Consider the following 140,075-nt stretch of genomic DNA (forward strand, 5'->3'; position numbering starts at 1 on the left):
TTGTTTATAGAAAATAATCAGTTGCATTAGTACTCACAGTAACGATAAAGCGGAGCATGATAGGATCTGTTCTTCAATATTGCCTTGAGTGTTTGGCAAATGCATTTCCCATGTGATAAAAGGTAGACCATAGGCTCCTCCCCCGTCCACCCCCTCCCACTGTCCGCACTAATCACAGGGTGAATAGTGTACGCAAAACTCCTATACAAGCCTATACTTAGTTTGTGTGTGTGTCTTCATTCATACACTGAGGAATTTCATGTTTGCTCATGAAACTACCAACCAGATGAGTCAGAGAGTGTCATTTTTGTCAGCTATTTTTTAAGTGGGTTTATTGTTTTTGAATATTTTTACACCAATAATTTATGATTTGCCCTATAGGAAATGAGAGAAGTAAGTTGAATACCCACCATTACCTGTTTGTAGTATAGTGTAGTGTAGTGTAGTATAGTGTAGTGTAGTGTAGTGTAGTGTAGTGGGCTAGTAGTACTAATTATGTACCAAATAAATAAGATCTAGTGTTTGTACTACTGACATTATTCCACGTCATACCTCATACTTGTGCTTTTTTTTCTTCTTTACAGTAAAAACACGTAAAACACATTCTTTGAAGACGTACAACTACAGTAATTGCATCTTTTCAGTTGGCTGCCAATTAAGAGTAACACAACAAGAACAAGAACAACAAGAACAACAAGAACAACAACTTGTGCTTTACATGGGGAAAACACTTACGTCCTGGGAACATTGTCAAAACACTTGAGATTGTACTTTGACCTGTGATGATTACTAAAACAGAAGGAACAGGTTAGACACGTTCAGAGGTGGGTACAATAGCTGTGAGAGTAACAAAACTATGCACTTACACTTTGGATGTAAAATGGATTTGTGAGTAATATTACAAAGATTCTGGTATTTAAAAAAAACTAATTTAATCTGAAGGCAAGGTGTAAGAAGCTAACATGTTCAAATACTTCAATGTTGTCCTCATAAAGCTTGTGTTCCTATAGAAAGACTCACATTGAAGAGTGACCACAACATTTATCTCAGAGTATGAGATGAGAGGCTTGATGGTCAAGACTTGTAAATCAACATTATGATCCAGTTATTTATTATTATTGTATTGATATGTTTCATTTGTTTATCTTAAAGTTTTAAAGTTTTTTTAAGTCAACTTAAGTTCTTTAAGTTCACTAGTTCAGGAGAGTAGAAGTAGTTAATACAACTACCTTTTTTCCATCATTTATTTTTTATTTAGTCTCAAATGTGGCCGTTTGTAACTCCTACAAATGCCATTCATATTAAATAGTAAGTTATGAATGAAAAATAATGTATTTTATGATGTATATCATATACCATTGTCCCATCATGAAATACAATTCCATCAGTTTTTGTTTATTGGAACAAAAGTTAGGGTAAGAAAAAAAGCAGAGGCCCAACCCCAACCACTCAATTAATTTCATAATAGTAAGAAGTTTATTTTATTTTTCCAAGGACAGTGCAATATGAAATGGGGATGAGAAAGAAAAGGACAAAGCCAGAATCAAACCCACATTGCTGTCCATCGAGAAGGACCATACTATTACTATTACGTATTTTAATGAAAAACAAAATGGCTCTTTTAGTTTGCCTTTATTCATTATTCTTACAAAAAACAATCTTGCAAATCCAGCCAAACACACACTTCCTGTAGCATGTTGTGTGTACATTACCTCAAAACAAATATAATACATTTATATACATGTACTAAATGTTAAAAAAACGAAACATTTGATGTTCATGTATTTTATTTGAAAACAAAATATATTGATGATCTGAACTTTTCTCTCAATTCATTCCTTATGATTTATTTTGTTAGGATTAAGAGTTATACTGTACAGAAAACAAGATCCTTCAAAAACATGTTATTGCCAGAATTAAAAGGCCTGAACCAGAACTAATCCTTCTATTTACATTCAGCCCACACATTTTACACAATGTGACCTATCAATCAATGAAATGCATATAAAAATGAGACACCACAGTCCACTGGAGCTTTATCCAGTCTCTCACAAAGCTCTCTTTTCTGTGGACTTGGGCCGTCTCTTCAATGTCCCACTCTTCTCCTGCTCCTCATCGTCCGAGTCCTCTATGGGGGAGTGCGCTCCGTTGGCATTCATGTTCTGGCTGTCCCCCGAGGACACCGAAGACGTGGACGACATTCGGGACTTGGAATCGAGGCCCACCAGCACTTGCCGGAAGAGCCCATTGCTGACGAGCTCTTTGTCGTTATTGTTGCCTTGCACTGATTGAAGAAAGATAGAATAAATGACAAATGTAAGACTTTGTGCGACGTGTGTGTCTCGTGTTCGTACCTGGCATTGGGGCAGTGTGAACAGGTTCTTCTTCACTTGAGCTGAAGAACACATCTAAAGCGTCTTGGTCAGAAATGTCGATCAACTCCATCTGGTCAAGCAAGTCCACGTTAACTTCCATAGATGAGATACTGCCGATAGGTGCTGTGAAAATATGAATAATTGTGCATATTATGAAAGACAAAAACAACAGGGGTTTATTTAGTCCGACACATTCTTCTACCATGGCTTCATTCCCGGATTGTTGTAATATTTTATACAAAACAAAACATGACCTGTCCTCAACTGGTGGCACGCTGGCAAACTCTACACTTTACACTAACACTAATGTCCCCGTAGGAAAATGAGTCCTCTAGAATTGATCTTCGGTGCTGCTGGAGAAACCTGCCAGGAGCAGCAGGGACACGTCTCCTGATCTTTGAGCCTGGCTTGGTCAGGACCACTTTAGCTGGAGGATTTGACCTGTTGTCCATGTTTTGGGTTCATGGGGGAAACCAGAGAACTCAGAGGAAACCCACCCAGACACAGGCCCGAGTTTGCATGTTGAAAAATAGGTAAAAATCTTTCACCCACAGTAGAGTCTCTAGACCTGGTTCATACAGGTTTACTTTTTTATTATATGGTTACTATGATAATGTGACTCCTGTGTGTTATGTTGTGACCCATGATAGAGTGTTACATTTGCAATCTGTGGTTAAATAGATCATTATTGTAATGATGCTGCAGAAAGAGTTATAGTTTTGATATGAAAGTTAAGGATTGAAATTGGATGGTGTTTGCTCCCTGACTGGTAAGTTTTGTGCCTGAGGTTTCTACTCCCATGCCCTGTCTAAGGACAGGGCATGTTGGGACAATTATCCATTTGCTCATTTCCAATGAATATTGTTTAATCTGCTTCTCTATTTCACTGCCGCCCTTTGAGGCAACTGCTGTTGTGACTTTTGGCATTACAAAAAAAAGAAAGAATTTATTATAGACAAGTGTCAAAGCGAATGAACAGAACTGTAAATTCAAAATGGTCTGGTTGATCTCCAAACTCACGTCTTTTGTAGTCCCTGATGCTCAAATGGGCCGATGACAGGTAAACATCCACATCATGTTGGAAGACCTCTTCAAAGAAGCGTTGTCTCTCTCTGAGCTTGAGCTGCTGATCCACATCTGACACCATCCTCTGACTGCGCTCAGGGTCTGCTGAAAGAGAGGCCAATTATGACAGCGGTCAGCATAAAAAGTCACTAAAGCTGCACAAAATCATACACGTAGTGGGGCTTTTACTTGTTTTTTGTTGGCTACTGTTATGCATACTATTATTTTGTACAATTATTTATTTGTGTTATTATTTACTTCTACTTCAGTCTGTAATTTGAGGGAAACTCATATTTGTGAGAGTGTATGAATGCATAAAATAATAAAGCAATAGCGTTCAGCAGAAACTGGTGTGGATGTGGCTGAATATATAGCCAGCAGAGGGAGACATTTAGCTGTATTGACGAATTAGTACTTAATTTTGTAACATGTTATAACAAAATTAAGTACCAATAATAATAAAATAATATTTTTAACAAAACAAACATTGAAACGAAAACGTTCAAAGTGGAAAATGTAAATCCTTTGAATTCCTCAATGACATGATGGATGCCCAAACACATCACAGTTAATTATGATTTGATCGTGAATTATGTTCTTCTTCTTCAACTTCTTTCATTACAATTATTGACTTAAATGTCTTAACTAATGCCCATGTTACTTAACATAATTTTCTGATTGATTAGCCTTCGTTTGAACTTGCAGGTAGGAATTCAAATGAAAATTAAATGTAACACGTCAGCCTCATTCGAGTGTTTCATTCAGGAAAAACATTCAGTTGTCGTCATCTGGACTCTGTTTTGGAAAAAAATAAGATGTTTCAACTTTCATCCAAAAATCATTGTTAATCTGCAGACTGAGAATGACTTTTGAACGATGACCAGATGATAATTAATGAATGGAATAAACAGCACTTGCACTATGGACTTAAAGAAGCTAGTAAAGAAACACTATAACACATAACATAAGACAATATTTGTACAATATAGAGTTGGGGGATTGCATAAAAATGCTTTTACCAGCAGAACTGAGCTAATTGGATAATGCGGCTGAACTGGGTCCACACTGGGAATAGCATAGATTAAGAGAGAGAGAGAGCAGAAGTCATTTGTCTAAAAATACATCTGCTTGATGGAGACCAGAAACTTAGATGTTTACATTAGTTACATTCCAAATCTTCTCAGTGTTGACTGACGGAACACATTTCTTTAACATAAACAGTCACCACAATGAGTGTGCCTGCTCAGTAAAGGACCGGTGCTGTGTGTCCAGTCCAGCCTTCCTCCTGGGCACAGGTCAGACGAGGAGGGACGATTGTTCTTCTCAGAGCAACCATATTATTGTAGTATTGTTTTTAAAGAAAGTAAATGCTGCAATAAAACTGCCAAACTAAAATGTGCAGTCGGCTTATCCTCCAGCTAATCATGACCAACTCTGAGACTCTGCGTTTACTCACTGCTCCTGAGAGCCCTGGTTTAAGGACGAAGCATTGGTCAAATTACTCTAAATGGAACAATTGTCCACGCAAAATACAAAAGAATCCTAGTGGAAAACTTTGTTTTACTTTGATTGTATTTACACTTTGAAGACAGATGCAGTTGAACCTTTACACATGAGCCATTGGTTTTACAGCTCCAGCAAGAGCAGCACAGGCCAAAACCTGACTAAAAGAAGAACACGAACAGTCGATCAGAAAAGGGCACAGCACTAACTGCTGCTGCTGAACGGTTGTCTCCATGGTTTACTGGGGAAAAGGGCTTAAAATAATATCTACAATTATTGCTATACATATTATTTCCCCTCATTATACTTTTCAAATGCATTATCATATTGTTTTACTCATCCAGCTCGATTGAGCTGGATTCTAGAAAATGTATCTGACATGAAAAATGCCCAAATTTGTTTATGTATTTTTAACATGTATTCATTCATAAACATTGACAATAAAAACACATAACTGCCAAGAATACATACATCTCCAATACTTGGAGATGATAATATAGAACGTACAGAGAGAACTAGTTCGGATCCCACAGCACTGTAAAACTGTGGAAAAGCAACCTTGTTTTGTCATTGGATCACAATCTTGTCCACAGTCAGAAGGAGTGAAGGGCGCAGTGCTGACAGAGCAGCTTGTCATCAAGTGTTAGAAGTCAGCAACTTGATGTGAGTTTAAATAATAGGAGCCTGCTTTTGAACCTTGCAATTTGGGAACAGCACAATAAGGCAAATATGCAAACGCCCAGCAAGTGAAAGGGTTGAGACAAAGTGATTACTGATGTTTTTTTACACAGGTTAATGATGATTGATCGCAGCATTGATCTTTTCCACTTAAAGACTGAAGTCTGCAGAGAGCCAAAGGTTATTCAGACATTGATTTGTCTTCCCTCTCCAGCTCTATAAAGAAATAAGTAATTTGACCACACGCATATACTAAACCAAAATACCAAAGTTAATCAAATAGTTAAAAGAAAATGTGCTTTTGGAATATACTATATCAACTATACGCTTATTCAAAACATCTGTAATGATCAAGAAATGTCACAATTTGTGGAATGGGAAGTCATAAAAAGTCAAACGCAATTAGTTCTGGTGACACAAATCCTCTTATTTATTAATTTTCTTCGTAAAACACAGTAAGATGGCTTTTTATTAATTTCCTGAACATTAACTTTAATTAGTGCCATGCATTTTACACCACAAACGTGTTCCACCAAACCCCAAACGTCTTCTCGATTACATGGAGATACATTTGTTATCTTAAGTTAGGGCACAGGACCACACCCCTTTCACGCCCCTTCCTGCGGCTACACTAGTCATCCAGGTCACACACATCAGCGTTTGTGACTTCGAGCCCCTTTGTCCGACCCTCTTCTAATTATTCTAGTTTATCTCCTAGATGGGGGTATCGAGACCAGGGACACTACAGCCCTCATCGCCAGAAGCCCCAAAACCACATCCATTTATGTAAACTCGTGTTGTTCGTGTGTCTCGTATGTCAATAAACACTTTGCGTCGTAGGTTGTCATCAATCATATCATGGACGATGTAACAGCAAATTACAAAAAACTAAATTGTAAATATGTTGTACGGTGCAGAATTGACTGAGCATGTCTTTATTTTCAGCCAGACCAGCGCTGAGTTTGAGAGCATACTGTAAGTCTTTGTTGAGGTGAGAAAAGCAGATGTCCTTCTAATGAGTGAAACAGACGGATACAGATGGAGATGATGCCCCTCCCCACGGACGGTCAAACCCCGCCTCCTCTGTCCCGGGACGAGCACAGAGAGAGCCCATTCACAGTGAGACAAAGACGAGATGTAAAAGATTGGGACTAATGCCAGTTTTTAGGAAATAGCCATGAATGAGCCATAGAATGTGTCTAAATTTACCCAGATATTTACAGGAAATGCAGAATCTTGAAAAGCATGAAATGTCTGTCGACTTCTGGGGAAATTCCAGCACACGGTTTTTAAGTTTGCCCATTCGAAACTAGGGATGGGCAATATTGACAAAATTAATTAAAATAACATGATATGGACATTATATTATTGTAATCCATCAGAAGTGTGTGAAAACGTGGCTGAAAATATCATGGTTGAGTGAAGAATTGTAGAAATATAATTTTACTTTATATAGTGCAAGCTTGTTATACTTTTCTAAATTTGATACGATTTGATTTTATACGGCGATACTTTCAATATTCTTGCACATCTCCAACAAAATCAAGATTTTAAACATGATGTTGATACTGAAGGAGAGGCTTTTTACACAATACCGATGTTTATGTCACAAAGATAATAAAAAACACATTTACTTTGGGAGAATAGATAGAAAACTAATCGCTGTTTCTTTGACATTACTTTGTGATCTTATAATAGTTCTGATAGAGAGCAAAAGGTCAAAAATTGTCCTATTGACGTAAATGACTCAATATCCATACTAGTTCAAATGAGTATATTTTTAATTCTAGTTTTAGTGCCCATTAGTATTTGGGTATCGGTACCTTTGACTATTTGATACGCATAGAATAGATGAATGTCTTGAAATCATGATATATTACAAAGCAAAGGCCAAATTACCTACTGTATAATTACACAGTCCCTCGCTGCCATTTTTTTGTAATTACTTGTACTTAAGATCAGAAGTTAAATCACTAAACGTCTGAGTGCACACTTATTGATTGTAAAAACACGCCGCATGCAATGTTCACTTTCCTCTCCTGAAGGTTCTGAAGCTGCTCAAAGTAAACCACCAACAGCAGCAGCACATTGATCTGAATGCTACAGACAGAGTTACCCACAGCCCCATTAGTCCATCAGTCCCAAGGTGAAAACGAGAGCTTCGAGGTGTGTACTCTTCAAAGACTGCGAAGGTCAGAGCGTGATACTTTCAACTGCCTTCCCAGAGTCATTTCACCCATGGAAAAAGCCCTCCACTCAGAGCCTTTGATGACTAGTAAGACAGAAAAGGAACCAGCACAGCAATGAGTTTGGAGCTGAATGTTTGACTACTACAGGACGTGCCAAGGCTTTTCCTGGGAACCGCTGTCCCTGCACAAACGGATGAGGTCACTCTTTTGAAAGCAGCAGCCCCGATGGCGGTGTTGAGTGTTGATGCCATCGTCCAATCGGGTTTGGAATGAGAGACTCCCTGTGAGGAGCCATGGCAATGAGACAAGTGCTCTCTGCTTTGTAAACTGTTTAAATGAGCGCAGAGTATTGTACAAATGGCAGACTTCTTCGACATGGTGGCCTACTGTCAAATTACTCCTTCAGATTATATAAAAGTGATCACGCCTGAGATGTCGGAAAATGTAAATGTACATAGGCTTACTTTAGGAGGCACTATTTACACCGGGTAAGTACCTATATTCCCCGGTACCTATAGTCCCCGGTATCTATGTTCCCCGGTACCTATGTGTACATATATTCCCCGGTACCTATGTTCCCCGGTACCTATGTGTACCTATTTTCCCCGGTACCTATGTGTACCTATGTTCCCCGGTACCTATGTTCCCCGGTACCTATGTGTACCTATATTCCCTGGTACCTATATTTCCCGGTACCTATGTTGCCCGGTACCTATGTTCCCTGGTACCTATGTTCCTCGGTACCTATGTTCCCCGGTACCTATATTCCCAGGTACCTATGTGTACCTATATTGCTCGGTACCTATATTCCCCGGTACCTATGTTGCCCGGTACCTATGTTCCCCGGTACCTATGTGTACCTATATTCCCCGGTACCTATATTCCCCTGTACATATGTTTCCCGGTACCTATGTTCCCCCTTTTCTATGAATGGGGGAACTACACAAATACTAGAATAGGCTAATTGTTCAGGTTCCACAGCCCCAAAAGTTGTACATAAATGTATGGTTTTACAGCATAAAAAATAGCAGCATATAACCCTAACTTAAACCCTAACCCAGGTACAGGGGAACATAGGGCCGACCCCATTTATACCCATACACAAGCCACAATTACTAATAGGGGTTTTTTACGTTATAAATGGAAACACACAGAGCTATTTTGACATGTGACAAATTGCATATATGACAAATTCCACAATCTAATAAAGAAAGGTGAGTTGTATCATCTCATAATGCTTCAGTTTCCATTGCATCTTGCGCAGTGTGACGTTGCAATGGCCTAAACGCTGGATTTGAATATTTGCATAAAGCTAGAAACATTTAAACTTTTTACTCTAAGGCAGGGAATTTCACAGATTACTCCAGCAAGTCTCAAAGAGAGCGAGGGAGTTTAATTGCATTTCAGCACTTCATTCAGAAAGAGCAATTTCAATGCCTGATATAACACTTAAAGATATTGCGACTGCATTACAAAATATAACTTGAATAATATAAACCTTCTTTATAGGCTTAGAACCGGCACAATCTTAAGCAAGTAATTCTTCCCATTATAGAGGATTTGAGAGATGAAGTCTAATCTAGTAGTCTCATGACAATTTTGAATAGCACAGACATATTTGAACACTGTTAAATGACTCCTGAGGCAACTCTGTATGACAACATCAAGACTTTATGGACAATACTGCCACTGTAGAAAACACGTCATATAGAGATATTAAGCATCCATATGAACACTAAAACAACCTTTACACATGTATAGTATAACAGTATAATGGAGCGATAGAATCTCCCACACCATGTGAACACAGCACAGGGGATGGACTCATTAGGTAGAAAAGTTTATCTTGTTATTTTATCTTTGCTCCAAGCTAAAGATCGACCCCGGCCTTCTCTTGCAGGCTGTTAACAGTTTGCAGCTCTTGTGGTAATTAATACTGTGTCTTTGGCCTTGAGGAATGACACTGTAATTGGCCGCATAATGAAGCTGATAGTTAAAGCGCACTGAAGATGTTTAAGCCTTCAATCTTAAAAGCTACCCTCTGTGTCTTTCCCTTCAAAGGCCTCTAAATAGAAAATAGCCCGGGTTAAGTGAGCAGACAGGTGGTCGCTCAGTGCATCTGCGCCGTTCACAGTGTGTCGCTTTTATTTCAGGACTTCTCACAGCTATCATTTTCTCATCCAGAAGCAACACATTAGATCCAAAACACAGTGTGTCACATCTTTTTTTTTTTTTTAAGATGTTTAAAAATAAAAGAACAGAAAAAACAAACCAACATGACACTAAAAAGTATGGGTCAAGATTATAGGCTGGTTTGGCCATTGTCTAATCATTTTCCACACAGAGACTATTTGGTATTTATCCTTAGATTCCAATAGATTCTGGTAGTACTCACAAACAGCATCAGGATATTCTGACCAAAATGTTTAAGATGGTGGCCATGTAGGATAAATCGTTTGACACAATTAGGGATAAAATTGTGAAAGGAAAGATCCCAATTTAGCAATCGCTCACAATTACTGACGACAAACAAACAAACAAACAAACAAACAAACAAACAATACAGACATGGAAATTGTTATTTTCTTTTCATTTCCAGTGACTAATGCATACCAGCTTTATAAAATTAAACTTTCTGAATGAATGTGTATAGTTAATGTGACATAAACAGCCAGGTAAAAGCGCTCTTTGCATTTAGGCTTTTTTTTTGGAGTCTAGTTTGTAATGATATGACTTAATTATGATAGATAGATAGATAGATAGATATAGCCTTGAATTGTCAGCCTGGGAAAAAGTTTGGTGTCTTAGTGGTGTAGGCCTCGACAAATCCCTTTAAAGCTGACCCAGATAACGATGAGGTGGTTTGCGCATCTTAATGAGCAATTTAAAAGAGATCGATCAATCCCACGTTCTGTCTACAAAGCTTAAAGGGCCCATCTTTACTCACTTGAATGAACCACTACTGCTTTAGCGTTAGATCCATACCAGCATTTCACCTTTTTTAACCTAAACCACCAGATTCTTTTTATTACAATCATAATAAACATAATCATTTATTGAATTTTTCTCATTAATGACTCAAATGCAGAAAACGCAATGACAAAATGATAACATAATAAATATCTATTACAATTTACAACTTTTACTCAAGCTAATGCCATTTCAGTCTAATCAAGATCCAATTGTTTCAAATCATCAGCAGATCTACAGCTCGAAAGCCAAAAGAACGTGGAGTTAAATGACTTTTATAGGTAAATTTCATGAACTAAAGTCTCTCTTCTAAATGTTCATGAAATTAACACAAAAGCCAGTTGAAGGGAAGAAAAAAAATCAGTCAATATGAGCAAAAACGTATATCTCTTTTTCGCCCACCACAATGTGAAGAAACAAATTGCAAAATCAATTCAGTCCACTTCATCTCAAGGACTAATCTGTTCATCCAGCTTTAACACAACTATACAATTTCTTTTAGCAATCCGCCTTCTTATTGATATTGCCAAGATGAAATACCCGTGATTACAGCTATTTCTTATCTATGTCTTTATGTACGACTGCGCTGAGTCACCGGCGATGCTCGCAGTGAGATCTGGTCCATCCACAGTCAGGACGACAACTCTTTGGCTCAGTCCCACAACAAGCAGCACCAGCGCCGGGCTCAGCAACAGATGGGAGCCGTCATGTTGAGGGCTATAACCGCTGATCTGTTCAAGCCTCATGAAATCGCACCGGGACTGACTCTATTCCCTCCTGAATGTGGGTTTGTGTGTCTGTGGAACAACAGGGGGCAGGGCCTGATTGGATAGAGGAACACAATCCCATTAGAGGCAACAGATTTTCGTCTGGAGTTGTGTGGTGGCCCTAATCCAACAGAACCGGCTGAGCGCGCTCGATATTAGGGGAGCATTAGTCAGCGCGATGATTCAACATTCTTGAGGGGGATTTGGGCTGGAACAGCGCTTTCACTTCCAGGAAGCATCCCCACAATAACACATTTAATGGTTGTATGATGAGTGAGAGAATTGAGATATTAAATAAAAGGTACAAAACTCATTCGATAATGTACAATAAATGCTATAATTTCCACGATGACATAACAAAATGACCCACTGAACAAAGTTAATGGAGCTTGTTTCGCTGTTCGCTCATCTCTATCTCTCAAAATGGTTTTGTATATAAAGCATAACTAACATAATAACATTGTGTGGATTTAAAACAATAAAAATTACACTGAGAAACTAAAATGAATCATTTTGGGTTCGTTACTTTCCTTAACCAAACAAATGCATAAACATATTTGTGGCTTCCCAGTTGGTCAAAACATACAAAGGACTTTTAATTCAAGTAACAATTTCACAATAAGTTCTAAGGTTATCTAGTACATGCCTCAGGACTTACTGGGTCAGTTTGAGGGTGAACTGAACTAAACTATAGTTGGAAGCCATGTATGACCTAAAAATGTCGCGTTATAGTCCCTAAATAGATCAAAGAAACCCATGACCCAATAAAAGGACACTTTAGCCAAGTTACAGTAGCCTTGATTAAGTCATAAAAGCAGAAAAATACTTAATGCTAAAATGAAAATGCTTGTCTCTAGAAGGCTGCCAGTTTTCTAACACGGGTCAAGGGTCAAGAATGCAAGAAATATTAGTTATTATGTCATTATTAGATAATTCATATTGAGCCACAAACTCCCTGCACTTCTAGTTCATTCAGTGAGCATTTCAATGAGTGCCTTGACAGTATTACCAAAGATGGACAAAAGAGGGTCACTCATAGAATGTTCACAGCGGTTCTACTGCCTGGATCCCAGCTCATACTCACTTGGCGGGCGTGTGTTGGAGCTCATGTTGTCAGAAGGTCACGGGAAAACCAGGTGGTCAACGAGTCAGACGGCGGTGGTCATCTCCCCGAGCACTTCAGCGCTTCAGCCGCTCCAGACTGGCCCTCCAAATGGCTCCCTCAGCAGCTAAAGAGGAGAGGAGAAGTTAGTGTTGGAGAGGAGCGGACAGTCTGACCAGTGGGTGGGGGGAAGGGGAGGGGCTTATGCAACTGTGCAGCATAATGCATGGAGATGGCTTTGTTATTTTTGTGCCCCCACTGTGACTTGGGTCTGATTGCAATCTCAAAAATCCTGTTTGGGGAGGATTAGTCCTAATGTCTTTTGTGATTTTTGTCTGGATTTAGTTGTATGCATGTAATGATATCATAGATTTAGAATTCATTCATTTTAATACATAAACCTAAACGTTGCATGGCAGATTGAGTACGTACACATGAAGCAAAAGATCACACTGTAAATTTTAAAAGTTTCAAGACTACTAAATAAACACTAAATAAGTAAGATTATTAAGCTTATTTGAAGAAACCTTGGTAAGTAAAGTGCACTTACTGTACTGGCAGATAATTTAACTTATTCAAAGGACATTTTTGCCTAAAATAAGTGTATTTGTCTAGTTTTAAGACAATGTGATTTTGCACGTGAGTGGAAACCTTTAATATAGTGGGCCTACTACTAATGTACATACCTTTACACACAATATATTAACAACGGGTGAAGTTTTATTTTGTGCTTGTTATATGGAATCGACCTGGACCAAACCATTTATTAACAGAACAGATAAGTACTTTATTTTTGGGGTGTATCCTTGAGCCAAAAACTGAAATAATGAGCGACCTTATTTAAGGATAGCAACAGCAACACACCCCATCCCATAAGAAATGACATGTTAACTAACCAGGGTTAATTGTTATTTAATAAATACATGCATTTTGGTGCACTTACCCAAGGAAAATGTGGCCACCTCTTCGAATCCAGACCGCGGTGAAGTTGTGTGGAGACTAATGATAACACCCCAAACACAGATCCCAAAACTGTACATTCATACACATGTACAGCAATATAATACAGTAGTACAACACCACCACCACCACCACCACCACCACCACCACCACCACCACCACCACCAACAACAACAACAACAACAACAACAACAACAACAACAACAACAACAACAACAACAACAACAACAACAACAACAACAACAGCCAGTCACATTTGAGTTTGGAATTCAAAGCAACTTAAATGAGTATTCCAACCTAAAACATGCTCAGACCGCCCTCTGGTGGAGGACACATCACACGCGTTTGTCTGAACCTGAAGGCCGTAAATCAGAGGTGTCCAATCCCCTTTCACCGAGGGCATTTTGAAACTTATACGGAGCAGAGGGCCACAGACAACCCGACAATGAAGTGAGCCATTCGAAATGTTGCATTTGTGTTGTTTTGATGCGCCTCCACACCTTTGATAAGACTTGGAACATTAATATTAGGTTGGTATAACATGTTTGAATTGTTTTTTGTTGGCCCTCAGATCAACAAAAAATGGTCTGAGGGCCGCATTTGGCCCCCGGGTCACCGTTTGGACACCCCTAGTAGTGCATTTGCTAACCCTGCAGCAAGTGGCAGATTCATTCAAATTAGGTACTGTGTCACAAAGCAATCCATAGTCTTAAGTTACTAAATGTTTTTTATGTTGTTGTTTTTTTTTACAAACATTAGTTTTTGTGAATTTCAAGACCACTTGTCTCTTTCTTTCTAGTTTTAAAATCAAGCACCACCAGGAATTGATCCAGGTAATTAAGTTAACCAAGTATTATGTTGCAACCTGTAGCAAATTAACCCTAAACCTTTTATAATACAATATTTAATAGTTTTATTTTAAGAAATACAATATTTATTTATATTTGATATTTTAAAACGAATATTATTGTTTGTTTTTAAGTTCTTATGCTGTTCTTTTCATGTACATTCTTTGTTATAAATAGGTAGATGTGACTCGTGATTGGTGAAAGAAAAAAGGTCACTTTGTAAATGTCATTGGCTAAAAGGAAAAAGAGGACAATAATAGGTGTAGTGCTAACTGAACATGCTGTGAATCCTCTGTAATTTGTGTAGTACATAAGAGGCACTGAGAGTGTGAGTGGGCAGAGGAAACACAAGATGACTCAAAATGAGAATTCCTCTTCAAACTCCAAGTCTCTGCTACATGGGTTTTTCAGAGGTTTATCTACTGAAAGCAAAATCAACCAAATCAATGACTGAATAAAATGGCCATGAGGCGAATACCAAGTTCCTGTAGTTGAGAAGTAAAAGTACAGCAGTTGAGACCATACTCCAGATGAATTACCTTGATTTTCTGCTGAAGGTTACACTGAACAAACCACTTGCACAAAATCAAGTTCTTACAGTTCAAACAAACCTGGAAACACAAGCCACAATGAAAGTACTATGGATAAAAATATGAATTGATACAGATTATTTCTAGACATAGGACCTGTGCATTCTTCAGCATCAGTTTGTCCATCTTTCATGTTTTTGTTTGCGTCCAAAGTGTTGGTTTGCCACCCTCACAGCGCAAGGTAAAATGCCCAAGCATCAGACATTTGTACTGAACGCCTACCACAACAGTCTTATTTCTAATTAAACTCCCAAGTGTGGAAGCTACGCAGGGGATGGATGTGAGAGGGAGGTAATTTGAAGGAGAGACTGAGCCTAGCAGCCAACATACAATGAGAAGTTCAAATGTGAGCGACTGATAGATGGAGTCAGAGAGGAAGAAAACAGAGCTCTGAGCTGTGTCTGAGAAAGGTTAACAGGACTGGCTGAAGAGAGTAGGAGTGCAAAATGAAAAAAACGAGTAGGCGGGAAAGAGAGAGAGGAGTGTCTACTGAACTTGTTTGGATGTTCATTCTGCTGCCTTCACCTGCAAACAGCATGGTGCAAGTGCATGTACCAGACAGGTGTGTGGAGGAGCTGTCTGCACCACGAACATATCTGAAGATGTCTGAGACGAAGAGACAAGAATGGATGGAGCAACCTGAGCGTCTGCCAAAGTACTAGGTGAGACTTTAACCAATGCTCTTGTTTTTCTGAATAATGTAATCGACTCAGATCTACTAATATCATAGATGGCATTTGAAGTCTGTAACGCACAGCACACAGATGCAGATGCAGATGAGCAGGATGTTATTAACAGTTGATCTCAGAATAGGAAAAAAACAGGCATATCTGATCATACTGGTGACCAGGCTTGTAGCATTTGAATTATTGTACATGATATTTATAGGCATATAAAGCATCACGTTGAAAGTAAGCACAGGAATCTCAGGTCAGAATGGTGAGTATATGAGAATCTTCACTCCAGGTAAGAAGTGTATTCTGACTCTTTGTATCACGTTGTTGTGTCTGCTGCATCTGATTAGTGCCTAATGGTTATATGAGTTGGTTATATTTAGCCTGCACTCCAACATGGTTGGTGAGCAGTGTGTAAGTCATATGAGGAGGTCTTTCCAGCACAAAGGTGTGGGACATCACTTATGACCCATTAGATTACATTTCAAAATAACCTTGAAATACAAGTGTAACCTATGTAACTATACGCCCACCCCTGGAATTTAGTTTTCCATATTTGTGCTTTGCTTTCTCACATCAATTGAACAGAGCTGTACTTTGTTACCATAGCAGCACATCATCTTAGCCCCATCAACATGATTGTCGGCTGAAGGTATTCATTTGATGCAAGTACTGGAGCTGATGGTTGCATTGGCTATAAGAGGCACGTGGAGAACAGAGAGCAAATGTATGGCTCCAGCTGTGCCCTCGGAACCTGTGGGAGCTGTTGGTTTATTTGGTGAACTTTGTGCAGGTGTCATTTCTCAGGTGGTAACAGTGCAATAATGTGTTGCATTTGGGGTTACTGACTACAAAATTGTGTAAAGTATATGTTCTTTTTTTTCAGGAGAATTCAAACTTCAGTGTTGCGGAAATCCAACAAGAATAGAGACTGAGTCCAGCTGAGCATCAACAATATGAGTTTCTCCTTATACCCTCCTCTAGGGCCTGATAGCAAAAGCCTGCCCCTGAAGAAGAGGGACCAGGGACCAGACTCACCTTCTCGCAATCCTCAATGTGACGGTGCCATCTTTAAAGCCCCCTATCCATATAAAAGACACAGCAGCCCCTACAAGCCTGTTCCAAGACGGGTGCAACCCTTGCGCCATTCGTGGACGGACCTTTCCAACAGGATCAAACCACACGTCCTGTCAGCATTCACAGACTGCAGACACTGGACAGAGTTCAACAACGTGCCTTCTCCGCAGCCATGGAGTCCATTCAATCATCAGCTGTACCCTCACCTTTACGGACCCACCAACTATGTACAGCCAACATCTGTAAATGCTCCTCATTGGGAGAGGAAATTACAACATGCCAACAAGGAGATGCATGGAAGGAATAAAGGCCTGTACATGCACTTAAAAGACATCAAGTCTACACTGGAAAACACAAGACTTACATATTTGAGTTCAAGTGCACTTAAATCCGTAAGTACAATATATTCTGCATCCAGCTGCACTAACACAAAGGATAGATTATATAGCTTGTTTGCAATTGTCTTGTTTTTCAATCCAGACAAATACAGGATTTACTTTAAATTCTCGCTTTTGGCTCACTGCATAGATTAGAACAAGATAAGATAAGATAATCCTTTATTGTCCACACATGGGGAAATTTCATTGTAATAAGAATAAGGACTTTCATTGTGGTTTGTAAATTTTTCTTGACTATTGTCAATTAATTCCTTTTACAATATATATTGTATGTGTGATTAGTGTGTATTAATCAACAACTTAACAATTAAGTATTAAATATTTTTTTTATTATAATGTACTTTATGTCTATATATTTTTGAGCTGACATTATGTAAGCATATCTGATTCATTGACCTTTTTGCTTACCTTGTTCTCAATTACTCTAGAGAGAAAACTTGAAAGTGAAAAGTGTCCGTCTTCAGACCCCTCGTCAGCCCCCCACTCTCACCTCTCTGCCGTGGCTGTTGCCACATTTTGAGGAAGGCTCTTTGATCGAGCTACAGGACGGTCGTCTGCAGCGGGTGGAGAACCTGCAGACAGAAGACTTCTTGCTGGGGGCTCTGGCCTGTCCAGACGTGCGCCTCAGCTGCTGCACTGTGCAGAGAATCTGCACCTTAGAGCCGCCCCCTTATGTGTGTCGCCTGCTCCTCCTCCTTCACGAGCCACACTCTCAAGTGAGCAGCAAATAAGCATTATTATAACAATATTCAAACCATTTGTCTGTGTACAGTATAAACTAAAGAGATAACCATTGGTTTAGGTCTATAGTACAATGCGTCCCCATGTGCACATTGTTGTGAGGATAGATTACTGTAAATCTCTTCTAAATGAGATTATTTCCATGAGTCCATGAGTTTGTCATAAATATCAGAACATTTGACTCCCCTGCAGGAGTTGGTGGATGTTTACATGGAGTACCCCTTCTTTGTGTGGGACCGGGGCTGGTCGTCATGTTGCCCCCAGAGGACGGCCCGTCTCTGTGGCCTGCAGTGTCGGCAGCTAAGTGTGGGGGATGTGTGCCTGGCCCTCACTCCTGTCTCGGCTCCATGCCTCCTGGACTCAGCCTCCCTGGAGCCAGAGATCCCCTCCGGCGGGACAGACAGGTGTGAGAAAACCCTGCTCCCCCCAGGCCTCCAGACATCACCCACTGGGGAGAGCAGAAGACCTGAGGAGGGGCGCAAAAGGCACTCTTCAGCCCCTAACTGATAACCAGGCTTTAAAGACATCCAGGACATATGTTTCTAGAGTTTAAATTTAACTGTACGTTTTGTGTACATACGAAGTCTATTTTTACCTTATTAGTAAATACAAGTTGAATGCCTGACTTATTTGATATATCTTGCTTTTATTATTGTTCATCGTTGTATGTGAACTGAATCATTAAAGAAAGTTCCTAACCTGAGAATTTTGTTCACTGACTATGGCATTAAACCTTTTCTCATTCTGATTCAGAATTTATCATACATTATTTCCAATTGTCAGCAAAGTGTGCAGTACTTTTGAAGAAAACGTGTACAACGTTCCCTTTATTTGAAAACATAAAAAAAAATAATGATAATCAGCAAATAAAAGAAATACAACTTCTACACCAAATGAAATAAATTGGAAATGTTTATCAGCTAAATCTTACAGATTAAATAGGTGGTTGGTTGTTGAAGAATTGTTGAAAGTTACTTATATTATTATTATTACTAGCCACCTTTATTTATTTATTCCCCCCAGAATTTGGGTGTACACTGTGTCAGGAGGTGAGCATTGTCATTTAGTAGATGTTTGGAATTAGACGTTTGATTAAGCAATGCGCTCAATAGTTTATTACATGAGAACTATGATGAAGTGTGTAATGTCTGAGAGTTGCCTGAGTGAAGGCCCTTGTAAACGTCTGTATTGTTTCAGAGAGCTTTACTTTGTATGCATTAATTCTGAACCTCTGTCATGAGCATTCCAGACTTATAAAGACTTAGACAAATAAAGCGATTTCCTCAGGTTATGAAGCGTTTTGTATTCCTCGTTAAAACATCCTCACACAATTCCCTTTCAAACAACAGTCAATCATACATTATCAAAATCAAGCTTCTACCTGTTGTTAACGTTTTAATCCTTTTTTTATATGTCAATAAATTGGGTCATTATCTTTTCTAAAAATGCTATTTTAAAGAATTATAAATATACTATCAAAGGGAAAATAGCGAATGCATATATGTATATATTTCAAATAAACCAAAGCTGGTGTATTTTGTCACACACAAATGTTGTCTATTACTTTTAAATACGTGGAAAAATAGACAAATGAGCCTCTAATGTGATACAATTGTGCCGATAAGCTAATATGGGACATATTTACTCTGGTGTTAGGTTAAAGATTGTATTCCATCCAAGGTAACAAGTAAAGCATAACAAATTCTGTACAGAATATAATTAGAAAAGTAGTTTTATTAAACTTGCCCACATGTAGCATTGGCCAAACAAACAGCTGCACAGTGACCCCTGCAGACAGTTACAGTAATATACTGTATCTGCTCTGTAATGTTGGGCCCAGTACCTGAGCAATGTAACAAATCATCATTTTGTGCATGGATTAGCTTTGGTTTTGTAGAATTTAACCACGTCCTTTTAATGTGCTCAGACTTAGACAATAAACAGTTCTGCTCTGGCCATGTGAAATAAACTATCAAGTCCTTCTCTTTGTCCATGTCTTGCTATGGACCTTCTCCCCCAGAGGAGAGAGTGCAGCGGGGTCAGTGACAGCCACATGCCCGGACCACCATGTTGCGATACTTCTTGAGGATGACATTGGAGCTGTCGTCAAAGTAGAGCACTGAGATGCCGTGCAGCTGCGTGGGTGCGCAGCAAGGCTTGGGTACAGTCCCAGGGTTTATGAAGTGTACCTACAGTTAGACAACATTAAAACACATTAATACTATGGCTTTACTGTAGTCCCTGGGATAAGATTAATGCAGACGGAAGTGGGTATTCTTATGTTTTTCACAACTTACCAATGTTTGCACAATAGCATGATTCGTGGCATTCATGTAGGAGTTGAGAGGAAAGGCACATTCCCCATCACAGTAATATGCTGCATAGCCCTCAGGAGCAATGATCCAATCCTGACGCAAAGAAATAAATAATACCACTAAATAAGGAACTATAGAAAATGGTAGTAGAAGTAGAAACTGCATTTCAAGAACCATCTTACCTGCCATCCCAGATCACGGAAGCTGACGTATAACTCGTGTTTCTGACATCCAGTTTTAGAAAAGCCAAGTGTTTCTGCAATTTAACAAAATGCAGGTTGAGAAGCTTTTGAATTGGAACATAATCCACTGCAATGAAGAAGCAAGGTACAATTTGAACAATAAGAAATGAGTTATACAACTGTCAACCATTCAGTTACACATTTGGTCCGTACAGAGGTGAGACAGAAACCACTGCAGATTAAACCCACAACCTTTTTTCTGGAACACTTCTACTTGCATATTTGAAGGAAACCAATTCTGAAACTCACCTGTCGCAGCCTCTACTGCCTTCAGAGCATCCTGGACTGTCCTCTGTGCCTTGTTGCGGTGGGAGTGACGCCCCCTGTGGGCTGATCTGACATTTCGCAGGCGTACTTCATTGGCTTTGAAGAAGGCGACCATGAAGGGCTGTTTGTCCTGGGACCCTCCAGCAGTCACGAGCCCCGCCAGACCCGGGCTCCTCCTGCGGCCTGCGGCAGAACAGAATGTGGCGTGAGACAGGAATCGCCGGTGACCACGGAGGCCCTACAACAAACATGTCTGGAGCATATTTTCATCCATCCTAATAAGACCACAGTCACCACTAGTGAAAATTGGAGCGAGAAAACCACTTGAGCAAAGAACATGTGCGCTTTTTATTGATGCTGCATTCATTTGTTTTTGTATGGCCCGAGGAACTTGTGACGATGGAAAAATATGTTGCTGACATGACCAAACAGAACATACCACCATATCCACATGCCATTGACTTATATATTATATACTATATCATCATAAAAGTATCAATTCCAACAACTATAGACCGCAGCATAAGGCTGTTGAGTTGCAGGGACAGTTTATTCTTTTACATTGTGTTAATACTGTATTTTCCGGACTATGTCGCACCTTTTTTCATAGTTTGGCCGGGCGCGACTTATACTCCAGAGCGACTTTAATGTGATAATATTCATTATTTTCACCTCACCGCATGTCACATGTTGATTATTTTCACATAACAACCGCAAGAGGGCGCTCTAGTTTCTAAGCGATGCAGAAGAAGAATCCGCACTTCCTCTACCTCCGGAGTTTGTGGAGTTGTTCAGAAGTGACACAGAGGAAGAAGAATTCAATGGATTTAGTGATTTGGGATAATACTGATGCTTTGGTAAACTTGTTAGCATGTTCTTTATGCTATAGTTATCTGAATAACTGTTAATATGTTACGTTAACATACCAGACACTTACCAGTTCTGTCTGTGCGTCATGTAGCTGAAGGTGTTACATTAGCATACGTACACCTATTTACCATGTTCTCTCATCTGTTAAATTGCATTTCAAGATTAAATGTCTGTTCCTGTTCTTAAATTTCCCCCAAAAATGCGACTTATACACCAGTGTAACTTATATATGTTTTTTTCTTCTCTATTGTGCATTTTTTGGCTGGTGCGACTTATACTCTGATGTGACTTATTGTACGAAAAATCCGGTAGTCACATTCAGGTACAACAGGTACTGACCGTGGCTGTCCTCCAGGACCAGGTGAAGTCCCAGGTTGTGTTCAGGATTGAGCAGCCACAAGTTGCTGGAGGCTGTTAAGTCAAAAACCATCCAGCCGTCTTCATTTGCCCACAGTTCTCTTCGCTCCAGCAGCAATAGCTCTCTCTGGCTGTGGAAATAATGAATTACAACAATTATTACAACCAGCATTCACACAAAACTAGCAAAGCTTTAAATAACTCAAAGAGATTCATGTCGGCCAGTAGTGGTCACCTGACACCCCATTTTCTGCTCCCCCCTTTGTCATAACATTTAAAATATTTTGCCATTTTGAAGCAATTATTTTAATTATTTTGCAAAATTAAAGGTATGAAAACATATGCATGTGTGTGGCATGTTTGAGAAGTGTCATGTGACTTCAGATATATTGTAATAAGCGATCTAAAACAATATGTACATTATCTGTGTGGTCCCATAATGGAAACACTGTGGTTGTGAGGGTAGTTTGTCTTTTACACATTTTGTTTTAAAATCATCAGTTTTGTAATGTGTGGAAAGTATGAAACATCAGGCCGTTACTTGCCCCGTCTGTAGTTTTCTGACCTGTCTATGAATAACAATAGGCCATTGTCTCTACTCTTTTGCACATCTAAATACTGCAAATAGCCATAGGTGCTTGGCTTAGAGGTTAGACTGTTAATTCACTTACATTGTAAATATGTGACTGGTACAGAGCAGAGGGGGTCGCAAACCCATTTCAGGGGGTCCACAGGTATGCAGTGGTAAATGTAGCTTTCTACTTGGCAACCTAATTAATTAATTTAGCCTTATGTCCTAAATATGAACTCAAACATTAGACATAAAGCTGCCAATACTTCATCATTCAATCATTTTGTATGTTGCCTATTTTTTGTGTTGGATTATTAATATACATATTATTATTTAGTTAAAGATTGGCTACAGAAAATAAGAAAATAATCATATTTAATTACCTTAAAGTCCTTTCAACTCCCAAAAATCACTGGGGTCTTTGCTGTTTATTAATGGCATCACTTTTTTGAATAATTGTGAAAAAATAACAGACAGAGAAGACGTTGAATTTTGTGCTAAGTTTTGTTTCAGGTGGATAGCTCAATTAACTCCAACTCTACAGACCTGCTCCATTTCAAAGGCCAATAGATGCTGCTTCTGAGGTAACATTTGATAAAAAAAAACTATAGTGCAGTGTGTCATCTGCTTAAATTAACCTTACTGTACCTGTTTGTTAACTTGGGCAGGACTTGGTAGATGCTAACAGTGAACGTGTCATTTTCACGGTCTTCGTGCACAAAATCCTTATAGACTCGAAATTCTGCTGCGGTGACGGCTTCTCCTTCTGGAATTCGGGACAAGTCGAATTTGAACTCGCTCAGAAGCTGCTGCTGGTGGTGACGATCATTGTGTTCTACTGCAACGAGAAACAAAGTGGACACTTGATTACATCTCATCACGACGGTGGCAAAGAGAAATGTTTAATAATGAGTTACGTTTGTTTGGCCCACAATGCCGTGAGTACAATCAGATGTTGCTTTTATGATCTGTGCCACAACTCGGAAGCAATGTGGCCGAGAATGGAGAAAAGTTTGATTGAACTAAACATCACTTAAGCGCACTCAGGCGTACGTTCATGCCAGTGTGGGAGAGAGGAAACCCGCTCCTGGCTCCGTTTGGATCCCTGTTTAAATTACACACATGTGCCGACCACAAGAAAAGGCCCGTTAAGGCACTGGCCGGAAAACCACAGCAGCCAATGTACTTTTATAAACAGACTCATAGAACATATAGAGGATCTCGCAAATTCATGTGTGACTTAACTATAGTGGTGCCACCCACACCTCTGTAATCACTTTGCCAGGACGCCCTGATCACTGCTCCTGGGCACTGGCACGGTAAAGTGAAGCAGCAGTAGCAGTAGCAGTAGCAGTAGCAGTAGCAGTAGCAGTAGCAGTAGCAGTATTACTGTGGCAGAATTACACCCAGCACTGAAAAATACTATATCTATAACTCTCTGGACTAAACGTGTGTCTTAATTACTGGTCAAATCCTAAAATAAATGCTCAAAAGAGTTCCCCCTTAGGGATGAATAAAAGGAATTCTGATTGTTGTGAGTTCGAATCCCAACTCCAACACTTTGCTGCATGTCCTCCCCTCTCTCTCATCCCCCGTTTCACTCTGTCCTTTCCTGTCTAATAAAGCCTACGGGCAAAAAAAGAAAGCAAGCGATTCCAAACTTGCTAAAGCTTTCCTTTTGCACTTACTCCTGGTAAGACGATTGTATGTATGAGTCATGACAGCGATTTTTTGTCTGCTGGCACCCACAATGACATCACCATGACATCACCTTTCACCCATTCTGACAGTTTTCTATTGTTTTATACACAGCATCCTTCAAGCCCCAGTCTGTAAGTAAGTCTTCTAAAAACATCTCCAAACCAAAAACACACTGTTGTTTGGAGCTCCACATTCTGGACCTTGCTAGTCATTTGTTTGACCGCAATTAAAGCCGGGAATGGAACCAGGAGTGTTTTTATGAACACTATAATTGCTTGTAAGGACTCGGCTTGTTTACGTTAGGGACCATTAGCTGCACTGATCAGACCTCAGATATGCAAACTTCCCTGTGGGAGGCGTTTTAACACTTCACAGTGCTCCTGACACAAGCAGGCCACACAGCCAGCATCTGCCTTGAGTGGAGCAGGAGGTTAGCATCACTCTACAACTGAAACTGTTTAGCTATAAATTAATGAAGCTTTAACATACATAATGTCCCAGCTCATGGCTGTTAGTCTTACCCTAACCAGAAAATGAATAACTATATTCTCAGATCCAAAAGTCTTACAGATCTTATTTTAAAAAACAGTAGCACGTCAGCCAAACACACATAATGTAAGACAAATCAAAGAAAGTATTATTTAAATAGTATGATTCATGGTCACTCACTACACTCTGTTCACAGACACATTTACAGTTGTCAACTAACTGATTAAAGGGAAAGTGTGAGAAGAACCAGGGATGAGCACTGTAATCAGACAGGCACAAATAAGATTGTTGATGGGATAAAACTACTTATTTTCTTTTACATAAACGACAAAAAAATCAATCAAAATGCATCTTATGGTCTATTACTTGGGTAGTCCGTAGTCGGCTACATAAGGAGATTCCATATCTCAATGAAACTACTGGTTGAATAAAGGTCAATTCAGGATAGATATTTTGTAAATAATAATAACAATTGGTTCTTTGCTTTCTCAAAATGTTCAGAGCTTTAGTATTTACAGACATTGGAAAACATAACTCACCCATGTTGAGAAAACTCATAACGGTGTCTGCCTCATCCAGATATTGGCTGTCCTGCAGAGAGAGCGCTGTGGGCGCCTGGGTCGCTGCAGGTTTGTGGTACTCGAGTCCAGTCGTGTGCAGGTCCGTGGAGATGGTATGATACAGATCCAACATGAATATGGGCGCTGCGTTTTGTTTGGTGTGGACAAGCGGCCGGGGGCGGTGCGGAAGACCCAGGATGGACAGGATCTCCCGCTGGATCTCTCGGCGCTCCTGGCTCCGCAGCCGCCTCTGGATGAAGCTCGAGTGGACTTCGTTATCCATTGAAAAGTTGGAGAAAGCCACATGAGAGGAAAGCGCACAGTGGAGCCAGGAGAAGACGCAGACAGCCACGGCAAAATCGTTTGACATCATTTTGGCACCAACTTTTAGAGGCACAAGTCTAGAGTGTTCAGGTATTTACTTTACAACGCGTGTCCTCTACCAAAACTGACTCAATAGAAAACACTATTAAGAAATGAGCCGCGGACGCGTCCTCAGAGCGTGTGTTATCGTCAGTGCGCGCGCTCCACGGAGCCGCTGCTTTTTATTGCGGGTTTTGACAGAGGATGGAGTGGGAGGGGCGCGAGGACAGGTCTGAGCTGACTCAATTAAACGGATCAGAATCCAATAATGAGGAGAGGACTTTGTGTTGATAATGTGAGGCCTGGGTGTGGACTAAGTGCCTGTTTTACATATGTTTGCCGCACTGATTGTCGTGCGCAAATTTAGTCAAGAGAAAGGCCTTCTTTAACTTGTACTAAATACATATAAGAACTTGTTTATCTTGTTTATTTTCGTCATGATTTAATCATTTTTATTAGCCTGGTCTAATTTGATACTGCTGGCGTTTCCGCTGGTGAGCACCAGCTCCTCTCGCGCGCACGGGTGCTTCCACTTTGATGCTGTAAATAAATAGTAGTGATCTGATGGTCTCTCTCCACTATTGAAATGTATGTAGGGTTAAAGACAGAGCAGCAGAGTGATCAAAATTGGAGTAGTCATGCATCCAATATCAATTTGGGTGTCAAATGCAGCCCTCAGACAGAAGTGAGAATTGAGGAGAGTGTATTCAGGATCCCAGGCAACCACCGAACCTCTCATAAATTCAACTTTGTTGCATGATTCATCGTATTATGTTGCCTACTGACCAGATCATGACCCTCGATTGGCCCAGGATGAGAAAAAAAATGCCCTGGTCTAAAACACCGCTTCACCACGAATTGAATTTCAATTGGACAAGGTACAATAAATAGGAAAAACACATATGACTTCTAAAGGCTATTGTAAACTCACTGGATTATGAATAATAGTCTCATACACTACTACAGCACATTACTGTCATACCAATAAGCGCTATGATGTTTTTTTGCCTGTAATTTGGGCGAGCGTGAGAACAGGCCCATGTCACAAAGTCGTTGCCTGACCAGCCAAGACCATACATTTTGAAAATAATTTACAAAGACGTTTTCTTCTGCATTTGAACAGAATGTAAGAGGGATTGGCTGATCAGGCAAACAAAGTGATGGAACTATTCAAAACAAATATCTCAATGTGAAGTAAAAATATGCTCTGTTGAGAAGCTGATGCGCAACGTAAAAAATAAATAAAACATAACATTAACGTTCAGATTATATTTCTGAAGCTCTTGTGCATACGTATTTGTTTCTGCCCTGCACTGCCCCCTAGCGGCGAGGGCCAACATATCTATCTACTACGTCATCAATTTGCGACAACCCCAAGAATAAGCGCCACATTTTGCTTCGCCAAAACATTTTCCGGGCATTTTCAAGCGTTCTTAATATTTCCCCATGGTTTTGGTTTAGTGGTAAGTATTTCTTAATGTGGACCATGTTTACATGCTTATGTACAGAGTGTTTTTTTAATTGCACCGCTTACTGAGGGGCTATCAACGACATATTTAGCATTAGCTGACATGTTATTTCACACTTAAACCGCCACATTCTTATGTGTATATTTTTATTGTATAGTTTAGACTGGAATGAATCATATCCGATTGCTTGAATACGCTTTAGCGTTAACCACGTTCTAAGCTGAATTTGCGCCAACGCCTCCTTAAATATTCACGTTCACATTCTATACATCTCTAACGTATTCTTATTTTGTGACGTTTTGCTTTACAGTCAGGTGTGCGTGGTACAGTTGATGCACTATGAGTTTATTTGGGACAAACACCGGCTTCGGGACCGGCGGCACAGGGGTCTTTGGCAGCACAACGACAGACAGCCATAACCCCATGAAGGTAGTATCATCGGTCTGTGTTATAAAAACTGATGGTGTATTGTTTAACTTTCACCTTTAGTTATTACGTTCTAATAAAAAAATACACCACGCTTTTATATCCTTTTTTTCTCCAAATAACTTTGTTACAGGACGTAGAAGTGTCTTCCCCTCCAGATGACAGCATCAGTTGTCTGGCCTTTAGTCCTCCCACTCTCCCTGGGAACTTTCTCATTGGAGGATCTTGGGCAAATGATGTGAGTCTTAATCCTCAAATACAATATCAGAACATTAAACATGTGCAACTACAACTATTGGCCAAGTAAGCTTTTGTTAAAAACATTCTTATTATCATATTTGCATGCTTGAGAACAGGAAAGCTTCCCTACGATCTGTTTTGTTGGGCTGTCACTAATGATTTTTTTAGTTGTCGACTGGTCAAACGATTATTTCTGTGGTATAGACTTTAATATACGTGATCAGCCAAATAAAGGTTTAAACATGGTCACTGAAAGCTGCTAGATCAGAGATTATTTATGAAGTGTTCATGTACAAATGTTCTTCTCAGGTCCGCTGCTGGGAGGTACAGGACAATGGCCAAACGGTCCCCAAAGCCCAACAGATGCACACCGGACCTGTGCTGGATGCCTGCTGGAGTGATGTGTGTATTATGGTGTGGTTTACGGGTGTTGATTGTACAATGAATCCTAACGTGTTTCTTTTGTTACAAAGGATGGCAGTAAAGTGTTCACAGCCTCATGCGATAAGACGGCCAAAATGTGGGACCTTAACAGCAATCAAGCCATGCAGATTGCACAGGTTCAATAGCATCTCAAGACAGATTATACAAATTTAAGAAAATGATTGTTACCTTTAGTTTGTTTGTTTGTGTGTACAGCATGATGGTCCAATCAAAGCTATTCACTGGATTAAAGCGCCCAATTATAGCTGTATTATGACCGGCAGTTGGGACAAAACATTGAAGGTACATTGCCATTATTTTTCCCTAGCATTTTACGGCAAGATTCATTTGTTTAATTATTATGTTTTTCTCTAGTTCTGGGACACACGCTCCCCCAATCCCATGATGTCATTGCAGATGCCAGAAAGATGTTACTGTGCAGATGTTGTAAGTATTTTATGTATTTGAATTACACATCTTGGAGCGGTGCAATGATTACTTTATCAGTTACAAAACCAATCATTTGGCTTGAAGTATCTGCTTTTATCTGATATTAATCAATACTAGACCTGAAATTTAAACTAGATATTTCTTTCCTTAAAACACCAACAACTTGTCAATATATTGATCTAAGGTGTCTGTAAATCAAGGTAGGTTCCATAGCAAAAGAAAATGAAATCCTGTCAACGGGACAAAAGTTTTAAGAGTGGAGATATTATTGCTGCTCATCTGAGGAGTAGTTTTGCTATATTGACCCAAATGTACTATAATATACAGTTATTTATTATTGAAGGAAGTGTGGTACAAATACTATTTCAAACAATAAGAGATGTACTCAAACTATCTCCAGAACTATTTACTACGACAGGAGTTGAACCTAGAAATGTCCTAGTTAGACTTAGACCAAAGTTTATATTAGGCCGGGGTGCAACTTATACTTATATACTTATACCCCAGAGCGACTTATATGTGATATCATTTGTTATTTTCACACTTGCAACAGCATTTCATACTCCAGTGCAACTTATATATGTTTTTTTCTTCTCTATTATGCATTTTTTTGGCTGGTGCGACTTATACTCCGGTGCGACTTATAGTCCGGAAAATACGGTATAAGCAGCTAATGAAGATGTCAATAAATCAAGCCAAATAATGTATTCCAATCAAATAAAATCAAAACAATATAAGTGTTATTTTCCCAGCTTTTTCACCTCCATTTCCAAATGTATCCTCCACTTGTCATCATTAAAATGTTAGTTTTAAAATGTTTAATTTGAAACTGCTTTGCCATCGGCGTCAGGTGTATCCCATGGCAGTGGTGGCTACAGCCGATAGAGGGCTCATTGTCTACCAACTGGAGAACCAGCCGTCCGAGTTCCGCCGCATTGATTCTCCTCTTAAACATCAGGTACTACTAACATATTATTATCTCTCGACCTTCTCTAACTAATTTATGTTTATAATGGATTTTATGATTCATTTAGAACCATTTACCCACAATGAAATGCATAATTGACATTTTAGCAGATTTTTGAATGAACTTCATCTAAAACCAAATCTCTGAAATGCTGATATGTCTGGGTTTGCATCTAGCATCGCTGTGTGGCCATTTTCAAAGACAAGCAGAACAAACCTACAGGATTTGCACTAGGAAGTATTGAAGGAAGAGTGGCTATTCACTACATTAACCCTTTAAACCCGTAAGCTTCATAGTTCTTCTCTAATATCAATGTATACTATTTTAGTACACTCGTGTGCAGCCAAATATTATTGTATATTTTCTTTCTCTTTCAGAGCTAAAGACAACTTCACCTTCAAGTGCCACCGGTCCAATGGGACCAACACAACCACTCCACAGGATATCTACGCTGTATGTTTTCAGAAAATGGTTATGACCCATTTGTATCCACAACACTGAATTCACAAACTTCATTAACTTGTGCAGGTTAATGCCATTTCCTTCCATCCCGTGCATGGCACTCTGGCTACTGTGGGCTCGGATGGTCGCTTCAGCTTCTGGGACAAAGACGCTCGCACTAAGTTGAAGACCTCAGAGCAGCTTGACCAGCCCATCACAGCGTGCTGCTTTAATCACAACGGGAACATCTTTGCATATGCTTCCAGTTATGATTGGTCAAAGGTACAAGATTTTTTTCTTCTATTACATGCTTGAATGAAGTTCAAAACATGTGCTTTACATATAAGAAATAGATCATTGTTATAGAAATGCCTCACTAAGAATGAGAACAAACTGAAATAAACAGAATCATATTTCAAAATGTAAGCAAATTCTGTATTAATATCCTGATCAAAAAGATAGCCGGAGTTTTGTATGTAATCCTACATTTATTTAGTCCTCTCCCTCTTTGCTCTACGCCAGCAAATTAATAGTAATAGTATGTAATTCATAAGGCTGGTCATTCTTTTAAAAGTCCAGATAACTTTCACCAGTGCTAAAAGTACCTCCACTCAGCAGTTCAGCATTTCTCCTACTTTTTGACAAACTGCTTGTCATCACTGTGCCAGCAGATGCCTGCCTAGCGCCCTCTGCTGGCAGTTTATACACACTTTTCAATGGGCCTGGACGTACTTTAGAGCCACGTACATTATTCTGTGCATAATGTTGTATCCCTTCAAACCTCAACCACTCTATTCTCATTCTAATTGTTACAACTAATGTTTTTAGGGCCACGAGTACTATAACCCACAAAAGAAGAATTATATCTTCTTAAGGAATGCTGCAGAGGAGCTGAAACCTCGTAACAAGAAATGGTGAGAGAAGGGCAGCCACACTTCCTAAACCTGGAGACTGAGGTCACTGGATGAGGTCCTGCTTCCTCAAAGTCCTGAGAATCATGCTGGGCCTCATGCGGGGCTCCCTGGCACACATGTGGCATGACAGAAATGTGACTAGAATCACATTTAAGCATTGCTTATTGTAAATGCTAATCTAGCATGGAATTGTTACAATTTAGTTTAGTTTGGGGGAATGAGACTAAATGCAAAATGTGCCTCTGACTGTCTTAATCACACAATCTTGTCAACAGGCACTTAAATCATAGCAATAGATTTATCCAGACATTGATGTCTTAATACATCTTGGTGTGGGATTGCATTTTAAAATCTTGTTCAACCCTTGTAAGAAGTATGTTTGTTTTACATTTTATAATGCTAAGAGACATTTCAAATTAAAACTTGTATAACCAGCTATATATAATATTACAACCACACACACTTATTTATTCTGCTAATGGCAAAGCATAAAGGCCAATAACTAGCCACATAATTTCTTTTATTTATGAAGCAATATATGTTTATTTCTTCTGCAGATTTGACATGAAATAAATCTATAATGTAAAACATTTTTGTGACTGACTGCATGCTCCTGTCTTTAGATTCGTCGTGCCAAGTCACAGCTCGTGAAGAACTGCAGAAGACCTGCTGCTTTATTCTTTGTAAACACCCCAAACAGACTCTTCCTTTCGACAAACGCATGGACCAAGGCTGGGGTGCTGGGAACAGTGCATGGACCAATCAGAGTGGGCTATGCTGCTTGGTGTTGATAACAGATGTGTTTGTATTTGTGGTCCTCACAAAAAGGAGAGATAATGTTGCTCATATCGATGTTTGCATTATATTGTGTTCATCTTATTTTTTACTGCTCTCCAAAGACTTTTCTTATAATAGGCTGTTTCATGATTTAGCTCGTCAATAGATCTGGATTTCAAATAAATAAGTGCATTCACTGTTATTCAACATACTCATTTTGGGCAAATTTTGATTTAAGAATTACTTTTTTACGCTGCATTTTGCATCAGTCTACCTTGCTTGGCTGCTGTTTCTATTGCCAGCAGAGGGCGCTCTACATGTGGAGAATCTCAAGGAAATGCGGTCCAAACGAGATCAAAGCTGAGTTCTTTTCCGCTATAGCATATTATTGGAGAAAACAAGTGGGAGCTGAGAATTTATCAACCGGATATGAATGAGGTACAAAGGCTACATGTGTGAAAAGTGAAGCGGGTCATCGCAAACGAGAAGTGACTTAAATGCCTTTTTATTGAGGTCATTATAGAGTGTCACCTCACCGTTAAACTGGCCCCTGATACTTCACAGTGATGGAGCTGGGGCGGGCTGTATTTCCACTTCAGTACGTTTCACTTTGGAGTGTCTTGAGGTGCAATATCTTGACTTCTCCATTTTAAAGAAAAAAGGAGTAAAAATATGACTGCATAGCTGATTTTAATAATTGTGCTTTCAATAGTCATTAACCCTTTACCTACTGACTACATGAAATCCATTGTAAAATAATGACCGTAACATTATCAATAAAATACTTGGAAATTTGGTATGCAATATCAGAAGTAGCACTATACAGCTAAATAATCACTATTTAATGTTGTAATGTCAGTTTTTGGAATTTAAACTAAAAATCAGAATCTGAAAAGATTATTTGCCATTGTCAATTTACAGAATTCACACACAAAAAAACTTGCTTTGGTGATTCGGTACAACATAAAACAAAGAACAATGATAAAACAACCTATGTAAAGTCAGAAAGAAAAACAATGAAAATCTGCAAAAAATCTGAAAACTGAACACATTTTTAAGCTCTTTCATTTTAAAAGTACACACTTATTGACTTTGATGCTGCCAATGATAAAGCTGTAACACAATCATTTGACTTAAGCCCACGTGTGTTGGTTTTTAAACGAGTTGATTCGTCCATATTGTTTCATCCATGGATCTATATTGGTTTCATCTCACACAAGTAGGACCTGCCTGGACCTACGAACTGTGAAATGCACAGGTTAAAAGCTCATTAACGTAATTCAATCCCCAAACCGGACAATGACCACCTCCTCCTCCTCATTTGCGCGGCTCTTCATCACCACGGTCCTCTTTGTGTTGGACTGAAGGACAAAAGCAGGTGCGGGAGGACTCGGACCTATGGGACGGTCTGACGGAGGTGGGCGGGGGCAAGGGCACGCGACGGCGCCCGCGATTGGTCAAGAGTTTTGAGCGGGGCGGGGCGACACCTCCAGCGCATAAAACATCCCCGGCACATTTCAGAGTGACAACAGCGGGCGAGCGGCGGGGAATACGTGAGAACCCCCACGGACTTGAACGCGCCGTAGTGTCAGCCCCGGCCCAGAACCCCGAACCACGGCACGAGAACAAGGCGAAACGAAGCCGGCGTCCCGCTCCTTGCTCATGTGGGGGCGTTATTGCGCACTTGTTTGAGTTTTTCTTGCCGCGCGTGGTGCCGCCGCCGCCGTCGTCGTTACCGTTGCCGCTTGTGTTGTTGTTGTTGTTGACGCTGGACCAATGCTTCTGCACCAGTACATGAACCACATGAACCATATGGACGTCATGTCTCCCACGCCGCTCCACAAAGACACGCGCTTGACCAAGATCTTCGTCGGGGGTCTGCCGTACCACACCAACGACGCCTCGCTCCGCAAATACTTCGAGGCGTTCGGAGACATTGACGAGGCGGTGGTTATAACCGACAGACAGACGGGGAAATCGAGAGGATATGGATTTGTGAGTAAAGTTGGCCTCGCTTCTAGTTTGCTGTGTCATGTGTCTTTGAGTCTGTGCAGCGTCTTTAACAAAGTCTCTTCTTTCCCTCTATTGTTCAACACCGGGGGAGACGTTTCATTCATTGTACAGCGTCCGCCTGGTCCGTGGGTTCTCCTGGCTGGATGTTGTTGTCTTCTTTTGTAGTGTAGAGAGGATGAGGGATCTCACGAGTTGATGGGTGACTAACTAAGACGATTATATTTCAGCATATGTCCCAGGCCCCCCTCGTCCCCCCTCTTTAACCCCTCGATTGCCCCCTGGCTTACGAGGCTCGTCTGCTCGTCTCTATCTTGCTTTATATGGTTACATTGTAGGAGCCTGGAGGTTGACCTTGTACTCTCTTTGCTCTCCATTGTCAAGGACCGCAGAAGTTGTTTGTATTCATGAAGTGATTTACACCAAAGAACTTGGCCGGTGTGAAAGAAAATCCCCACCAACAATGAGTCTTTATGAACTTCTCTTTGATATCGACATTCATCAGATTATTATGGCGGCATTGGCTTCTATTGTAAATGCTTGTTTGCCCATTATGACCCCGGCAGTAACCCTCGCTTGTCCGCAGACCACAGATGGATTCCCGAGACGTATCTCTGACCTCCAGATGCCTGATCATTGTACGCGGTGTGAGATAAAGACTGTCCCATTCTCGTACACAAAGAACAGAAGGAGCTACAGAAATCCAAATATTTACAAGAAGTTTGGAAAGCCAGTCACAATGTCCCGTCCAGCCAAAGAAGGAATGGAAAATGTGCATGTTTACCCGTAACGGCAGGACTTTAAGATGGTCTCTCTGTTGACACATAAACGCTATTGCACTCTGTTCGAGTTACAGGTTTGACTGGCTCGTTGTGGGTGCTGCCATGGGGCGAGCACAAGCCTCCATGTGGTAACCTGCTAAGTCAACGCAACAGTGAGGAGGTGCCCTTAAAAAAAACGCTCTTCAGAGGTGGATTAGCAAACCCCCACACAGGGTAAACACAGACTCACCCTCGTGTGCTGGAGTGGCCTTTGTTCTGCTGCTCTGCACTGTCAAGAAGACTGTTTTTTTAAACGTTCCCTTTAAAGGGTGGAGGATCTGCCATAAGCTTTTTTTTTTTTTCTTGTTTAGTGTGCAACGCCATAGCATAAGACAAATCATTCTAGCATTATTAAGTGTATACATTTAATGTAACACTGTGGAAATGTCTAGGAAAAGCAATGTCTTCATGGAGACAGTGGAACAAGTGGCAGACCCTCCACCTGAAACAGTTACATAGTGCACCTTTAAGTGTCACATTCAGAAGCGTTCAAATGTTCCTATGGCTGGAAGAAGCTGATTCAATCTCAATCATGGATGTCAGTGGGACGATCTAGGATTTAAGTTTGAAGAATCCTTAAATGAAAATAACCGTTTTTCAACTTTGTCTGTTGTTATTGATCAGAGGACTGATCACAATACTGTGGTGATACAATCACTTTTCCACAGTCTGTGTGAGTGACTGGTGGATTGAACCAATTACGGTAAAGCGTGAACTCTTAGAAGAAGCAGATGGCATGAGTTTGCTCCTGAAGGCATTATAAATATACACAGTACGCATTAATCAGGATAAAATTGTGATCTGGCTCCAAGAAAATTGCAACATCATGTTTTGGCATTTAGCCCTTCCCCAGTGCCACCACCGAGTTTGTCATTTCCCTAAACAAGGCGTTGACAATCCAGTTCAAGTGTTCAACTCCTGCATATGATGCCCTTTGGCAAACTCTGCTCCTGACTTTATCGCCCTGGTCATCGTGAGCTGCTGCTGTACTGCGGGGTCACACAGAGACGACTGTCTGAACCCTCTGAGTTGGCAGAAACTGACAAAACAGACGGCATGTCTAATGCCGGGAAGGGGGGGGCGGTGTGATGGCAATCCCCTTAATATTTACTCCTAATTGGATAAGCTTCTCTCCAGATCCATATTTCAGCAGCTTTGCCCGGGGCCAGCCTGGCCTCCCACTTTTGAAAGCTCCTCATTTCATTTTGTGTTTTTATTCATTGCATCAACAGAAAGAGGCTGGATTACTTAAATGTAAAGTGACTTTAGGATATTAATTATGATTAATTACCCACTTTTGTCTGTGTTTGTGTGTGAAGGTGACAATGACAGAAAGTGGAGCAGCAGAAAGAGCCTGTAAAGATCCAAACCCCATCATCGATGGAAGGAAAGCCAATGTGAACCTGGCCTACCTGGGCGCCAAGCCTCGCAGCATGCAGCCAGGTGAGTTTACACTTCTGTACATGATTATTAGGCCTAACCAGAGTCTGCATTCTGTTTGAGCTGTTTACGATATAATCAAATGTATATGAACCTAAAATGTGTCACTCGGCCAACCAACCTGATTTTATTTATTTTTATTAACTTAATAGATTTTAATTTAATATTCACTTGTAAGATCTAACCAGAGTAAGCTGTAATATGATTTTTATTTTATAATAATTGAACAGTTTTTCATGTCATCCCAAACTAGTTATTGACATTGTGTAAAATAAGAATATTCTGAAACAAAGCCCCCATGTCCGGAGTTGTACAGTGAGTCAGTGTGCGCGCGTCCAGCCTCCTCCAAACTGTTGTCAGACTCCAAACAGACTTGGCCTCTGTTTTCTCTGCTGCCCTTCTGTGCATTGTTCTGTGGTCCGCCTCTGTACATGCAAATGTCTGACAGGCGGCCTCCTGTCTTCCAGGCTTGTCCATCGGAGTGCAGCCCCTTCACCCCGCTCTCATCCAGAGGCCGTACGGGTAAGTGAGCTCCACGAGTGCTACACCTCCTGCTCAGTCTCCCGCTCTCCTTCTCCCTTATGCCACTGGGCCAAGCGTTTTAGTTGACAAACAGGGCCCCTGGACAGTGCATGTCAGTTTCTGTGTCTGTGTGCAACTCCAGCAGTACGCCATTAGCATATTTGAGCTGGTAGGGCCTGGAGATGGTTCACATATCTATGGTAATGGGGGAGCATTCCAGAGGTGAAAGTCAGACGCACTTGTTAGCTTCTGTCAGGCGTGCTCGCCTCGTGCACCTGCCTCAACCGCTCTGTCGCTGAGAAGCTCCAAATGTCTGTTGTGGAAACCAACACGACGGCGTCTAGGCGTCACGGTCCATTGACAGTCAAGTGTGTTAGAGAGTGCTAAAGACGCCTCTACAGGTCTCACATGTCCCTCCTGTTGCTGCGATTAACGGCCAGTCACATTTGATACAGTCAGATGATCTGTAGGCCGCAGATCCATTTAAGGACAAGTCCAGACAGTTATCGCTTTGGCCCATAAACTATCACACCGACTTCTCCTACAAGTCGTAAAACAGTTACTTGGAAGAAATGATTTGCTGAACATTTGTGTACACATTCTAAAGGTGAATAATCTCATAAATGTTTTAACTTTAACACAAAGGCTGTTTATCAGAGTTCTTGAAAGTTCACATTTTCATAAAAACATCATTTGTTTGCAGAGTTAAAGAAACACCACTGATAACACATTTAAAGAGTGATAGATTGTGTACGACACTGTAGGTTGTACTTGTGTCAAAGAAGAACATTTTTAGAGACATTCCTTTTTAAACAGTTGCAGAAATATTTACTCTTTTTGGACTTTTCTTTGGGAAAACTCCTGTTGTCAATTATTAATAGAAATTATCACAGGGCAAGTTTTTTGGGAAATCCCAGAACAACTAAACGAGTGCTGTGGTGTCAGGGGAGTTACTGAAACCTCAAAGTTACAGTTAGGGATACATTAAATGGGCATGATTTCCTTATCTGAAAATGGTAAGAGGAGGGGTCAGTGGGGACATGTCTAGTTGTGTTCCAGTCTGTATAAGGACACTGGCGCGGGACTAGTCCTGCCAGAGTCTGTGCTGGGTCTGTGGTGTCTGTGAGCGCGGCTGGAAGCAGAGGTCCTGTGTGAGATGTGGAATACAGTGGTGCTTTGAGGCATGTGTCTGACAGGTGTGGGCTCATGTTGCAGCCTTTTACACCCCCTTAATCTCCCATGACCCACACCCCAGAGACACAGGCCTGCCCGCGCACACCGCACCTGTCGGCTGGACTCCGAGAGGCGGGTGACAGACGCAGACCTCCCTGAGATGCACAAGTGGTGTTTCTTTGTGCCTCCTATAGAGCCCTTGACAACATATGGCCTGAGTACACGGGGCTGCTGGAACCGAGCGGCAGCAGGCGACTGGTGCCAGAACGTGTCCACACACTGCAGATGTGGGCTCTGCTGAACTTTTTAATAACACCAATAGACATTAATCTTTGTTCATTTAGTGACAGTCATTAGATGTAGTCCTCATGTTGTTATGTTAATAACATGACTTTTTTCTTTAGACTCTCTTTCACCTGATTTAGTCTCATTAGAGCACTAGTCGCACATGGAGACAGAAAGTCGACACCTGTGAGGAGAAGCGGGGGATGAAAGCGGTTTTGGGGGAGGGGGATCTGGGGGGACTAATGCTTAATGAGGCAGGGTGCTCCCAAGGAAATGCACCTACAGGTGTCAAACAAAACACCTTTTCCCTTTTCTTGCGCACAAAGACAACTCAACAAAGGGATAAACGGCTCATACATGTTTTAGGTGTTTAATTCACCCACTGACTCTGGTACTTTTTCACACCAGTGGAGTCACCAGATGAAGGCCGTTTTGTCACCACTATGAAATATTTGGCACCTGGGAGTCATATCTGTTGTCTGGTGTCATTAGTCCTTTTTAGAGCCACATAGTTGAGTGTTAAATGTTTGTAATGCACAGTGGCATCTTGTCAGATCTGCACAGACTGTCAGCACAAAAGCAGCTGACTGGCTTCAGCCGTCATCCGTTTTTCACTCCAATGGGCATTTTTGTTTCTCCAGGACCTAGATATGGAAACTCTGGTCCAAAAGAGAGTTTGACATTGCCCTTTTACAGAAGAGGGCATTAACTGAAGACAAATGAAATTAACACTCGAACTGATTAACCAGTATTCAACAAAAACGATACATGTCACGCTTGGCCTCCCTTTTTTATTTCAGAACTAGACTATCTCATTATGTCATTCAGTGTTTTGTATATGATGCGTATGTAATACAAATGTTGACCACAAGATATCTTAACTGTATCTTTCATTTTTCTATTGCACTTAACCTAAACGTGAGTATTTGATGTGAATAGTCCACAGAGAACGGCCCTGGGCTGAGCTGTAGAGTAGGACATGTCATTATACACAATGTGAGTGAAGGCACATATGCCCAGCAGCGTCGATGTATGTCCATCTCTGAAAGCTGGCGTCACACTGAATGCCTCTTTGTACGGGCTCAATGGCACAGTCAGGGCACAGTGTAGATGGGACTCGTGCGTGGGGGGTTGGCTTCATTTTGCGTATGTCTCCACTGCCACTGTTGTCTCCTGCAGTGTTTAGGCCACTGACTCCTTCCTCTATCCATCGGCCAGATGCCTATGTGAAATCCACTTCCAAATAGTGCCTTTTTGTTCCAATGGTTAGAAACTAGTGAAATGGTGGTACACGTCGGCAGCACTTAGTTTTAGCGAGATTAAAGCAAAACAAAACATTCAAACCCTTTTTTTTTTTTAAATGTGAATTTTTTTCAGTAACATTAGGCAAACAATATTTATGTACCGGTAGTAGTTTTGAACGTGGCCTATGGCTGGCCAATTTTTAAAGAGGTGTTCATTCAACATAAATGTGTTTAAATGTATTTGTTGAGGTGTGATTATCAGACAAATGTGAAATGGCTGTAAAATATAAAGACATATCACTATATACCCTCATTTAGCAATCTAACTTTTTAAATGTAGTTATTCTTAACTGTCTCATTTTGTTGCAATTTCTTAGTATAAATGATATAAACAATTTGAATATTGAGCAATATCTTTCATTTCGATATTTTGACCACCTCTTACAGAACCACAATTCTGGGAGAACTCTACAAACGCTGTACATATTGGCTAAAAATAACCTCCTTGTAATTCCTCTACAATTTCAAACCTACAGACAAGTGATTGGCTGCAATCCATAGAAGTTGGCCGCTGCCCCTCTCCCCTTGAGCAACAGTAGGCGTAGTTTTGCTGATGGTAATCCCAGCTCTTATCCTGTGTTTGCCGAGATGTCTCCGCACCCCCCTGTGGCTCCAGTGAGGTCCTGAGGAGACTATCCTCTTCTTGTCCCGTCCAGCAGCAGCGTCCAGGTGCCGCTGAGGCCTTGGGAGTGCCGTGAGGTGCAGTGGTGTGCTGTGGCAGACTGGAGTGTCTCTCTATCTCTCCCTGTTTGTGGTGTGAAGAGGTTGTGCTGATTGCAGTCCTGACTCTTTGTATTTCCCTCCCTTTTGTGGCATGGTTTGGGTTTGCAGTGGTAACCGGTGTGTGCTGGACGGGGCGGGGGAGGGAGGAAAGGGCCGGAGGGGTGTCCGGTCGTGGGGGCATTGGAAAAGGTGGGCTGTGTGTGATGACGAGCCTTTTCCGTGCATGCTTTTGCTGTGGTGCTGCTGCTGCTGACTCGCAGGTAGGACTGGGTGATATGGCAAATCAATTCAAATTAAATCAGAATGTTCTCGACGTGTTCTGGCGTTCAATAGGTACAAATGTCATGAACAAACCTCCACTCATTCCTGTCTGGTGGGGTTAAGACACCCAGGGGGTATGCATCTTGAACCATGATCAATATGAATCACAACCAGTGGCTAAATTTGTATATAATATAAATAACATCTTCAACAACTGACAAAAATGTAGCTCTTTTAGACACTCGGAGTCCCTTTTTAGAATGGGGTAAACATATAAATGACACTGATCCATGCCAGATCTATTGTATGATATCACCCAATCTAACCTCAGCCACCTTTTTGTCACTGATATGACTGATTTTCTAATGGACTCAAAATCCTGTGAGCTTAAATTTACATACAGTCCAGGTTGGGGGAAAAAGCTTAATCAGTGCTAAAGAGCAGCTCTCAGTGACATTTGGTTTTTAGTTGTGTGTGTTTTTTCTTTGTTTTAATATTACTTTTCCATGGCAGTGCTTTTATTCTGTAATAAAAGTGTTGAACAGAGACCTGCTGTGAGGATAAATACAGGTGCAAAGCCCAAAGATGAAGCTGCAGTGTGGTAGATCATAAAGTGACCAGTCTGAACATGTTACAATCAGACAATGCAGTCAGTCTAATCAGCTCCATGTGACCCTCGAGACCCTCCGCCCAGCCCTGATGAGGTCCCAGGCCACCACTCTGACCCTCTGTGGGCAAAAACTGCTCCCGTGATAGTCTGCAGCACATTTCCCTTTTTTAGCAGACCGTACGAGATTGTGTGTGTTTTGAGAAAGGCAGGAAGAGCAGTAGCTGTTAAAATACGGGACGTCTGCGTTTGAAAACCTGCCAGTAACGGCTGACACTTCACCCCCCCCCTCTCTCTCTACCCGCACCCCATCGTTTATCCCTGGAGGCCCTACCTAACAGGTTGGGTGGGTTTGTCTAACCGACGTACGGGCTGAGTCACCTTGGACTTGCATTTGCCTCCAATACAGTCTAGTTTTTTTATGTTTCCACAGTTAATACAGCATTACGTTGTATGAATGAAACTAAGATTTTATGAATGCAGGGGAAATGTTTACATTGATTTGAAAATGCAGAGTGCCATATTTCATCTGCAGTGTGAACTTGTCATTTAGTTTAGAGGAACAGCAGAGCGTGTAGACTCTCGGCCTCGGCACACTGGGCTTTACGGAGCTTTATGTAAACAATAGAAAACGCAGGCGCTGGGATATGCCCCCCATGTAACCTTCTGTTTGCTCTGTCGCTCCAGGTTGGCCCAGCCGTCATACATCTACCCTCAGGCCTTCATGCAGCCCAGCCTGGTGCTGCCCACTCAGCTCTCCTCCTCCGTCAGCTCCAGCCCGTATCTGGACTACAGTGCGGCGTACTCCCAGTACGCTCAGGCCGCCTTTGAGCAGCAGTATCCCTACGCCGCCTCTCCTGCTGCTGGTTACCTGGGTTACAGCTATGCCACCAGCCCCACAGCCACCGCCGCTGGGCCCGCGGCCGCCACTACAGCTCCAGCCACTGTCCACTCAAACCTGCCCTCAGCCAGTGGCCCGACCACGGCCTTCCTGCACTACGCCCCGCAGCAGCACATCCAGCCGGACCGCATGCAGTGACTCTGTGGTGGCCACGGATTCAGGGAAAAACAAAACAGTTGGACTTTTGCACTAGAACCAACTGAGCCATGTGCTCATGGCTTCAAGGGCAGAAGGTTAGGAAGACTGTTCCAGGTTCAGTTTGGGAAGCTTTGCATAGAGTATCTCACAGCTTCCAAGTGCTTCCAAAGGCTGACATCACCCTTTTATTATTATATTATTAATTATTTTTATTGTTCTTTCTTATTGTATCTGTCAAGTGTATGTTCTTGTTATTCATGTTTTTGCTCAATCAGAAGACATTGTCTGAGACACTTTGAACGATCTGGAGTCACTGCTGCACTGACTTTTGGCGCTCGTTGCTCATGGACCAGAACTGTGGCACACACTTTCATAAAAATAAAGAAGCCTTAATAAAATATTAATCAGCCATAGACAACTGTTTTATTAAAAGCCATGCTCACTGAACGTATAAGTAAAGCAAAATATGGATGTGGATAATCGGTCTGTGGCAACAAGAAGCAGGAGTGTGGTGTCCATGGAGGAGTTGGCACTATTGCCTCAAAGTATAGTTCATTTCCTAATACTTTACTGTTATTCAAAGATTGTCTTTTTTCTTTTCTTTTTTTTCCCAAAGGGACATTCATGTACAGCATTTTCAAATTACTTCGTTTATACAGAACATTTACAATATTTATATGTAGGTATTTATAAAAGGTACTAAATTAAAGTAGATTTATGGTAACTGTGACTCTAGTTGTGGCACTGATGTCAACTTTCTGCAGATTCACTGTTGAATTCATTTTGTTCAGTCAAGATGTCATTAAAGCTGATTTACAGCAACTACACTAGTTGCTTATTTGTGGATGGTTGCATCAGAAATTGTAGATATTTTCAATAAAACTGCCTTTTACAGTTTCTACAAAAACCTATAAAAATTAATAAAATACACATTTTTACTTAACAATTCTTGTCATTTATTGTTGCTAGCATTGAAAAGGGAGAAAACAATAGCACTAGACATTAACTTGATTTCTCTTTGCAGTATATGAATGTTATTTTGTGTTTTTCAGTCCTTAAAATTCACATAATTCATCAATTTCATGTTGCAGAGATATTGACTCAGGGTGGGTATATTTGATATAAGTTATAATGTATGCCATGTTTTCGCAGAGTTTCTTATTAGTTCTGAGGTCTGTTAAAGTAGTATATTAGGCTTATTTTAGGTGAATAAAATGCAGTCAAAACAAAGTTTGTGGATATTCCTTCCGGCAACATGTCGCTGAACAAGGAACGGGCTGAAACTGACTGATGCAATACCTGTGACTACCTGTGTCACCTAAACACACTTAACATCCAGGTCAAAACGACTCTTCAGTGTTTAAATTCTGACACCCGCGTTATCCGTGTTGTGAGTACAGTGAACTGCCCCGTCACTGTATTCACAACACTAAATGACTGGTTGTTGTCGGGACTACACTGAGAGGAGAGTGTGTTTCTTATCAAACCCTGTAGATTCTGTGTGCGGCGGGGGAGGCTCAGACTTTATCAAACCACAACACCATTACCACCTGCCACTGCTGCTGCGTTCCTGCTGCCAACACATATATATTCACTGTTTGTTGGCTTAAAAACAAGTGGATTTCTTTTATTTCCCCCAAACAAGCTTGGTAGCTTCCCCTGCAGTGTCTCTACATGTTCATGCTTCGCTTTCAGAGATGTGTCACATGCAAACCTTGCTTTGGCCTCAAGAACAAAACACAGGCAAGGTTAGTAAAAACAACAACACACCTACTATGGTTTTTGTACTCGCGTTTGACAAAAGATCCTGTAATTTATCCATCCGCAGATGATTTACAATACAGCTCCCTTTTCAATAGGCTTTCCTGAAGCGCTTTGTTTCAGCCGAAATCCATTTAGGTTTTGTTTACAATGGAATCACAGTGTTTGTTGTTCCCATCTTTTAATAGCTTCAATTTATCCTCAAGTTAAAACGGCCAATATACAGGAGGATGTGAGGAAGGAAAGCGGCTTACTTCTAGAAAGTTCAGGCCGATACACTGACCGTGATTGACCCATGTAACAACCTGCAGCGTTACAGTGCAGCAGACAAATCCTACATTTACGAGTCAGGCCCTATAGCTGGAGAATTTAGCCTTCTTTTAAAATGCACGGTCTCTCTTTGGCTTTTCAATAAAGTGTGAAATGTTGACTTTAGAATATGGAGTGAATATTGTGTATTGAGGTTGCTAGGGAAACGCACCCAGACACGCAGACAACATGCAAAGTTTGAGAAGTGCAGAGGGCACAGCCTTTACATAGACCTTACTTTAAAGCCACAGTATGTAGCTTTCAGGAGATAGCATGTCACCTGTATAATCCCATAGAACTAAAGTTAAGTTAAAACAATACTTCAGAGCATTCTCTATGGAGAAAGATATGTTTGTGCCTGTAGAATAAGGAACAACATTTCAATGGAAACATGCAGGAGGTCATTTTGTGGAGCTGCGAGCCCGCTCAGAGTGAGAACGTATTCTTCTTTAATTTTATGTTTGGCTAAAAGGTTACGTACAGGGGCTTTAAGTAAACTTCATTAGGATATGGTTATGGTATCTCTTCATGTCCTTTGTCTTTACATTGATGCATGGGATTTTCTCTTGTTTTGTCATAGTTTGTGGGTGAATGCTGTGTTACTGTAAGCTGTGACTTTAGCCACAGCTTGTTTTCAAATTGTGATCCAGTGACAAGCACGAGGACAAGCTGTAAGCAAGTGAATGGCAGCGGTGATGACAAGTTGCTCTCGAATCGCTGAATCATGTCACAAAGTGTGAAACTCCGTAGCGTTGGACAGAACTGATGTCCTTGCTGTTTATGTCAGTGAGGCTCTGCTCGTCTTTTCTGTCACTTTATCTTTCACTATCACACCCCCCGCTGCCCCCCTCTCCCTGCCCCAGCAGTTCTGTTCCCACTCACACCTTTATAGACTCAACTTCTCAGCTTGTCATTTACCCCTCTTAACACTGAACACAGCTTCCTTCACTTCAAACCTCTAACCACCCCAACTACACTACACTCTCCTTTAGAATCATGTTTATGGCAGAATCCCTAAGATGGGCGATATGGAAATAAAAATAGAACTGTGAAAAATAGAGTGAGAGACAAGTTAATTTAGTCAGTCACAGTGACTACTGTGTTCATGACTCGGGGCTTGACTTTGCCTCGTGACAGGCTTCTTGGCAATGCACATTTTGATATGAGATATGCATTGTGATCCTTTTACATTAAATATAAATGACCAAGTTATACAGTAATTAACCTGCTGACTACTGCAATAAGGCTGATTCTGCTGGGCTGATAAGTTGACTTATTCATCTGACAATTATTCTGATATTACCGGCATTGGGAACAACAAATTCCAGTGCATTCACTCATCATACACAATCAAAACTTAACATTAGTAACATTTAACTCAAGGTTTATAATATATCTATGTAACAGGACATATATACGTATCGTATTGTGAGGTACTAGCAATGCCCAGACCTAGCATGAATTGTGATAAAAATATAAACTGTGATCTGGCTCTAAGAAAATCAGTTCTACTAACTAATGTGATGTAAATGAGTGTATTACTTGCTTTTAGCGGAACATATGTCTTAAGTTATACCATACCACAACAACAGTGATAAAAGAAACAGTCCTTATTTTTAAATACAACCTATTATTTCAAACTGGAAAGTTTAAACATATAAACCCCACACTCGGTCCGGCGTTGACCCTGTAATGCGACGTCACCACAAGGTCGTACTTTCACATGCACATACAAAGTGGATCACACTCCCCAAACGCTTCTCACTGCACTGTGCAACTCTGACGTCAAGGGATTCCTCAGAAGTGTCCCACCTTATCAGAGCACAGCACAATATCACAGCATCCACGATGCCAAGAATATCACAGCCTAAAGAACATGAGAATAGCAGTATTTCAGTGGTAATTGTTATAGTTATATTGTTAATGGTGGAAAGGGAGATTTTGAAGTTATGCTATGAATCTAAAATCTTATTAAATCGCCATTTACACAAAATGAGAAAAAAAGTATTGTTCCACATTGTATTGTAATCATGACATGACGAGCCGAACTATAACAAACCCGTGTCAATACTGACTCAATAGATACAACTGATGGTGCAAGAGTAAATTATGGATTCAAATCATTCACTGTAAACCCTAAGTAATTATTTGATTTAACTTTAGTCATTCTGTAGCTCATAAAAACATTAAAAAACATGTCATGTTTCTACAGCATTGCCACTGATGTGTATAGTTCCTAATGTCTTACAGACAAAATCTCATCAAAATGGGAATATTTAAACCAAAACCATACTGTGTTACTGCTAAAGTATAAAGCCCAAAGCACAAAGTTTAAAGACTCTTAGTAAAGCCACATCCACTTGACTGTCCCTGTCGATCTGCTCTGTGTCAGCATCACAGTGTCAGATAGCTCTCACTATATTTACCAAGGTTCTTAAAGCAAAGAGTAAATCTCTTCCCCTCCCCCCAGGAACCTGTCGCACACAACTGCTGTTCTAAAACATGCATTTGTCTGGGCAAACTTATCCTTCCCATGAACATAACACAGTCCCACAGAGCCTGACATAACCCCTAATGTCACTGGGCTTTCAGGTATAACTGTCCTTTAGAACAAAAGTGACTCAACTGACAGAATGAGTGTTCAAGTTGAAGAACCTGAAATATTCCTAAAATTCGACCGGTCCGACCAGTATGTTGTGCACACAAACATCACAGTTCCTCTGTGTAAACTTTACTTCTCTGTTGACAACATAGTTTAGTTATCTGAGAGGTGTGACGAGTGAGAGATGGATGATTGAGGCAATATTTGAAGGCTAATACATTAGAAACAGATATTTAAGGCTGTAATCAGTCTGTGACAGTCCACATGGCACCCTCACACCACAGGCCCTCGTCCACTGCACTCGTGGTTTGACACAAGCCAGACACGAACCACTAAAATACTTTGGAGACACTTACTGCGCTTATCCTTCTCGTGGATGGAAATGTCCCACTCTACCTAAATCGTGTGCCTTGCATTGCTGTAGGCTTAATATCGAGACAATATTGAGATGAGATTAACAGCATTTTTCTTAAGGTAAATGAACACATAAAGTCATATTCTTATATTCTGATTCTGATTCAGTAAGTTTTAAAATTTTTCAGTCCCATTTGTCTATCCTTCCCTGTGCCTAAAACGGGATACAGGTTCTAGGGCTCAAAGTTTGACTCTCTTCCTTTTTAGTTTCTTTTAAAGGGGGCCTATGTGAGTCTGCTGATGAAACATATTTGTCAGAGGATTTGTCAAGGATTTTGACCACGTACAGAATTATTACTTACAAGCATAATTGTTTTTTCTCTTTACACTTCCAAATATTGGTCTTAGGAGGAGGTGAAGCCAGAACTACTGTGGCCCTGGGGTTTGTGAGCGGTCCCGGCTGTGTGTCGTGCTCACCATCTGAAGACATTGGACCATTCAGAGAGCGGCAACAGTCAGCAACTGTAGCAGAAATATGCATTCCCCTCACAAAGAGAATGAAATAGATTTGAATTTCAAACCTGTCACTGTCCCATACATGCCAAATTTGCATATATCAACAGTGCCACTCCAACCTGTAGCTCCCCGAGGATTTAGAACTTATACACATGACGTTGAATACTTCCAATATGATTCATCACCTGCATAATACAATTGTAAATGTTAACTTTAGATCTAACTCAATGTCTTTTAGGCATCTAATACTACCCCATCTAAAGCCAACTGTCACCATTATAATGAGTTGGGGTCTTGTGATCGCTAAAAGAAACAGCCTACATAAGAAGAGGTAATTCCATAACTTTTACATAGCAACAATGGCCAATCCATGTAAATCATACAATAGTTTTGATTTAACATTTGATAACTTCTTTATTTTGTAAAATTATTGTCCGAAAATTGTGTCCTTTCTTTATAAATTGTCTCTTATTGATGACATAAACAGAGGGATTCAGTTTTAACTACTTCCTGTAATTTAAAATTTTTCTTTTTCTATTATTTCTTCACACACTGACCCTTGACTGATATAAAACTATGATAAATATTTACCGCAGGGACTTTCCAACCTAACAAAGTAATGATTAGAAAAACGTGAGAAAAACTTGTCATATGCACTTTAAACCTCAAGGATAAGACCCTAAAGTGATGTATCCACACTCATGTCAAATCATTCACAGACTAAAAGGCATTGCAATATTTTTACAAGACGTTTAAAACTTGTACGCTCCTGGGCCAGCTCGCAGCAAAAACAACAGCAATGAATAGTGAACCGTGACTCTGTGGGTTTAAAAACACACACGCAGCTGCTGCGTCACGTTGGACAACAGCACCATTTTAGTTTTTAATGACGATCAAACCTCAAAAAAATCAACTAAGTCATTTCAATATCCCGTGTATCACTCGTCCACTCTACTGAGCACAAATGGTGTATATTATGTCGCTCTTACATGTGTGTGTTTCTCAGATGTGAAGTGGATGTCTGCCAGTTTCCTTATCTCTGTGCAACATGCTCGTATTAACCAGAAGGGCGTCCTGCTCGACCTCAGACACAGCCGGCAACTGGGGGGGCGAGGGGGGCAACAGGTTGACTTTTGTAGAGAGGGGCCCAGTGCTGACAGCCACAGACAGCTGAACTTCCTGCCTCTGTGGGACCAGTAGAACCACAAACTGACAAAGTGGAGACAGGCATGCGGTGCAAACTTGTCCTAAAGCTAATAAACAGCAACTTCTCTTTTCTTTTCTTTTCTTTTTGCATTGTTTTTTCTTTACCTTACGAATGCTTACAAAGCAACGCAAGCGAGCCAGCCATTGTCGGAAGCCACGCGTACACACACACGACGGATGGCACAACAGGTGTGACAGGTGTGACGGGCGTGTCCTCGGTTCGCCCGGCTCACTCTCGAGCCATCACCGCCGACACATGACAACATTAGTCAGGAAAAGGCTTTTGCAGAGCGGGGCGAATCCACACATGGCTACGTCTAAATAATAGTGCTGTAGGTGAGACGGTTGTTCGTGCGGATGACTTACGGGGCTTTTGAGAGGCTGCTGATGTAATGGTGGGCGGTTCCTCGAGCAGCACTGGCGACAGGAGTAAATCGCGTTCAACACTTCCAATGATGGCATGCAGCAGTTGGATGGTTAATGTGTCTTGAGAGGAACCAGGGAGTTTGTTTTTCTAACTAAGCCTCATCTTTGAAACTGATCTAGTTTTGTCTAGTTGTTTTTTTTAACTAAAGAAAACTTAACTTTTAGTGGCTGTGGAGTAGAGTAGTATTAAGGTGATGAATGAATGAGTGAATATACAACTGTGGGACTCAACTTTAAAGTATTTCCATTTATCAAAGCCGTTTGTAGTTTGTAATTTAATACATCAAGGGGTAGGTTAAATCCAAAACCAAACAGTCTTATATACATACATGCAGATCTCGATGGAGTTATACTAACAGCTTCTGTCAGACTTGAACTGACAAAACACATGCATTTTTCTCATTTTCTCCAAATGAAACCGAAAATATGATGCGCGCCAAGTACTTTCTGGAGTCGTTTGCACAATCAGATCAAAAGTGTGCGTACAAAAAAACGGTGTGTCAGACCCTTTGACAATCTCTTCAAACTACCTGCAACGAGCCAAGACACCTCCTTATAAGAGAGGGCTGAGCGCCGTTACAAAAACTGAAACAGCATTATCAAATTAGGAAAACGGGACCATTTCCAAACAGGCTGCAGATGTGTTCCCAAATATAAATTCTAATGCATAATCCAGCTTTTTGCGATATTCTTGGAGCGGGGCGTGAGGTTGGCACTCGATCGATGGGACGTACAAAAGGAATTCCCCCCATCGTTTTTTATTGCAGCGTTATTTTCTGTAGTTCCCTCGGACTTCTCCTATTTTAGTATGTTCATCCCAACATTATTTAGATAGAGAGAGAGGGGGGGAGATGGCTAGAAAGCAAGAGAGAGGGGAGGGAGGGAGGGAGGGAACGGTTGCTAAGCTGTCTCAAAACATAGTGTGATGTGCTCCATCCTAAGGGGGCTGCGCAGGATTGTCCAGGCGGATCCACTCGCAACTCTTTATAAGGACTGGGGGAAAAAGGCCTGCTGGGTCTAAATTTAGACTCACTTTATTCAGCCTGTAGTTTTCTCTCTCTGCTGCTGCTGCTGTTGTTAGGAGTCTCTCAACAGAGCCATGTGGGCGGTCTGTCCTGCTCTTCAGCGCAGCGCGGGGAGGATGATAATGATCTGGTGATAGTAAGAGCAGAGGAAATAAGTGAGACAAGAGTGAGAAGTGAGCGAGTGTCATTGAGCATCGATTTGGTAAAGCGGCGAGTGTTGACTAGAATGTTACATGGCGCATTTAAAAGACAATGCTAATGTTTTTGCAAATGCTGCACAGGTTGAATGACCGTCAGGCACAATGAGCAGGCAAATGTGAATTCAGTCTATTTCTATCTTCTTTCTTATCACCGCTAGTTTGTAAATTCTTGTTTGTGTTGACCGTGTTGAGTAATTGAGAATAACTTTTTGACAGGCTTCCTATTCTTGTGTAGCTTGAGTAATGCTGGTAGAACAAGGCCAGAATTTTTTTTTTATTTGACTTGTTGACCTTACAGTTCAGGGAGTAGTGGTAATATACTGGTTAAATAAAACTCTTTTTAAAGGCCGTATTTACTTGGATATTCAAACCCGTGTTATGATAGAAAGCATGGGGATGTAGTAGACGGAGGAGCCTACAGTCAACAGCATTATTCCAAACAAAGGCCATTTTGGATGTCATTCAAATATTGCTTCGCTTGAACCTCACTTGAGTAATCCACTTGCTGTCGGAAATTTGAATAAGGCACTACAGCAGCCAACTGCGGAATGTTCTTTCTTACTGAGAAAATACCCATAAGGAGGGGTTTAAACGCAATGATCAACAATAAAGCCTCCTGGTGTTCATATTGGAGTCCTTATCTCCAAAGTCAAACATATTTCACAAGCGCTTTGACCTCTGCGTCCAAACTTACAGCCAATGACACACTGCACTCTTATCCACCTTTTCTGCCTCTCTATCTTATCTGTCCGGCGAATGCCACGTGATTCAACACAGTGTAGTCCAAAGACAAAATAATTTGCAAAACTCTTGTCCAACACATTAATCACATCAAAACTTGGACTAAACCTGAAAATAAACCAGGAATAGATGCAGATAAAACAAGGACTGGAATTGGACCAGACCAAGTCATCATCAGGACTCAAAATTCAGGACTAAATAACGACGAGTGTGAACGCGTCCATAGTCTCTGTCAAAGCAATGTGGTTTTTAAATAGGTTTCATTATTAAGTTTATGCAGAAGGGTTTAAATCCTGGCACTAAGCACTAGTGCTAGAACACCCCTTCCTTTTCTAAATATGTTTCATGTATACAATTACAGCTTAGGTCATTATTGTGAATGTTTATCTTATCACAAAGGCCTGAAGACACAAAAAGAGACCTGCAGTAACATGTGGCGACCTTGGCGGTGAGCAGACAGGTGAGGTTCGCAGGGAGAAAAAAAGCATGTTGATTTGCATAGGAGCTGCAGAGTTGGGAAGGAGCAAAAGATCAGCTCCAACTGCCATGCAAATGAGACGCAAATGAGATTCAAAGAGAGTTTAGACAAGGGACTGTGTTTCACTTGGGGGTTTGTGTCCAATATGTCTCCTGGATCATTTTTGTTTGAGGAGAAAAAATATTATCATTTCGTCATTTGAATGATCACAAATGACTATCTCTGGGTGACATTTTACTAGCAAATCAAATGTCAACGTAATGTGTTACTGATAATAGTTTGTTTGGGGCTTGTAATTGCAAAAAGGCGATCGCTGTTAAGTCAGTGTGGTTTTCAAAGTGACAAGAGCACTGTGGGGACAAACCATGACATCAGAAGAGACACAGCCCTGAAAACAAAAGCTCTCTGTGGAGGACGAGTGCTGAGGCGTGGTTTGGGAGGAGGACAGAGGAGGACAGAGGGTCTTCTCAGCGACTCTCCCAACCTCTGGACATTTAAAAAAAAAAAAAAAAGGATCTAACGCTTTGGCATATTGGATATTTAGATTTTGTTCCCTCCATGTCGACACAAGCGATGTGTAACTGTGTTTGCCTCTGAAACATAAAAGTCAGAACACAATGATGTGAAATCCCTCCAGCTGAGGAACGCAGTGTGGAGGTGGAGTAGGAGGAGAACCGGGGCTCAAACAAAACCGACTAAACAAAGAGCCAATGGAGAGAGAGGTTTGAGCCGAGTGTGTTCTCATGTACAGTAAACACGTTTGTCTCGTCATGGCCTGCGTACACCACAGTCCAGTATATCGAATCATACACGGACAGTCTAAAATGTATGTCAGAAAAAAAGATGCACACGCTTGAATATTTGGTAGGACCGCCTTTAGCTTTGATTTCAGCACACATTTGTAGTTTCAATAAGATTCTGCAACAACAAAAGATTCATTTCCATCCAGTGTTGCATTATTTTTCAGTTGATCTTATATTGATGATGTGAGAGAGTGACCACTGTACAAAGCCTTCTCCAGCTCGTCCCAAACCCTCTCACTCGGGTTCATATCTGTAGTGGATTAGGTTCTGCTTCTCCAATGATTGGACCCTTCTCAAACACACTGACATATTCTCCATGACCACGGGATTTGTCTTTCCACATGGTCGTTTCTGAAATGAGACGCCGCTCACTGCATCAGTTGGGTTTAAATGCTGTGTTGCAGCTGAAAGATCATCACCTGCAACAGTTATCCAGTGGGAGGAGACAACCTACTGTATTTGCACAGTTTAATCCAAGTGGAGACAGTTTTTTTTTTTTGGACAGGCAGTGTATCTGACCATGTTGTTTGAGAGGATAAAATAATTCACTGTGGCACAGATTACCACAGAGAAATGACCTGACTTCCACTTTAATTTTAAAACAGGCTATATACTTTGTAAAGAGACCCCAAGGACTCAACATCCAGATCATCAGCAATGTCACTGCATTGAATCAGTCAAAATGATTCAACTCCACACTGCATGATTTTTTGGCCATACAAAAGAATATGGATTTAGGGAACACACTACTATAGATCATTCTGTTTAAGAGATGCTCACCTTGAAGTTGACCTGAGAAGAGGCCTGGACACCTGCACCACTGGATCTACTCTAGAGATGTGCAAACACTGGATGAGCATCACTGGACGTGTTTTAGATAAGTGCATTATGAGCATACAACACCCACCTGTCCCGACTGAGGCTAGAGACAACAAACCCAACAAAAGGCGAGTCTGCTGCTCCCAGCCTGGAGGGGCCGCGGCTCCAGTCCATTCACCTGCGACTAGTGTTCAATAGGTCTGCGCTATTCAAAGCTTTATACACAAGGCAGTCCATTATTTTTGTGCATGTTTAATCTGGTGATATGGAGTTTGTGTCCATAAACGAGGAGGACTGCACAGCACACGAGCTGAATGAGGCTCATTAAATACAGAACCATAGACTGTAGGCCAATGTCCACGTGTTGTTCAGTCTTTCTCTAGTAAAAAACAGCAAAGAAATCATTTGTACAGTAGGCCTACGTGTTGCTAGAAACACATTGGGGCAACAAAGATTGTGCACACATAAGTTGGAGGCAGTTGAAGACCATTGTTGTTGGGCGTCTTCTTGGGATTTGCTGACATCTAGTGGTGAACTTCCGCCTCCTCCACATTTGAAGGTCTGTGATGTTTCATGACAAAAAAATAATTAAATCAAAGATGTAACTTTAAGATTAAAATGACAGAGGGACTGATATACGCTTACAAAAATTAAAGTGGAAAAATGATGTGGGTCTAGTGCAGAAAGAAACTATACTTTTCACAAACTACCAAAGTCTTTATTTATTAAACCACAAATCTTTTATAGCACAATGTTACAATGAGAAGACATAAATCATTCAACAAAGAAAAGAAATAGAAAAAAACATAAAAATACAAATATGTCTGCTTGTGGATATCACTAATGGGCTCCGTTATTGATCATGTGACAACCTTTAATCATTAAGTCTCTTGTTCGGTTCATCTCGGTTCATTGTCTCCACTGAACGTTGCTCTTTTTATCCATCTAATAATTTCAAAATGCTTTCTCGCTCCTTCAGTGCTTTCCAGGCTTGGTCCTTCTCCTTCTTACTTGGAGTGCGTTTCTTTTGCCGAGCTGCCATGATCCGTCGAAACGCCTCCATGACTTCATTGTCTGCAACTCTTACTCGCTGCCTCAGCTCTTGTTTGCGCATTTCCTCCTTTGCCAACCTAGATTAAAACAAATTAAAAGGGCAATCATTTTAATTTTCACATATGTTTTGATGTTGTTCATAATGCCAGGCAAATTTCAGAAAGCACATCTGGGAATATTCTCTGGACAAATTAACTTATTTAACATTTTCTAGAACACCATCTGAAGAACTTTGAAGTGGCTGATAACAATCATGTGATAACACAAATTACAAATCATTAGCAACACTAATTATAATCTATTGTGTCTGTGTTTTTGTTGAGTGAAAAAGCTTTAATACATTTGAATACACAGTTAGGACAGTGTTACTCACCGAAGCAGCTCCTGTTTGCGAGCTCTGTTGTGAGTAGTAAGGGCCTTGAGCTCGGTCTGTCTCTTCTGGAGTTCAGCCAGAACCTCGTCCTCAGAGTCGCCTGCAGGGCCCGGTCTCTCCTCAGAGTCCAGCAGCCCCTGGGCCACCAGCTCCTCTTTGATCCTGGCCTCCAGTGACCGCGTGTGGGGCACACTGCACACAGCCACAAGTTGTAAGATGTAAATGTTAATCCTGGTCCCTGTACTTTGACGTGTTCCCTTTATAGTAAAGGAAGACTATTCACATCAAGTTTCTTTGCACTTAAACACTTGTGCGTTTTTTTTTTTTTTTTTAGCATAATAATTGAATAATGAGTTCACCTGAAAGCTTTTCCTTGGCTCCGAGGAGAAGTTCCAGCTCCATCATTAGCATCTTTCCCAGTAATGTCTGGGATGGGAGAATCCTCCATAGGGGATATAATGTTCTCCTAAAAGAATCACATACTTGTTTTCATCATGTTTTCAAAATATGGTACATTGGAAGTGTATGTAGAAGTTACCTCCACAAGAGCCTGTAGAAGACGCTGTGTCAGAGGGCCAAAAGGACAACCGTCTTCTGGAGATTCATGCTGCGTTTCAGACTTTTTTAGCAGTGAGTCGACATCTAAAACAAATCAATAAGAAAAATAAAAAGTAAATGGAGTTTACCAAAGATGTACAGTCTTAAGTAAACACTGAACATACAGTAGAAATGGGTTTATCACTTTCACAAGTTTGTTTTACCCTTTGCATCTAGCTCAGACAATGGCCCTCCCATCACATTTTTCTTTTTATCATTGGCTCGTGCCCCCTCTCTTTGCTCCTCCAGCAGATCCTCCTGAGCCCACCGCTGAGAGTAGTGTTTTCCCAGGGCGGGAATCTGAACAGACAAATCCACAGCGCTAAAGTGACACAAAAGGGGGACTTTACAGTATATGTTCATTGAATACTCATACTTACTTTGAAATACTCTGCTTCGTCATCTGGTGGTTTTAAAAGTTCCTCCAACAGTCGAATTTCTTCATTTGTAATATCAGCACAATATGGCTCCACTGAGGCCCAGAATCTGTACACGAGGGTTTGAGGTTATTGGAAGTCACTTTAGGTAAACAAAACCTACAACAGTGTTTTACCTGTTAGGGGCATCGTTTTTGGGTACACGAGGAATGTCCTGTGGCTCTTCAGTAAATTCATACTCCTGAACCTTGGTCTGGATGTTTTTAGACTTGGGTCGACCTGGGCCAGGGCCTGGGGCATGACTTCCTTTGCCATCCAACTTCTGCTTTTTTGGTTTATGGCGAGATGTAGCAGCAGGATCTGGGTCTTTACCAATCTTCAGAAACCGCTTGTCTCCCTTCTTGTCTTGCCAGTCTGTGAGGATCTGCAAAAAAGCGAGACAAGAACAAAGTCATGTAATTGTGAACACGTTGGTTCTTCTGTAAAAAGGTTCATGGATGTGAGAGTAAATTGTTGTGTAAAGTCTATACCTGTCTCTGCTCCTCCAAAGCCCTGAGGCGGCGGCTGGCTGAGGACAGGAGGGTCTCCAGCTCCAGCTGCAGAGTGTCCAATTCTTCAATCCCGATGCCATCATCCTCTGAGCGGCCGAGCACGGCGGTGTAGCGGGGACAAACCTTCACATGCTCCACAGGCTTGAAGTCATAGTACTTCAGTGGAGGACAGTCCTTCAGTTCACTCATGATGCTGACAGGCCCAGGCTGAGCGACACCTGTGTGGATTTAAAATGTGACAAACATACAATTACGCCTGTATAACAGAGTCAGTTCATTGATGACAAAATTACGGACCTAGTGATTCACACCCCCACATCACGTACGTACGTAAACTCACGCACACGCCATTACTGCAGTAAGAGCCCCGCGGCCCCAAAACGCAACAAAACGTATTCCGATAACCCTCGCTTGTAATCCCACCAAAATGAGATTAGCATGTGCTTCCAAATCATATTCATCATAGCAATTATAAACCAGGTAATGTAATGAAAAATAATCTAATTTGTGAATGTTTAGGAGAAACGAGTTTACCGTCAGTGGAAGGCATCCATGATGGAAGGAACCATTCTGTTCATAAAGGGTGGCGAATATTTAAAGTGATGTTTCGCACAAATGCGCTTACGAAAAGATGAACAACGTAAAAAATACGTACAAATAAAGACATTAAAAACTATTCTTTTGAATAAACAGCGTAAATATATTTATTAAGATTCCACATTAAAATGGTAAAATCGGAACATACCATAATGCGTTGCCAAAAAGAAACGCAAGAGTTTTGCTTTTTAATCAAACTTGAACACTGAAAAGCACTTACTCTGTCTTTTTATATAAATGTCTCCCCCATAAAATGAAAATGGGTGATGTGGGTCTGACCTGCAGCTTGTGGGTGCTTAGTATCTCACGCCGCTTAGACTGTATGGGCGGAGATGAAATGGTAACACAAGAGAACCCGCTTCTTCAGACGAGTTGAGATTGAAAACAAACGCACTGATAATGTAGGATTTACGGAAGAGGAGCCCCAGGCGTGGTCAGAAGAACTTCCGTCTTCTACGGCTGCAAAATGGTAATGTTTATCCACTGTCTTAATGCTTGTTTTCTCTATTTTTGCTCTATAGCTTTACAAATCTTTTATTTGTGTAAAGTGTGTATAGCACTGTGCTAACAGTTAGCTGCTGGAGAGGTTTTTGGAGATAAGGTTGAGGCGTGACTGGCATCCCTGACTGAGATTGCACAGGAGAGCTCTGATGTTTCATTTTTATTTATTTTTTACATGTAAAATGAATGTTTATCAAATATATCTACTCAGCATTTGTTGTTACAGCGTTTGCTGTGATGCTTAAAGAATTGCGCCTGGCATCTTTTGATGTTATTCGATTGAGTAAGGGATGATGTTTGTAACTTATTCCATCAAAACTATTACTTTTGTAACGTTAACTTTACATTTGTTAACCTGTGTGCTATCATTTTAAACTGCACACAAGGTTGATCATGACTGATGTAAAACTGTAAAATCAAAAGAAAGCTATTCTATATCTATGGGTTTCAGCTTCCTGTTTCTAAGAGATATTTTTGGACCTTTGCCATTTCAAAACATAAAATCCTTTCTTTTGAATTGTTGATTTCTATGGCAACAGTGCTAGATTTCCATCACTCTGGATCCTATGGAGAGTATGCGTGATGCATGAAAGTGTTCTCTGCAGGCCTGTTCATACTTTAAACTGAGTAAACACATGGACACTGCCTGACTGCTGTGTTTTGTGCAGACAGCGACTCTTCGCCCGTACTTGAATGCTGTGAAGGCCACACTGCAGGCGGCCCTGTGCCTGGAGAACTTCTCCTCTCAGGTGGTTGAGCGTCACAACAAGCCTGAAGTAGAAGTCAGGTATGCCTCTGTAAAGTTCTCTCTTGTAGACATTGTGGTTTGAGGCAGATGAGCCTTCACACACGTAGAGACTTGTCCAAACTTGTGAAAGACTTTCAAAGGGGTTTTAAAATATGACAAGCAAGCACGGGCAGGAAGCAGCAACACAGCGCACACTAAAACTCCCATCTATTTTTTACCCTGGTCTGGTCCATACATTTTGGACAGCTGTTGCATGTTATTACAATTTTATACAGTGTCATTATTGGAGCAAACTTGATGTCTCCAATTAGTAATACCTTTTATTTATTATTTGTCTTGATAAAAGAAGCAGCAAGGAACTTTTACTCCAACCTGTAGTGATCAGCCGTAATGACAAGGAGAAAGTTCTTGTGGAAGGATCCATTAATTCTGTCCGAGTCAGCATTGCTGTCAAGCAGGTAACCTCCCATCTACTCTGTGTACTTAATATATATTTGAGTGAATGCATAATGTTTGCAATCTGTAACGATTATTCTGCCCCACTGGTTAGGCTGATGAGATTGAGAAGATCCTGTGCCATAAATTCATGCGCTTCATGATGATGAGAGCAGAAAACTTTTTTATTCTCCGGAGAAAGCCAGTTGAGGTAATGCCTGAGGAAGTTAAATGTAATGAACTTTGAAGCAAAAACATTGAACATAGAACACTTTAAAGAGGAAGAGCTGACTTATCATCAGCTGTCTCTCTCTCTTTTTTATTTTCAGGGGTATGACATTAGCTTTTTGATCACCAACTTCCACACAGAGCAGATGTACAAGCACAAGCTGGTGGACTTTGTCATCCACTTTATGGAGGAGATTGACAAAGAGATCAGCGAAATGAAACTGTCGGTTAATGCTCGAGCTCGTATTGTTGCAGAGGAATTCCTAAAGAATGTAAGATATTGTATTTATATTTAATTCAAAATTGTAAATGGCTTGTACTTGCAGTGTTGATACTAATGAAGCTTGATCAGAATGCTCTGCATAATCCTATTCACCTGACTTTGAAAGAAAGAATAATGTATCACTTTTGTTTGAAACCATCTCTTTTTGCAAGTTTCCAACATTTAATCGCTTTTTGAAAGCTGATGATTTCAAAATATCCCATTAATTTTGTGTTTTTATTTTAACATTTACTTGTGCTACTAGTTTTAAGCTCCAACACCATTTTCCCAATTTCTCACAGTCAGCAGGTCAGACTATCACAGCCTTTTTGTGGGTGGTTGTGTTGCTTTGTCTAACAATGCAATACATGTTTCATTAACCATACTTTTTTGCCTGCTTCCCCCAGTTCTGAAGTTGCCATTTTCAAATGAACCTACCACACCTGTAGGATGCTCCAGGGGCCAAATCTACAAAAGAATGGAGACGTGCAATGGAGAAAGGCCAGTTGGTCAGGATTTGAGGCAAACAATCCACCCTGCAATACCAATATTTGTCACAAGCAGTTTCCTGTACTCATGAATATCAATGACTGTATATAAGGAAATCTTTAGTTGTTTCATTTTCTGCTTCTTAGAACAAATCCCCAAATTAAAGGCGGGTCCTTAAAAGTATTATTAAAGTTGATAGTCATGTTTACAGGGTTGTTGAGAAAATGGAAAATGGCAGGTTTTTGTATTTTGTCTACATCAACATTGTTGGCTTGCTCCAAATCTGTCAACATGAAATAATATGTGCAGTTATTGCTATCTGGCAAAAACATGTAAGACATTTATGATTGAAAATAAAAGTCAAGTGTTTATAATTCTTTTAATATTAACTTTTAAATGAGTGGGCTGGTTTGTAGGACATGGTGGCAAAAGTCCATTTCATAAAAAAATTGCAAGAAAAACATGTTTTTACACAAAGCCTTTTCAGAAGAGAATGAGGAAATGTGTCAGCCTTTTTAATACTTATTTTCAGATTCTGCTACTGAACCCGTGTTCGCTGGGATGAGCCAGCCATTGAAAGTTAACATTAACAGGGCCGTTATGTTGCAGTCTTGCAATACTAGACTGGAATTTGTCTGAAATTTGTGTGGTTGCATACATTTGTAAAAAATAGGTTCACTATTTTAATTTTTTGATTTGAACTTACATATAACAGGGAGACTTACTAATGCTAAAGTGTAATGAATAAAAATAACATCTTTATTCCATCCGAGTGGAGGTACAGTTGATGTATTCATCGTTCATTCACAACTGACTGAAATTTAGTCTAATAAAATACTTAATTAAGTCACTGTAAAAACACAGTGATAATTGATAAATTGGTGGAATCACAATTAATAGATTGTTCCAAAAGCAGGTCAGACCTCCACAGTGGCACAATGAACATGTGGCAGTACAGTCACATCTTTGTTTCCCTTTTAACTCCAGAGAGTTGCTTAAAGATTCAAAAAGTCAATATATCAATATATATATATATAATCTGATGAGCACCACAATAATATGAACACTGAGGCTCCAACACAGCTAAAGGGTTCTCCTAAACCTATGGATTACTTCAATATAAGGGTCAGCGGTGAAGGAGGCACATCAATAGAAAACTGAGGAGTGGAGAGAATGACAAAGGTCCAGTTCAGGGAAGGCAGACACAGGGTGAGAACCCTCAGAAGTGAGGAGGGACGGTCTGCAGTGCGTCCTCTGTTGTACGGTGGATGGTCACATTCTACAAAGAAAGCCACAAGTTTACTTTATGTACTTGTACAGTAATTATAGAATCATAGAAATCCTTGAAATATAAGCTACTGAAATAACCTACATTTGCTTTTCTTGGTTTGGACAAGCAGACATTTGTAAAGTCACATGTCAAGAGTGTGGGTGTTCTGTTCACTCATGAATGGGGGTGTTTCACTTCTTCATAATGCATGTGCATGAATGCAAGAAACATACAAAAGACAGATATGATGGCCAGTTCGTCCTATTCATAATAAAGATACAGTAGATTATAACTGTAGACACAAAATTAGACGAGGAATCAGATTACAGCACTGGTTGACTGTAGTTTATTTAGACCAACACAAACAGGACTTTAACTGGTGAGAGAACGAATGCCTTCAGATACAGACGTGCACATGGAGATGTGCTCAGAATGACAAACATCTCAAGTTCTGCAGGGTCAAAAACATTATGGAGAGAACTTCTCTACTTCTAACACAAATAAAAATGGATAGACAGGCATCATATGGGAGCACAGACATAATTAAGCAATATTAAAACAGGGATTTAATCAACATGAAATTATGTAGGCCATCTGAGGTTTCAGAGATAAAACAGCTTGACACAAAATCTGTGTCACTATGAGATTAAAAAAAATAGTATCAACTGGATTCCAGTCAATTACAGCCATCATCACAGCTTTAATAAGTAAATCAATATTCACAGGCGTCGCTCAGTCTGGCAGGTGCATTGTGCGTCTGATTGCTTTAGTGAGTGTTATGGGGAAAGTGCGAGTTGGGGGTGAGATACAGCCTCATTGGTGAGCTGGCACTGTTAGCAGAGCCTCCTCTGACATCCGCCATACGTCTACGTTCTGTTTAATGACATAATAAAGACACGTCACACAAGTACACACAAACTGGGCCCGTTCCTGGAGAAGAAGAGGTTAAACATGGACATTTTCACAACCTGTGACCGTACAAAGCTGGCTGAGGTGATTCTAGACAACCTTTTTTCCCAGACAAACCTAGACATGATCGAGGGATAATCTGCATACGCTTTAATAAAAATGTCTCTTTAATAAGCAGGTTATTAGTTCAGGGCATGTTCTCATAGAGATCTACTCCAATTTAAAGCTAAATGACATGTTTTGCTATATTTCATTAATGTTGAAAATGGTGATCATTGTAAATATACATGATATATAGCCCAAAAATTATCATATATAATTGGACAAAAAAAGTGATCCTGCTTCGTAGTACCAATAAACCAGGGTTAAACACAAAGTTACCAAACTAATCCAGCTCTGTAGCACAGGCCTCAGCCGTGAACATCTTTGCAAAATATAATGAAACATATTGGGTTTATTTACCCAAAAAGTTTGTGGAGATTTTAGACCTACCTCTGGTTTCTCTCGATGTGTGTCAACGGCCTCGATATTTAAGCAGACAGACTCAACTTTACAACCTAAAAAGGCATTTCCAAGGGTACTATGTGTCAGAAGTAAGATGAGCAGAGCACCACTCTACTGAATGATCCAGTGTTTATATCATACCATAGGCCACCGGAGTCAGCTTGAGCACAGTATGCAACGAGCACTTGAGATACGGCAGCTCTTCTGTGGAAACATTCACCAAATACTTTACAAACATAACACTTACAATGCATGCCATTTGTGGTAATAGAACAAGCTTGAATCATGCACGCATCTATAGTTGTGTAAGAGAGTGAACACATAAGTATTACAAATAGAATTAAAATGATTCACTGAGGTTCAGGAGAAGGACCACGCCTCAAACTTCTCTCTCTCTCTTGTTTTGTCTTCCAGCCTTTCCTGTGTTTCCCATTTATGATCGGGCAATTTTACTGGAAAGGACTTAGTTACACTGTTAAGTTCCTTTCAGAGAGACAATTGAAGGTTAAAGTGCATTTCAAATTATGACTTTGGTGAGAGTAGACCTGTGGTAAATAGCTACATGTACCCAGATATTTCTATAAACGCAGCTATTTCCCTGCATTTGGGCTTTCTGTCCCCACATACACGGATGAACAGATGTTTTCAAAAATGCTCTCTAAAGTGAAGATTTTAATGCAGCATATCTCTGACATGTGTGGACTGAAGAGCTGCATATTTTCATCTCCACGCTCCACGTGTCCATGGCAACATGACCTTTTCAGCTGTGCAGCTGCAGCGATGAGGAAGGTAAACTTCACTTGTTGCATTAGGCTGGTTACCCGCTCCCTCTACAGGCTACTATCACCACAGCGTGCGTGGCCAAAACATGTGCGTTAAAGTATGGGGTTGCTGTGTGGCTGAAGGATCGTCTCTTCTGTCGTGGTGTTTTGGCACTTCAGTTATTTGGTTTAACCAGATGTAGGCCTAGTTCTGGACATATGTGAGTGCTCTATGAAGCGCTCGTGCAGACAGAGCTGAATGTGTGGGAATGTGCCAATGCGCTGGCCGCTTATGCGCAGACATGCCAGGTTTGCTCATTTATTTCAACATTCTCTGGTTGGTACTTCTCCCTGGTCCATGTATCAATGTGGACACAGTTTAGTTATAAATACTATAAGACTGACTAAGCAGTGATCCCCCTGTTATTGGTGACTTGAGAAAACCAATTCTTGTTACTGGCTAAAAGATTTTCACCCTTACTATCCTGTCCTATGCCTTTGCTACGTCTATTCTTAATGTTAAATGCAGCTATAATCAATGGATAATTAATGAATGAATACTGCTGATATGGATTAAAAAATGAAACATTGTGTCATCAAATCAGGTGAAGACAATATGAGTTTATAAAAGTATCTGGGTAGGTGTAGCCGTGGCCTAAGAAGCAGAGCCGAGTCCTTGTCCTGGTCAAAAAGCCACATCAAAAGTGCAGGGACAATTTACACAAAACTGAGACCATTTTCTGACAATTTAAACAATCATATAACAAAATAAAGGTGTCAGCAGGTATTATTTGTCAAATCATAACATAACATGGATTTTGGCCCTTGTTTACAATATGGTTGCTGAGTAACAGTTGTGGCATTACCTCTACGTCACATCTGCCCCTCATGTCCAACCAGGAAGTATATTATAAATATCACCAACATTGTCAAACTGGGGACATTTTTTTATTGTTTGTAAAATCCTGAATATAATCTGACTCACTACGTTCTGGGACTGAAGAGTGTGTGAATGTGGGGGTCACAGCCGAGTATTCTGACAATCTGCACCTGGCAATTTACTGGGAATTATGTGTGAATGGGGCTTTATTGTGGTGCGGTCCTTGCAAGTGACGTGATTGTAAATAACGTTGATCAGAGTATAAATCTAGGGCACCTGCAGTCTTGTCCAGAAAGTAGGCCAACAGGCAGCGCATCACGGCCTGGTGGCAGATGACCAGGACGTTCTCCTGCCGTTCCAGCTCCATGATGGCTGGCTCCAATCGCTGCACGAGGTCTTCATAAGACTTAATACAAACAGGGAACATTAACGGTTACTAAAAGGTAACAAAGGAAACGTGATGCAACATAGGCGATTGACTATTATCACTGTTTTATAAGATTTAAAGGTGCTAAATTCTCTCCTAATGTGATTAAGTGAGTGTAAAACGTATTAAATGTCAGAACTAGGTATGTCAACATTCAGGTCACAATATAATCATAATAACTAAAACATTTTCAATCCTGACAATTTTTGAAGCGCAATTTTGACATTTTAAATCAATCTATCCAACATCTAGTCCAAAAGTGCTTTGTATCTGGCTGTTTTTGACGCATCCACTTCATTTTGTAATTCAGAAAGCTATATTTAACAAAACTGGTCACAAACGTGTTATTTGGTCATGATCTTGTTAAATTGTGATGTTTTTTTCTCACAATAATCATAACTGTAAAACTCAAAATGGTGACATCCCTATTAGGAACAGACCGGAAGCACTCAAAAGTTCAAAGGCCTCCAGTTCAATCGGTCAAAACAGATGCTAATTCATAGATGTGTCCAACCCAAGACGACGGTGATTATGTCGGGCGTTCTCTCAGAGCACGTCACAAACACAACAGCATCACAGCAGTTCGACAGAGGCGTTTGTGACTCAGTACTGACCTCTCCCTTCGGGTAGCGATAGCGGTACTTGTCCTGGTCTCTCAAAGCAAACTCTAGAGGGTAGTTCTCCTGGATTTCCTCATACATTAACTCCTCGCATACACCCTAAAAACACACCATACATAAGTTCAGAGAAAACATTGTACTTTAAAATATAAACCTTAATATATTCAGCACAATAAACTCTGGAGTCATTGAATTGTCCGTCTCCCGTTATAAACATTTTGTGTAGAACAGGTGGAACTTACTGCATCGATTTCATTCAGGACTTTCCACTGTTCGTAGGGCACATTCAGCGCCTCGGCCGTCTGGATGGTTCTCTTCATCTGACTGGTCCAAACCTTCAGGTCGCTGATGCTCTGAGTCTGGATGAAGTGGCTCAGCTTCTTTGCAAACTTAAAAGACACAAACACAATCAATATGTGACTGCAGAATGCTTGTTGCGGTGTGTTGTCTGGCACGCACCTCTTTGCCTCTGGGAGTGAGGCCTGAATCCCCCCCGATGCGGCCCTTGACGTTAAGCTCGCTCTCGCCATGACGACACAGGTAGATGGAGCGAGGAGTGATGTGTATGTTCATGAGGTAGTACACGATCCGGCTCTGGACGTGGTCCAACACGCGGTTCACCAGGTAACGCTGGCCAACGTCTATGATTTTAATGTAGGAGAGATCTCTGGGAGGGAGGAAATCACATTATATTTGGTTGATTCCACTGTTATATTCTTATTATGTTAGTCATAAAAACATGACATTTGTAATTTAATACATTAGAAAAAAGTTGATACATGAAATCTTGTACTTGATAGCTACAGTAACAATTGTCATATCACATTATCACACTATAACAATATATTTAAATTAATTCATTTCTAACCCCATCATGTCCTTACTTGTCCAATACTTCATCCAGTGTTTCATATGAGTTTTCATAACATTTAATTCTCTTCATAAAGTCTTCCACTGCTTCATCCGAGTTACAGTTGGTATAATCTGGACTGCCAAGTTTGACTTGCTAAATTGATCATAAAAAACACAAAATAATTAGAAAGCTACATACAATTAAGAGCGTACACTGTACAGAGCCACTCACGACAATGTTCTCTTGTATGACATCTGGATCTTCACATACAGACTCCACAAAGAACACTTTGAACCCATTTCGCTCAGCAAACTGGAGAATGGTATTCCTTCTTTCCCTTGTGGTGTTTGTTGCATCAAAAACCTAAGCAGAAAAGACATTAGTAAATGTGCATTTTTAAATTTACCACCTGAACATATAAAACACACTTACAGCAACTTGTCCTCCACTTGTAAGATACTGCTGGACATCATTCAATGCAGCGGATGCACATTGTCTACAATGATTAAAATTATTACAATAAGGAAAAGCAATAAAAAGAACATGGGCCAAACAACCCATAGTCTTACCTCCGTATCCTTAAACCCTCCTCATTGGCAGGATGAAAAAACTCAAAGGATTTATAGATCTTTACTAAGTCTCTTCTGTATTGCCCAACATTGAATTCTGTGCACAGAAAAACATACAATACACAAACTGTCCTCATACATTGTAATGTGTTAAGATTGACCTCTCGTGGGCACTCCAATCCAGTTGAGATAGCGAGTCAGCTTCTTGGAGATGTAGGTCTTCCCTCTGGCAGGAAGTCCCACCGTAACAATGAGAGTGGGGCAGTTGGTCATACAAACTGAAATGAAGGAAAGTGGATGGTCATAGTTTATTCACTTGGTTACACTCGCTGCCGCTCCAGCTCCTCATGAACTGTTGAAGCCGTTTATGTAATGTGTTCAAAAGAAGTGGAATGTTTCACAAAGAGCCCACTGTGTACAGGGCATTTGATATTTCAGTCAAGACAAAGCCTTGTAGGATTATGAACATGGTCTGGTTTTGAGATTATAGTTGTATGTTAGGACCAGGTTGAGTGTTATTGGTTTACTTATATATTTAAAATCGACTGAACAAAATTTTTCAAGAAACGGGATGGTGGAATGGAAATGATGGTGAGCATCCACAAACCCTGACAGAATTGTCTGATGAATACTTGCAGTGAAAGTGCGTCAGTATAAACCAATGAGAGTAAATATGGTATAAAGATGCACAAAGTTCTGCCTGTGGTCTCTCTGATGCTCTGGTCTGAAGTAGAGGCCAAACATCGTGTGAAACGTTACGCAACTACGTGCAGCAGATGGCTCAACGAGGCACTTGAACTCCATGAACTCAAATGTTTACTTTTAAGAATAAAAGGCACATTTGCTTCTCATTGCGTCTGTAAGCAATGCACAAAACTGTAAAAGAAACCCGCGGGGCCTTTTGACAAACTGTTAAATTCATCACGGTTGCAAAAAGCGATGGCACAATAAAGCTAACGCTGTGCGCTAATCCCAGCGTGGACACGGCGCATACGCACCCTTTCTTTGAGAAATGTGATGTTCGGGAAGGCCATTTTTACAAGGCATCCAAATCTTCTTCAGCGGGTTTTGGGTGAGCTCCCGCGGTTTGGACGGTGCTTGGTCGTCCATAGTGTCAGCGGGAGCGCGGGCCCTCTTCCCGGGATGCTGCTCTGAAGGTGACCGGCGTTTCATCCAAAGAGCGGAGACCGTGAAGATGAGAGACTGGCACTGGCGCGCGAGCGGCCCGAGTGCTGCTCGAGTCACGTGATCCAGTCTAGGACCAGCCGTAATGACGACTGTAAACGCGCAGCTTCAGTTTGTGTTCCATTCATGCACTTGTGCGCACTGTTATCATGGATCTACTATATTATCGACTGTTATTGAGAACTAATAGTGACTGCTAGACCTAGAAGCTCTTTATAGAAACACGTTTTGGACCGTTCACGGGTCGCCTTTCTTTTTTGATTTTCGTCATTCAAGGTTAGTACTTTTTTTTATTATTTTTGTAGATATTTTACAAAGCGTAAATTTCTTTTTTTGTGTTTCATGGCGGTTGATTCTGCTTTGAGCCCAAAGCAGAATTCGCTTTCACAGGCGTCACAGGCGTGATGTCATGTCATCATACAAGTTTTCGTCATTCAGTGACCATGACAACTGTACAGGACATGGCATCATTACACAGTCTCTCACAACGACAGTCTGAGGACTACGAAAAGTCTGAGGAATAAAGTCTGGCGGTAATGCAACAATTGGATGCCAACCGCCATAAAAAACAACAACAACAACAACAACAATGGATCTATTATATTCGCTTCTAGTTCCTCGTGTTTCGACTGCGAAAGAGACGCAGCCTGAGAAGGAAATCTTGTCACTGTAGCGGCCGGGAAGACTAAAAAAATGCACTTTTAGGTCAAATTAATTCAGATTAGTTCATAGACTGCGACGGCCTATTTAGACTCAGATCCCAGAATGTAGTGGGTGAGTACGTGTGCTACATGTTCTGTCCACATGGGGGCAGCATCTCATCACAGCCCTGTTGCTGTGAAGCGCCAATAACTCACATCGCGTGCTCTAATTGGCCAACAGAGCTCAGATAACTGTTTAACCATATTTTATAAAGTTACGTTAAAAAGAAAGTACCAGTAATTTTACAATTGAGTAGCCTAAATTGTAGCCGGGTCGAATTAAACTTTATTTATCACTCCCGTTCTCCGCTCTCTCCACTGGCTCCCCATCAAGCAGCGCATAAACTTTAAAATACTCCTCCTCACCTTCAAAGCTCTTCACCACCTTGCCCCCCCCTACCTGTCTGACCTCCTCATCCCCCACCGCCCCTCCCGAGCTCTCCGATCCTCCTCCTCTCTCACCCTGACTGCACCAACATCCCGACTCAAAACTTTTGGCGACAGAGCATCCCCCCGAACAGCACCTCGACTCTGGAACTCCCTCCCCCAACCTGTCCGCCACTCTCCCTCACTCACAACACATTCAAATCCCGCCTAAAAACATACCTCTTCACCCAAGCCTATGACCTCCCCCTCCCCTAGCCTCCTCTACCCCATTGCCTACTCTTCTACCCCCTGTTACATCCCCATCTTTTTCTCTCTACTTCTTCTGTCTTGTTCATTTTATCTGCATATTAATGTGTATTGTACGTGTTGTCCCCCCCTGTCTGTAAATACCCCCCCTTTTTTTATTATGTTCAGCGTCTTTGGGTCACTGAAAAGCGCTATATAAATAAAAGTTATTATTATTATTATTATTATTATTATTATTATTATTTGGGCACAGCTCACAAAGTTGAGAATAACTACAGAAAATAGATAATAAAGCTAAAATATTACGCAAACAAAACCCTACACTATTTGATTTGTATAAATGTTTGCTTGTCCAGTTGACCAAAAATAATACAATTAAAATCAATTCAATATAAGTAAATATATTGAGGGGTAGGCTAAGGAAATACAGAGCGGGTAGGCCTACTTGAACTTGCACTACGTAAGTTTTTTGGAAGGTCTGCCCCCTGCTTATCTCCATGGAAAAGTAACTGCTTTAACTGGATGCTCAAAATGGTTAGATCTGTGAGGAGAAGGCCAAAGATCACGTCAAAGTCATGATCAAGTAAGAATGTTTGATAAAGCAGTGGTTTTCAAACAAGTAGCACCCAAGAAAACATTTGAGTCTGAGTAACAGTAGTAGGCCTTTAAAACACTGGCCTACATGAGATGAGTCTGTTACAGTGGAGCAACAGGACATGTGACCCAGATAAGACAAATTACTCTTTTCTAATTAAGTAGGTTCTGTCTCAAAGTCCCTTATTACATGTGGAACATTATTTATATCAGGGTCATCAGTTCCACAAATAAGCTCTCACTCTGGACATAGGCATGATAAAATAATCACACATGCACACCACCTGCCTTATTGGCTTTATTATAAGGAGTCATATCTAAATGGAACGCTAGACACTTCTATATTACTGGACATGCTGGTTTTGTGTCCTACATGAACTCAGTCCTCAGGATGCAGCTAGCCTTTAGCATCCTACTCTTTTCTCTGAGGATAGTTATATATTTACCCACAACACGGTAGTAATAATGACACTGTAGTGAAATATATCAGTTTAACACACGAGCAATGGCATGTTCAAATGTCACATGACAACGACAGGGATGCGCAACAGCAAATGCACTAAACACTGGTCTGCAGTGAGGCATGTGCAGGTCTGACACATTTACAAAACATTACAGAGCGTTTTTGGTGAGACGCAACAGAAAGATATTCTCTGAAAAGGGCGCTCCAGATTGTAACCAGGCTGCAGATACATTCCCATGTTTAATGTTGTATTATACTTGTTCTATTAGTGTCCTGAGGTGGGCGTGAGTGAAAAGATGCGTTGATATGAATAAGTAGGGGAAAGGTCTCATGGCACCTAAGCGCGTCTCGCCTTGTTTACGTCCTCAAGAATCTCTTTAGCCACGCAGTTTGACTTTTGTTGGCATGTAGTGAGGTCTATGTAAGCATGAGATCTATGTAAGCATGATGTCATGTGTTACCTGTTTGGCTCTGGATGTGTGCGCTCTTGCCCCGGCTGCAGCCCCTCATCATGTGCGCCCGTCTGAAGGAGTGCGCGGCTGGAGGTGGAGTGCAGGCTACGTGCGTCCCGTGTGTCCCGTGCTGATGCTCAGACGCACACCAAATGCCTGTGGATGACACCAACTGCCCTGTACCTCCACCTGCCTCCCCCCGGACCCTCCCACTGCCCTCCCACAGTCTGCAGCTGGACTGGACATACTAAACTTGCACAACATGTTTTGATTTGTGTTCTTCCTGTTGTAAAGAACCTTGCTGCATCATTAGTTACCAGTAATGCTTGCAAGAGTTTGACTCACCTGGGATCATGAGGGTATTGTTGTCATATTATTGTATTGTTATACAATGGAGACAGATATGTGTAAGACCTTTTTAGGGTATACGTCTTTGTGTCAATAGCTCAGTTTAACTCAACGTTCATATTTGAGTGATTAGGAAACCAGAAACAGAAAAGTGTTTTCCTCAGAATTCTAGAAATCAAGCGATTGGTTTTAGAGCTAAAACAACATAGTTCCATGTGTGTTAAGATTTACCAACATCAGTCTGGAGCCTTTTAAAATGTATATTTTCCCCAGATGTAGCCTATTCCCTTTTTTGATGATGACATAAGGGAAATAACAAGCTCCAGGATATAGTTTAGTATATAACAATAGTTTAGTATAGCAAAGGCATAATATAAAATGTATATGTGACTGTTATATTTAACTTCAGTTGTCTTTCAGTATGTATTATGTCTGGACTATTTTACTTAACATGTCCAGAAATAGGAAAATATATGAGAATATGAAATTTGAATTGCCAAAACACCACAAATTCTAAATTTGACTTCAGAGGCAAAAACTACAGAGTATCAGCTTCACAAAGTGTCACCTTTTGTTTATACAAATGCTGAGGACAGTGGGCGCTCCACCGTTACAAAATTAGGACCATGGCAAGTCAGTATTGAATCAAGACTAAGACTAAACCCGGACTAAACAAAGGCTGGGTCTGAAGCTGAACCAGAATAAACTCAGAAGTAAAACTTGGACTGAACCCCACCAGTGTATGTATAGTGTATATGTTACCCGAGCAGAGGAAACCAGCCACAAACACTACTTTTAGATGCAAACTACCCAAAACCCAATATGATTAGTTTATTAATAATAGCCTTGAGTCAAATGTTGATATCGGTAGTCGGTCTTTTGGAGACCTCCTCACCAAGACACAAGTACTTCCATGTTTCTGTGATTTATGAATATCTTTATTGAATTTCCCTGTTCCGGACTGTAGTTTGTTAGTATTTTATTGACAATGCACAACAGCCACTATTCTCTCTCAGTAGAAATATTCTGAACATAAACATAAATGGAGTTAAAAATTGATGTCCATTATGTCCATACAGTATGTCATCTCCACCTTCAAGAAAGACAAATGTTCCTGAGGTTCAAACGGGCCAGTTACAGTGTCTGCCCTGAATGTGATTCATGACAAAGATCCCAGCAAAGTAACCAATCACCACTTTTAAAGGGGCACCATGTAACCTTTCTGTGGGGGCACCAGCTTGTCTCCATGGAGATGTTATTGCTTTGCCTGAAATGTTCCACTGTTTATCATTAAACATATTCTTGCATTTATTCAATTACAAGTGTTTTGGATGATAAGAGTACCTTGAAAAACACATTTTATTATGTGAGTAGCTCTGCTCTGCTCTGTAACTCACCTGCTTATCTCCATTGAGAATAATACATTTAATGCCATATTGTGGAATATTCCTGGGAGAGCAATAACTCCACAGGTGGTGGACCTGATACTAGAAAAGTTACACAGTGCACCATTAAGATGAGCAGGAACACATCAGGTAGAGTCAAGCAACATTTCAATGACACATGATGAAGAATGAGTCTTCAGAAAATACAGACACATCGACAGCACATTAACTTTAAGTCTAGTCACCACTGTTTTGTAATATGCTGTTGTGATAGAAAACCACTGATATTCGTGCTCTGATTAATAATAAGATCTTCTTGGTCAATGCCGGTAGTTTTCCTCAGAGAAAGCAGACCACTGTCTCCATCCTTCAGGAAACCCTTTGTTTATCTGAACCTTTTGTTAAGGTGTAAAGTTAATTAGCACATGTGAACTCTGCTTTTATATGTATGAATCATAGTATTTTCAACACTTGGAATTTTCATCCCTAAATCTTTTCACAGGTAATTTATTTTGACCAAATGTTTCACATTTCAGGTGAATATATGTTTTACATTTTTGCCCTTTTCTGCTTTTTTGTGGAGTCGTGTTGCAATGCAAATGTGGCTGTTTGTGTCAGGAAGAGCAGTGAAGTAATGTGACAAACTTCATTACAAAATCCTTGGTTTACGTTCTTGAATCACTCTGGCAGCGTTTCCCTAAAACACATGACATGATATAAAATAACACAGTATAACACTCAGCAGTCAGATTTACTCTTGTAAGTGCTAACTAACTTTCTTTTTCTGTTTACATGCTCAGGAGCTTATCATTCTCTTTTATCAGATGTTGACAAAAGGGAATCAATGCAGAAAAAAAATCTAACTTATTTGTACAAGTACATCAGAACTTTAGGGGTCAAAAAGAGTCAATTGTTTTTTTTTTCTTGTGATGCCACCTCAACACCACCTCAACACCACCTCAACACAACCTCAACTTTTGTACATGAGATTCGGTCAACTTGAAACCTAGTGAAAACCTACATTTACTGTCAGAAAGGAAAAACAAAAATGCCAAATTGTTCAGATATTAGTGACACAAACATCCTGTCTAACTTGACTGACTTCTAAAACTCCTTTACCAAAATCACATGATGAATTGATGTATATCCTGTATTTATAACCTTCAGAACAATTCCACTTTAAAAGGCTGAGGAGACTTCAGTCTAGGCCCACTTCTCTAGTAGCTTAACTTTGAAGACCATGTGATCTGAAGTGGGCCAAAGGTATTGGCTTTATAATCTAACCATAATAATGTTGACCTTTCAAGCGTCAGATGCCAGCTTCCCAAAATGACTTCACACTCTATATTTATAGTTAGCACTTGAGCCGGCGTGACAATACAATATAACTCACAGTGGTATTTGTTACATCTAAAACAAACCTGTTGTGTTGTGTTGAAATGTGTCAACCTGCACAGTGCTTTTCAATAGAGGATCCGTCTACAGTGAAATCATCGCCTCGCTGTTACTTAAAAATAATTCTCAATGAAGTGAAATCGAGTAAAAGTAAGCACTGAATGTGATTAAATTGATTGTAATTTAAATGAGTTTCTATCCTGTTTATCCACAGCAAGATTGACCACTGCTGGGCTACAGCAACTTGTAGTTTTTTTCAGTCGCTTTTACCCTATTAAATGTCAAAAATGTTTCACAAATTCCAAAATGTTTCGCCCAGGGATCAAACACTCTGCTTATATTGACACCTCCTTCCATCCATTATCGAGCCTTTCCTCTCAAATCAAAACTACAAAACACATTTTGCAGAACCTAAAACACAATGAACAAGTATTTAAACACAGATCGCAATTATAATAGTTTTGTCTTCACATGTTTTACAGTCTGTTCCCCAAAAACAGCACACACTGTTCCAGGTCCATTGACCAAAGACACAGACACACAACAGAAGACACACAATATGAAGACATTTTATAATCCGACCAAAGAGGGAGTAGAAACATAAAGACTTCTGTAGTAAAAACATGACTGAACCAGGTTTGGATCCAAAGACTCCATTGTTGAGTAGCGTGCGGTGACCTTTACGGAGGGGCAAGCAGGCTTGGGGTGTTCATCAATATTTGTAGATACCATTTGCTCGCAAAAGTGAACAAAAGAAAAAAAATGTACATACAAAAGAGTCTTGAACCAAAATCTCTCACGCCTATCTCACTGAGCTTAACTACATTACCTAATATGAATGCTGGAGGGATTGAATAGTCACACTTCACTGATCAATTCATTATACAAATTAGTGCTCTATGTTTTTAAAATACTGCCTGTATTTGTAACTAACATCAAATAATTGGAAACATGAACAGAGCCTTAGCTATAAACAAAGACTTGTCTCTAAAAGATAGTTTTTAAGTCACTTGTTGAAACTGCACACGCAGTTAAGGCAAAACCTGCAAACATCCTTGATTCAAACACGTTTACTCAGCGTGGTTTGAGCTCAGATCCATGGGTTTGAGGCTGTTTGGTCCTCAGAGCGCATGTGCAGACCTCTAAAAGAAGCTGCTTTCAGCTCTGGTTCTAAAAGCTCATGTTAGAGAGCGGAGCATAAACAGGCTTCTAAACACAGCCACAGACTGAGCAGCTGCGGGAGAAGAACTGCCAAGCTTCCTGCAGTACTGCTCAGTGGCCTGTAGAGGCTACTAAAAGACACAGTGATTCCCAGTCAAGCTTCAGCAGCAGAAGTGAGGGGAAAACGGATATTTGGATATATTTCAGAACAATAAAACATGTATTTAGATCTTATTGGTCAATCTCTGCCTGCCTAGATTGCCATGAGCACACGCCACTGCCATTATCCAACGGTTCTGATAGCTGATGCTAAAAAGTAATTTATCACACACACACATACACACACACGCACACACACACACACACGCGCGCACACACACACAAACGTGTGTGTGTGCGCACACACTATATAATATTTGATTTATATTTTATAGTTTTAAGTCTTGTTCTCAAAGTTAGATCCTTCAAACATTCTAAACTGTTTTGCCACTGAAGTGAATAGTTTTGTAAAGTGTGCTATAGTTCTGCCAGATTAATGAGGTTTCAGAAAATGTGCCTAAGGCGATTGAAAAATAAAAACTGACATGAACATATTCAGTAACTGCCACCAAACAGTGCACGTGCTTATTTAAGCCATTTCACCCACGACGGAAGAATTAGAAAGAAGTAACATGATTGATGATAAGATACGTTGACTCAAGTTAGACTTTAATGAAGAAGGCCATCAACAGCAGACAATATTAAGACAATAAAAGGAGTTTTTTTCACAGTCCACATTTTGTCTGTGACTAAATTATATTCATACAAAATTACTTCACCCAGGCTTTCTGATCTCAGCACGTATCACAACACACACAAAGTACAAACAGCAAGGAAGTAAAATACATAACATACATTAAACATTATATTCTAGGTTCAAATTCTCAACTGTCCATTGAGCCCTCTGACGCAGGCCTTTTTCACACAGTTATTTTGTCTATTGACTCTGACAGACAGTGGAGCCACTCTTTCCACCCGCGGCAGCTTTTTTACGCCTCTTGTTTAATAGCGGGTTGCTTGATGTATCTAAATCCTTAATTTTCACCTGGTCGTAGTCCACACGCATCGTCGCCAACGCACTGGTCATTTCTTCCTGTAGAATAAAGGCACATGAGATTATCGACAATATTCCTCCGACATTAGAGTGAATGAAGGAGTAAAGCAGGCCTATAGAATACAGAATAGACTTTTTATATACATAGTGATCTGTAACCAATGTCTATACTATAATATAACCATATTTCCTCATTTTGAACAACGTGAAATGTGTCAAGGATGTGAAATGTATGACTTTCTCAACTTTTCATTGCTAAACGGAAAAGCCAAAACTATTGTGTTGGTTTGTGTTTGGAGACCGTTCTCTTGAAATCGTATCAAACATAAGAAGTGCAGGAATGCCCTTTTCTATTCTTCTTTTCTGCAGATAGTCCATACAGAAGGTGTTTGCTGATTGGAGACTTTTAGAAACCTCTCAGAGGAATTCACCCAGCAGTGACTTGTGATGATCTTTACAGTGTTGTGTAAACCCAGACTGTGTTGGAACTACAGGCATTGTGTGTTCAGGCTGAGGGCTGATTTTTGAACGTGGCTCCCCCTGGGGGCTGATAAAAAATAATACATAGGTTAAACAAAGGTTGTGTGGAATTGTCTCTCTCTCTGGCCAAAGACGTTTCATAAAGGGAAGACACAGGATGGATTTCTTTGGTCACACCCACAATCTTTAGTTTACAGCTAAAATAAAACACACTTAAAACATAAAACATACAAATGCCAGACTCAAAGGCTCAATTAAATAACCAAAATTATTTTTATGTATTCTTTACCAATGTGGAACCTTTCTGAGATTTGAGCTGGATCTAGCACTTTTGAAGTACTATATATATATATATATATATATATATATATATATATATATATATATATATATATATATATATATATATATATATATATATATATATATATATATATATAATCATCAAAACATCATTCCCCTTCTCACCCGGGGCCAGGGAACTTGAGGGTTCTGTGTAGTAGCTTTGCTGTTCCGAGCACTACACTTTTTGGCCTGTGATGTCTGATGTTTTTCCAGCGATCTGTTGTAGCCACTCCTCCAGTTTGGGGGTCACTGCCCCGAGTGCTCCTATGACCACGGGCACCATTTTGGCCTTCACCTTCCACGAAGTTAAATTTTTCATCTATTCTACTGTTGCTTTTCACTTCAAATATGAAATGTGCTCTAACTAGATGCACATTGGTTTAAAATGATTGATCCTCAAATTAATATATTCAGTTGTTGAAACTCAATACACAGAAACGTTTGTATTAAGGTGATGTGTTTATAGTCCTAAATAATCTCAGAGGGGGCCTCAAAGTCAGGCCGTGAATTTGAGACCTCATTGTTGTTGTTGTTGTTGTTGGTGTGTTGCTTTTAATGGCGGTGGGCAGCCAACTGAAAAGGTGCATTTACCACCACCTACTGTAGTTGCAAGTCTTCAAAGTATGTGTTTTACGCTATACCAAAAGAGAGAGAGAGAACAATACAAAACAAACAGCAACACTTTGAGACCTTATGAAGCATGAACTATCTTGAGACAACTGTGACACTGTTTAAAGCATTTTTTTCTGTGTTTTGGTATTGTTTTTAACTACTTTAACTAGAGTTGAATAAAGTAAATGTCTCTGAGCCTGGGGGAAGTAAACTGTAACACCTGCAGTGTCCAGCAGGTGTCAGGGCTGTACTGACCTTGACATCGTCCCACAGCTCCTTCTCTTCTGTCAGGACTCTGGTGGTGTGCAGCGGCGTGGACGGGACCACCATGGACTGCTGCATGCAAACAAACATTATGTTAAGACAGACAAAGAAATTGCAGAGACATGAAGGGGCAGAGCGGGCCTAACGCTTACATTGATCCAAGGATGGTTCATGAACTGTGTGATGGTCATTCTCTCGTTGGGGTCTGTTTTCAGAAGCCGATTGATCACGTCTTTTGCTGTGTAAAAAATACTATTTATTTGATGAAAAGAATTTCAAAACATTCTTCTAAATATCAAAAAATTGATCACTTGACTACAAACTGAGACTATAATTTATCATCTGTGCCGTTTCCTTAATCTACCCCACAATTCAGCAATTTGATGTTGCTGTTTTTGAAGAGGATGTGGCTAAACCTTTTGTCTGTATAAATCAAATGTACTCCAATTGCCAACCGCCTTTAATTAAAAAAAATAGCTGTTATAAAATGATTATATTAGCATTCAGTTATTGTCTGTGTACTTCATAGAGTTTTATTTGTAATATTTGTAGTTTAACCAGTCTAGTACATGTACCTTTGCATTTGTGAATGGTTTATTCCAACATCTTATTTACTTAGAGAAGCTCTTTATCAAGCCACTTTAATTTGTCGTTTGGACATATCTAATGTTTCCTCTCACCCTCCAGTGACACCTCGGCCCACTCTGGTGTTGGAAACTCGTACTGGCCCATCCGGATGCGTCTCTTCATCCCTGGAGAAATGGCTTGGCCCGTGTTGGAGTAAAATGGTGGGAAGCCGCAGAGTCTGAAAAAAATACATGTATTCGTAATTAACAACACAAAGAAATAATGGATGACAAAAGCATTAGCAGAGTTTACTTACAGGATGTACATGATGACCCCCAGTGACCACATGTCGCAGGACTTGTCGTACTTCTCTGGACCCAAAACCTCTGGAGCTGATCGGAAACAATACAGACACGATAGAGTTACTCACAAAGTCCATATTGATCATAGCTTTACAGCAGTCAAGTGGTTGTTTGTGAACAAGAAAATAAGTTGAAAAGAAGCGCTGATTTCTATAAAGGAATCTACTGTATATCAGTCTCATATTACTGTCAATCATATCAATAGAGCTCAGGATTGTGTCGTCGCACATCATCAGCCTAATGTGAAACCAGAGATTTTAAGATGCTAATCGCTAACCATAGAGTTCAAACGTATTCTGACACAATAGTGATAAACACGTCTATCTATCTATTAACATTGTGTTTCTGATGATTCTCTTTGGGATTGTGAAGTGTGACATCACAATTGTTCAGAGGTCTCATGATAGAAACAGCAGAAACAGGAAGTTTTTCTGCGCCTCCTGATTCATTTAAGACCAAGTGGGGAACAGAAACAGTTTCATTCTAAATAATATTAGTTGGTGTAACTAATTTTAGCATTTTAAAATTTATTTCAGGCCCAGATTAAAAAATAAAATAAATCTAAAAGGATATCTACAGGAAGACAAAGCTATTTTAATTTTTAAAACAGCTTTATTCAAAACCCTTAAAGTCACCTCTCTGCCATAGTAACGGACAGAGCTGGAGCTGGACGTAAGAGTGAAGTCATCAATATTTAAACTCATGGAGTAAACGTTTTGCATTGTTGTCTAAAAACATTGCAGATTTAGTCATCACTTTTTGGCATTCAATCCTGAGCTCTTTTATAACACACACATGTATGAACGAGGAACATGATTTTCTGACAGTTTAAACATAGAATAAAACAAAATAATGGTAAATATTTTTGTTAGTTAAACTGGACGTGCTTTGCCTCTTGTTTGCAGTGTGTTAACAAACTGTGTCAAACCAGGAAGTGAAATTATAAACATCACTAAAATGGCCAAACTAGGTAAGACCTTCTCACAGTATATATGATTATGTTAATAATACGTTCCAGGGAAATGGGTGTAACCTGCCACATGCACTTATACTCTCCCACCTACCAACATAGTACGGCGTGTAACAGGGCGTCTGCAGGGGGTTGTGTAGCGTCGTTTCTTTTGCAAAGCCAAAGTCAGTTAGTTTTAGGACTCCATTTTTCTCCTTACAAGTGTACAGGAGGTTTTCAGGCTGTAAAAAACACAGAATGTCATAATAATTGATCACCAAACTATCAAAAGTATTATAGCACAGTCTCATGCTTACTTTGATGTCTCTATGTGCAATGTTAATGCTGTGCAAATAGTTGATTGCGGTTCCAATGTCGCTCATGATCTCGGACGCCTCTGGGAAACAAAGAAACATGGTCACCGTCTTAAATCAAAATGCCAATACAACAATTAGGTTTGTGCTGAATTGATGTCCTCACCTTTCTCTGTGAAGGCCTGGTCTCCTCTGGCCTGAATTCTACTGAACAACTCTCCCCCTTCCATACTGAAACACACATGATGACACACAGGTTTGTTTGGTGAAATAGTGAATAGTTTACAAATTGGGCTGATAATGGCGTAAAGAATGTGGAATCAGAGCGATTTGGCGGCTCAAGAGCTGGCTGCTATATTTGCTGTTATTAGCCTCAAGAAACAATACTACAAATATTGATGGGCTTGACCTTTTTAATTTGTCTGTAGAGTTAATATTTGAGTACGAATCCATTGGTTTTGGGGTCCTTTGACCTACTTTGTGCTACTTTGTCAACTCAGACTTTCCAACCAAGTGTTTCAGTTTCAAAGAGTGCCTCCCACACAGCTTTCACAACCATATTCAGACATCCTCTCTCAGACACTCCCTCTTGACAGTTAATGTGTTAAAGGCCACAGTCAGGAAGTGGCCCACTGATTACACTAGCAAGGTCACTTTATGTCATAACAATGGTGACTTATTTTTTCAAACACTTTGATCCATCAATATCTCATGATGGCGAGACATTTACCACAGATTAGAAAAGGTAGTTAATGTGGGTTTTTAGTCTGTGTTTTCTAGAAAACAAAGCAAAAATATTAAGCAGAAGTAATACAGCTTCCTGTCTGTAGTCCCAGTTTGAATAGAATGGCCCCTACAGACTGGGCAGGGCAAAGAGGTCTGTTGTTCCTCAGGGGCCAGAATTGGAACCTGTTAATTTATACTAAAGGAGCCCATGCCCTTGCCCCGCGCCCCCAAATGTCTGTTGATGGGCCTGTCCCATGTCAAGTATTGTATGTCTTCCAATAGGAGAATTGTTACTTCAGAATGACATTACTCAGTTATAACAACATCAACATGTATTCTAAAACTTACTAAAGAAATCAATGTTAAATACTTTTGGTTCACTTCATTCATTTATAGTGTTAGGAAGAATACTTTGAAAATGTATTTAGTAACAGAATACTGAGCACCTGCATTAAAATGTACTTCCATTAATTAATTCCATTAATTGGTCTAATTAGAGTACTGTATTCTATAAAAACACAACATGGGATCAAAACAGCTTTTCGTTTTTGTTTCACTGTTTTTTATACATTTATTCATTTATGTTTTCTCTCACTAATACAGTACAGTTTGAAACTCACATTTCATGATCAAATACCACAAAGTATTCCTCTGGTTTTAGGAAAGTAACTGTATTCTGAATACCCCCACAAAAAGTAAGAAATGTGGTTACTCAAAATTAGATATTTTTGGTACATGTATTTAATTACTTTCAAACACTGTTCATTTATTGCTGCTTTCTAAACCGTTTTTGGCCTGTTTGGATCTGTGTCGTTCATGCAGAACATACCACTCCATGATGATGAGCAGGCACTTCTTCCCGTGGTGCATGTTTTCGTAGAGGCTCAGGATGCGCACGATGTACGGACCTCCTGAGACCCGGCAGTGAAGCTCCAGCTCGCGCCTGGCTTTGGGACTATCATAGAGGATCTGAGGAGAGACAGGGAAAACACAAGTGTAATATCGATGCATCTGCTCAACAAACTCAAATGAAAAGCGCTCATTCCTCTGGGAAATAGGATAGGTTTGCATATCAAACATGAATGTTATTTCACCTCCTTCGTCATACAAGCTCTTATCGCCCGCCCAGTGGATTCATTGTGAACTGTATGTTGTGCTGAAGTGTCGTGCAAGAGGACAAATAAGTCTATTCTATGAAACAATCAATTCCAATAAAAGTGACAAATTAGACTATATATTTCATTCAAACATAAAGATTTTACAAAATATTTTGAAAATGTTTGTGATATTGATAATGTGTCAGTTGTATATCTGTCTTTTTGACGTAATGCCTCTTACTGATGACAGAAATAGAGGAATTTCATTATAGAACTCACCACGACTTCCTGTAATTTTCAACTGCTATTTTTCCTTTTCTTTTCTTCACAAACTGCAACTTGACTGAAACCGTGATAAATACTTAGCACCGGGGCTAAACCACCAGCCAAATCTTCATAATTAGAAAAGCAAACCCTGCCACATTATGTATGATATTGAATTATTTTCCGGAGAGAGCGTGTGTTCACAGAGAGAAGAAAGGGCTGGTCACATGAGCCGCAGCAGGTGGCAGGTCCCGACATAGGCCTGCTCATTCGTCACACTGTATTTTGGGACATGACAGTTATGAAGTGATCTTCTACAGTTCAAGGCCTGACTGACTCATGTATGACAGAGACTAACAGAGGAGGCAACAATATCAGCACCAAACAATTAAAACCATTTGTGAAACATTACGTGTGCAGAAAGAAATTAGATCTATGATTTAATGACGTGGTGATGTCAGAGGCAGTGCCCGCGCCTGTATGACTCTGTTGACTGTTTTTGAAAGCAATAACCAAAGTGAAAGACCACAAATGTTGAACAAAGTAAAATAAGAGAGTGGCTCCACAAACCTGCCATTTCAACAGACATAAATCACGCATATGTAATTGAATAAATCCACCACTTTTTGAAGCAACACCAGCAGTCTGACCTCTGATCATTCTGACCCCAATTAAAATGAATGCAGTTTCTGAACCCTTAGGAGTATTTAAACAACAGGTTCTGGGCTCTTTTTGAAGCTGGTACTCTTTCATTGGCAAAAGCTGATTTCAAATCCAGCTCATATTAAGGAGGGGTAAAGCTTGGGAGATATGCCCCAACGGTATGTTGAGCATTTGTTGTGTCTTCTCAATTCAAAGTTGAATCTAGTATCACTAAACAGATTTCAAGACTATTTAAATAAATAACAAATAAAAGTACAGGTGATATACATAAAAAAGGTCTATTGAATGTATTCTATTTGTTTGTTTATTATCATTATTACAGTGTATCCATATAGTGCTTTTCCACCTTCAAGGCACTTTTCTAGGCAATGTGGGTGTCTTGGCTAAACTTCATCCCACTGTGGTACCTGGTCCTCCAGCGGTCTCCCACACAAGTACTAACCTGACCCTGTCTTACGGTACTTGCCTTTACGAGAGCTGACATTATCTGGCATGGACAAGTATAGCCACTTTGATAGATATAAATATATTATATAAAAAAATGATATAAATAATACAACTATAAACATATAATAGTTGATCTTAGGGTTATAGCTTTCCAACAATGTTTCAAATGCTCAGGAGGTTGATAGTTCCTTTTATTTTAGACGTTAAGAGCGAGTAAGTATGTTTCCTGTTAACAGATACGTTATGTGAATGCAGCACAGGCTCATCTATGATTTTTACAGTTTTATGACCTTATTGAAGCAAACAGTGTGAGCTACAATAAAATGTTTATCTATATTACATTAATAAGAATAGAAAGATGATCATTTCCGGATAATGTTATTACAGTCTTCATTGAGACGCCCTTAAGACAATGTAAACAGCAGTTTGTTCACTTTGGTGGCCATAAAAATAAATCTAATTAGATCACAAACATAATGGGCCTTAATAATACGATGGTTCTTACAATACAAGAAATTAATGAATAAATAAATAAATATAATATGTGCGTAAATATGGTTCAAAAGAGCGGCTTTAACTTTCCACTTTTCTTTCCCTCATGTTAAATCAGTCCCAGAGCTTTAAACGCTCACAAGGCGTAGTAAGATATAAACCTTAATTCTTTAGCGACTGTGACTCCACCAGCCTCACTTCACACTGCTCTGAAGAATGCACTGATGTGTGGTGCCTGCATATTTCACTGTCTCCTAATTATGACCGGACTCTTCAGGGTTGATTTTGTGAAAATTCTGAAGAGGTGCAAAAGAGGTTTCATTACACATCATAATAGTCTAAAGCAAAATGTCAAGTTGTTTTTGTCTGTTATCATCATGTTCATGTTGGACCCATTATATTTTCACATGACAAAACTTACAACAGTTATTATGAAATTATTATTGAATTATTTTTCTACTGAAATTATGCATTCACTTTTAATACAACTGTAACATAACCAAACTCAAAAGTGACATTATCACCTACATATCATACACAATACGGATCGAAATGCTTCCCAGATTTTTTTTCGACGCGCAATGGTCAGCTTTTACACAACTTTATGCAGGGACTAAGTACAACAATGCAACCACAATAAAAGGTTAATGAGCAACACAAAGAACAGTCTGCAACCCCATGAACCATTCAGGTTATACCCAAAGATTTCAAGGACACATAGTTAATTATTTTTAAATGCCAAACATACGGGCACGATGTCAGGTCCTGTAGAACTCTATGGGAGACTGTCCAAACGTATGATCCAGAAATGTCGAACTTTGCCATATTAATCCTACGGTTTAACTGACAACAATCACAAAACAACAACCCTTTTGTTTATTTATGCTGACAGAAAAGACATTGAGACAGCATTTGTTTCATGTGTATAATTACAGAGAATATAAACTATAAACCGGACCAAATATCTGCTGATTCTCCATTATAAAGATCCTAAAATGTGAAAACAACCTAATATTGTTCCAAACGTTTTCAGCAATCAAATGAAGTCAGTGACGAGTTCTAATCTATATTATCCCATAAACAACACGCTCAGTGACCACAAACACACTGTAGATGTGAGGTTATCACTGGTGTAGTTACCTCCTGTGTTAAGCTCTGGCATTAGATATGTAAAGCTGCCCATTCCACCACCATGTCTCTTCACTGCGCAGCTACACAGTACATTTAACATGCTTATCTTTAATCTATAAAAGAAAAAACTATGGAGAAAGAGGCAACATTCATTCAAAACCTGAAATCATGATAATAAGGTTAAGGTACACTTTACTGTCCCTGTTGGGAAATGTGTCCTCTGTATTTGAACCATCCTTCACTGCCTCTGGGGAGTCAGGAGTCTGCAGAGGTCTCTGTGCTCTCCAAAGAGCTCTACAATCTGTCTCTGTCTGTTCTGAGGGCAAATTTGAATCTGATGCAAAATCCACTCCACCACTGATGCTTTATGATACACCCGTACTAGTGCTATAATAGTTCTGCAAATAATACTGCACCTTTGCAACTTGCATAGGTCTGTCACGATTATTCATATTTAAATTTATATGATTAATAAAAGCTGGAACAATAATTTTTGATACACAGTATTTATAGTGTGTACATTTTCTTTTGCGTCAATTTTTTGTTATTTCTTTGTAGTAGGATGAGATTTGAGCTGTAGACGGTTGAATAATTAATAGCAGGTGACGCTTCTTTACTGACATTTAGTACAAGTTTTAGAGGGATTATTCTGCTTTAAGATATTTGTGTCAGTGGCATAAAGTAGTTTCCATATTATCATTCATTGTGATATTTTTTGTAGCAATACATTGCACTTTAAAATGCATATCTTATGTTATTGTGACAAGCAACTGGTAATAAGAAATGTATGAATGATATTCACATGTTACCGATCAAGTTGATAGCTCTTTGAATATAATGCTATTTAATGTTACGGACCTTTAATGTTGTTTTGAAGCATACAAATAAAAAGAGTGAACGAAGTGTGTCTCTCAGGAGTAACACAAATCCCAGTTAAAGAAGCCTGATGAGAGTAAGTGAATTACATTAAAGCGTGGCTCCCTTCCAGCTTTTCTGCAAAGTGGATTAAAGCTAAACGCCTCGCTTACATTAGCCGCTCAGAGAAACACTTAATTCAGAACTCAGTGTCGGGCCACTGAGCTGAGCCTGTGCCGCTTCAAAAAATATTGGTGTCATTAACTACCGGGCACATTTATTGACCCAAAAATCACAGAATATAAGTATATCTTTGCTGGTTGTAGCATGTTTCCTGTTTTGTGCTGGGTTTTCTTTCTTTCAGAGACCAAAAACAGGTCATGGTCATTAACAGGTAATGCTGCTCTACTTCACGTGTATACAAACCTGTTTCAGCACAATAGGGACTTTACAAGACCAGTGAACAGACCTGGAAACTCTTGATAAGAATATTATAGGCGCATTACAGTTGTTACATTATTTATGAGTGGAAATGCAGACAAAAGGATATCTAACTCATGGTATGGCGAGAATCGAAACCATTGAAACGTCGCAAACACTTGTCTTTGCAGTTTGTATAGTATGAATAATAGTAAAACATGTGACAAGAGAAAGACTGCCTTTTCACTCTTTCCTAAAGCTTCCACAGTGCATTTGGTGGAAGGAGTGTCTGAAGCATGTTCCTTGAGTCATTTTCCAACTTGCGTGACCATAATAAAAAAAGTCTCCTGTCTCTGGCGCAGTGGGTCCACTTGTACGTCTGCTGCTGTCCGCTCTGGCAGGTGGATTACTGTAAGCCACTAAATCTAAGTCAAGCAGGCCAATGGTGTCAGGTGAGCTCGGCGCAGGCTTCGTGATCAGCTCTGCGAGGTGTCTCCGTCTAACAGTAGACTTCAGCCTCAATCACAGCATGGAACAGCGATGACACACTTCTGATTCAAGCTGAGGCCATGCTCCTGCCCTCCTGTACTGCACATGTACTGCACATGTACTGCACATGTACTGCACATGTACTGCACATGTACAGCACGAGCTCAGAAGGGGGCACGAGCAGTCTGTGTGATCAGATACTCACACATACTGACTGTGGCCTACATCATGAAGGGTGCATTATCAAAAGTAATACAAAAAGCAATACAAGAAATTTAAATTTACTTTACTTTGTAGCCATTTGCAAAATTGACTCTATGTCGTGTTATGATATTTGCATCTTTTGACAATTTGACATCCTTTTCACATTTATTTGCCCTTAGAGCCTATTAAGAACAATGATTATATTTGAATGTGTGAGTTGTGAGTGTAAAAGGCAAAGTGGACACATCTCACCACAAACTTGACACGGCTGTTGTGTCAAATAAAAACGGGTTGAAAGCAACATTGTCCGCGCTTGTGCTTTGAGTCTTTTTGAGTCTTTTGGGTCTTTTTGAGTCTTTTTGAGTCTTTTTGAGTCTCTGAGTCTTTAAAGTCTTTTTGAGTCTTTTTGAGTCTTTTGGGTCTTTTGAGTCTTGAGTCTTTTGGGTCTTTTGAGTCTTTTTGAACAAGTTGGCCACTGTCCAGGGTGTACCCCGCCTAAGGCCCGAAGTCACTGGGATAGGCTCCAGTCACCCGCGACCCCGAAAGGGAACAAGCGGTAGAAAATGGATGGATGGATGAGTCTTTTTGAGTCTTTTGGGTCTTTTGGGTCTTTTGGGTCTTTTGAGTCTTTTGAGTCTTTTGGGTCTTTTGAGTCTTTTTGAGTCTTTTTGAGTCTTTTGGGTCTTTTGAGTCTTTTGAGTCTTTTGGGTCTTTTGAGTCTTTTTGAGTCTTTTGAGTCTTTAAAGTCTTTAAAGTCTCTTGAGTCTCTTGAGTCTCTTGAGTCTCTGAGCTGCTGGAGAAAATAAAACGACATGCCTGTGACTTACCTTGAGCGCGCACTTCTGTCCGGTCTTTTTGCTGTAACACTGCAGGACTTTCCCGTTGATGCCCAGGCCCAGGACGTGCGTGGACAGGGTGTAATCGTCCGTGACCGCGTGGCGCTTCATCTCCACTTTGGGATGAGCGGGCAGCGGGAAGTGCGTGTCCTCTGCGCCCGCCGCGTCTGTTCTGTCCGCGGGCTTCTCTGTGGCGCTGTCCTCGCCGCAGTCCGCCGGGGTCTCGGCGTCTGCCCCTGGTGAAGGTTTCTGTTTGTCGTTTCCATTCTGCAACATGTTTCCCCCGGGCCCGGTGAGAGCGGCCGCAGAAGACTCGCGCGGAGAAAGTGCGATGAATTCACCGGCAACGATGAGTTCGTCTGCGCCGAAAATAAGTGACTGTCGGGAAGTCTTAAGCTGTCCGGGATCCGATGTGTAATAACTAATGACCGCGTCCTTACCTGCTTTTCTGTCTCTTTAAGTCATCACACAGTTACACATCGACACATCTTTCACAAACTCTCCTAAAGCCATTGGAAATCTAAATGTCTTGAGTTCCGCTGGTTGACAGCTTCTCGCGTGTCTCCACTTTGGTCTCTGCACATGTCCAAAGTCTGCGCCTGGAGGAACCACCCTCTTCTCAAACTTCTTCACTGGACAAAGGTGACCGCCTTAAAGGGCCAGAGCCGGAGCCAGAGAGTCAGAGAGTCAGAGAGCCAGAGAGCCAGAGAGCCAGAGAGCCAGAGAGCCAGAGAGCCAGAGAGCCAGAGAGCCGGAGCCAGAGAGCCAGAGAGCCAGAGAGCCAGAGAGCCAGAGCCAGAGAGCCAGAGAGCCAGAGAGCCACAGAGCCAGAGAGCCACAGAGCCAGAGAGCCACAGAGCCAGAGCCACAGAGCCAGAGACACAGAGCCAGAGCCACAGAGCCAGAGCCAGAGAGCCAGAGAGCCAGAGAGCCACAGAGCCAGAGCCACAGAGCCAGAGCCACAGAGCCAGAGCCACAGAGCCAGAGCCAGAGCCAGAGAGCCAGAGCCACAGAGCCAGAGCCACAGAGCCACAGAGCCACAGAGCCAGAGCCACAGAGCCAGAGCCACAGAGCCAGAGAGCCAGAGAGCCAGAGCCAGAGCCAGAGCCAGAGCCACAGAGCCAGAGAGCCAGAGAGCCAGAGAGCCAGAGCCAGTGGACAGGAAAGTCAACACACGTCAACATGACTTATCTTTTATATTGTCAAACTGTGTATTACATGTGAATAAAAAGGGCCAGACCATCAGGGCTTTACAACTGTAATTTCTAACCAGCTGCAGAAAACATGTAGCACCCAAACCTTTCAGACTCCAAACATCCTTCTCCGTCCTTGTCTTGTACGGAAAAGGAACATCATTTTCTAGTTAATAAAGATGTTATAAAATACTTTTTATTTTCCTTCATCAAAATGCACACAATCTAGTTTGGACCTCTGTTCTAAGAATGTCGATGGGTTACTTACTATTAACACATCCAGTTTTTATTAATACACAAGTTTACCACTGGGCCATAGAGACCTATTCCTAAACATCAATGAGACGAACGTAAAATCACAGGTTTATTTAATGCAGAAAGTAGAAAAATATACAGTTGTAGTCATCTGAACATTGTTTTTTAGAAAAACAGGATGTTTCGACTCTCAATGAAACTGTGAACAGCCCTCATCGGGAGGCTCCGCCCAGTGGGCAGGGCCAAATCAGAGTAGAATAAATATCTGACTCGATCTACAGATTGAGAATGATTCTTGGATGAGAGTTGAAGGGTCTTGTTTTTCTACAAATCTGTGTCCAGAACGAGGGGTTACACGACTTTGAGAAAGTATTCAGTAATTTAAAGCACAGACGAGGGCAACTCCTTGTTTGATCCAGTGCCTCTGACTCTGGTCAGTGGGCAGCTCCACAGCCATCACATAGTTGGTAGAATGTCCCGTTGTCGACAGAGTTCCTGAGGAAAATACAGAGAAAAAGTAAGGAAACAAGACTGGAAATATTTGCGCATATTTTCTTCTTGAGCCCTGCATTGAATCATGAGGTGTTCAGGATGGAAAATACAGAGCTGCACTTTGAGGAGCTTAGTGTAACTGGACACTGACTGAAGTCTATTTTGAGTGAGTTATAAAACCACCACAGAAGATATGCACAAACACACAAAGTGAGCACAGCCCGCACCAAGTCTTCAAACACCGTGGAAAACGATCAGGGTAATCTACAATTTTGTCCTGCTTTATCTTTGCTGGCTCACTAAAAGTTCAACATGCATTTTTGTGATCTTGTACACACCAGCTCGAGTGAGGGTCTTGTAGATGGGGCACAAGTAGATGCCTGAGGTTGGTGGATTACGATTGGGCATTGGAATTAGTCTCATAACAGCCATTTCAGTGTAAAGCTCTTTGGGCCTGGACTGTGCGAGCCGACCTTCCTCATTATCCCAGCGAGCCCCTTCCACGAATAGTCCGTGGATATAGCAGCCTGTGTCTGGCTTCTCTTTTATCTCTGACACAGATTCACGTACTACCTAAGGGACAAGACATTACAAAAGGGGACAAAAGGTGTTATTGTATAGGTAAATAAAATGAATGAATGAATGAATGAATGCAAACACAATGCTTAATATGTGTTTCAGCTTTTTGGAGATTATATTAATGAATGGTCTTCACCTGAAAATCAAATCCAATTGTGTCAATGGAGGTCCTCGAACGCCGGGCGTAATTCTGGAGGGATCCAGTGAGAAACGCTTGAGGGAAAAAGAATCCACTAATCCAGAAAACAGGGGGAATGCCACTGGAGATCCACCTCTGCAGGAAACTGGTCCTTTGAAGCAGGTCTGTCACCCACGAGGCCAGAGGTTTCAGAGAGGGGTAAGCCTAAAGAGTAATATATGGACCATGAAGCAAACTCAAATCAACTCAAAAACGTAATTGTAATTTTCAGAGCGGCGAAATCTAGACACCAAGCCAGCTGTAAATGTCCACACAGTCAGTTAAATTGACATAAACATATAAGGTATCCATCTACGTTTAGATTCAGTTCTCTGGAGGAACTAGAGGTGGACATTAGATACAACCTGGTACATCCAAGGTTTCACACCAACAATGTAAAAACAACATGAGATTAGTAAGTATTCATACAGTTTTACATAGAATTCCCCCCCCACAGATTCATTTTGATATTAATGATGACTCTTACCTTGGCCTTCCACATTTCAGGCACCATGTTGTTGAAGAGGCTGTTGGCCATAAGCTCCAGTTCAGAAGACATCACCACTAAACCCTTCAGGGCCTTCACTATATCTCTGAGGCTGCTCGAGATGACTTCCAGCAGTTTGTTATATCTGAAAGGGTAAATCATGAAGCATTAATGATGGTCTAGAGTCTCCACCTGCCATTCCCAAAGCCTTAGACGTCACAGCCGCCCAGGTCAGTCTGATGATTCCACAGTGCCCTCCAATAATAATTCATGCTGTATTCTAAAAAAAACATTTCATGGTTTCCTCTTGGATTAAACAAAAACACATTTCTATTAAGTACATTTCAAATTCAACTTCATTTATTTGATTCGCATGTTCTGTGGACAACCTTTGGGGGGGTTTGTTGATTTGTTTGTACAAATAATGGTGTTAAATAAGAATGTCACAAGGATATTTACCTAATGACTTCCTGGATGAGCACCGTGTTCATGGACTCTTCATACAGGACCGGATACTTGGCCATGACCTCTTCTAAACTGAAGGCCTGAGGGATCTTTTCTACAATTCCAGCCACAATGTCCTCCACAATCTGCGTAACACAGAAGATAAACACACACAGAGCTGAGCCATGATAACAATATTCAAATGTCGATGTTCCTCCATCTTGTTTTGCAGTCGTTCTCCTGTACCTCTTCGAGGGTTTTGCCCAGGGCAGACGAAGCTCGAGGCTGGAGCTGAACAACTATCCCCAAAAGGGTAAAGGTTTCATTTTGGGCAAAGCTGATGTTGGCATTGTCATGGAGACCAAATATCTCAGGACTGTCGTTGATCGGCAACTTGCTGATGTATGCCAAGTATCCCTGTGTGTGATTAGAAAGCACATTTTACATATGGATAATGCTGTTTCAAAACAATGATTTTAACACCACTACGATAACATTTAGAGAAAAATGATTGCGTTTTTTGGGGTATTTAGTATTACACTGTGACTATGAGTGTGTTTTTGGAAACCGCTCTTATGATTGACAGCATACAACATAACACAACTGCACTACACACTTGCACATTACATTGGCACTAAGAATGAACTCACAGAATCCCTTCCTTTTTGGAGAAAGGCAGCAGGGGCAGAAAACATTATTCTAGTGCATCACAAAAAAGGATTTTGACGTGGCATTTAACATCCTAACTACCTTAAGATCCAGACTTGGGTCGATCTGTCGATACATTCCAGAAGGAGAGTAGAGATGATCAGGCTCAAGCACAGCAGGACAGTAGTAATCCTCCAGTATACCGAGCAGACAGCGCCGGTCCCAGTCATCCGTCACCCTGCCACCATAATTGATCTCTCCAGCAGTGTACTTCAAGACCTAAACTCATAGATAAATGCAGAGGAGCTCATGGACATTAGAGCCTTATACATTCTGTCCTAAAATGCCACTACTAAATACTTTTACAATTACATTAAAATACCAAGGATGGCATCTGTTTCTCACCTTGTAAGGAACATCCTGATACTCATCCAGAAACATTTTTAGTTGGCTAATGCAAATATTCAAGTCTCCATCTGTGAACTCATAGGGAATATTGAATCCCAATGCACCAAACTTTCTTCTCTCCAATGCAATCCCGTGAAACAAAGACAGCGAGAGGAGCAGAGGCTTGAAGAAACCAATCTGGAAGAAACAAGGTGTAGAAGACCGAATCAAGACACTTTGACTCAGTTACATGGAATTACTAAAAAGATCCAGTATTACAAAGTATTAAATTTTTTTATAATATGATTTTGTTATTTACTTCTGTACCTACTTTGTACAGAAGTTACAACATTTGAATTTCCCCATTGTGGGACAAATAAAGGCTTATCTTATCTTATCTTGAAACTTGGTCTGACCTTTGTAGAGGAGTTGACAAAGTCATTGGTGAGTTTTAGAAAAGTTCTCTGAAGGTTGGCTTTGATTCCCTTCGGGGGCTCGATGGTCATCTTGGATCCATTTTGGAGAATAGAGGCAGGAAACTTGTTGCTGGGGAGACTTGTTAGCCACAAACGGAAGTCATTGTGCACCTGTTTAAAATGACACAAAGTTTTGTCCTTTAGATGAAAGTGCTTAGTACAGGTGCGGGTTAGTGTCGGCGTGTTTATAGACTGACCTTTCCGGGGTCGATATGTTCAATCAGCCTCTCTAGTGAGGGCATCCAGCTGGGAGCCAGGTGACAGTTCTGGAAGAAGACCCAATGCCCCTTCTTCATAGCAGCACGCATCATTATCTCAGCCCAGGGACCCTGCAAACGACACAGACCACATAAACACCCCATGCAGAAATAACAGAGAAGACACACATTATACTTTACTATACACATTTCATGAACACAACACAAACGCAAGAGGAGATCAGGGAGATAAGTGTTACAGTCTCGAAAAGTGTCATTGTCTGTTAGACCTTTGTACATGGTGTGACAAATAAAACATAGCAGTGCTTAAAGTCTGACCCTGTAAAACAGATGTAATAAACACATGCTGCTTTAAAAATATTAAGTGTAGTGTAATTAGTGTAAAAAAAAAATACATGCTAATGACTATAATAATTAAAGTCTATATGACACTTTCTCCTGTTTTTCTAATTATGAGTAGTGCTGATATGGAATGCCTATGTCAGCAATAAGTATGCCACGTGTCATAGAAAACACACAATTTACACTTAACTGCTAACATTTTCTGACAGTTTAAACAATTATTCAACTAAAGAAAAGGTGTTATATATTACTGTACAAATTATAACTACTGTGTAATTTATATGGATTTTGGCTCATGTTTTGAGTATGGTTGCTAGGTAATAGTTGTAAAATCACCTCCGCCCAAGAATAAACTCTACACGAAAATGTCAAACTGGGGACAAATAGGGCAAAATGTTTAACAAAATCTTAAATATAATCTTGTTCACTAAAGTTTAGTGAAACGTGTGGTCTAACCTGTCATATAGACTTTAAATAATGCCTTGGTCATGTAAAGTTTAACATTTATCAATGTTTTTGCCAAAAAAGTAAGGCTCTGAAAATATTTTGCACAAGTTTATGTGCAAAGTTATTTTTAATCTGTTGAAGCTCCTAGATATGTGTAAAATCCCATGAGGGTTCGTGAGACCTGGCCTTGTCCCAGAGAGATAGCGCTCATCTTCTTGGAGAACTGCATGGAATCAGCAAACTTGTACAGGTCTGCTGCAGGGTCGGTCCCAGGGGACAGGATAAAGATGAGAGGAGTAATGTGGGTGGCCCCTTTGAAGACCTCAGATAAATCCGATGTCTAAAGGAGAAAATACATTTTACAATCAGAAAGGTTTTATTGTTCCATTTGTTTTTAGTTAGTTCTTGTACCTGGGGTTCTATGAATCGCTGACCCAGTTTAGCTGCCACAAAGTCCTGCAGGCCCTGAACAAGACAATCTGCCCTCAGACAGCGCAACACCAAGAGCTTCTGAAATGAGTCTAAGTTTGTGTCCCATTCCCCGGGTAATGGCTCCCTGTTGGTCAGAAAATGTAGATGCTCAATGGCTCCTTACATTATATACAGGTGCTTTGTACAAGCTGTGTTACCTGTGTGGTTTGTTACTGTCAAAAATCATTTTAAATCCTTGAAGGTGTTGAGGAAAACCCTCTGCCAGATTGTTGAAGTTCTCTAGATTACTCAGGCTCAAGATGTCCTGCCAGGTCCGCCCTGATAACCAACTCACTGCAGGGTTTTGAAGCTTTTTTATTGGCATGCCTCCAGATAAAAGATATTGCCATTCACGCTGTCAAAGTAGGAAAATAAAAGTATCGAAAATGTGCTGGAACTATATAATCTTCCTGGATAGATCTGTAGAAGAGACACTCACCATTTCAATTTGTTTCCTGTCCATCAGGATGCGTGCACACAGAAGGAAGGCAAACATAAGTTTGTGCTTCTCAAACAAGCTGCGACATACATTGGTGTACAAGCTGAATGTGAAATATTCATTTATGTTGACAATTCTTTGCTCTATAGTGTCTGAAAACAAAACAAAACAAGTCATAGCTTAATTTGCTTAATTTTCACAAGCCGGACTCAAGTAAAATTTCTACCTGCTTTCTCAGAGTTTTCAATGGCCAACACAAAGATACCAAGGAACCACTCCAAAGAATATTGATACATTGGATCCACGCCTGAGAGGTCAGAGACACAGAAGAACAGGATCTGGGTCCGCACTGCCACAGGAACATACTCCTGACGTGTTGTATCAATTTCACGTTCAGTTTTTTCTGCAGCTGTCACTTTGGCCTTTCAAGAAATATTTTAGTAAATAATAAAGCTTTATTATGATACGATATATAATTTTGTTATTTCGTCTGACCTTGATTTCACCCGCTTTGATTTTGGAAGCTGCCAAAACTTGAATAAGTTCCTCATTATCCACTGGGTTTCCTTCTGTAGAGCTGAGTCGCAGCAGAATCTCATCCTCAATATCTTTCAGCTCCTGCTTCATTTGAGCGTTACTAATAATTAGCTGATTTTTGGCTTCTTCTAAGTCTGCACACTCTTTAGCAACAACTTGGCCAAGCAATTGGTCCTGAAGTCCACTGGTCAGAGGAAAAACATAACGCACTTCAGATATGAATTGAGTAACTTAAACAGTGTTTTCTTTGTTTTGGGGTATAGTAAAACCTACCTTGGAGATAAGGTGAAATTGATCAGTGTGACTTTGGTGGATACTTCTGGTGAGTAGTGTGGGTTTGGGAGCTTGGTGGTGATATACATCTTGAAGTTTTCATGATATGGGATTACTGAATCACCGAGCTTGAGCATTGTGCTGCCTGACTGTTTAAAGGTCTGCATACAAATACAGTGGGAGAGGGCACAACTTAGAGATGTATAACTATCATGGCAGGATACAGACATTTCTGATCATCAACAACATTATCTTATTAATAAATGCTGATTATGGTTGTATACCTGCTGTAACAAAACAGGTTCCAAAGCAGGATCAAGTTCCTCCCCCACGTTCTCCAAGAGGGCGGGTTTGCCAAAACGTATCGCATTCTCCAGACTGCGCAGGAAGTCACTGTCACTAAGCTTCAAAACCTCAAGTCCATTTTCTCGTTCCTGGGTGAAATAAAAGAAATAGGGTGTGCAAAGGTTCAAATTTGTTAGGACATGCCTACAATTTACATATACACTCACCATGCTTTTAATCCACTTATTGGCTTGTCCTTGAGGATCAATGAAAAGAGCCCAGCGCAAAGAATACTGGGAAATCACACCATTCTCTGCTGAAAGATTATCCTTTGGCAATCCTGAAATCTGAGTTTAGCATAAAAGTAGTACAGAAATTTAGTACTATGTTTCTATTATTATTATTATTATTATTATTATTATTATTATTATTATTATTATTATTATTACACACACTTTAAAACTGAAACTATGATATTTTGTTAAGAATTTTCACTAAATAGATTGAATACATGAAACGAGACAGAACCACCGCCCTGAGTGTCCACTCAGCTGTCTTCCTCATTCAATTTCATTCAATAAACTCATTCATTGCATTTTATTGTTGTCATGGCCCTTGCTAATGTACTGACCTGCCAAGAGCGAATCTTCACTGGATCTCCGAGTGTGTTGATCAAGTTGGGTTCGTCAGTGTGGGGAACATTTAATTGTTTGAAATATTGAAGCCACTCCTGAGCCATAGCCGCCCTATACTCCCCCTAAATAACGCCACATCGTCATTAAAAGAATTCTGACAATGATAAATGCAAACTCGAGTCATCGCTTACAGTAAAGGGTCCTAAATATGCTACATATCCAGCAGACAGAAGCACATCTCCTGTCACATTATTGACCATGTATTCCAAATGTTGAACAGTTTGCTTCCAGCGCACCTTCTCATCAGCAAGTCCTCCTGTGAGCTGAAAACAAGAAAGACAAATAAGACATGGAGATTGGCAGTTCACATTATCGTATTATTAGTGGAAATGCTAAACAAGGTCAATGAGATGGAAAAGAACACATACATGCAGACATGCCATGGCACAGAATCACAGCACTTTGAAGATCTAATATTTATACATATTTACTCTTTACACTTTGAATTATACTAATGTTCTTGCTTTTCCTTACCTTATTTGCACGAACTTGTCGTTTCTCACACAGGTCATACTGATATTCCAGTTCATTTTTCCTTGCTATACAAGCATCATACTTGGCCTGTAAAGCGGCAATTCCACCCTCAACGGCTGCCAGCTTTGCTTTGGAATCATCTAACATTTTTTGAGTCTCGGCTAAGTCAGCGCTGGCCTCCTTAAGAGCTTGCTGTACAAAATGGCACAGAATTATCAAAACATGTTATTTCCGATGAGAGAAAATTGTATTTCAGGGAATATTATGATATATATATATTTTTTTTTACCCTTTTAGGCTCAACTGCCTTTGCCACAAAATGATACATATGCATGGCCCTCGCCCACTGGCAAATGGACGTACAGGCTTTGGACACTTTGGCAATAGCAGCTGGTTGAAATTCCTCATTGTCAATGTAGGGCTGGATCATCTGGATCGCACTCTCTGGAATGTTGTCCTGTGAACATTTGAAAACATGCAAAAACAGTACTGAAGCTACTGGGCTAATGGGAATTAAGAAAATAAAGCAAACATTTTACATCATTTCTACCTTATCGTAGGTGAACAGGCTCTCCAAAAATTTACCGGGGTCTTTCAGCAGACCCTTCCCTTGTTCCCAGTAGTCATCCACTTTAGTGCCCGGCTTCTCTCCAGCCACCTTCTTGGGTTTAATGCCCTTCATAATACACACTGCATCCATAACTAGCTTCACACCGGGAGGAGGTCGCTGCATCGCTCGCACCTATCAAACACAAACATGTTTCATAAATTACAATAACAAAATGAAGAAATCTGAATAAAAAGTCTTACCTCAGTAACATCATTTTTGTTGAGCGACTTTAGGCTTGCGAGTGCAGCATCCAGTGCTGGCAAGGCCTCATCCAAGTCTCTCTGGGCATCAGTTGCAATCGTCTCTGCTATTTGCGCTTTCTCCTTGGCTTTAGTTTCATCTTCTTGTACTGATTTACGTGTTTCCTCTGCAACTACTGTGTCTTTCTAAAAATAATAGATTGAACATGCAATAATTATACACAACCAATTATCAATTTACAAAACTGACATAAACATAGTTTAAAGTATTGTACTTATTTCCATACTTGTATTGTCTCCATGGTGACCTCAGTGTCCCGAGCAGCCTCCTCCAAACTTGGCCTCATTTGCACCAGCTCTTCCTGCATCTTACTCACATCGTCTGCTGTGCTAAGAAGCTACAATTGAGATAGTGAGTTAATATAGCCTACCAAATAATAAATCCTGAATGTATAACAGTATATTTAAAATACTAGCAGCTTGCCTTGTCCAGACCAGTCTTCATGCGCTCTCGTGCACTACATAGCTCATTCTTTTTACGTGAAGTGAGTTTTGAGAAAATATTGAGCAATTCCAAATAGCTTTTGGGTGTTACATAGTTGTATCGTGAAAGCTCCGTCTTGAATTGAATACACTTCTTAGCTACCATTTGGTGGATCTTCACACACATCAGAGTCTGGTTATAAAAGGTATAAAACAAGTCATTACAAGATTCACTGACAGCATAATGTCAAATGTAACTTCAAGCCATTTTACCAGTCCTCTAATGGCTTCATTACTGGCTTCTAATTCGGGCATCTCATTCAGAAATGATGAAGCTACAGCTTGAAGCGCCTCCTCCGGCCAGGCGTTGAACCAGTCAATAGTGCAACAGGTGACCAGCGAAGGGAACTGCCTCAGACGTGCACGAAATACCTCCCCTATAGGACTGAAATCAAGACAAAAATACTGCAGGATATGTATACCGTTGAAGCTTGGATTTAATGGAACTGCAATGAGACAGTTTGCTTATGGAGGATTGTTTTTGTCACTGCTTACCTCATGCACAGAACTGTATGAACGTTGCTCCGGACCTTCTTGAGGTACGCAGCCATAAGATTGGACTTAGTTGGCAGCTGACCCAGCTCCTGAACTACCGGCTTCATTGCTGTAAGTATCCGTTCCTCCTCATCAGACGCATAGAGATTGGGAACATCCCCAGAGTTTAAGATGCCATTAATATCTTCCAGGAAAGACTCACTTTTTATCTAAAAATGTAAACTATGTTTTAATATTAGGCATATTTTTTTATTTATAAGTACCATCATTTGACACTCACCTGTGTATCTACAAAGAGGAAAGTGATCGACAGATTTTGAAGGCCTGCCTTCAGCATAATACCCTTCAGGTCTTCTCTCCATTCTGATTGTCCATAGTTTTTGGCCAGTTCAATCTGAAAACACTCATAGTCTGACCTGATAACGAGAAAGAAAACATCAGCCAAAGAAAACTCAGTGTGAGCCCATGACATCTCAGGCTGCCAACTCCTCTAGAGCCAATGATTAACAGCAACAACAAAACATTGCTGCCAGCTGTTGTACAACGTAAGCTTATTGCTATTTATATGAATAAATAGTATATTCATGTAAAGAATAGGAGTTTAAAGGTTCTTCCTGTGTCAGCGTCCGTTTCTCTTACATGCTTGTGTCTTCTGCCACAAATGTAAATAAAAGAATCTGAAGCAATTTAAGAAAGCCAGATGCCTTTCTTTAGCCTTTTTAATTTAACCTATATATTTGCCAATGGTTTAATGGTAAGTAACAGTAAATTATTTAAGAAAATAATTTTAGAACTTAGGTAATGACTTACAAGTATGAGGCTAGTCTGGTCAAGGACTGGCGACCGCTGCCACCTACACCCAGCAAAAGGGCATTGCCTAAAGGCTGGCGCAGGATACGGCTGAGGCGGCACACATGTTCTATAGCATCCATGAAAAGCACTAGTTTCATTTTTGTTTTACTGCTTTGATTATAGTCGTCCATGTACTCCTCCATCACCTTTACTAACTGAAACATAAAACAACATTAAAAAGTACATTTTAGATACATCTTTGTAGTACATTTTAGATACATCTTTTAGGATTGGGAATCATTTTACAACTATTGGTACTTTTTGTTATTGCTATAAAATAATCTTGTCTTACTGTCATTCAGAACCACCAAAATCAAATGTTAACTGGTCAAACAGGTATGACGAGTTTAAGTTCAAGTTTAATGTATCCTTTTCTATGATGTACACTTAAATTAAATGGTAAATTTGATGTAAACTAAAAATAATTGAAGGAAAGTATATCAAATTCAAACATGTACAGTATTTTGAACATTCTCCAAACTGAGAAATCAAATAATACCCAAAGAGACCTGCTTTTCTTAAATACCCACCGTGTCCTTGTTGTCGATTAGGGCATACACTTTAGGGTCAGCTCCAGGAATCATGAAGTCTCCAAATAAAAGTGGCTGACATGTCAAGACTTCTTCACATTTGCATCCAAAAGCCTGAATGCAATCTTTTAGGAGTGTGTTAAACCACTCTCTGTCCTCAACACAGATGAGGCGGTCCTGAAAAATCCGGCAGCTTTCATGGTACCACAACTGAAGCAACTGCGATTTCCCCTACAATGCACAAAAATAGCATCTTAACTACACAAAACCACAACAACAATGACTGCATATTACGTGTATATTTTGTCACTACGTCAACAGTCTCAGCCTTAGCCATGAGTATGCCCTGGAAAACTTTGGACAGGTCTCTGAGGTTGAACGTGTAATGAGACTTGGCTGGAGTTGGAAGAAGCTGAGAAGTTATCGTAGAGTAGACTTGAATAGTGGCATCAACAAGAGCCTTGTTCAGTGATTGGATAGATGGCACTGAAGAAAACGGTTAAAACATGTTAAAACATTTACGGAACATGCATGGAATAAATTATAAATTGACAATATTCCATAATTGCTATACTGCACTATTTTCTCAGTGTTAGATATAGCGAGAATAACACTGAAACAAGACAAAGTTCCTCAAAAAGTCTGAGCTCCAGACCACATGCTTTTACTAAGAAGCCCAACCATATTATTATCAAGAACTGCTCGAACCTAAAAGATTTTTCAAGGCAGGACTAAAAGACACAGGGTGAACCAATGGCTAGTATAATACTTGTGAGTAGTTTTTACCATATGATCAATCCAATGACGATGCCAATTTGGGTTAGTTTGGATTTCAGAAGAAATTCAGATACAAATGCCTTAATCATTCGCTGGCCTCTAATAGGCCTTTTCCACCAAACTGGCTCTGGTGTCTGTTCTGCGTAATGCTAATTTCAGATTAGATTCTACTATTTCCACTCAAACAAGCTAGCTCCTGACACGTAACAGTGTAAAGGTCATCTTTACCCATCCAGCTGCCAAGAATGGTGGTGAAAATGTGCGTCTTGCTGGCGTCATCCATTTCAGTAAAAGACAAGTAGTTGAAGTGCCGAGAGAATCGTGATGTGATGGGATTTCGTCCTCCGCCAGGAGGCCCCATGGCACAGGCAAAATTGATATCTACCAAGTATCTAAACATGCCTGTAAAAGAGTTGCAGTTCAAATAATGTAAAAGGTGAATCATTCATTTGGTAATAATGTCAGCATGTAAAACATATGCATGGTACCTATCTGCTTCCTGTCATACCAGCCCCCATGGTCTATCCACTGTCGGAGAAGCTCAATAGGAGGTTGAGCACCATACGTTTCTAACATTGGCATGTTTAGGTCATCAATGAAGAAGATGAAATATTTTCCCTTTGGAGGCCCAAACACTTTTTTCCCCCTGACACACAAACACATAAATACTCTGCATACAATATACTATTGTGCCTGTATTAAACTAGAAATATATTGTCACAAACCTTTTATCAAGTTTATTGTCAATGTAATCTTGAGTCTGGTTTGCTGTAGTACGAGCTGAGAACATGAGAAAGTGAGTGATGAAGTCTGTGGACATGTTTTTGAGAAGTTTATCTGACATGGTGAGGGTCTTCCCAGTTCCAGTTGGGCCAATACACAGAACCTAGTAAACATTCAAACCCTGATTATTATAGATCATGAATGAAGAGGTTTTGATTAGAAAATAACACTTACAGGTTTCTTATTATTCAATAGCATGTCGAGCAGAAACGTCATTCTCACTGTGTCAGGAGTGGGAACAATAATGTCTGCAAACTTGGTTTCTGCTGTAATGACAACATTTGGTGTATCTTTCATCCAGCTCATCCACTGCACCTAGACAAAATGAAAAGATTAAGTAATAACATTGTCTCCACATATAACAACATTTCAAAAACAATTTTACTTTGCTCTTCTTTGGATGCTCATCATCTTCATCATCATCGTCACCACCACCCTCAAAGTTACTTATTCCACCATCATTGAGCTTGTAGTCATAAACCATACCCTCAGCTGGAAAACATAGCTCAATCTGGAAGAAAAATATGAACATCATGAGCATATTACATATCTATTACACATAATATTTTGCATAAATCATCTCTTACCCTCTCTGCAGTCATTTTCTCTCTGAGCCACGTGCTGAAGCGCTGACAGCTGGCTGCGTCTCCTGTGGCTCCAACACTCCACACCAGAGAGAAGAAAAACCAGGGCTCTATCACTTCTTTTAGGCGCTCCAATTTATGCTGAGGTGGTTGTCTGTCAGTCTTTTACAATAACACATTAACACGTTAAGTAGTTTGTAGGTGCGACAACATGACAAATAATGAAAAGGTCAGAGGTAAATCAGCTTACCTCTTCAGGATTGAAAGGGTCAAAAAAGCAGTCCATTAGTTTAAGAAGACTACATGTTAAGTTGCTGTCAAGGGATGTGATCACTTCTTTAACGTTCCCACGAACAAAACCGATAGCGTCCTGCTCAAAGAAACACGACATTAATACTAGAAATGATCACAAATGCAAGGTCAATGATCTTAGTTGGCTTGTCGGCTTGGCTTTTGCTTTGATTTTTAATACTGACCAGTGACATGTGTGGTGGGATTATTATTCAGCGTAACATGTATGATGCTTCAAACAATAACTTATATCTAACCACATTCATTAAATACTAGCCATTATATAAATAGCGTTTGGTAAATTTCACCTCGAGGAACCTGGAGAAGAGGGAAGTAAGCTGGTCTGTGTACGGTTTTAAAAATTCAGGGATCTGCTTCAGCCAGCATTCTGTAAAAGGGGTGAGGCCCAGAATACTAGGCTCCAGATAAACCATACCACAGCGGGACACTGTAGCCGGGGAAGCCACAGCCAAGTCCTGCACCTCAAACATCATAGTCATCACCTGTAGAAAGAGTATCGTTTAGCAATTCTTGTAAAATGATGCACAAAACAGCTGTGTTTGTCCTTACATCTGTGAGCTTGATGATCTCTCCTGAGCTTAGACACAGTTTCTTGTTGTCATCCAGCACTGTGTTCATGTTCTCAATCCACACAGCATCCACAGGACCATCAAACATGTACCACTTTTTCTCAAGGTCCATGGACGATGCCCCTCCACGAACAAGAGCTGAAAGGATTCCATCGGTCCTAAAAGTCAAGACAGATCAACGTACTTTGTCCGAAATGTGTTTGGGGGTCATTCACTGCGGAGAACCTACCATTCTTGTGTGAGCAAGTCGTACTCCCCATACAGCTGTCCCATGGTGATAGACTTGGGATTGAGAACATATGTCCAAACAGTTTCGTACTCTCCACCACTCACTGAAGCCTGGCCTTTTAGAGCTGTTATGGCAGCGCCCAGTACCTCGTAACACTAACAAATCAACCAATGACACGTTGCACGCCAAATCATTATAATTGAGTTTAAACTGATGCAACACTTACCTTGGTTTTACCTGATCCCGAAGGCCCCACAAGCATAAGGCCATGTCTCACCACTGTGGTTTCATAAAGCTGAATACATTTATGAATGAACCCTGCAAACAAAGGCTTTTAGTACTTTTTTCACACCTAAATGATGACCTTTTTTTCTTTTTGGAAACACAAACCATCAACATCTTTCAAGTTCTTCTCTGCACAAACACTACGCATGGATTGCTCCAATGTTCCATAATTGATCGGCTCCTGTTTTGTCTTGGGGAACAGATCAGACACGATCCCAGTGAAAAGTTTCAAGTCATCTTGGAGAAACTTTGGCACATTGACGTCATTAATGGCCCGCAGACAGATTAACTCCTTCAAAAAAGAGAATGACAACGAGAATGAGAAAGTCATTTGCATCAATCTAAATAGAAGACAAATTGCCTACTTCATTCATTTCGGGATGTTCTCTCTTGAGGTTTCCAGCTGCCGAGATCACAGTTTTTACTGCTCTCATACCAAAGTCATAATGATCCTATAAAGACCCAATCAAATGTTGTAAAAATGAACATTGCAATAATTGATTCGATCAGTGACTTGTCAAAAATGATAAAGCTCCTACCTGTGCACTAAGTTGTTCAGAGGATAGCTTAAAAGTAGATGTGATCTTCTTTGATAGGACTTTGGCATCACTAAAGCCGAACGAGTATAAGGAAATCTCCGCAATCATAGCATAATTAGGCACCATCATAGCCACAGGACGAAAGAGAGCCTAAGAATATATTGTGTGTTTTACAATGATACATTTTATAAGTGTAAAAGTGCTAAAAGAAACGTAATATCACTTACTTTAAGATTGTCAGGCAGCTCTGTGCGGCCGGCATATCCAGGATTCATTGTGATAAACACAGCACAAGATGGAACAAGTGTGATTTCATTCCCTTCAAATTCAAAGCGTTCAACCTGAAAGCAGTTATAACTTCATTAGCTACTTCTGTTTTTATACATGGCAACGAAAATGGCCTTACTCTTTGCTGTTGTGCTTTTTGAATTGTGGTAATTTGTTGTGCCACTACTGAAAGCACTTCAACGTCTATACGGTTAAATTCATCAAAGCATGCCCAAGCTCCAGAGCTACGAGTCAGGAGAGGAAAAACACAAGCGTTATTTAAGGTAATGAAGTGTACTGGGCTTTGTAATATTTTAGTAATGGGCAGTGCTTAACCTGGCGAGTCCTTTAAGGAATTTCCCCATGGCTTTGAAGTCCAGCTGATCTGAACAGTTGAACACCACAGTCTGGATGGCGAGGGCCTTTCCGAGATCTTTGGTGGTCTCAGTCTTTCCTGTGCCGGCTGGACCTGCAGGAGCGCCTCCAAATTTCAGATGGAGGGCTCCTGTTAGGGTCAAGTAGCATCTAGGATAACATCATAGAACAAAGTAAGAATTGGTTTTGTCGCTGAAACGAGTGTGACGTTTTCTCAGTCACCTGTCTGTCAGTGGGGTGATAACCAGCCGACCAGAGTTACCGAGATACTCATATCCATACAAGAACTCTGCATTCACCACACGGATGTACAAGTCATCTTTTGCCCAGTAGTATCTATAGAGAATACAAATACATATATGAGCATGTTTGGTCATTTTCCAACCAAAGGCACAAAGTGGTCAAAAAAGATCTCAGTAGTACTTTATGACAATTACAAGAAGCATAGGAAATACTTACAAAAAGTCTATCAGAAGATTTATTTTGCCTACCTGAGCTGGCTGATCCACTCAAAGTCATTAATATTTGAAACCTTCTGCTGGACCAGTTCAGAGGTAACGTCTTTGGCATGAACTTCTATGACAATGAGGGAAGACAGAACTGCCCTCTGCATTCTGGACAAGTCTCCTCTGACCAGCTGAACTAAGTTATCCAACTATAAAGAGAGATTGACAATGAAGTGCCCTAAGTGCCATTAGAACTGTTACATTATTTACATACCTGTGTTTGAAGCTGCGGATAAAGACGGGTCGCCAAGACTCCGTTCATAATAGCTTCTGAAACCTCGGTAGTCCAGAATACCTGACATCCAGCAATCACAACCTGACCAGGCCATGACAAAACCCACTCCTCCCGAGGTTGCTAAAGTCGCAGGAAGTTGTTTTTTTTAATACTAACCATACACCGACAACAGTAAAATGACTGCTGGGACAAACCTCAGAGTAGACGTTTAATGATCGGTCAATATTATCCCTTAGTGTAGCCTTCATTGACTTCTCCACATTTCTGAGCCAGTACTCCACGTCCCCAGTGGGCCGCACAGGCTGGAAAAGCTTCACTTCCTCCCCTTCTCCGGAGTACATGTCAGTGATTTCTAAGTCAGGTTGAAATTTGAGCTGAGGGGAAAAAACATGATCTTTTTAATATTTTTGTTGTTGTAAAAGTCTTATTAAAATTAAAATGTTTCTTAAAATGTCGAACCCGTGCAATGTTCTCAAAGCATTTGCGTAAATGTGGCTGAACAGCTGTGGGATCTTTGGTCTGAGACAAAATTTCAAGCAACTCATCATCTGATAGAAAGTAAAACCTGAAAACAAAAAAGTTAAAAAATAATACAATATTATGTGGAACAATTGGGCACAGGATTCACTTTGAACATCCAAAAGGAGACAATATAAAATAAAGATGAAAAGTCTGGCACCTTGGGAAGGCACGTCGCTTCATCTCCAAGTACTCAATGAGACCTTTCTGTACTTGTTCTAAGAGTGAGTTGGCCTTCTTCAGAGTCGACAGCAAACGGACATCTGGACACAACTCAATTATCTACAAAACATACAAGAATTCTGAGCTTATTGTCTGGGAATCAATGTTGTTGCTGTGGTTCATTTTGAATGTGTAAATGAAAATTAGTCAGAACCGTGGGATTATTTTTAGCTTTTTTCATGACTATTGTCCACATTTTTTCCATTTGCTGGTATCGCTGTGCTTCAGCTGGCAGTTGTTGATTAATATCTGGGGAGCTGAAAATGGGCTCAAGGTAAAGCAAAGAACGCTGGCATGTCAGCCACTCCTCAAGCACATCCTACAAAGACCAGAAGAGGGCATTAGCACAAAAAGAAACAGTGGTAACATTGCAGTTAGATATGAAATATGTATTTATTGTACTTGAGTGGTTTTCAGTTTGCTCTCCCAACTGACTATGCGACTTTCAAAGGATTTTTTGAATGGTGAGAACGCCATGCTCTGGGTCATGACAATGTGGTCGTCGAGCAGTTGGGAAGCTTCCTCTGGACTTTTGAGAATGTAGGTATCGGTGTTCTTGTATGGCATCACATCAAACTCTATACCTGACCATTCGTCTTTCATTTTATCAAGTGCCTAAATGAGAAGGAGGAAATGTACCATAATAAAACTGCTGTGATAACTAAAAAGGGCAAAATATAGTGACTGCCTATGTTTGAAGCAATAATACATAAGGCAATATACTGTGATGATTTTGAAAAATACTGTGTATACCTGTTCAATGGAGTATTCTTTCCCTGCCAGCTCAGCCACCTGCTCTATTTCATCTCCATAGTTTTGTAAACCAATTTCCAGACAGTGTGAGAAGGTCATATCGGCTTGGAATTGGACCTTCATGTCAATACTCTCTGAAAGCATCTCCCAATGGCGAATTCTCATTCCAGGATTGTTAAGTCCTTGAATAAGTGGAATGTAAGGCAGGAATTCCTCAATTCTACTCCGAGTTAAAGCTACCACCGTTTGACATCCTGTTGCACAAGAGAAAGGAAAAAATAATGTTCCCATTTATGTGAATTTCACTGACATTCCCTTAATTTCTTACCTGGATTATCTTTGAACCGTTTTGCACATTTGTGCATGATCTTGTTAGCCTCATTGACATTGCGCTCAAGCTGTTCAGAGTCGATTGACGACAGTGGGTCATGGAGCCAGCTCTCGTGCCAGCGGAGCCAGTTAGAGGTAGTTGTCCATAGATCATCATAAGGCTGGAATTCCCCAACTAAATGATGCAGATGATCATACTAGAAGAAACAAGTGCTTATAGTTTAAAGAGAGATACTGTTTTATTTAAAATTGGGGAATTTTCCTGGTGGGACAAAAAGTTAATCAAGTGACTCTTGATGAAGGAAAATAAAAGGGTGACAGAAAATGCTTTGATAGGACTGGTACTCTCAAACCATTTTGCCCAGCAACAGTTTTGCTTGTAAACTTGTAAATTCTGCTTACATTTGTCAAGGGCAGCCCTAACAGACGCTCTCTGCTGTTGTAGGTTTGAGCCATGGCCTGACAGTCCTTGAGCTCGTTCCGTATTCGTTTGACCTTATTGGCCAACTCATGTGCATTGTCCATGTCTGAGACACCCGCAAATCCAGCAACCAGCATCTATATTACAAAACAGAAAATTAGACTTTTCGCTCACGGTTCTGTGGAGTGACACTTGACTATGGTTCAGCAGTTTAGATAACATAGGGTGGGAGAGTGGAAATATCTAATCCCATTGTAAACAAATGTGTGTTTAACATACTTGTAAAGAGTCAAGCTTTGAGGAAAAGCTGTTCTGTTCACTTCGCTGAATTTTGTGAAATTGATCTTCATCCTCTTTTTGCTGTGCAGTTGTTTCTTCCATTTGTTGGGAAATATTTAAAGGCCATCCAATTGCCGCCCACCTATAAGCATATTAAACAGTTTTATAGTCAGTTGCGTGTGTTTTTTTGGGGGGGAAATAAATAATCTCATGATTTTTCTCACTTATTTTTGAAATCATCATCTGATAAAATGTAGAAGAAATCATCCAAGACATCATATTCTGCAAGGGTCTTTTTAAGTCGCTCCTGTTTTAAAGAGATGACCATAAAAGCAAGTCTTAATCCACAAAAGAATGAACAACAACAACAACAACAACAACAACTGTAGTAAATGTTATCCATTCATGTACTTTATAAACTCTTAGCTGTTCTGGAATTTGCTTCATCCACTCTCTTGTTTCAGACAGTTCCTCAATTGTGTTTGGCTTATCACAAAGTTTTCTTTTGATGATGCTGCACTCCTCACAGGCCTGGAAACAGTGCAATACATTAAGTTATCCTCCATGAAATTTCCCCATGTGAGACAATAAAGGAATATCTTATCTTATATATCAGTGGTGGTGGTAGATAAATAAAAGCCACGTACATTGTCAATCTGCTTACGAAGTCTTTGAGCAAGCCGGTCCTGCAACGACTGGACCAACATCTTCCGTTTGTTGCACAATGTGTGGCGAATGGTCTCTACCTGGACAGTGAATGGGCCAATGTTGATAAAGAGTGGAAGAGTTTGTTCAAGTCTCTCTTTCTCTGTCAAATTTCGTTCCACTTCTTTTTTCACGATTTGCGACGTCAGCTCTGTCTGCGTACAATCTCTGAATTCAAAATACAGGAGACGATACGTTAAACATTGAATTATACATGTTAACAATCTCCATCGTGCACTTACTTGAGCAGTGTTTCAATGTCTTGGTTATGCAGTTCCAAGTACTTGTCGTATTCACGTGCATAGGCCCTCAATGGAATGGCTGCCTTGGAAAGAGCCATATGGATCTGCTTTCTTTTCTCTTTTACTTCTGGTTCCCACAAATTCACAGACTCCAGTAAACTATCTTCTCCAAAGAAGAGATTTTCCATCACATACTGCCACATGAAAAAAAAAGAATGAGTTTAATCAAATAAAAGAGCATTCATAGGCGAGTAGATTTTTTCTCATTTGAAGACAGACTGAAAATCACTCTCTAGGCTTTCTTGTTCTCAGGCATAAGAGCTAACACTATACCACTGTGCCATGACATTAAGATATATCATTAAGATACATTTGTTAGATTATGAATGAACTACGAACTAAAACTGTGTACCCTTTCAACTTGTGGTACATTATTTGTCGTCAAAATGCCGCGATCAAACAACTCGACAAGTGACGATGGAAAACTCTCAAGAGGAGTGTTATAATGCACCCCAGTCTGGTCCAGAACCAATTCCACCAGGAACAAGGGTTTTCTCTTTGGCCTATCGAATAAATGAAAAACAAAATCATTAAAATATACTAATATGAAAGGTGTACAGTCTGTTACTTTATACACTGACAAAATAAACGAATGATGAACATAGCTGTACGACAGATTGATCCTCTGCTCGCTCACATGTAACAGCTTGTAACGAGGTCGTCTCCCCAGACCAGATCGTCCGAGCAAGTCAGGATATTATGACAGGAGTCCATAATCCGTTGAGTCAGATTGGCCAGGGAGTTCTGCACGAGATAGCGCAGAGCATCTTGCATCTTGTAGCGCACCACATTCATCAGTTTCCACAGCTTGGATATCTTGTACATTTCCCAAGACGACTGGTTCACGTTGTAAGTGCCTTTCCCGACCTCTAGCAAAGGCGGCCGAATGGCTTTAGTCACTGAGGATATCCACGTCTCTCTAAGATACAAGTTCACCTGTGAATGAAAAAAATAGCAGTGATTCTTATCTTTGTATAATTTTGTATCAGTTGCAAAGTAATTCTCTTCCATTCCGATATTGTCGTCACACCTGAGAGTGAACCTGCGATTGTATGGTTTCAAATTCCTCCAGCCGAAACGGTTTGATCATGGAAATGTTAAACAGCTGCATGTTTGCTGCAACATCGTCACAAAGGTCCCATATTTTCGAGAGCACGAGCAACACCTTTGACTGCGTGAGGAGTGAGCAGCAAGCAATCTTGACACTCGTCTCCTTGTAAGGAAAGGCAGGAGCTGGAAGGCACTCTAAAAACGGATAGACTTTGAAAAAATATTTAAACACATGAGCCCGTAAACTGTCAAACAGATCAACAAACGTGAAAATGCACCTATTTCTGGCACCAGAGGATGTTCTTTCTTTGGAATGATACTTTGTGAAAACTGATGCTCCGATTGGCTCGTCACATTTTTGTCGAACATGATCCGATTCATAGTCCTGCTGTAGTCGAGCTGTATCTCCTCCTCCAGTCGCTTTACGCGGTCGTCCAAACTGAACACATAAAGTCAACGTTACAACACTCGAGCGGTCAATCTCATTATGTGGTGTTTTCCACTTACTTCAATCTAACACCAGGTGTTGAGAGAACAAGCTTTTTTATATCCTGGAGACAGCAGCTATCAAGAGATGGATCCTCTTTCCAAACGGGAATGCAGTCAATAGATAAATGATAAAGAAGAAGAGCTTCTGTGTTGGCCCTTAAATGTTGGGCATTCTTGATGCGCTGCACAAAGACACGCGGATCCTCTGCTTTGAATAACACTCGGATTCTGGGTACCCAGTATCTACCCCCAGTAATGTATGGCTTTTCCCCTGTGCAATCCGGAAAGAAGGAAGGGAATTACATCAGAGGAAAAAGAGGAATCAATAAAAACATATTATATGTATTAATGCATGAAACATACCAGTGCACAGTGTCTGCTTTTGTTGTTCACTGAGGCTAGAGTTTTCACTGAAATCGTTTAGATAGACCATTTCAACAAGGTACAGAGATGTTTCCTTGTTATAAGAAAGAACCCCAACCAAATGCCAGTTGTATTCCTGGGTAGGGGGGCCTGAATCTTTCAATAAAGAGAAAAGTGTTCTTAAATAAATAAGAATGTACATTGGTATTCAAATTATTACCTACCGAAAGACTTTGTGTCTTGGGTTGGCAGGAGGGCTCTGGCTGGAATAGGCTTCCATTCACCGGATCCTTCACCCAGAGAAAGCCAGTCTTCTGGGGTTCGACAGTCAAATTCTTCATTGTCAAATATCTAAGAAAAATGTTAGCAGAATACAGCCAGCACTAGATTCGGCTCATTATTGAAGGTTAAAACTTACCTCCAGTGGGAGGTAGGGTGACGCAGGGGAGACACCTTTACTACTTATAATAACATTTGAGTCAATGCCATTTACTTTCAGAAGATGTTCAAAGTTTAATTCTGAGTATTCCCTTCGGAGCCTGTTTATCAAAACAGATTTTTTAATTAAATGAGACATTACTGTGGATGTATACCATTGAAAGAGAAATATTGCATTCATTGTTTTGGAGTTTTGCTAAACTAGAAGCCCAAATAATGTCAACAATTCCTTTCTGTCGATATCACACAACTCCACTTTTAACGTTCTATATTTCGATTATGGGGAACGTATAAGTGTACATAGGTATGTAGCTAGTATGTATGTTGGATACATACAGTATGTAGTATTATAATGGCCAAGACAAACCTTTCTATCTCTAATTTCCGTGGGATTTTTCCAGAAACAGTTTGATAAGGCAGCTGAACTTTGGGTAAGTCTCCACCACAACAGAAGTACGAGGTCTTGTCTGGCTGGTATTTGCATTTGTCATAGCTCTTCTTTGATTCACTTGCTTTAGACAAACCATGTTCAGAGTTAACAACATTTAAGCGTACAATGTTGACAAGTCACATATCTCAATACTGTTTTGTACCTGTTAGTGCATTGACTGACTGACCCTCATCCTGAAAACAAAAGTATTCATTATCAATAATAGAACAATCACACAATAATAATAATAATGATGATGATGATAATAATAATAATGATGATGATGATAATGATGATAATAATGATGATGATGATGATCATCATAATGACAATAATGATGATAATGATAATAATAATTATGATGATGATGAAGATGAAGATGATGATAATGATAATGACAATAATAATAATAATAATAATAATGATGATGATGATGACATGCTTGAGTTTACCTCAAAGACAATGGGGGATATGATGTCTGAATACAAGCCTTTCTGTTCAAACACAGGATATCTGAACAGCTGATGAAAACATGAAGGGGAAGATGTGGCCTCACGGGAGTAGTTGGAAGGCCCTGGTCTTATTTCCATCTATTGACCAAAAGAAAGGAGGAAGAGTATAATGTTCAGTCAACAAATTAGCTCTAAAGTTAATGGATCTGCAAACTTCACTGTAACCTTAGGATCGTTTGTTTGTTTGTTTGTTTGTTTGCATTTGTCGGATTTAGCTTAACGTTACTACAGCTTGGGATTGTGTGGTGATCCTAAGATGTTTATCCTCATTGAGCGTAGTAAAGCAGTATTTGTTATAGTAGTTCTTTATTATTATTTTTTATTTAACATGTAACACATGCACGTATTTGAGGTCGCGGATTTCTTGTCCTATTTTCGTCATTCAAAGTTCTTTTTGTAGATATTTTGTCTGATTCTGGTGGTGGTGGTGGTGGTTTTAATGGCGGTATTGCTACTGGTATTGCGCAGTTTTTCCGGGTTTCTTTGTCAAAGTTGGTGCGTCGTAACATCATCGCCATGGAAACCGTACACAATACGGCCATGCGTTACGGCTACCTGCCGTTGCACATCATCTACTTAAATAGTAAACGTACAAATAATAAACTCAAAATATTCTGACACTTCACATTGATAGATTTACCAGAAGTGACTCTGGTTTTATATGTGTATTACGGCGTATTTGTTTTCATATCGCTTGTACTCATGTGCGCTAACTTTATCTTTATCTCTATCTGCACGTAGAGTTTTTCATGTCCAATCCTGAGCATAGATCCGTCGTATTTTACCAGTCTTATCTTACCTTAGCTCAAATCGTTCAAGAGTTCAATTCATTTCAAAGTATTTTCACTGTATCGACTGCAGACGTTATTTCAGAGTCCCGTAACTCGCAGACCGTAACCAGTGGGAACGTTCACCGACACATCCGGAACGTTGCTCTTCAAAGTAAACACACCACAAAGGAAAAAACGTTCATTTAAAAAAAAAAAAATAAACTTATATTTTGGTGTTTTATGATGGTTTGTATCAAAGTGTTACACACAAAGTCTGGCGGTAATGTAACACTTACCAGCCGCCATGACCTCTAAGGAATAAAGTCTGGCGGTAATGCAACACTCGGATGTCAACCGCCATAAAACAACAACAACAACAACAACAACATGACCTCATGGGCTTTGTAACACCAAAGCAATGGAAGGAGTACTTTTACGGACTACGACAGAGTCTGAGGACTACGAAACGTCTGAGGAATAAAGTCTGGCGGTAATGCAACACTCGGATGCCAACCGCCATAAAACAACAACAACAACAACAACAACCAAAGAATAAAGTCTGGCGGTAATGCAACAATTGGATGCCAACCGCCTTAAAACAACAACAACAACAACCAAAGACAAAAGAACATTGCTCACACGGAAGCCCTTCAAAGTAAATTATCTTTATTTTAATTAAACACAAATCTAAGACATTACATGAAATTAGGCATACAATCTTTTACATAACTTGAGGCAACAAAATATTATAGATTGGGTACAAAAATTCAAAAGAGACAGACGATGATTACTGTGATAAATGTAACTGTTCAATGATATTAATTATTTTTGGTAGCTTTATCATTTGAGATCTTCAGGTATTGAATACATGTTTTGATTTCTATGGTTAATATTTTTAAAAGAGGTTTGCTATTGGAGAATTTGGATTTGTGTAAATAAAATTTCCCATGCAAAATTAAAGCATGTATGTCATAGCAGCAGTTAAGGCGTTTGTGTTTACTGATCTTGATAAATTACAGGTTTGGGCTATGAATTGGGCTGAAACTGTGACAAAAACATCTTTCAGGCTTCTAGGATGATTAGTAAAGTTAATTAATGAAAATTTATAAGTGTACAGGACATAAACCATCTCAAAAACGAACTAGATGACAAAGGTTCCAACATTATAGTAACTGATTGTCACGCTCACACAGGACAACACAAACATAACGCTTTAATAATTTGCGTTGGTCTCCCTAAACAGTTACATGTGTGGGTACTTTAAAGCTTTGTAAAATGATATGCATGTCTAATAAGGCTTGATATTTGTATTTGAGGTAAACAAGTTAAAACTTTACTTTCAGTTGCAAAAACATGTACTGTATATTTACTCACGATACAGCGCAATTAAAATCACTAATCCTTAATTTGAGAGTGCTCATCAAATTAAGCATTAAGATACAGTAACTTCTATCTTCACAAGGTCTGTTGATGGCCATGGGAAATATTTCCATTTTCAAGTCTGAAGAACTGTCAGTAAGATAGAGTCCAAAGTGTCGGTGACCTTAGCTGACCGTCTGACTGTCTGTTGGCAAAGTATTGTCACTTAAAAGGCCCGAATCAGAAACCGAAAGGTCACTTTGTGGGGGTGGGAAGGAGTCCTGATCGGGTACAACTTCAGTGTGAGGTGGGGTTTCTTTCTCTTCCTCCAGAGGATAAAGCTCAGGATACTTTTGCATACACTCCTGCATGTTACGGAAGCGATCAATGCAATCAGAACCCTTCATTTCTTCACTACTGTAGTGGAAGCATGAAAACGCTTCTTTGAACTGTGAGCCACAAGGCCCGCTGGCCATGCCACCCAGACAGGGGCAGTTCCAGTTGATATCCCCATTGGGCAGAATCAGACCTAAAGAACAAGCGACAATCAAACATTTACAGTAACCGTTGAAGTAGTTCATATACAAAACTAATGATTTGAAGTTTACCTTGTTCTTCGTAAGGATCATTGGGGTCATCAGCAACCAGGTCAGCATTACTTGGAGACTCGTGGTCTTCCTTGGTCACAAAAATGATGCGATCCTTTCCTTCCATACAACAAAAAAAAATCCAATTAAACGACTATTTTAATTTTGTGTTGGCTGCCATCTGTGATGAAGACGTAACACTTGGGGGCGCACTTCTCAATGAACTCTAACCTTAGATAACCTGTTGTAAGTTTTGTAACATTATCTAAGCATAACCATGGAAGTGTATGATATGATCAAAGCATAGAATAAAGTAAATAAAAAACAAAATGCAACTTAAACATCAACTATGCAAAAAAACATGACAATCCTACAACAGACATGATGACGGCTGCTAAAGGCATGCCAATGTCATGAAACATTGCCAACCAGAATGTAGTGAAACAACAGATTTAAAAGGAAATGAAGCCTTACCTTCTTGCTTACAGTACGACATGTCTGAAAATGTCAATTTATACTTAAGGTCTATCTCAGTCTGTCAAGTTTGTTTCACACAAATCCTTCATCCAAATACGTAAGATTTCCCGGTGTGCGTGTCCGACGCAGCAGCTTTTGGACTCCGATCACATGTCGCACAACTATGACCTCACCACCGCCGTAATGATGACCATGTGCTTTCCTCCTGGTTGGTTTTTAAATTTGTTGTTGTTTTACACATTTTGTAACCCTTACTACCAGTTATCCATGACCGAAGACGCAAAGAAAAAAACATGTTTGAAAAAATTCAAACATTAAAATAATTAATCTAGTTAAAATAATTCAACATAATCGGTGTAATTCGTTTACAGTCCAGAGGTGGGCCATAGCTTCAGCCGTAGTCTCACTGGTCAAATAACTACATACATGAAAACATACAATGCAACGTGTATTGGAAAATCCTGTTTTAATAACAATAATGTTTTGTTAAAGTAAAAACAAATATGACAGCCCATTCTGTCTCTATCAAACCCCAGATGATCTCGGCAGTTTGTGCAGCAATCTATTTTTAAATAAGATGACATAGGTTATCTTTTGGAAACCAGCTATTCAGTCATTAAAATATCACAATAAAGAAATGAAAATTAGCTGGTCCAGTGAATTCATTCTGCTCCGTAAAAATGTCCGTAGTGTTTGAACTCTGTACTTTGCCTAAAAAATAAGCTTTGAGTGAAGCCTGGGGCAACTTTTCATATTTCTCGTATTTTTCAGCAAATATAGGCAGCAAACATGTTTTACAAGTATAGGTACAAGTATTGATTCACAATACTATTCTTAACCTTCGAGATACCAGTTATCTCAGCACTGCCATGATAGTGAAATAAAATAATCGGAGAAGAAAACACATCGGCCCAGCTGACTGTTGACTGTATGCACTGTAATAATGCTAAATAGGACTTGAAGGGTTTTTAACCTTGCGGAAATTGTATTTAGAATAGCAAGGCACCCATGCTGCCAACTTCACTCTGCTCTTTTACAAAGATTTCAAAGTATTGATAAATGATGGTAACGGCCAAAAGAATTCCTGTTCCTGAACCAATGGCACCCAAAAAGTCCGCCATGACAGACAGTCCTCCTATACATAGGCCGCCAAAGGCTGCCGCTGTTGGGATGTACCTGTAGGAAGAAGAAATTGTTCAATTAATATAACGGAAATTACAGAGAATTTTATTTACTGGGTAATTGAAAATAGCTTTGAAAGATTACCTATTAAGCTCATGGACCATAGAGGTTTCTCTGTGTCCTCTCATCACCATCTGCTGTTCTTTCAGCTGCTTTGCCACCTGAGTCACAAACATAATATATAATCACTGATAATGACAAACCATTTTAGTTTGTCAACTTTGGGTTAAAATTAAACTCACATCTTTGGCAGAGGATCCTGATACTTCAATCCATGTTTTGGAGAAAAATGCACAGGAGCCGAGCATAAAAACGATGTAGATAACCGCATGAACAGGGTCATCTAGAACAGACCCAAAGGACTCAGGAGGAGAAAGGTAATAGCAAAGACCGCCCACTGGATAAGCCCGAGCTGGTCCACCACTTGTGGCATCCTACAGAGATGTGTCAGTGTTAAAATGGCAGAAAATTATATACTTAACATAATAAATGCAAGTCTAGTCCAATAATTTGTACTTACAGACCAGGTTCCCAAGAGGTTGACCAGGAAGTTTCCACTGAATCGTGTTGAGAGCATCTGGGAAATTACGTATAAGTTTGAGACCAGAGCAGATTGCAGAATGATGGGAATGTTGGAGGTGTAGAAAAGTTTAATGGGGTAGGTGTTGTACTGGCCACGATAACGTGCAGACTTGATGGGCAAGTCTACTCTGAAGCCCTGAAAAAAGAAAAGAAAAAAAAATGTAACGTTCAATTTAAATATAGGGGTATTCTGAAGTCAAACAATACCTTGTACTATATGCACTATAATTCTAAACGTGTTAATTATTAATATAAGTTTGAGGTAAAAAATAGAAAGTGCAGCTATAATATTAAAATTAATAAATATATTATTTAGCATAAATCATTAACTACATTTTTATTTATTTTATTAGAAAAGTAGTCAGTTGGTGCAAAACAAAGTCTTCATGTATCCTTTTCAGAGATTAACTGCAGTCTTAATAACAAAATGCAAGATCTTTTTCAGCAGTGAGAAGGTCAGCTTACCTGGAAGTATATGACCACTGCAAACACAAAGACTGTGGCGATGAGGTTCATGAGGTTTGGCAGGTTCTGTCTGTAGAAGGCTTCTCTAAGAGCACGCACTTTATCAGTGCGCGTCGCCAGCAAGTGGAACAAGGCAATGATGGCTCCCTCAAACTCAGTACCTGGAGTTAATTAATATTAAAGTTTCCATTTCAGATTTTACAAACTTTTAAGAGTGAATTTATTCTTCTCCTCTACCTCTGCCGGTGTTGACAGTTGTGGGGCTAAAAGCTTTCCAGACAATAGTTTCACAGATGTTAGTTGCGATGAAGAGCGAAATACCAGAGCCGAGACCATAACCTTTCTGCAGCAGCTCGTCCAGTAGCAGAACAATCAGACCAGCAACGAAAAGCTAAGGACGAGGAAAAGAGTCAACATACGCCAAGATGCACCAAAAGTCTGAAGTGTAATGTAATTTGTGTCATTTCAATTATGCAAATTTTAACAATGATATAGTTACAATTTACAAAGCCACACTGATTTACCGACCTGGATGATGATCAATAAGCAAATGCCAGCCCCCATCTCTGAAGGATCGCCATACATGCCAGTCATCACATACACAATAGCTTGTCCAATAGTAATGATCATACCAAACACTAAAAAGAAAAAATAAACACATTTGATACAAAACTACCACTGATCACAACTGATTTGTGGCGGAATAAAGAAGAGGGGAAAGTTACCTTTCAATCTAAGCATCTATCCGTCCATCTACAGTGGCTTCTCATTTTAATTCCTTCAATTTATTACAGTGTAGCTGCATGTCGAACGTCAATAAATCTATTCGTATTCCTAAAATTTTAAATTACTTAATATTAGTAAATTAAAAACTGAATTTTAGGAAGTTTTGCAAAAATATCCTGATTAGGAGAGGTAAAGCCTGTGGCCTTTACCATGGATTCTGATGAAGCAGACCCAGACTCTTGAGTTGGCATGTAGGGGCTGGAGGGGTCATACAGTCTGTTTTTGCCCTCTAATAGAGGAGTGGGCGAGGAAATATTGAGCAAAAAGCAGAATTTAACAGAAAAGCACTGAATCACAATATGACAAGCCAATCAAAATGGATCATTATTACAGGATTAGATCAGAGTTTGATTATTTATTGTAAGGTGTGAAATTAAAGAGTTAATTTAGTAAATTTTGTAACACTTGTATACAATTATATTTTAAAATAATATTTCAACTTTGCATAGTCAACACAATCATAAAATGGAAGCAATTAAAAAGGGCCACTGTCTCTGTGTATTCAATCGTGATAGAAAAGGGCAGTAAAATAAGAAAGACATACATTTCTGTGCTCCATTGAACAGCGCTCTGTCTTTAGGAGTGTCCCCAACTTCAATGATCTTGGCTCCGGCCAAAAGCTGCATGATGAGGCCTGACGTGACAATGGGCGAGATACCCAGCTCCATCAGAGTACCTGGAAAGGGTTTGTAGTCATTAGTTTCACTCAAGTAGTTGGGTGTGAAATTAACAAGGTTGTTTAATGTTCAAAAAGGTAGTAATGCAGTTTTTTTTTCCTCGCTTGGTACCAATAAAAGAAAAATCTGTGGTATTTTGACTTTTACACATGTTTTCTGCTAAGCTTATCTGAAAGAATTGAAGATAATAATAATATGATACTGTTCAGAACTGTCTAAAAAAAGAGCATACACTTGCACACAATGTTTTATACGAGTACAATACCTCTGTTGGACGCCAGAATTACTCTCATCCAGTAGAACGGATCTGCCGAGTCTGATGACATAATGCCAAAAAGTGGAATCTGAAATCAATTTCGAATTACAGTCGGTCAAAGCGCAACTAGACGAAGCCCAAGATTTATTAAAAAACACAAACACAAACCTGGCAGCACACCAGAAAAATGAATAGCGTGATGGCCGTCCATAGCACCTTTTCTCTAAACTGAATCTGAAAACGGTAAATGTTTAAGAATTAAAAATGAGTCGAATACAGATAAATCAAATGTTTTGAAATGGTTTACAACAATGTATTGAGCATACCTTTCTTTCTGGTTTCTGGATTTCAGGTAGTACAGCGCAGAAAGGCTTGATAACTTCTAAAAATTTTACTGCAAAAAGAAAAACACACCACATTATTATACCACTATCATTTACACCAGCTACACAAAGTGATTATGGTAAGTATCACATAAATCTAAAGATGTACTTTCATAACAAAGACTCAGTGTTTGTGTCCCACAGAATAGTTCATTTAAATGTATGTAAAACAGACACACGTTTCACACTGAGCTTCAAGAACTTGCCCCTGGGCCTGAGTTTGTTCCCCCATCTGTTCCTTCTGTCTGCTTCATGCCAGGTGACAATAAGCACTTATTAGAGTATTCCATGATCTACTTATATAAAACCATCCAAGAATCAAACTGTCAAAAAGCATCTTCTATTTAACGCTTGATGATCAGATAATCCGCTTTACCTTGAATTGTCCCTGGTGCAAATCACAGATATTAACAATGACAGCAGAGAAGAAATCGATACAGATTTTGTGGAAGACTCTGCATGTCAGGTTTACTGGGGAATCTGAACTGCAAGTCGGGTGATTGGTGTTGATGGGGAGCTACATTATCAACAGTATCAACAGTTCTTTCATTCAACAGCAGCAGCAGCAAGCCCCACGTTAGCATACAGGTAACTCTCAAATTAGAAAAAAATCGTATATATAGCTAACGCGAAAGACGTTGATATATTAGCTTAAACGCGCCGGTAGCACCATTAGCACTAGGGTTAGCCAATTAGCTAACGACTATATCTTGCATTTTCATTTCAATTAAATGTTTCAACATGTCACGGGAATCCAAACGGACGTCAAAAAAGCGGCACTTACTTCCCATGTTGTCCTAAATCCGATTCCTGTCCAGTGAGAGTAGTTTGAATGGTGAGAAAAGTCAATGTGGCTCCATCCAGCAGCCGCTCAGGAGAAGAAGAAAGACGGGGCGTAAAGACACGTCATCAGAGCCCCGGCGCTGGCACACGTCACTGCACCGGGACCGGGACCGGGGACCGCCGCCTCCGGCCGCGAGCGTCACACATGTGCATTTAGAGGCTCATCTGGGAACATGTCGCCAATTTAACATGTTTATTTCCATTAGATGGGCTTTGGACGGTTGGTAGAGTTTATAGCAACGCTTGTAAAACTATACTCCTCTGCAGTAGATGGCGCCCTGGACCAGAGGTGACCATGGAGTAGCCCTGAGATGAGAGAAAGCTTAGATAAGATACCAGTATTTTTAAGTGTCATTATTTCAACCATTGACTGTATATATAGATGCAACGTGAAGTACAAGAACAGCAGTTGAAAACGATATATACGTAGTTGTGATTTTTTTTTTTTTTTTTTTTTTAAATCATCTTCTAAACTACAACCCTTATGTTTGCACTACAAATATAACCTTTAGTGCACCGTGTAGTTTAAATCATATTTTTCCCCTCTGGTGTCACTATCGCTTGTTTTTGTTTCATGACGGTGGGTGTTTCAGGGTGAGATGGTTCTGTAGAGGTTATGCTCTGCAAGAAGATGAAGGATAAGATGTTCATGGCTGAGGAACTTCAGAATATTGTTGTGGATAAGAAACTGAAGATGTATCAGCACAGGAGGTCAACGTGCCCTCTCCACACATGTTCATTGTTCATGTTTTCTTGAAAGGCAAAATGTATTTAATCATTTGCTTTATGATCCTTTCTAAAGAATTTTTGATTTAAGTCATACAGAAACATTTATGGCCAGAGCTGGGCAGGGTAGCCAAACATTGTACTTGAGTAAGAGTAAAAGTACTACAAAAATAGAATTAGAATAGTGGACCAAAAAATGAAGAGTAAATAAATATTTTGGGAAGCCACTCAAGAATAACTGGATGCAACATACAATTTATAATAAGTCAATGTAATTGGAAGGACACAACATTTAATAAAGTAGAAATTCTGGTATTTTTAAAGGAAAGACACTAAATCTGAGGTGCAGGAAACAAATGTTCAAATAATTTGATATTGTCAACATAATATATGTGTTTTACTTAAGGAACTGTTACATTGTACGATTTATTACCATAGGAGTAAACTACTCTGTGAAAAAAGTGACATAAGTAAATGTAACTCAGTAAACCGAGTACTACCCACCTCTGTTTATAACAAGAAAAGTAAAGTCATTGTTTTGAAATGTAATTATGGAAATGTCTGTGATTCTCTCTTCAGAAGTGTGACGTCCCTGAGCTGAGCTTCTCACACGTCTGACTCTGCACAATGTGGCCCTGGAGAAGCTGCTCTGTGAGACCCCTACACTCCCAGAACCGACAGCTTCAGCTCCAGTCCCAAGGCAATCCAAAAGCTTAGTACAACATGTCCCTCAGCACTGCAAGAAGTAGTATGGAATAGCTGAGCATTACTGGCCATGTCTCCACCAAAGTCACAACCCGACAAACTGCAGCAAACCCATGAGCCTGTATCCAGAGCTCTGTCTGCCCCACCCACTGTCACAGGATATCAGTGGTGCTGTTGTATTTTCGAATCATTAGAATTGTTTTAAAAGGCACCCATTCACAGATTTTCACACAAATAAATCACAATAACACAAAAATACCTGGCAGTTTTGTTTGTGGCACCACAAGGAGGCAGCATTGTGTAGATTATCTTATTTGAATCCGCACGTTCAGGTTGATACATCTATGAGATGCGGAACCTGGTAACAAAAGGTTTGTTTTTATTTATTTATTTTTGACCCGAAGTTTCCATTTCCACTTCACCACCGAGATCACTTCACCACCAGCAAAGCAAATATTTTCCATTGCACCATCCAAAAAAAAGTTTCCGGCACACCTTTGAATTAAACAGACTCTAAGAAAAATGGGCATGTAAATACATCATTATTTACATTACATTTGCATAAACAGTGGATACTATACAATGGTGCTTTGCTTTATGCTCTCATATCCTGTAACAATCATTTAGCTATAAAAAGTGACCAAATTAAACTAAACACATTTATTTATTTCTAAAACAAAATATACAGTTCTCTTATGCATCTCATAACACATTATTTATGAAAAGAGAGAACGGATTGTGCCTTGAAAGATCAATTACTCAAAATAATCATAAATTCAGATTATTATATATACGTAATGTAGATGTGTCAAACTAGTGTAATTTGGCTATGAATCTGACAATTATGCAAACTGTTTGTGTCATGTGATATAACCAGGGCACATCCATTGAACAGTCCAGTTTAACGTCAGTGCAGTGATGTCCAGCTGGGAATGTGCAACTTTATAGCACATTCAGAATCACACATGAAAATGCATAAGAATATATATCCTCAGCTGGAGCTCATAGATCCAAGAGTCAATCACCAGAGGCGTAAACCTATACACTTCTTAATTCATAAACACTGGTATGCAGTCATTTATAAATTCATTTTAGCAACATTTGAGATTAGAGCAGGCATGAGTCGCAGTCACTCAGGGCCTTAGGCAGTGATCTACAAAAAGTTTAATCTTTAACTAAATTCTAATATACATATATATAAATATATATATATATATATATATATATATATATATATATATATATATATATATATATATATATATATATTGGGTAAGTATTAATCTCCACATCACCTAGTTGTCTAAGCTCCATGGCGTACCAACATCTCAGGGTTAATTTCTATTCAGACTCGTGATTGATGGCTGAGCACTTCAACTCATACAACACCTACTTTAAGATGGTCAATTTTTCCTGTGCAATTTGTGAATAAACCAGCAGAAAGACTCATCTCACATCATACTATGTAACTACCACCATCACTTTTTAAGCCTTCCTCATTTTGCACCTGTCACACAATGTTCTTGTGATTATCCAAGTACATGTGTTCATTTAATTCACAATGGATCAGTAAAGACCGAAAACCTTGCATGAGGCACTCTACACACTTTTTAATGTAGGTTCAAGAATATACAGTAAGAAACCTTGAAGTGTGTCAGCTAAACTCAACATTGTGGTACTGACCTGGCCTTTATGCACACACTGACAGGGCAGGCTTAGTATAGTGAAGATATTGAGCTTTCAGTTTTTATTTTATTCATTTATTTTATTTATTTGAATTAGGACATTAGTGCATTTTTATCAAAGTGTCAGCAACAGCTTCAACGTTAATACGACATTATGAGTCATAATATCAATTTGGCACAATAGCCAAATTTAATCTGTTGTATTAATATGTAGTATTATATTTTATAGTGTAGGACGAATGTTATATATCTTATGAATGTCATGGAATTAAAGAAGATATACTTGATGCAGTCAACTGATTGCAGAATAAAGGCACCAAAACACATGACAGGCTGAAGGCTAAGAGTTCTTTGTCAGAGTAAGTAAATAAAATAGAATCAGAATAACATTTAATATTGTATGATCAATTCAAGTCCTTTCATAACAAAATTGACATTGTAGAGATGCTGCTGAATGCAATCTGGGAGAACATGTACTCTGTTCAGAGCATGCTTGTGTGCACAATGATTCAGAAATGCCAGAGGGCCACAATGCACCAGACATCACATGTAAAATAAATAGGCCATACTGTGTTTTTCCCCCCAGATTCTGGACAGTGTGCATTTTAAAGAGTACAGCTTGTTCTTAAAACATAATTATGATTTGAACATAGAAAAAACTTGCCGATGGGCATGCCTGGGACACCTCCCCAGGGAGGCGTCCAGTAGGCACCTGGAACAGATGCCTGAGACACCTCAGTTGGCTCCGCTCAATGTAGAGGAACAGCGGCTCTACGCCGAGCTCCCCCCATGTGACTGAGCTCCTCACCTTATTTCTAAGCGCCCAGCCACCCTGCGGAGGAAACTTTGACCGGTAAATTGGAGGCTTTGCCTTTCAACTCAGCTCCTTCTTCACCACAACAGTCCAATACAGCGACACTGCAGCCGCTGCACCGATCCACCTGTCAATCTCACGCTTCATCCTTCCCTCACTCGTGAACAAGACCTCAAGATACTTGAATTCCACTTGGGGCAAGGATTCCCCACCCACCTGCAGGTGGCAAGCCGCCTTTTCTGATCAAAAACCATGGTTTTGGATTTGGAGGTGCTGATTCTCATCCCAGCCGCTTCACACTCGGCTGCAAACCGTCCCAGTGCATGCTGCAGGTCCAGGTTTGATGGAGACATCAGGACATCATCTGCAAACAGCAGAGATGGAATCCTGTGGTCCCCAAACCGGACACCCTCCGACCCCTGACTGCGCCTAGAAATGTCCATAAAAACTATGAACAGAACCGGTGACAAAGGGGAGCCCTGACGGAGTCCAACACGCACTGGGAACAGGTCTGACTTTCTGCCGGCAATGCAGTTCCGGTCCGGTCATACAGGGACCGGACAGACTTGAGCAAAGGGCCCCGGACCCCGTACTCCCGGAGCAGCCCCCAAAGGACCCCATGAGGGACACGGTGTCAAAAGCCTTCTCCAGATCCACAAAGCACATGTGGACCGGTTGGGCAAAATCCCATGAACCCTCAAGCAAACCGTTGGGGCATGGGATGGGCTTGAGTGAATATCAGACACAATTGACAATAATAGGGACATAGAAGTTGGCAGCCACTTAGGATTTCAATGAAATGCACTCAACTTATTAGCTAATCTTCACTTGGGGACGGATAAAGTGTGGCCCGGCGAGAGATGTGGGAATGTAAAAGAAGCAATGATTGGTGCAGAGGCCAGAAGGGTATAAACAAACATGATTATGTGGATGATGGTGGATGGGGGAGGGGGAAGGGGATGGGGGGTAACATGAGTAGCCCAGTATGCAATGACTTTTTTTTGTTCCCATGTAAGGCTGCTGTTGCCATAGTGATTTGAGCAGGTCTTATATAACAGTCCTACATGAAGAAGGCAAGGGCACAGAACATCACCGATGTAGAACTGCATGTATCACTTGCAAAGTCTTATACGCTGATGGTAATATAAATCCATATGTTGTATCCTTAGTATTATTATTAGTTTATTAACAGGTTAGAAAATAAATAACAAATGTTTGGCATTCTGTGGATCTTAGTTGGGAGTGAATGCTTTATTTTTATCACAGAAAGGTTAACGTTTTACACACTCAATAATTAAATGACATCATCCGGGAAATTACAACACTTGATTCAAACAAATAAAGTGAAAATGTCTGTTACACCAAAAACATATCTTCAGAAAAAAATACTAAACGAGAACAAGAGAAGATATACATTCAAAATAAATAATAATGCAGCATGTGAACAGAAATAGACAACTAAACCCAAAGGAGTACAGTCTTGATACCCTATAAATATATAGACATTTCAAGTGCTTCTGCAGAGACAGATTGCTTCGGTGACAGAATGGGATCATTGTGATGGTTAAAAGCAGACCACTGACCCTCAGGCTGTTGCGTAACATCAGCCCCCCATCCCCCATCCCCCTCCCACAGCTTATCCTCCTCATCCATCCATCCTGGTTTATTTTTAGACACGTCACTAAATCTGAATACTTGAACATTTCTTAAAATTAACAAGAATTTTTTTTAAACTATGCTGGATTCTATTACATACACATTTACAGTATACAATGTGAAGACTGTAAACAGCATTATTAGGGATGCAGAATAATTAATATAAATGCATTTGAAGTAATATGTTTTGAACTAAAGTTGGCTTGTATATCACTCTATTTGAATTTACTTTATAATTTCACTTTGTGGAGTTTGGATGGGGATTTATGAGAATGAAGTCACTATTTTCACCATTATATTGCAGACAACAGCTTTGATAACATCATGCTAATTAATTTATGGCACACTCCAGAACATCTCAAGTTGGAGGAGGTGTGGGAAACTAGACATACTAGACCTTCATGTGCCCACAGACTGATGCCCTTAATTTTGGGCTGTGTCCTCATGTTCGTGTTGTTCTTCAGGCCTGACAGTTATGTTGAGAGTTGTCGCTGTCGGCATGTGATGGGATTGGCTTTAGTCTGGTAAACAAGTGACCACAGCAGGCTCAAGCCTCGAAATAGAGACATCCCCCTCTGGGATGTATTCATGACTAATACATTGACTTTGTGTTTATAGAACTGTCTCTATTTCATATCAAGTACAATTCTATACTTTATCATTAAATGAAGAGCAAAATAAGATTTCACAAACTATAATAAAACTAAACTAAGCTTCCATCTCTGCTGCTTTGGTATGAGCTCAGTGTTGGATTATGTTCACATATCATATACATGACATTCCAAATCACATTAATGTTCCCAGCACTCACTGGGTGATGTGCTTATTGGGGCAGAGTAGTGTGTAGTACATAGGGAGGAGCTATGTTGTAACAAAAATAATTTCCCCAATGGAGATGAATAAAAGTATTTTGGATTCTGATTCCTAAACTTAAACCATTTGAGGAATAAACTTTTACATAAACTGTAAAAATATGCAAACATAAACCTATGTAGCTGGGTGACAAAGGTACTTCCATTGTCTAAAGGCACATGTATGTTCCCTGAGAAACATGCTAGGAACTTAGTTAATGGGGAACACAGGGCTGACATGCTGATAAAAATTATGCAGCAATGAACAGCACTACGTTAGCAAGCGTGTTTATTTCCTGGAACCAATTTGCACACTTTAGTTCCATTTGGGCTCTACTCTGTGGTTTATGGCTTTAAATATCCTACGTGAAGTTTGTTACCGGTATTAGGGAATCCTTACGGTCACGATTTGATTCTCATGTGGCAGTCTGTCCTCATTAAAGCTCCTCTGTGTGCTTTGGGATGGCTGTCTGGAGTGCACTTGATGGGATGATGCTATGTTCAGCTGTACTAGACAATGTAAACAGCAGGCGTTGTACCTGACATGTGCCCACAGCAGGTGCTGCGAGTTGGCCACATGCTGAGTCTCACTTCCTCCTATACCCTGCAATTATTCATTAATATTTCATCGTGAGGTGATCTGTCTTTGTCTAGCACCATCAAACCATCTACGCTTAAGATCATACATACATGAAATCCACGTACTTTGAAATTTGTAACTGGATGAGAATACTTTTTGTTGGTAGTAAGAAATGTACAGGTCTTTAAACCTTCTGTATACTTGTATATTGCACTGTACTCTTCACACTGGAGGTAAATACATTAAATAATAAATAATATATATTTATCTATAAAGTCTTACATTTATATCATATTTAGATCATGTTAGGTTAAAATTAATGATTAATTTCGTTTAATCCGTTTGAAAGGGCTGGTCGTATTTTGCTTTTTTCAGATAAACTTTCATCACTTTGGTGCAATAAACACACAGGAAGCCACAAATCGTATGATCAAATCTTTATTTTATCCACCAACAAACTGTGGACAGCATAGATGAGATAGAGGTATCCAAACATGTCAAATAATAATATTTATATCATTATTGTACATTAATAACATGGAATGTAGTACGCTCCATTTGCATTATTTTTCCACTTGTAGTTCCGTATGAAATATGTCAAATAAATAATGTATAAATGCTATGTCTATTTCATTATATTCTCTATATGGACAGTTGAACTCAAACTTGCATCTTGACACGCAAAATGACAAATACAACCTGCTCTCTTAGAAAGCCTACTTTAAACACTCATCCAGAATGTGCTTTGTGCAAAATAGGTAGGCTGCATCCACACTATGAACTTTAAAGCTGCACTGACTTTGACAATTACAATTTTTAACTAAAGTGCCATGTTTTAGATACTGTATGTTCGCAGTAAAGTCTAATAAGACCAAGACTTGATGCATATCGTATTATGTGCCACAAATACCGGTTCAAATTCCTGGGGTGGCAAAACTATACTACAATGGCACATTCTTCATACCACTTCACAGTTCAACTAGCTCTAGTTATGTGGGGTTCCCTTCAATATGCAGGTCAGTAAAATGCATTAGTGTGTACAACCATACCCTTTGATTATATTCAGACACACAAAAAAGTATTTCTGCTGCGCCCAGACCTTAATGGTAGCAAGACCAAACACATCCCAAAGACGCACAAATGAAAAAGGTACACCAAAAATGGCTGCAAGGCGTTGTCCGATCCTGAACAGTCAGCTTCTTTTTAAAGTGTTGCAGTTTTTTTTGTGCTTCAGACGGTCACGCCTCAGTCTTGGTTTGTGCTGTGGTCCTCCAGTTCTGATATCATTGTTATTAGATTCTGGAGGCCAAGAATGTAGCCACTATCTTGTCCCTCATGAACCACACTGTCTTCGCCGTAATGTTTGCAGGTTGTGTGGGCAAAGTCTATCATCCTGACATCCACATTGTGGCTAGTGCTAGTGGCTTCAGTGGACGCAGAGGGAGTATGTGCAAAACTTAGTGCCCCTGCCTCTTCGTACTCCTCATTTTCAACATGTGCCTCTTCGTCATCGTCCTCCTCTTCCGACAGCCCATCTTCAGTGCGTCTGTGTATCTGCTTCCTGTGGGCCGCTCCGTCATAGATGATGAGCAGGGAGCTGGAGAAAAAGCGGTATGATTCGCAGTCCTCAAGAGCAGTCTTCATGTCACAGAGCCTCCGCAGCACCGGGGAAAGAAGCTCACGCCGCAGCCGCCGACCGCTGTGGAAGAACTGGAAGAGCGCCTCTTTGAAGTCGCTCAGGTTAAGCTTGCGCCCATGATACTTGTTCATAAACATCAGCTGGCCCGTGTCAGACTGGAACACCTGCAAACAGGGGACAAATTGTTTACCGGTTTCCATTGAGGAGATGTATCTTCAAACATTTATATGCAGCTTTTTGTCATCTCACTATCAGTGCAACATAAGCATCAAATGACCTTTCTTGTATCCTGTACCATGTGTACTAAACTACTTGGCTCAGAGGTTCCCAAACTGAAATTAAATTTAAAATGTGTTTAAATGCACTACATTAAATGAGCAATATGCCAATATTGAACTCTTTTTGCATTTAATATCTAGATATAAAAGGAAAAAACTGCCTATTTATCTTTAGATCAATAAGGAGGACTGCGCTTCTGCACTTTGGGAATGGCTGACTTATTTAGCTTATTTTTTATCCATGCACTAATCAATTATGACACACATACAGTTTTATTTACATCAAGCAATGTCAGTAGAAGAAATCTGTAGATGAAAAGGAGACTACGTAGGTAGATGTTATGGTCATTATCCAAAATTATGATGCGAGGCAAATTGACAGGGGTCACCTCTTTACAGTATGAATCTGGCCCCCAACAATGTAGTACATTCACTCAGGACTTATTATTTCTACATAAATCTCATGTAAAACTTGGCCTCTTGACCATGTACAAATCTAGGGTGACTGAACTGAAATGTTGAGCAATTAAAACTGTATCACTAAATCACTTTTGGTCTTATGTCAGAATGTGTGTGTGGGAGAGTTGATTGGAAAACACACACAATATAGACTTTTCATTACTCATCAGTGTCCTCACATATGACTTAAACAAGTTCAATTATTTACTGACAATTGCAATGTTGATTTTTTTTCATAAATACATTTTGTATTATGTAGAAGTTGTTGGTGTTTACATTTCGTGTTTTGGTTTTCAAGTTAGTTTGAGATGAATGAGTCTGAATGAGCTCCTCATCTTGGGTTGCCAGTTCCTACAACTAAAACCAGTTTGCAGTTAACTTAAATAACTCTCTATATGAGCTCATGTGCTCTCAGTACGACAGCTAAAAGGCATCTCAGACTCCCTTGTTATTGCTATTTAAACCAGTAGAAGTGCATGTTACACCTATTGCCTTATAGAGTATATGAATCATAGCTCACCTGCATTCCACAGAGGCGGACCCCTACGGAGGCTGATGTACTTTGCTGGCACTTGCGGATCTGCATAGCTTTCTTCTCCTCCGAGGCGTCGTCTCCGTGCTGCCGGGTTCCCATTTTCAAGTCCAACACACATGGCACTGTGTGCCTCCATGTTAGATTTTCTAACAGAATGAACTCTGAGACATCGAGTGAAGGAAATGACAGCACAACACTATATTCACAGCGTCAAGTTATTTAAAAAGTTATTTTGACTGTCTGCCTTTCTAACACAGCCAATGGTATGCTTTCTAGAGTGGGTTTGATATAGATCCATGCATAACTTTGTTTATTTATTTGGGCATGGGATTGGCAGTGACTATGACTGGGATCTATTTTATCATATACTGTATTACGGTTGCCAGAAAATCAATAATCAGATATTAATACCATTAAATAGAAAGATCTAGACTATAACCAGCATAATACTATGTATTTATTTACAAAACATTTGAAATGAGTTCATACAATTTACTTAAAAATGGGAACACCTCCAAACATACTTTAGCTCATGAAAGGGGCCCAGACACCACGTAATAACATTAGAAGCTACAATTATTTTGTGCTGAAAATGTTCATCTTAAAAACATTTGATAACATTACAGTATCAAAATCAGGGAATTTTCCCTCTTCAATATTATTCTCAATATTATTCTGACTTGAATTCATTCCAGTAAGTCAGTTATCAAGACACACCGTATCTAATGTAAATAAATTACTTCAAGCAAGTCCAAGCACAGGAATAACAAGGAAAGTGATTCATTTCAGTAGATTGCTGCAATTCAGAAGTACATAACTAATATGAAGTTAGTGCAGGGCTCTAGAAGACCCAACACTTTGAAAATGATTTAGCTTTTCTTTGGTCAATAATTAATTTCCAAAGTGAAAGATGTGACCCCTTGGTGAAAGGATACTGTACTGGTTGCGGTGCTTGGCGTTCTCCTTCATCCTCTGCAGATGTTGCTGGTGGCACTTGAGGCTCCAGGGGTTGTGCTGTAGCTGTGGAGCGGCGTTACTGTGGCTACACTCCAACTGATACTGCAGCACCTCGGCCTGCTGGAGCCAGTCCCGCTCCAACTCTTCTTGTAGTTTATGAACACTGAGGAGCACAGGGCAAAACACTTTACTATGAGGAATATAAGGTTATATACATCAGATTTCATTAGATTTATTGTGCAGTTTGCACATTACACATTCAATGCCAATAACATCATCAGCGCTTACATGCTGAATGTATTAATTAAGTTAAATTAAATTTCCAATCTGACCAATAACATTTTATTTATTTTTCATGTCTGGCATTGAGATGGGCTGATAATATATAAGATAAGATAAGATAAGATAAACCTTTATTGTTCACGTGGGGAAATTTCATTGTTGCAACGCAGGTAGATACAGAGGTAGATACAGAGGAAAAGAACAGATAACGTATAGGAAGTTTGAAAAACATTCTCAATAGAAGATCTCTTATAAACAAAAACTCCTATAGACAAAACCTCCCATCTCCCAACAAGGGATGGAGGGGAAAAATAATAAAGATAAAATAAATAAATACCATTGCATGTGATACCATTATTGACATTATTGAAATAAATACAATTATTGACCATTATAAATACCATTATTGACATTATTGAAATAAATACCATTGCATATATATATATAAGTTTGCCTGTAAGGGTCACCTTTATTTAAATTTCTAAGTAATGGTTAAGGCTGTATTTCTTTTGCGCAATACATCCTATTTGTGTAGTGTACTACATGGCAGTGTTAGTACACTACTAAAGTGCATGATTCTATACACTACAAGAGTTTAGTGTGGGCATGTGCGTGTGTGTGTTGTGTTGTGTGCGTGTGTGTGTTGTGTTGGTGTGTGTGGGTTGTGTGTATGTGTGTTGTGTGTGTGTTGTGTGCAGGGTTATTTACATAACTAAGATTGTGACCCATCCACTGATGTCCAAGGCTCAGGATCAAAGGATAACTTGAGACTTGAAGCTGTAGCCTCACTATTTCAGGCTCTCGCTTTCAATTCTCTTGGGTCGTTTTGCTGGCTGTAGTGGATCCTACCTTTTTTCTTTATCGTTTCGAGAAGATCGGTGATCATCTTTGTAGTTTTCGCTGTCCACAAGCAACGACGAAGTCACCATTTTACTCAATTTAACTATCTTAGTCTTGGGCTCGTTGTCAGCTGAAGGATCTTTGTTCTCCGGGTCGGCGAGGTCGCTGCGCAGGGGGTATGCAAAAAGACAGAGGTTCCCTTCTTGATCCTCCTCAAAGCTCACAGACACCACACCTGAGGCACACACAAGAAAGCAGGAACATATTAAAATAAATACAAAGAACTTTTGGTGAGACAAAACATAGACCATGCATTATTACTATTGAATACATGAATCCTTTTTGAATGAGATTTTTCCTTCCCTTGTATGTTAGGCATATGTGCTCACATTGAGACTTAACAGAAGTAATATCAAAACAGTGCATGGTTTTCATAAAAAAAAAATATATATTTTCAACATTCAAAATTCAGTCTACACTCAAGAGCTTGTTTTTATCATAATGTTTTACAAGCTTGGTTAATAGTGATACTGATTTGTTCCCACAAGGTTTCAACATTTCAGCCAAGGAGATAATCTTGTTGGTATTGGCAATTTAAGCAGGAAGTCGAATATCCAATTTTAGTTACTTTTATATATATAAAAAAAAAAAATATATATATATATATTATATATATATATATACACAACCTCTCAAACTTCCGGAACAATAAAGCAAAGTTATTTGATTGCTAGCACATAAAAAAAGAGTTTGATTAAGCTGAATGAAGGTAAATGTATTGTTACTCAAATTATCATAGTATATAGTAATCTGGATCATCACGATCAATTAATGTTGCCGAAGAGCAAATAAGAGATTTTAAAATAATAGTAAAAATATGTCAATACATCTTTAAAATATAGTGCTAATACATAAATACAGGCTCAGATAGGTGTAATAAGTCCATAGGGGGGTTTTTCTTGAGAATTTAGTTTTTGACAGCACTGAGAAAAAACATGGGCTGTGGCTCATGTTGGGCTAATTACTAATGTTTATTAGATATCTCTTACAGGAGAGACTCATGATGATGTCGGGACTGCTACGGGAGAAACTAGTGGATTCATTAACCGTGGATGAACATGTTTTCTCAGTGTTGTGCGGTGAAAACCAGTCTGATCACAGTTTTTCTTCACAAATGCTTTAGTTTTAGTGGATGGGTGTGGTGCAATCTCTATGCAACTCCCACAACAAGGTAAAGGCATGTTTTGGTTTGAAATAAAACCTCTTAGCTGTTTGACCAAAAAAACAAAGGCAAAAAAACAACACACATTTTCTACTGTAAGCCCCTTGTGGCAACATTTGCTATAACATGCTAGTTCATTTTTTTTTAAAAAGAGAACACAGGAGAGTGGGGGGGAAAAAGTACAGATAAAGGAATACAAAAAACCCAAACACTATCACGTCCAGTTCAATGAGAAACACATTAAGCACACACCAAAGCAAGAACCTACCTCTGTACTGTGGGGTGAACCTCCTCATGGCAGCAGGTAGGCTTTTGTAAAACTGGTGCTCACGTGGGATAAGAGGCTTGCAGATGGTCTGGTCCCCGAATTGCAGCACACAGGAGTGACCCCCCACCTGGTGCACGAAGGGCTCAAGCATCACCCCCTTCTCCATGTAGCTCTGCGGCTGTAGCTGCTGCGGCTGATGTTGCTGCTGCTGCTTTTCCTTCTTCTCTGCCTCCCGGGCCTGAGCCTCCGCGGCCGGACTCATCCTCCTCTGGCCCGGACCACTGTGTCGCGGGCATTAGTCTTCTAACAGGAAGGGTACAACGTGACGACCTGTCCCGGCAGCACAGATTCACCAGGCAGTTGTGCGCACCAAGCTCTCGATGTCTCCGTCTGGTCGATGGTGGTCTGCTTCATCTGCTGCTCGAAAACAAGCTAAGGAAACAAGAAAACAGCCCGAGTTTGGTGTATAATAGAGATTCCTTGTCCTAGGAATCTCTTGGTGGCAGTAAACAAAAGGAATATTTGTGCAGAATGCAGTCAGGAATAAGGAAACAGAGACAAGTCTGACATGTGTCTGTGCCGCAGTCTGGGGCAAACTGTCAGCACAGAGCTGCTTCTCCACTGGTAAAGCTGTCACACAGCCACACACTGGACCCGCCTACTTCACCAGCGACTGGCCAATCAGCAGCTGTAAAACCAGGTTGTTGGGTGGTAACCCTTGGAAGCAAAGAACCAAGCAAACAAAGACAGAGGGGGGAGGGGGGGAGAGAGAGAGAGAGAGAGACATATCTGTAAAAGTAATACAAAACATCTAAACCACACGATTAAAGACATCAACAAAAAGACATATATATAAATGAGACCCCTGAAAAGAACAGTAAAATAGCCAATATGGATATAAACAAAGATGCAAAATTGTCCAACATCAACAAAACATTGTTTGCGCGCTCTTAAAACCAAGAATGTAGGTAGAAAAGGATTTCGCTCTGGTAGTTGTTGTGACTGTTGGTGGTGTGTGACGAGTGAGTTGGTGGCCACAGTGGAAACTATAATCCTCATCTTCCACTCAACTATAATCCTCCTTTTGCACTGTCCCATAACGTCTGAGACGCGCCATCCCTGCCCTTCAATATACAGACAATCTTAATCACCAAAACAAGACTAAAATGGCACAAAACAACACTAAAAAGGCACATTGGCCACATCATTATAAAACATGTCCTTATGTCTCTAGTTCAGGTAACTTACATGTTAATAGTTTTGATAAATTAATCGAATAGAATAGAAAGTTGATCCTCAATTCCTTCAAATAATCCTACACACAAGAGAAATTAAGTGACATCATTTCAAGCATGTTTTGATGGTTGCTTGCATGATGTGTAAATTGCAAGCAGTTTTACCCACTGCGAGCTGCAGTTGGCAGCTCGCAGTGGGTAAATGCTGTGAACAGATTCAGGAGCCTCACTCTAATCGCTTTAATCCTGCCTCTTGAAACACTAGAGGAAAAATAGGCCATGACAAACAAATAAAAATAACCTTAACCTTGCACTATACCTGCTTAACACGTAAAACACACTTTAAAACCCCTTTATGGTTGATCAATATGTTTAAATTCATAAAAGCTCTTATTTGAACAAAACCAAACCAAAAAAATACTGTGCATCCTTAGCTGACATGCACATTTAGGATTTTTTATTTTCTTTGTATTAGGTCACATAATCTGAAAATAGAATGTCAACGTAATGTATGCATTCTCAACTCAAAATATATTATGTGTCGTTCTTTTTGTAGATCATGGAAGAATCATGTTTATATATTTCTAACCTGAAGAGTGACTTTATGATAGCTGTATATTGTATATATATATATATATATATATATATATATATATATATATATATATATATATATGAATTGATTAAAAATATTCTTACATCAATCCTTTTTGAATGAGCATGCAAAAGAGGGAGACATAATAAAAGGAAACTGAAATGGTGGTGGCCTTGAGTGTCCAGGCAGAGCGTTCACCTGCTGCTGGAGCATCTGTCAGACACAGAGGAATGAATGCCACCGTCTATTGGTGGCTGATAACTGTAGGTCAGCCCATAAAAATCTAATTCAACAAAACTGTAATCCATTTCAAGTGACTAAAAACCTGAGTCTGTAATGTAATGAGAACAAGCTGACCCTCAACTCTATAGTGTAAACACTACTGTAAATCTCAGAAGTGTGTTCTCTCTGTCTATCTATTTGTGAGTATTATGCACATGAATTGTTTGTTTGGTTTAATCTTGATATGACTTTATGTCCTTTACATTTTCAGTATCTCATGGCACTATTTTGTTTCTGAACTTTTTTGTTTTTACGCTTGTCTAGTCAAATATTGACATATTGTCACACTATTGCTTCCTCTACAAACCAGCACAAGTGGGAAACTGGTATAATCTGTTAATGTTTGTGACATTCACCAAATGCTTTTCTCCCACGCCGTGGTATATTCTGTCATATTCTACAGTAATTGGTGTCAAAGTCAAACTGTCTCAACACATTGACAGAGATTAGATGAGGATCTACTGAAGCTGAAATAAACAGGCAAATAAACATACCAAAAGTGTCTGCAGACTTTGATGCCTCATTTCACTGTGTCGGCACCTCCGCAGAGCTTAGCAGCACGTTCAGGTATGCCACGCATGTGACCAACTCATCTAACACTATTCGGAGAAAACTACTGGAGCCTGTCCTGTGAAGGAGGGGGTGGAGGGCAGTTATGAGGGGCCAGCTTCTACCCTTGTGTGGGCATTGGGGACAGGACAAGCGGTTTATGATGTTTACATGTGGAAAATGAGATTTGAAGGGCAAAATCAAGATAGATTTAACCAATTCTAGGTGATTTATTTATGTTTTTCTCTGTATTATGGGTGGGAATCACAGGCACCCTCACGAGTCAATACAATACATGGTACACAATACAGATATACGCAATAATGCAATACTGCAATAATTCTTGACATTATGATGATATATATATTTTTTGTCACTACCTGTGACTGTTTATCTTTCACTATAAACAAGCTTCTTTTTTAAACAAGAAAAAACAATACTGTAATATATAATGTGATATTGAGTTTTGTGAAAAAGTTTGATTAGATACGGAAACATATTGATACAGCAGCCTGATATTAAAGTATAACGAGATATTGTACTTTTTTATTATTCTGATGCTTCCATTGTTCAACGAGCTGCTAAAATGAGCCCAATGAAGCGCAGTAGTATTTTATCCTTGAAGCATGAATATAACATGTGACGCAACTGCAGCAGCCAGTTTGTCTTTCCTTTTCTGCTCAGAATTTCATCAGCCAAATCCAGCGCATTGAAAAGAAAGAAAGCCACATGAACACAATCTTTATCAGTTTTCTCTTTATCTCCTTCCTATTGTGCTGTAATTCACATTATTGTCTGAAGTGCGGAGATGTGATGACAATGTGGGTCACAACAACAATAATATGCACTCTGCAATTTTCAAACCAAATATAGAGAGATCTTGTATGTAATGTATTAACTCCAAATGAGATGAAACAGTGTCAATGCATGATGCCCAGCTCTTGATGGACCGGTAGAATGTCTGGCTGAACTCAATGGAAAAACACTGGGTGCACCTGTGTGCTGAGGGCTCATATTCCACACTGGTCACCTAACCTCAGAGCAACCCAGAAATGAGATCCTCGTAGGTCACCAAAGCTCCCACTAAAAATACCTCACGCAAGTTCATCCCACCAAGAAGATCGTTTTAGACAAGGTTGGCTCTGTTTAATTTACGGGTCTAATAAAGATCAGAGAGGAACAATCCAAGACTTCCCAGTATCCATCTGTCATCTACACATCTGTAGCTTCTCTTCTGCTATGGAACGATTCTCTTTTGAGTGTTGCTTTTTATGCCACATACTTGGGTCACAATATCGATATGATTAAGGCGTATCTGTCCGAAGATGTATTGAGTATTGTTGCCTGCCTAACGCTGTAAATCACATTGATCCCAGACGTTGTTGTGATATTTCGTTATGTTAAAAGATAGTGAAATGAACATATCTTACAAATGTGTGGTGATCTAGACAATTGTGACAGAAAACAAAACAACACTGTTTTTTTGGTTTCTTTTGACAAAATGTTAAAGAAAGAATCAACCACTGTTCATTATGTAAATGATCGAAATTATCATTCAAGACTGTTTGATAAGTTTGACTCAGTTGAGCTGAAGAGAGAGCCATGCTACGATCTGCTGTATACATAAAGTCAAGTGTAAACGTCTCCATCCTGGAGCTGTTTCCTGTCTGACATTGTGGCTTCCTGAACAGTGACGTACAATATTTCAAACATAGAGGCACAGGAAACCGAGCATGAAAGAGACACATGACTGTTAGGAAGTGCAAGAGGGAGAGTGGCTTCAGTTTTGTAAACACTATATGTTCCTCTTCAATCATAGAAAGAACGTTGAAAGTAATCTATCCAATCTAAACGACAATAACACATTAAACACATACTGTGTGTCTGAGTTCGTTCTGCCATATAAGGATGTGTTGCTTGTTAAGTTGAGTCACTGAATGAAGCAAGTACTAATGAAGCTTACGGTGGACAAGATCTACAAGTGTGGACGTCACACACTTCCTGGCTTTATGCTTTGTAATGCACTTAAACTGTCATTGATTCTCAAAGTCAGAGGGCTGCAGTGCACTGACAGAAAACAGACAAGGGTGCATTTGCTATTAGGTCATAGGCCTCATTCATGCTCGCTTTTTTACTGGGGATCTAATGGACAAATTATATAAATCTATGGATTTCTTTAAATTAATGATAGTATTTTAGATCTGATCCTAGATTTTCAAACAACTTTCTGTTACTAATTGCTCAACATCACGTTAACATTTACAACTGTCCTTACCTGAGTTTCAGATATTATTCAGTACGTTATACAGTAGCACACACTTGTTAATGTAATTTAAGGGTGTCAAATTTTCTGTGTAAAAAGTAAGTAATACAAATTATATTACACTGTATGACTGAAAGGCACAGATCCTATTTGACCAAATGCTGGAAATTTTGGGAGCGTCTCTTATGCTGCAGCTGAGGGGGCAAAAGTCATTGGCTAAACCTGATTGTTCAAGTCAAATTCTATGAAGCTACACAGTCACTTTCTCTGGCAGCATTATTGGTTTTACGCAGACTAGGTTGAACCACAAATCTGAAACATTAATTAATCCTGGAAGAAATACGGCAATTACCGTAACTCAAAACGTGGATGAACAAAATACGTGACGTAACACTAATAAAAGACACAAGGTTCCACAATCGTTGGGGTTGTATTGAAAAGACAATGCAAACAGAACTTAGGTTCTTCCATAAAAAATGTGAATTCCGTTCCCATCTTTTTATAAATGGCGAAAACATATTTGCCTGTTGTATTCTACTACACCGACAGACCCTCTCCTCCATCACCACTCAATTCTGTGGTCCATGTGGTCTTATCAGTAGCATGTGGTACCAGCAGACTCCTAACTATGGTGCCCAGTTCTATTAATACCATGTAGATAGGACTCTAGACATAGCTGTATTGCAACAACACTCACCTCCCTGACCATGACTTTATAAGCACCACAACAGAGTCTCCAATATAGATTCCTTACTTATAAAATTCAAAATCAGGCTTTATAATAAAATGTGAGGTGGACATCACTCAGCCATCCATCTATAATCTTCCATTTTATACAGGGCTGGGTCGCAGAGGGTGCTGTCTGAGCAGGCAGGCCCAGACTTCCCTCTCACACACTTTCTCCATCCCGAGGAGTTCCCAGGCCAGCCGAGAGACATAGTCCCCCCAGCGTGTCCTGGGTCTTCCCCAGGGCCTCTTCCCAGTGGGACATGTCAAGAACATCTCCCCAGGGAGGCATCGGGAACAGAATCCCAAGCGGCTCTACTCCACGGACGGTGTGAGTGAGCTCCTCACCCTATCTCTAAGGGAGTGCCCTGCCACCCAGCGAAGGACACAGCAGTTCTTTGGAGCAGCTAATTTTTATTTTCAATTGCACTACATGTAAAAATTGGGAATCCCAAAGAGCTGTTGTTTGCTGCATCCAACGTTTTTCTTTATTGCACTATTGTACAACAAAATGCAAAGTTAAACCTTTCTTTTCATGGAGTAAAACTTTACAAGTGAAGTTGTCCTCACACGTTACACACAGGCTATATCAGGCTAAATGT

At 40.0% G+C, this 140,075-nt stretch overlaps 14 protein-coding genes across 21 annotated transcripts in view; 4 read left to right on the top strand and 10 right to left on the bottom strand.

The window, feature by feature from the left end:
• cdh27 (cadherin 27) overlaps positions 1–87 on the bottom strand; it is an 8,680-nt gene extending 8,593 nt beyond the window's left edge. Inside the window, exon 1 of the mRNA XM_072452299.1 lies at positions 38–87. Within this exon, the coding sequence (XP_072308400.1) occupies positions 38–58 (21 nt within the window). The 5' untranslated portion in view covers positions 59–87. The remainder of the gene's footprint in view (positions 1–37) is intronic.
• A 1,528-nt stretch (positions 88–1,615) lies between these two features.
• LOC140366174 (dysbindin domain-containing protein 2-like) lies at positions 1,616–12,774 on the bottom strand. Of its 2 annotated transcripts, none has more exons than XM_072452847.1 (4): positions 12,632–12,774; positions 3,396–3,542; positions 2,355–2,498; positions 1,616–2,284 (listed from the first exon to the last, which is right to left on the bottom strand). In XM_072452847.1, exons 1-4 carry the CDS (start codon positions 12,654–12,656, stop codon positions 2,049–2,051), a joined length of 552 nt encoding a protein of 183 aa, XP_072308948.1. In that variant the 5' UTR covers positions 12,657–12,774; the 3' UTR covers positions 1,616–2,048. The 2 variants fall into 2 exon arrangements, with proteins under 2 accessions (XP_072308948.1, XP_072308947.1); XM_072452846.1 differs by having other exon boundaries at positions 3,396–3,545.
• A 4,274-nt stretch (positions 12,775–17,048) lies between these two features.
• On the top strand, positions 17,049–18,496 carry LOC140365517 (ataxin-1-like). Its single transcript, XM_072451989.1, has 3 exons — positions 17,049–17,190; positions 17,625–17,912; positions 18,130–18,496. The coding sequence occupies exons 1-3, from the start codon at positions 17,089–17,091 to the stop codon at positions 18,442–18,444; spliced, it is 705 nt and encodes a 234-aa protein (XP_072308090.1). The 5' UTR covers positions 17,049–17,088; the 3' UTR covers positions 18,445–18,496.
• Positions 18,497–19,905: 1,409 nt separating this feature from the next.
• LOC140365515 (bone morphogenetic protein 7-like) lies at positions 19,906–25,692 on the bottom strand. Its single transcript, XM_072451988.1, has 7 exons — positions 25,289–25,692; positions 23,208–23,397; positions 21,971–22,119; positions 20,744–20,944; positions 20,435–20,508; positions 20,235–20,345; positions 19,906–20,126 (listed from the first exon to the last, which is right to left on the bottom strand). Exons 1-7 carry the CDS (start codon positions 25,680–25,682, stop codon positions 19,977–19,979), a joined length of 1,269 nt encoding a protein of 422 aa, XP_072308089.1. The 5' UTR covers positions 25,683–25,692; the 3' UTR covers positions 19,906–19,976.
• A 1,335-nt stretch (positions 25,693–27,027) lies between these two features.
• rae1 (ribonucleic acid export 1) lies at positions 27,028–31,991 on the top strand. Of its 3 annotated transcripts, XM_072451992.1 has the most exons (13): positions 27,028–27,139; positions 27,456–27,570; positions 27,701–27,805; positions 28,117–28,209; positions 28,281–28,367; positions 28,447–28,533; positions 28,606–28,677; positions 29,531–29,638; positions 29,824–29,930; positions 30,025–30,100; positions 30,176–30,370; positions 30,917–31,002; positions 31,626–31,991. In XM_072451992.1, coding segments are annotated over exons 2-13 (1,107 nt in total). In that variant the 5' UTR covers positions 27,028–27,139; positions 27,456–27,480; the 3' UTR covers positions 31,627–31,991. The 3 variants fall into 3 exon arrangements, with proteins under 3 accessions (XP_072308093.1, XP_072308091.1, XP_072308092.1); XM_072451990.1 differs by lacking the exon at positions 31,626–31,991 and having other exon boundaries at positions 30,917–31,006; XM_072451991.1 differs by lacking the exon at positions 31,626–31,991 and having other exon boundaries at positions 27,028–27,135; positions 27,452–27,570; positions 30,917–31,006.
• A 1,356-nt stretch (positions 31,992–33,347) lies between these two features.
• LOC140365519 (RNA-binding protein 38-like) lies at positions 33,348–41,999 on the top strand. Its single transcript, XM_072451994.1, has 4 exons — positions 33,348–33,774; positions 35,930–36,053; positions 36,518–36,572; positions 41,613–41,999. Exons 1-4 carry the CDS (start codon positions 33,556–33,558, stop codon positions 41,962–41,964), a joined length of 750 nt encoding a protein of 249 aa, XP_072308095.1. The 5' UTR covers positions 33,348–33,555; the 3' UTR covers positions 41,965–41,999.
• Positions 42,000–53,900: 11,901 nt separating this feature from the next.
• Positions 53,901–56,805, bottom strand: tada3l (transcriptional adaptor 3 (NGG1 homolog, yeast)-like). Its single transcript, XM_072451999.1, has 9 exons — positions 56,690–56,805; positions 56,135–56,373; positions 55,781–56,028; positions 55,608–55,713; positions 55,392–55,527; positions 55,169–55,272; positions 54,990–55,096; positions 54,631–54,822; positions 53,901–54,334 (listed from the first exon to the last, which is right to left on the bottom strand). Exons 1-9 carry the CDS (start codon positions 56,703–56,705, stop codon positions 54,142–54,144), a joined length of 1,341 nt encoding a protein of 446 aa, XP_072308100.1. The 5' UTR covers positions 56,706–56,805; the 3' UTR covers positions 53,901–54,141.
• Positions 56,806–57,085: 280 nt separating this feature from the next.
• Positions 57,086–59,448, top strand: LOC140365522 (actin-related protein 2/3 complex subunit 4-like). The gene is made up of 6 exons (XM_072452000.1): positions 57,086–57,221; positions 57,922–58,040; positions 58,348–58,459; positions 58,552–58,647; positions 58,766–58,936; positions 59,334–59,448. The coding sequence occupies exons 1-6, from the start codon at positions 57,219–57,221 to the stop codon at positions 59,337–59,339; spliced, it is 507 nt and encodes a 168-aa protein (XP_072308101.1). The 5' UTR covers positions 57,086–57,218; the 3' UTR covers positions 59,340–59,448.
• A 1,021-nt stretch (positions 59,449–60,469) lies between these two features.
• Positions 60,470–70,447, bottom strand: pfkfb4a (6-phosphofructo-2-kinase/fructose-2,6-biphosphatase 4a). Of its 4 annotated transcripts, none has more exons than XM_072451998.1 (13): positions 70,246–70,447; positions 66,370–66,486; positions 66,209–66,305; positions 66,072–66,135; positions 65,871–66,002; positions 65,671–65,792; positions 65,246–65,453; positions 65,029–65,175; positions 64,781–64,885; positions 64,016–64,145; positions 62,240–62,302; positions 62,087–62,151; positions 60,470–60,694 (listed from the first exon to the last, which is right to left on the bottom strand). In XM_072451998.1, the coding sequence occupies exons 1-13, from the start codon at positions 70,295–70,297 to the stop codon at positions 60,635–60,637; spliced, it is 1,362 nt and encodes a 453-aa protein (XP_072308099.1). In that variant the 5' UTR covers positions 70,298–70,447; the 3' UTR covers positions 60,470–60,634. The 4 variants fall into 4 exon arrangements, with proteins under 4 accessions (XP_072308099.1, XP_072308097.1, XP_072308098.1 ...); XM_072451996.1 differs by lacking the exon at positions 70,246–70,447 and adding an exon at positions 67,207–67,425; XM_072451997.1 differs by lacking the exon at positions 60,470–60,694 and adding an exon at positions 61,016–61,558.
• A 4,765-nt stretch (positions 70,448–75,212) lies between these two features.
• Positions 75,213–87,692, bottom strand: mapkapk3 (MAPK activated protein kinase 3). 2 transcript variants are annotated; one of them, XM_072452002.1, is made up of 11 exons: positions 87,576–87,692; positions 87,127–87,494; positions 81,067–81,206; positions 79,678–79,742; positions 79,515–79,594; positions 79,313–79,439; positions 78,203–78,278; positions 78,000–78,124; positions 77,472–77,557; positions 77,311–77,391; positions 75,213–75,657 (listed from the first exon to the last, which is right to left on the bottom strand). In XM_072452002.1, the coding sequence occupies exons 2-11, from the start codon at positions 87,409–87,411 to the stop codon at positions 75,502–75,504; spliced, it is 1,221 nt and encodes a 406-aa protein (XP_072308103.1). In that variant the 5' UTR covers positions 87,412–87,494; positions 87,576–87,692; the 3' UTR covers positions 75,213–75,501. The 2 variants fall into 2 exon arrangements, with proteins under 2 accessions (XP_072308103.1, XP_072308102.1); XM_072452001.1 differs by lacking the exon at positions 87,576–87,692 and having other exon boundaries at positions 87,127–87,543.
• A 1,160-nt stretch (positions 87,693–88,852) lies between these two features.
• dnah1 (dynein, axonemal, heavy chain 1) lies at positions 88,853–113,035 on the bottom strand. Its single transcript, XM_072452300.1, is given in 75 exon segments — positions 88,853–89,078; positions 89,414–89,648; positions 89,791–89,997; positions 90,320–90,464; positions 90,779–90,909; positions 91,010–91,180; positions 91,514–91,690; positions 91,817–91,996; positions 92,215–92,385; positions 92,472–92,603; positions 93,463–93,621; positions 93,693–93,837; positions 93,911–94,107; positions 94,192–94,343; positions 94,418–94,613; positions 94,687–94,912; positions 95,002–95,162; positions 95,286–95,435; positions 95,514–95,633; positions 95,918–96,043; positions 96,113–96,244; positions 96,456–96,647; positions 96,745–96,912; positions 97,006–97,197; positions 97,266–97,451; positions 97,553–97,663; positions 97,750–97,941; positions 98,022–98,193; positions 98,304–98,512; positions 98,584–98,719; positions 99,114–99,310; positions 99,686–99,916; positions 99,999–100,171; positions 100,691–100,864; positions 100,951–101,108; positions 101,188–101,348; positions 101,420–101,560; positions 101,631–101,756; positions 101,833–101,991; positions 102,080–102,199; positions 102,429–102,623; positions 102,691–102,868; positions 102,940–103,094; positions 103,166–103,257; positions 103,330–103,516; positions 103,590–103,676; positions 103,764–103,913; positions 103,991–104,104; positions 104,170–104,275; positions 104,367–104,555; positions 104,628–104,741; positions 104,897–105,060; positions 105,126–105,266; positions 105,341–105,520; positions 105,606–105,711; positions 105,826–105,947; positions 106,042–106,206; positions 106,290–106,502; positions 106,641–106,894; positions 106,969–107,167; positions 107,373–107,528; positions 107,671–107,812; positions 107,895–107,977; positions 108,082–108,201; positions 108,318–108,543; positions 108,618–108,811; positions 109,030–109,180; positions 109,315–109,613; positions 109,708–109,920; positions 110,004–110,147; positions 110,186–110,487; positions 110,804–110,930; positions 110,998–111,118; positions 111,385–111,529; positions 113,026–113,035. Coding segments are annotated over 75 exon segments (12,177 nt in total). The 3' UTR covers positions 88,853–88,956.
• Positions 113,036–113,503: 468 nt separating this feature from the next.
• Positions 113,504–115,300, bottom strand: chchd4a (coiled-coil-helix-coiled-coil-helix domain containing 4a). The gene is made up of 3 exons (XM_072452848.1): positions 115,150–115,300; positions 114,697–114,795; positions 113,504–114,617 (listed from the first exon to the last, which is right to left on the bottom strand). The coding sequence occupies exons 1-3, from the start codon at positions 115,169–115,171 to the stop codon at positions 114,274–114,276; spliced, it is 465 nt and encodes a 154-aa protein (XP_072308949.1). The 5' UTR covers positions 115,172–115,300; the 3' UTR covers positions 113,504–114,273.
• Positions 115,301–115,601: 301 nt separating this feature from the next.
• On the bottom strand, positions 115,602–120,425 carry LOC140365525 (protein transport protein Sec61 subunit alpha-like 1). The gene is made up of 12 exons (XM_072452003.1): positions 120,268–120,425; positions 119,427–119,494; positions 119,269–119,334; positions 119,110–119,188; positions 118,712–118,843; positions 117,910–118,019; positions 117,619–117,772; positions 117,382–117,542; positions 116,855–117,052; positions 116,577–116,768; positions 116,419–116,495; positions 115,602–116,328 (listed from the first exon to the last, which is right to left on the bottom strand). Exons 1-12 carry the CDS (start codon positions 120,272–120,274, stop codon positions 116,142–116,144), a joined length of 1,431 nt encoding a protein of 476 aa, XP_072308104.1. The 5' UTR covers positions 120,275–120,425; the 3' UTR covers positions 115,602–116,141.
• Positions 120,426–127,765: 7,340 nt separating this feature from the next.
• Positions 127,766–134,368, bottom strand: LOC140365526 (inositol hexakisphosphate kinase 2-like). The gene is made up of 5 exons (XM_072452004.1): positions 133,824–134,368; positions 132,343–132,568; positions 131,190–131,374; positions 130,240–130,415; positions 127,766–129,146 (listed from the first exon to the last, which is right to left on the bottom strand). Exons 1-5 carry the CDS (start codon positions 134,083–134,085, stop codon positions 128,589–128,591), a joined length of 1,407 nt encoding a protein of 468 aa, XP_072308105.1. The 5' UTR covers positions 134,086–134,368; the 3' UTR covers positions 127,766–128,588.
• Between the last annotated feature and the right edge of the window lie 5,707 nt (positions 134,369–140,075).

This window comes from Eucyclogobius newberryi, unplaced genomic scaffold (assembly GCF_026437365.1).
Source record: "Eucyclogobius newberryi isolate DKJ021-1_F unplaced genomic scaffold, fEucNew1.0.hap1 SCAF_19, whole genome shotgun sequence".
NCBI lineage: Eukaryota > Metazoa > Chordata > Actinopteri > Gobiiformes > Gobiidae > Eucyclogobius > Eucyclogobius newberryi.

Excerpts from the sequence above, each read along its gene's own strand:
- LOC140366174 (XM_072452846.1), bottom strand. The coding sequence starts at position 12,656 with ATGAGCTCCAACACACGCCCGCCAA. Across the intron at positions 2,499-3,395 it reads CATCAGGGACTACAAAAGAC|CACCTATCGGCAGTATCTCA; the intron begins GTGAGTTTGGAG and ends ATATTTTCACAG. Across the intron at positions 2,285-2,354 it reads TCACACTGCCCCAATGCCAG|TGCAAGGCAACAATAACGAC; the intron begins GTACGAACACGA and ends TTCTTCAATCAG.
- LOC140365517 (XM_072451989.1), top strand. The coding sequence starts at position 17,089 with ATGCATGGAAGGAATAAAGGCCTGTACATGCACTTAAAAGACATCAAG. Across the intron at positions 17,191-17,624 it reads GTTCAAGTGCACTTAAATCC|AGAGAAAACTTGAAAGTGAA; the intron begins GTAAGTACAATA and ends CAATTACTCTAG. Across the intron at positions 17,913-18,129 it reads TTCACGAGCCACACTCTCAA|GAGTTGGTGGATGTTTACAT; the intron begins GTGAGCAGCAAA and ends ACTCCCCTGCAG.
- LOC140365515 (XM_072451988.1), bottom strand. The coding sequence starts at position 25,682 with ATGATGTCAAACGATTTTGCCGTGGCTGTCTGCGTCTTCTCCTGGCTC. Across the intron at positions 20,509-20,743 it reads GGCAGTAGAGGCTGCGACAG|AAACACTTGGCTTTTCTAAA; the intron begins GTGAGTTTCAGA and ends GTTAAATTGCAG. Across the intron at positions 20,346-20,434 it reads TCCGTGATCTGGGATGGCAG|GATTGGATCATTGCTCCTGA; the intron begins GTAAGATGGTTC and ends TCTTTGCGTCAG.
- rae1 (XM_072451990.1), top strand. The coding sequence starts at position 27,481 with ATGAGTTTATTTGGGACAAACACCGGCTTCGGGACCGGCGGCACAGGG. Across the intron at positions 28,678-29,530 it reads GATGTTACTGTGCAGATGTT|GTGTATCCCATGGCAGTGGT; the intron begins GTAAGTATTTTA and ends CATCGGCGTCAG. Across the intron at positions 29,931-30,024 it reads TACATTAACCCTTTAAACCC|AGCTAAAGACAACTTCACCT; the intron begins GTAAGCTTCATA and ends TTTCTCTTTCAG.
- LOC140365519 (XM_072451994.1), top strand. The coding sequence starts at position 33,556 with ATGCTTCTGCACCAGTACATGAACCACATGAACCATATGGACGTCATG. Across the intron at positions 36,054-36,517 it reads GCCTCGCAGCATGCAGCCAG|GCTTGTCCATCGGAGTGCAG; the intron begins GTGAGTTTACAC and ends CCTGTCTTCCAG. Across the intron at positions 36,573-41,612 it reads CTCATCCAGAGGCCGTACGG|GTTGGCCCAGCCGTCATACA; the intron begins GTAAGTGAGCTC and ends CTGTCGCTCCAG.
- tada3l (XM_072451999.1), bottom strand. Across the intron at positions 56,029-56,134 it reads CTTTGGAGGAGCAGAGACAG|ATCCTCACAGACTGGCAAGA; the intron begins GTATAGACTTTA and ends GCTTTTTTGCAG. Across the intron at positions 55,097-55,168 it reads TTCTACAGGCTCTTGTGGAG|GAGAACATTATATCCCCTAT; the intron begins GTAACTTCTACA and ends TGATTCTTTTAG.
- LOC140365522 (XM_072452000.1), top strand. Across the intron at positions 58,041-58,347 it reads AAGCCTGAAGTAGAAGTCAG|AAGCAGCAAGGAACTTTTAC; the intron begins GTATGCCTCTGT and ends TCTTGATAAAAG. Across the intron at positions 58,460-58,551 it reads TCAGCATTGCTGTCAAGCAG|GCTGATGAGATTGAGAAGAT; the intron begins GTAACCTCCCAT and ends CCCACTGGTTAG.
- pfkfb4a (XM_072451996.1), bottom strand. The coding sequence starts at position 67,381 with ATGAAACGCCGGTCACCTTCAGAGCAGCATCCCGGGAAGAGGGCCCGC. Across the intron at positions 66,003-66,071 it reads CAAGTGGAGGACAAGTTGCT|GTTTTTGATGCAACAAACAC; the intron begins GTAAGTGTGTTT and ends TTTTCTGCTTAG. Across the intron at positions 60,695-62,086 it reads CACATCGAGAGAAACCAGAG|AATGTGACCATCCACCGTAC; the intron begins GTAGGTCTAAAA and ends CTTTCTTTGTAG.
- mapkapk3 (XM_072452002.1), bottom strand. The coding sequence starts at position 87,411 with ATGTTGCAGAATGGAAACGACAAACAGAAACCTTCACCAGGGGCAGAC. Across the intron at positions 77,558-77,999 it reads GGCCGAGGTGTCACTGGAGG|CAAAAGACGTGATCAATCGG; the intron begins GTGAGAGGAAAC and ends TTTTTTACACAG. Across the intron at positions 77,392-77,471 it reads TGAACCATCCTTGGATCAAT|CAGTCCATGGTGGTCCCGTC; the intron begins GTAAGCGTTAGG and ends GTTTGCATGCAG.
- chchd4a (XM_072452848.1), bottom strand. The coding sequence starts at position 115,171 with ATGTCGTACTGTAAGCAAGAAG. Across the intron at positions 114,796-115,149 it reads GTCGTACTGTAAGCAAGAAG|GAAAGGATCGCATCATTTTT; the intron begins GTAAGGCTTCAT and ends GTTGTATGGAAG. Across the intron at positions 114,618-114,696 it reads TGATCCTTACGAAGAACAAG|GTCTGATTCTGCCCAATGGG; the intron begins GTAAACTTCAAA and ends CTTGTTCTTTAG.
- LOC140365525 (XM_072452003.1), bottom strand. Across the intron at positions 118,020-118,711 it reads GTTCAATGGAGCACAGAAAT|TGTTTGGTATGATCATTACT; the intron begins GTATGTCTTTCT and ends TTTTCTTTTTAG. Across the intron at positions 116,329-116,418 it reads ATGGTCCATGAGCTTAATAG|GTACATCCCAACAGCGGCAG; the intron begins GTAATCTTTCAA and ends TTCTTCCTACAG.
- LOC140365526 (XM_072452004.1), bottom strand. The coding sequence starts at position 134,085 with ATGAGTCCGGCCGCGGAGGCTCAGGCCCGGGAGGCAGAGAAGAAGGAA. Across the intron at positions 132,569-133,823 it reads GTTCACCCCACAGTACAGAG|GTGTGGTGTCTGTGAGCTTT; the intron begins GTAGGTTCTTGC and ends TGTGTGCCTCAG. Across the intron at positions 131,375-132,342 it reads CGAAACGATAAAGAAAAAAG|TGTTCATAAACTACAAGAAG; the intron begins GTAGGATCCACT and ends TGTGCTCCTCAG.